The following is a 121896-nucleotide window of genomic DNA, read 5'->3' as shown; positions in this document are numbered from 1 at the left end:
TCTTGCTAGAAAAGCTAATTATGCAGAAAAATGAAAAGTTATTAGATCACACATGATCTGCAGTCATGCAGGATGTATGTAAGAAATAAAGAAATTAGCCCAGATGTCCTAAATTCCAATCAATATGTTAATCAAAAAGCATCTTTCCTCTGTTGATTCCCTCGCTCAGCCTTCCTTATCTCAGGTACATGCTTTATGGTGATAGTCCCAATAGCAATGCACAACATAAAGAAAATATATGGAATATCTGGTGGGGAAAAGTAAACTCTTGGGGTTTTTTCTGCCAGCAGTCTGTATTGTGGCAGAGAGGGCAGAAGCTGCTGGGTGCTCTGGCTCAGGGATGCAGCTGAGTGGATCTACTGGCCCACCTTTGAGAAAAGGGGCCCATCCCCCCCTTTCTCTGCTGCTAGCTCTGGTGGGTATAGGACAGTGTGCTACACTTATTCAGTTTACTGGTGTGGCAGAAGATGGGTCCTGGGTAGTTTTTGTTGGGTTACTGAACCAAACTGTTATGGTAAGGGGGTCTACAAGTGCCAAGACCATTTCAAGAAAAGTCTAGGGCATTTCCCTTTATGCGAACCTTTCCACTTTTCTGATTCACTACCTAAATTTGTCTCTGGAAACAACTAGGAACTCTTTGAGACAGATTATTCCATGGTGATAAATGTGGCACGACTGTTCTGTGATTTTGCTTTTATTCACTAGATACAGATCAGTGTTTTTCTTTTCTCCTAAATTCCCCTTTATGTTGTGGGATTGTCTAATGACAAGCTCTTCAAAAGAGAGAAACAATATTCTTACGCACATGGAAGCCTTCCATTGTTTCCCCTGCTGCTCCTTTGGCTTGATGTTGTATTCAAGGAGTAATTGTGGGAAGTCAGTGCTCCTCTTCCTAAACATAAACTAGGTTGAACTGCACTCTTCCTGTCTGCTATTGTTAGCAAGAGCATTAGAAAATTGCTGTGTACCAAGTCAGTCATGGAGAAGAAAAAGCAGGACAATTAGCATTTTATCACAGCTGAATGCAATGCCTACCTTTTCACCTGCTGTACATAGGATCGTTTGCACTAGGAACTATGTCAAATAATCTTAATGAGAGGGATGATTTCATTCCCTTTAATGAAATTATATGGGGAAATAAAGCAAACAGCTTTAGATTCTGTTTTTTTCTCAGCAGTGACATTCTCTTTCAGACCAGTGTTAGCTCATGAAAGGAGCAGTTCTATGTTTGTTCAGCAAGCACGGTAAAAAAATTTTCAAACTTTTATAGTCTCTTTAGCTAAGATCATTATTAAATAATTTGTCCTTAACCTTCTCCATGTTGTCACAAGAGAATTCAGTGAAATACAGTCAAACTTAGAACCAGATAAGTAACTACAGTTTCTATATGCCTTAGCATCTTCTTACTTCAGATCAAGATTGTTAGGTGAACATCAGAGCAAAAGGAAAAAAAAAACCCAACCCCCAAACTTAGTATTTCTGGATATATTTATTTGCAGCAAAGAATTAGTATAAAATATGTGTCAGAGAAATGCATTACACAGTTGTGTACTATTAAGGAGGATCTTTATAAATTTGTTCTTTTCAAGCATGGATAGTTGGAATGAAAATCTTCCTGCTGCTAAAATTTTTTCCATTGATATGTCCTGGGGATTTTATTATTCACAATCTTCTTTCCAATGCAAGGAATTTCATTGAGGTCAGAAAAAGTGTTGTGTTAGGGCAAGTGTGAAATATCATATGGAAATTCCTACTATGGAGGAAAGAATTTAATTCTGTGTTTGGAATTAGGTTCAAGCTTTTGTTTCTTTTGTTTAAAAGATACTTCAAGAGCAATACTGATTCTCTGAGCAACACATCTAGTTGCCAGCAGCTTTGAAGGCTGCCAACTTTTAAAACATTTATCTTGTGACATAATCGTATATTTCCAAGTCTCAGATACCGCTGATTTGGGCCCCAGAGATTAGTCAACTTAATGTAATTTTACATTTTTATTCCTTTTGTTCCAGCTTTTTATAAGGAAGGAGATTTATGAGGTACCCTTATAAGGTGGAGGCGTGTATCATTTAATAACATGATTCAGAGAAGCACTTCGTCCCTTTGATTAGGATAAGAAAATTTTCTTTTTTTTTTAAATCACAAAGACAGTGAATGATGATAAGCATGCTGGAAGGATTTTTAGATTAATGAGGCATGAATAAGTGTAAGCTTTCCATGAAGAGATGAATAAAGTGATTGTATTTACTGTGGCTGAGCAATGTATTTAAGAATATCTAGTACTGCTATTTAAAAAATACCCTTTTAATAACCTTTTTGTGCAGGTAACCGTAGGCCCATGTGAATGTCACAGTCAAAAGTAAGGAGTCCTTTTCTGAGTAGAAGTGCCCACTTTTAGACCTGAGTTTGCAACTGCAAGTCTTCTGCAAAAGAAATGGAAAAGCAAGGGTTCATTTGGCAGAAAGAGTGAAAAATTGTAGGTTTTGAAATGTGAAATGAGAGCTAGCAGCTTGTGCTACAACAAACTTTGCTGACCTGCATGGTCAGTTGAAAAGACTAGATGGTTTGGGGATAGATGCCCATCTTAGAAATGTATCTTTTCATGTCCTTGTGTTCCAGAAAAGTTATTATTCTGAGCTGAAAAATCGTTTAAAAAGTTGAAACCTGTTATAATTTTCTGTCAAAGCAAAGAGTTGACAGGTTTCAGTCTAGAGAAATCAAGGCCTCATTCAAACTAGAAGCATTTAAATTCAGTAAAAGTTGTTGGAGCAGAGTCTATCTAAAATACTCTGGCCATCGCGTCTGAGGTCAGCAATGTGGTATAATTGTGCTTGAGAGTCTGGTTTTAAAGGAATGATTTGAAGTATTCTCATAGCAAACCAGTACTATCTTCCTTCTTGCTTGTGCTCTGGGGTGCCATTTGGTCTTTGTGTCTGAGGGCCTAAAATGAATATTCAGCAGTTCTGTAGGGATAAGGAGTAAAACCCTGGCCCAGCTGAAGTCAGCTGTTTCATGTTGATCTCATATGTACAGTCTGGAGTATTTTTTTTTTTTTTTTTTTGGTGTCACAAAGACTTGTTACAGTCCTTCCCAGGTGTTTAAACTGTGTGTACTCTGAGCTGAAAGAGCATTTCTTGGCATAGGATGAATCGTTCCAAAGACGTTTGTCCCATCTAAACTTCCTGGCCAAACTGTAAGAAAGTGGAAGGACAGCGAGAGGGTTGAAGCATGTCACGATAAGCTGTTCGAGGCAAATGCTGTGCTTCCTGTGGTGCTAAAGTAACACCAGTTTTACAGCTATGGGACACATGGGATTGCTTGTGAAATCTTCCTGACATTGGAAGATTTCAACACTATGTAGGTCAGATTTACATGAGAGCACGGTTTATGTATAGGGCCTGTTGTTTTAAAGTGGGGGTGTAATGACTTACTCATTGCCCGGCTGAGGGCTCTTTTTTAATGTTAAACACCCATGGAACTAGGTGGAAGCAGCCTCAGTTGGCCACATTTCAGAGAAAAGAGCATCACAATAGCACATTAGTCATCCTTGCTTGATAAAAACAAGAAGGATGAATGAAAAAGCGTAGCACAATGTAGAGCTCTCAAGAGCAGCTTATATTGAAAGAGCTGCTTTTTTTTTTTTTTTTAAAGTGTGTCTGTGTGAAGACACTGCTGCTACTTGAAAGCCTCTCAGTTTTAGTTTTGAAAAATTACAGACTCCTTGAGATTGCAGGACCTGTAGCAACGGTTGATTCGGCCCTTTTACCCTTTGGAAGAAGAGAAACAAAATTCTGGCTTCTGCCGTGGCATGAAGCCATCTGACGTACCCTTGCAAACAACAAAGTAGAAATGGTTGGTCTGCTCTGTGTAGGCATTCAAGAGCACATAGCGTTTTCTGGGTGAGCTGGGTTTTTGTCCTGAGTCACTAAATTCTTCTTTCTCCACAACTGTGCAGTTAGCTGCTGCCTTCCAGCCTGTTACACAGTGCAGTTGCATTGCATGTGAACAGTGTTTGGAGCACATGAAAGACTCTTTAAATAAGCAATAGTGACCAATTGCACTATATCAAATAAACGCTGTTAGTCTTTCTCTATTTCAGTGTGCAATAAAGGGCAGTTTTCCAGGATTGATTAAATGGTGCAGTGCCAGATGTTAGGATCCGTTGGGCTGCACGCAGATCTCAGGGGAGAAAAGCAGATTTGATGACTTATGGGCAGACTTCTGCTTATAAAAGAAAAACATTGAGATGGTTTTGTAGTCTCTTAGTCGTTGGCAGAAAAAACAGAAGGAACTGTAGATGCAAAAGAATGATTTGAGCACTGGGTATGTTAGCTGGGGATAGGGATGAAAATGATTTCTGTTTCTCCTTGTAAAATAATGTATTGGTCAGATGTTAGCCAGCATTGCAGGCAAGTGGCAAAAATACAGCAGTAAAGAGACCCCAATGTACATACCAGGTGATGATCATAATGCTGAAGGCACCCAACTCAAACCTGTAAGTTCAAAGACTTAACACTTGGTCCTTCATTGCCACATTTGTTCATCCAGCCTCTGGTTCTGCGGGCAAAATTTCGTGGTGGGAGTCACTTAAAACTGGCTCATGAATTCACTGGGATATGAGGATTTCTTTAAGAATATGAAGCATTTTTACATGTAATATGATTTATAAGTTTGCTTTTTTCTGTATGACTAAGTGCATTACAATTTCAAGCTGTGATATTACACAATAGAGAGAATCACCCTCTGCTGTTATAGTCCCTTTTATTCTCTGCCTCTTATTTGGTTTGCCATTGAAACTTTGGGACAAATGCCTCAAGAAATGGTGCAACAGTCTCTCCAAGGCTTTGGAGGCCTGGACAAAGCAATGGAGAGAACATGCAACGTGCAACTTATGCGCTAGGGAATCATGAAGACATTCAGTCATTGTTTTTTGTTTTCCTAGTAAAATTACAGCTGTAATTAAATTAAAATGCAGAACTCAGGCTTATGAGGTGTTCAGTGCCCTCTGCTCCTTCTGACAACAGTAGCTCTGAAGAGTGACAGTTCAGATTTTTATTTTTTTCTCCTCCCATGGCTGTATACCACGGTGACGTTTGTTCCAATCCTGAGATGGCATTTAGGTTAAACATTTGGAATCTAAGTCTCTAACTCTGCTTAAAAGACTAACTCCAAGGCAGATAACAAGGCTATGAGGATAAGCTGCTGCTTCAGATGAGTGGAAATACTGTTTTAAAGACCTATGTGTGTGTCATAGGAATTCAGTACTAGATTTGTGGCTTTTTTTAACTTCCTTTTAATAATGCCGGGTTATTATTTGGTGTGGTCTGTGTTTGTGTAACACTAAAATATAATTGACTATAAATGAATCTTGACATATTGTGCTTTTTAGGAGGTCACTACTCTTTAAAGAAAACCTTTATTCAATAAGTTACAAGTGATGTGTCCTAAAATACAAATTTCCAAATATGGATTAGACCTTGTAATATAAAAAAATTGGTTTATGCCCAAGGAAATAAGCTCATTTGTCTGATATTAGGTATTAAAGTAGGATTAACTAAAGGTGTCTTAAAAAAAAGAAAGAAAGGAGGACTCCTTGAATATAAATTCAGAAGGGCAAGGTTTTCTACTTTGTGTATGCTCCCTATACATTTGACTTAGGATGGAATGACAGTGCAAGAGTGGATTTGGAGAATGTCAAAATTCCATTCACTTAATTCTGAGAAGATATGAGTCTTAGCTGCATGTGTTCAGTATGTCAAAGTTAAAGGCAGTTGCCTCTGGAATGAAGTTGACAACAAAGTGATTAAGCAGTATGAGTGACCAACTATTTATGCATCTCACCTTAAAAGTCCACAAGGACCAATACAGCCCCACCAAGAGTCTGGGCTGAGGCACCCAGAAGAAATGCCATGGATGCAATTTCTGTTTCAGAGGAATCAAAGGCGATACTAAGCCTGCTGGTAACTGAAGAGGTTCCGTAGGTGTGTATATCATGCATTGCCTCCAGTGTCACTAGACAAATCTTATTGCTGCTTTTTATGGCTCTGTGAATGAAAGTGAAAAAGAAGAAAGTGGTGGGGAAAAAAAAAAGGTTTGTCTTCACTGCTTTCACTGCTCTTTGTGTGTTCTTACCTTTCAGTTCTGTTGCTCAGGGAGCTGCAGAATGATACTTTGCTCAAAACTGGTTTTATTCTTGGATTCTTCCCTTACTTAGAAACAGCTTTTCAATGAAGGAGAACACAACTATTTCTTCCACTAACAATTAGCAGGCTGGAGTTAATTGAGGATGCAGGCAAAACTACAGAAACCTACTTAATGGAATGCATCTGAGTTTCCATGTCCTGTGCAGAAATGAGAAACCAAGAAAAAAATGTAGGTGCCAAGCTATAGTGATCTGAATGTGGGAGGTTCATTTCAGAAAATAACTGGCATTTTTGGGGAGGGAAGTTGTTGGGGTTTTTTTTGTTTTGTTTTGTTTTTTAATCTGAATTAAAATATGAGTGCACTTGCAAAGTGAGCTTAAATCTAATGAAACAAAATGTGGGACTAAAATCTGGTAGTCAGCAATGAAAATAAAAATAATTTGTGACACAAACACTTTCCATTAAAAAACCTCAGCATGGTAGATTAGATGGATCTTGTCCTGTTTGAAAATATAAGGTCTTGTATTTCTCTGCAAAATGCACAAAAATGGGCTTCTAGAATTTCAGTACTTTGACAAAGCCTTAAAAAGAGCTGAAAATGAGGGAGTCCTTGCTCTAAACGTCAGCGACTTGGCAAGGCTTTGCACAGTTGGCATTAACATCAATGCTAGTATTCAGCTGACATCCTTGTTCAATGTATCTTTCTTACTGCAACTGGCAAGGGACAAGAGCTATTGTGACTGCAACTTTGAAAGCAATATTTAATTAAGTAAATTGATGTGCTTATTGTGAAACTGCAAATAATTTTTATGTGGCCTTTTTTCCCCCTTGTTAAAGGCTCTTGAAGGGATGCTCTTTGCATTCAACAAAGTTATATGTTTACAATAAGTGCTTAGTGGTTTGCATGCTTCAGCTCTCTGCTCGGTAGGCATCAGGGGTGGAGTTTTTCCTTTAAATCTATGCATTCTCCACCTACACCTTCAGGAAAAAATACAACATTAGACAGTGTTTGACTTGTGCTGAAGGTACAAATCATCCTTTTTATTAAAGTGTGAAAAGTTGTTCAGTTCTGCTTAAGGACCTGAATAAGGAAAAAAAAACCCCATTTCAGTCAGTTGCTTTCCTCCCACTTCCAAAAATGTTTTTACATATACAGTGCTCATGGAAGGGAAAAGGAGAAAAATGCTAACGTTTTGGAGGGGAAAGCAATTAGCAGCATGTGCAGGGAGATGTAATCATTATCCTCTGCTTGGGCCTCCTGAAGAAGAGGGAAAACCCAAAACGTGACCACTAAAGGGTTAACCACAGCATTGAGAGCAATTTGTCTATTGTTTCTCTATTAATATCATTCACCAACTTACCACTCATCACCTTTTCCAAGTAATGTCCCTATAGCAACAAATGGCGCCATAGGCAAACCAGATGCAATCTCGTCTCTGTTTTCTTTTCATAAGCATTTGCAAATTTGTTCGAAAGAAAAGTAAGGAAAAGTGGGAGAAAAATGTTTATTTTGTAGAAGCTACACCAAGGAACGTTGAGAACAGGGGACTCTATTTTTGCTGTAACCCCCTCTGCTATCTGATGGGCCTCCACATTTCCGTGGTATGATCTGATTTCCTTAAGGGAATCATTCTGTGTCATTGAAATGAACCTAGATTTTCTTCACAGCGATCTTGATGATCTTGTGCTAGTATTCTGAATATTTAAAGCATGCTGTCAGAGCCCTAGGTCCAAAATTGGACTCTCTTCCTCCCCACCTTTAGTTTGCAGCTAACTTTCATCTCTCTGTTTAATTCCATAACACAGTATTAGTTTTCCTCAGTGACATATCTGCACATAATTGCTACATGCATGTTTTTCTGTCTGCAGCATGGTAGCATGAATGCATGGACTGGTGTTTTTTTTTCCAGAAATGTTGCTCAAAGTTCTTACATTTAAGTCTTTCCTTTACTAGGTATATCCATTATTTTTCCTTAAAAAGAAATCTATTGCTTTTCTCCTTTTTTTTGTCTCTAAGTTCCTTTCAGTTGTAGCTGACTTTAAAAGATGGAAAGCCTTTCTCTTTACATGGAGAACAACCATATGCTTTATTTGAATGTATGTTATTTCAGTTTCAAAAAAAACCCAAACAAAAACCCCATCCCCAACCCCAAACTCCTGAAAACAAAGTCTCTGCAAGAGTAGATAATTTGTATCTCTTTTCTTGCAGTTGAATCAGAGATGAACATAAAATGCCAACTGTCCTCATTATAATAGCAGATTTCTGGGTTTTTACAAGCATAAACAATTGTTACATTTATAAGAGTTACTTATTTTCCTTTGATGCATCTTTTTTATAACTTATGAAATTTTCAACATGCTGCACAGACTAGGCTCTCATATTGTGGGTGAGTGCTCGTCAGCAGTCCAGGTAGAACTTCTGGAGACTGGTCACATGAAGAAGTCATCCTCCTCCATTCAACCACCAAATTGCAGCAAAGGCTAGTCAAAATGGATTTAAAACAGTTGTTCTTCTGCAGCAGCAATTACTGTAGTTGTTACAAGGAAGTTAGATGTTCATAAATGGGAGGGAGATCAGTTCAGCTACTGTGAATCCTTGCTGCCCCTCATTTCTCAGCATGGAGCCTTGAATGAATGCAATTAACTTGTATCTCTTTAGAAAATACAACTGAGGCAATATTTTACATTTGCCGCCAAGATGCAGGAAAAGCTCATTAGTAAAAAGAAAAACTTTAGTTCCTTCCTATTGCAAACAATTAGATTCAAGCTTTTCCCATTTCATTTGATGATTTGCATATATGTATGTGCATATAGGCTGGTTGGCCTATTTAAATAGTAACGGCAAGACCTGAAAAGTTTATTGCCTTATATGTAAGATTTTTTTGAGAGCTTTTGTCACCTCCTTGACCGATGGGCAGCTTTGCCATATGATGTTAGTGGACCAAGACTTTGCCCAGCGTCGCTAGCCCCTAACACTGGAAATCTGCTGAAAAGCGCCTGATTTCCTGGCTAAAGTTGTGTTTGAGGTATCTGTGGGCTCTTGATGTTGAACAGGAGAAAAAAACTTACGCTCTGATAGATTTTCATGACTTTTGGAGAGTGCCTTGTCTCCTTATCTATTGCAGACTGTACTGTAAACGCTTCTTTAACTACTTCCAGAGCTCGTTTCCAGAGGCACAACATTTGGCTGTGCCATCTGATTACCACCAAAACAGAGGAAAGCAGTCTGACACGGTCACTTTGCTGCCTGTGTTATACTCTATTATTGTCCAGCCGGTGTTTGCAAGGATGCCACAGTTAACGTTGCCCAGATGCTCTATCTGTGGGAAACCTAGAAACCAGGCAGCACGAGCCACCAGTGTTTTCCAAATTCAACCATCTTATCCGAGGTGTAGCCTGTTTGTGCAAGCCAGGGACACCCCACAGCCTGGGTGTGCTGTCAGTTAGCCCTGACAAGAGATAGCACTGCTGGAGATGTTGAAGTTCATGTTGTTTAGGCCGCTTATGGCTTTTCAGCAAATATTTTATAACGAAGTGATGTGGTTTCTCTGGCAGCTGGTGGACCTAAGAACATTTTTTAACATAAGAGTACAGTAGGAATACTGCATCTTCTCTAACTACAGGAACATTTTATGCAGTTGCTAGCAAAATGCATGGATATTGCGAGAGTTGTGTGATTTCCAGAAGCTAGACTATAAATGGTATTTAGCCTGTATTTTGCTTTGGTCATCACTTTTTGTGTTTGGGTGTACATTTTTTCCATTTTACTATTTCCCACATGTGCTGATGATTACTAAAGTCAGTCATATCAGCTTTTTGAAAATCAGCTTTCTTAGGCTAGCTTGCTCTTAATGGAGCACACAAAATAAAGGTTTTTTGTGGCAGATTTTAGAGTGTGTATATCACACTCGTTCACCAACTAATCCTAAGAATTGAAGAAGTATAGCTATTTTCAGCCATGCTGAGGGGATATTTGAAGTAAAATACACCATCAAACTGTGTAGCATCATTATAAATTCATGCCAACGATATTTTACTGAAAAGAGTTAATATTTTTTCATAAAATAAACACTTCAAAAATGGTTGCATTCCACCAGGCACATACCTGGAATGTAAAAAAAAATCAGCAAAAATCAGTAATTTGTAGCCACTCTATTCGTTTCCTACAAACTGTGTAAAAGGCACAGAAATTTCTGGCCTACGTAACTTTTTAAAATTATTGATCTGTTTTTATGTGTTTAAAAAAAAGATTTAAATTTCATCATCCCTTTTTTGAAACTTTTTGTTTTAAACCGGGTTCTTTGGTGTTGTGTGTTTCTACTTAAGAAAGGTTTGTTTTGTTTTGTTTTGTTTCCTGAGGTATTAATATTTTTTTCTGTATATTTTTACCTTCTTTTACAAGAAACACTTGTGTACAACGCACAAACAACCCTGTTACCTGAAGTTCTACTATGCTTTTAAGCGTGTGAATAGAGGTTTCTTCCTTTAAGGGCTGAAGGTAGGCTTCTTTTAACTGCTTCATATCCACATTCCAAGACCTATTTAAAAACCTGAGTCTGAAGTCCAGCTGACAATGAACTCTATTTTCAGCTAAAACTCCCTCCTCCCCCGCTTCGCCACACACTGTTTCTGCTGCTGGTCCACTTGTGATAAAGACCAAAACTGTTGTTTGGCTGACATGCAGAAGGAGTTGTTTATCAAAAGGAGGCTATTCTAGGAGGATATGCTCTTTAAACAGAACAATGGGGATTTTGAAGATAACCAAATCAGTACTACATAGGTGTTAGATCTGTTTTAAATTGTTTCTGTGTTGGAAAGTAGGAGGGGGCCCGGGTATTTGGCTTTGAATCCCTCGCTTGCAAGTGTGAAATGGCTAAATCCAAATTAGCTGCCAGCTGTGCTTTGTACTGCAGCTCATGCTTATCTATAGGGCATGAGCACAGCACCTGGGGAGCACAGCGCTGGGGGTGCCGGGAAAGGGGCCTCAGAAAATCCAATTTCATTTTGTGATCCAGCTGTACCTTGCACTTCACCCAGGGTTTTTTGATCCATCCTTGGCACTGCCTGGTTCAAATGGCAGCTTCTAAAAGCAATCTACAGGCAGAGTCATCTTTTAATAGTTAGATCAGGTTATAGACTTGTACCCATTCCACTGATATAAATTAACTGGTTTCTGGACACGCGGGAAAGTATCAATAGCTGATAATTGGGAGGAAAAACTAAGGAACCTCACGAGAAACTTAATTCTGTACAGAAGATCAGCAGGTATACGTGATGTCTTTTTCTTTGCTCAACCCTTCTACAGAGGGACAATCTCACCAAGAATAAAGGTGACCTTCAAAGGCAAGGGAGACGAACATTACATTTTCTGTCAAGCTCTTAGATGACTGTTTCTCTTCTTTCTGAGCTATGACAGTCCTTGATTTTCTCTAATGAAAGTTTTTATTAATATATTTTCTCAGATACTTGTGTTATGTTGGAATAATACCCTAATACCTGTCAACAGGTCCAACTGAAAATTTCCCTTTCTCACTTACTTGCAGTTGTCTTTTGTAGTACAGTGATCTCATTTCAAAATCTCCAAAACTAAGTGAAGATTCTCTATAAATAAAGAAGTATCAACTTTTTTCTTCTTTTTTTAAAATTTTTTTTATGGCTAACAGCCAATATTTCTGCCTGTTTTCATATAATGCGTCTATACATGAAAAGAAAAGGAGCAGAAAACTTTCTTTTTCTCTAGCGCTGATCATATGCAAGTGATTTATTTAAGGCCACACAGTGAATTGCTTGCAAAAGCGGGATAATTCTCTCTGCTGGCCATCTGATTAAAGCTCAGCCTAAATATGCTTGGATATTTGCAGGTGGTTCAGGAGAACATCTGGAGGTTCCCACTTCCCTGAAATGTCTGGTTTGATTGATTATAAAAGGGGAGAGGTCTTTTGTATCCACCTGGTAGACATCTCCTGGCCCCAAAATGCAGGAATAATATCTATTTTCAGCTGTAAGTTTCCTACCTTCTTCCCCCTCCAATACAAATGCAAGCTTACATTCTTTTATGTGGAAAGGGCACTTCACTGATCCCTGCCTAACATCACTGACACAGTTTGGCATCCTCACCTGAAGCCTGGATTTATTTTCTTGAAGATTCCCACTAGGTAAACCCCATGGAAAAACTAACCTTTGACAGCTCTTGCTGTTTTGACCATCACCTTTTACAGCCAGGTGTGATGATGTGGAGACTAGGAGGAGCATTCCTTTTGTTTATACTAGAGCCAGTGTTGCTGTTTGCTTTTTATTCTGTCCTGAAGTGGTGCATTTTCAGAAGGTGTATCACGCAACCAGCAAGAAAAAGTGACTCCATGGTTATGAAGACAGACATAGAGACACACTTCATGTAGCAAGGTAAGCGGTGGAGGCTGGTTATTGCAATAAGTATTGCCAGAGGCAGCACTGGGAAGAGTGGCAAATAATGAACCCTTTTCCATGCTTGCTCGGAGTAATTGCATCACAAGGGGACACAAGGATATCTCGGCCAACAGTGACAGCTCTGTAGTTTCCTGTGGTGGGGAGTCCTGGTAGAACTATGTGCTGTGCTCTGCTGTTAAAAGTTTGTAGATTGCTTCATAGGTGTCTTGCCTGGGGTTTAACCAAAATAGAGCTCATTAAACCAAAATGTTCCTATTTAACTGAAATTGATTCCTGAAGAAGGATGGGGCTTTAATAAGTGTGTCCCAGTACAGATTTAGGGGCCTATTGTTTGCCTTTATGTTTAAAAATGCTGCCTTTGACTTTTTTTTATCTTATCTAAGTCAAGAAGCCATACTTCCATTTGGCTGTGTGGTTTTTGGCTTTGTTCTAATAACGCTTGACCTACCCATGTAGATTTAACTGACTGGGAATAAGGGTTGTGCCTACTTATCGCTTTTGCTCATATACATTGACAGAGGTGATGGAAATCAGTTTTTATGACAATGTAAAGGGTAGAAACCCTACTTATGAGGAAATACATTCCCATACTTCAAATACCAAACAATTTAGTGGAGGAAGCAATTACAACTTGCAGTGCTGCTGGTGTCCAGTGAGCACTTCTGTGTTTTGCAGGTACCCACACCAAAGTTTGCCAGCATATGAGCTCAGCACATTGATTGCTGCTGCTTGAACTCTGGACTTGCTTTGCTGATTGGTTGTTTGCTCTAACCACGGCGCTGGATGGAGCCTTTGGAGACTATCACAAAGTAAATAAATATATGTGCGTTTGTTTCTAGCCTGTTAAAAAAAAAAAAAAAAAAAAAGTGTATGTGTCAAAGAAGGGGGAAAAGCTGTTAAGGATTCATTTGCATGCCTTTGAGATGCAGGAGGTACAGGAAGCAATGGGTTTAGCTAGCAAAATCATTCCATAGGAGTATAACAATAGAGAAACACAGAGAGTGGTAAGATGCTATTAGATTAGATTAGTGCAGATTTATTTGGCAAGTGGTGTTTATTTTGCTATTAATCATATAGAGGTACATAAAGCTTGAAGAAAAAGTCTTATTCCACGAAACAGCATGAAGAACGGTTAGTTTAGCGGGTTGTTTGGTTTTTTTGTGTGGTTTTTTTGTTTTTTTTTTTAATCATCCATAGGAAAACACTACAATTTTTTTAAATCTTTTTTTGAGGGTAAGAAGGCTGGACTAAAACTAGAAAATGCAAGATGGCAGTGAAGTAGTTCAGGTATACTAAATTGCTCTGCTGCCATGGTTGTCTCTAAGCTGGATCTTTGTTCATCTTTTGCATTAGTGATATTTTTCTTTGTGGCTTTGCCCTTGTTGTGATAATTTTAAATGTGGTGAAATATGCTGACTCGTACCAAATTTTATGGTTCAGCAAAGGAGAGACTGCAACTAGAAAGAACAAATGAATTCACAGTTGGCTCAAGCTAATTTTGTGTAGTTACTAGATTATATCATGGATTTCTCTGCCAGTTAGCTGTTTGAAAGTAAAATAGGAGGTGTGGCATGGCCTGAAACTGAGGGAAAGGTTGGAGTTTCAGAGGGACAGCCTCTTCACACCATTGCCAAATCACCTCTCATTTACTTTGCATTTGTAGGCATAAAATAGGGCACAAGTCTGATGGCTGCAAACAATCCTCCTGATTACTTGCGGTTTCCTTTCAAAGGTTTTCAATGCTGTAAATGTTTTCTCCTTGAAATCTGCTGTGAGGGAGAAAGGTGGCATAAGACATGGCGATGGAGAGTCCCAGAGTCTGACAAAACGGCCTGTGATGAGGCCTCCCCACCTCTCTAGTGCACCTACTGCTTCTCACAGTGCTCCCCAGAAGAGCCTGGCTCAAAACAGCCACCCTGCAAGTTGGTGGTGATGCTTGTAGCCAGTGGGAACCTATCCCAGTGGTATGTTCCTGGACTAGGCAACCCCTGCTCCACACCCTTGACCTTCTTCCCCTACTCCCTTCTCGTCCCGCTCTCTTATTCTTCTTTCCTCCTGGTTTAGCTACTTTCTCCTCTCTGAGGAATATGCAAATGCACAGTTCCATCTTGTTTACAATCTCTCTCAATCCATCTGTGAGGGAGGCCTTCTTCCATTGCGTTGCTCCCTTGTAATGCAACTAAAGCCACCATCAGCCTCATCTAAAGGATGGAGATGGTCTGTCATTGGAGCTTCTCCTGATCTCCAGCGCCCTCCTGCCCTTACTCTCTGTCAGGTACCTCTCTTTAACTTGCACCTTTAGTGGATAAACAGTTAATGGGTTCCTGCATTTCTCAAAATGGGCAGAAAGGGACTTGCATGATCTTTGGCAAATACATGTGTTTGCCACTCTGTTATTTTATTAGCATAGCCTTTTCCTGAGTCCCAAATGCTGACCTATTTGTCCGTATTGGGTGGCTGTTCTGCTTTCTCTCTATTGATTTCTAAACCAAATTTGAGCTATCTATTAAGTGCTACAAGAACTGTGTGTAGACTAGTACTTTCTGGCTTAAGTTAAACTGTAGGATGGATTTGTATTTTTCAGCTTTTCCTTTGAACCACTTTGCTGAATTAGTTTCCAGTTTCCCTGAAAAAGAAAGTCTTGTCTCCATTCTGGTTTTGCTATTTCCTTTAGTTGGCTGAAATATTTAATAAAAAAGTTACAGCAAGCAAACACTATGGACAAAAGTGTAAGTGGAGGAAACTTCATTGGCTGAACAATACAGAAGGTCAGATTTGGTGACCTTCATTTTAAAATGTATTTTCAGATCTTCCTTGATTGCTAACTGAATAGAATTGTCAAGATTTTTTTTTTTTCTTTGCTTGATTGAACTACTTACATCAGGCAAACTGAAGATAAATCCTTTTCATGTTAATTTTCTACTTTCTTGATGTTTGTGACGATGTCGTCGTATTTGCTGTTCGGTCATCCACAAAGTGTTCCATAGTAAAAGCATTGCCTGGTGATAAACCAATGAACTCCCTCTCCCTGTATTGATTTTTTTGAGAGCAGAAATGGCATCTTTCACATCTTCTTTGTGCACTCTAAGTTATTTTAAAGAAGGAAGAAAGGAAAATGAGATGAACACTCTCCCTGCCCCTTCGTAGTCATGTCTTAAACATGTGGTACCACGTTGGAAACACTGAGTAATCCTTACCTTTGCAGCTCTGCCAGCCTGAGCGTTTCAGTTGAGAAATGTTTTGCTGACACAGGGCCCTGCTTACTCCATTGGGTTTCTTTTTGTACCTTTTGAGATGCCAGAAAATCTGGTGCATAGGTCATGCAAAGGGAAATTAATTCGGTGCCATCTTGTTCCAGTTCCTGCTTATCCTTATCATGTGCCTGTGCCCTCCTCCGTAGGCTGGCAGAGGCTCTGTGGAGTGGCTCGTGACTGGAATAGCAAGGAGAGCTGCTTCGGGCACAAGTGGGGCTGTCTCCCCTGCCTTTAGAGAGCTGGCTGGCTCCCTGCCTGCCCTTGCCACGTGTGCCTCAAGTCAGCATTGTCACACTGCCTCTTTGCTCATACTCGCAGGGTTTCTGGATCATTTAAATAAGAGAGTCCTGAAAATGTAGCATGGCAGTTTTAGAGGCTGACTTGGCCAGGTTTTACATGTTAGACACCAGATACTGCTTGTCTCTGCACAGATATACCTGCTCAGAATTTTCCTTAGCTGCAGGGAAGTGTTCAGAGTTACAAACATGACCAAGAGAAAAAGGGCTTGCCCGTGTTGTTTGGAAGGGCGACATGACAGGGGCACACAAGATGGTTGTGTCGGGGTTTGATGTCTTGGGGCTAGCTGGAGCTCTATCAGTGCAAACTGTACATAGGAGGCTAGGACAAGTGTGGTGAAAGCCACAACAGAAGATCCTCTCATCTCAGCGCAATGCACCTATACCAGGACTTTGTGGTATTGGAGCTACGTAAGCATGGTTCAAGCACTGTAAAACAAAACCCTTCCAGATATCACAAATCATTCTCCTTTTGAAAGTTTTTCATTGTTTCAGTCTTTACCCACATCCCAGCCTCAAACTCCTTAGCATCATACTCTAGACTAAGCATAATAAATCTTGCCCTCATTGTTTATGGAGATTATGGAGACCATGGCACTCCTTTTGTATTATTTTCCTACTTCCAAGGTATACCTACTGTTCAACACTCTCCTAATTCACACCATTACTCAAAACTGACATTTTTCTCTGTTTAGTGTGAATTTGACAGTGTGAAATGTGTACACCAGAAACTTAACCACCTGCTGTTTTCTCTATAGTTACCAGTAAGCAAATCCACTGTAAGTATTTGTATCTGCACTTTGGCATCCAAAGAGACCTTGATAGCTTTTGAGCCAATCATCTGTTGGTCTGACATGAAAAATAACCTCCCTGCAGTAGGAACCTTGTCCTTCTCTCTCGTCTTTCCACTTTTTGAGAATTCATATTGTAGCTATGATAGTTTGGATATTACAACATTGTCAGAGCCATATGGAGATGCTCAAATTTGTCCTAGTCCTAGGTTTGGAAGTAGCTTAATTTCATAGCGTTAGTAGCTATAGCTATTTTTGAAAATGTTTAAAGTCTACACATACCTGGATAAACTTTAGAGGACCTTTCTTAGCTCTTATTTTAGCAGTGTGTTTCAATGGTTATGCTAGTGACCGTTTTCATTACAAGAATTCATGTTAATTCATGGCAAGCCAGAACATTATTATAAACCTCTTGACTGTTCCGTTTTTTAGGGCTTTGAAATGTAATCAAAGGTGGATTTATCCAATACTAAGAGATGAAACAGTTACCAGCCTTAGGTTTCCTCCCTCTTATTTTTCTAGGAGGCTACTGCCAGAGTAAACTGAAATTGGAGGTGGTTTATATTAATGCTGCAGCCTGTAGACTGCACTTGCTCAGGAGTTTATCCAGGAGGATCAGCTGATCCCGCTGCAGGATGGTGACCTCTGGCAGAGACACAGGACAGAGACAGCTGCTTCAGCTCTCCCAGCTAAACCTGCTTAAGGCGGTGAGTGGGAGTTGTTAATGCCATTATTTGTTTAATTGTAGGGCAAATAGATTTTTGTGTGTGTGTGTGCACGCTTTATTACAATAGAATACATGAAATAAGATCAGAGGGGAAATTGAGTGTGCTCCTTGGGAGCTGGTTCCCAATTATTATTCCTTTTTATTAACAAGAGCCTAAAATGAAAAGTAACCAGAAGGATACTCGGCTTTAAACTTTCCAGTTGTATAAAAAGGCAGCCCACCCTGAAATGTCTGGTGCCATGGGGGTGTACAGTGCTTTTAGGAATACAGGGCAAGGGTGAATTTTTAATTAGCTTAGTCTTCTTATTTTCCTCCAAATATAGATAGGCACTTCTTAGCTTTCTCAACTTTAGTGCTTGAGAATAGGCAGCCAAATGTGCTCTGGGAACTATTTGCTATGGAAGTCTGTTAGAAAAATGGGAATCCAAAAGTTATTTCTATTTTAATAAAGAGAAGGTAAAGTTTTTAATGATGATACCTTTCTGGAAGTGCAACCCTTCCCCAATACTCTTTATAAACAAAACAGAGATAAACCAAATACTTGCTTCACAAGCCACTGCAGGGATCACATTAGCATTTTGTGCTGGCTTGTGAAGTGCTGTGTCCTTGTTTCAATATGCCCAAGCTCTGAAACTCCTAGAGAAAGACACGTGTGCTGTGGGAGCTACCTCCTATGTTCAGGCCCACTGTGAATCTGAAAGTAATGGTCCTCAGGAAAGAAGCTGAGGGCACTTGGCAGTGGAAAGTATCTTGCCCATACTGGAGATGGTGACAGAATTGGCAATGAGGAGGTGACTAGTCATTCTGCAAGGCCTGGTCTGGGGCCAGTTTTCATTTTCATCTTGTTCTCTTTCTGTTTTTCTTTCTCTCTTGCTTTTGTTATTTATACCAATGAGCAAATGCTGTTTATTTTTAGCAGCCTTTCCATTTTGCTCAGTTGCTGATCCTAAGTAATGGAATGCCTGCGGCCCTCTCTAGGGTACTATCCCGCCTATGGTAAGAACAGACAAATGCAAGCTTTGGGGTAGGGAGTTATTGATTTGCTTCCAGGCAAGTAGGTGTGTGCGATATATGTAAAAGGTGCCCATGTATACCATATATTAGCACTCCAGCATCTGAGCAAATGACCTTTCGTGATCTGCCTTGGGTGAGAAATTTATGTTGTATATCTCCATAAAGCAAGCAGCCTTGCAACTTGCTTATTTTAGAGCATATAAAACCAACACTAAAAAACCAAACACACCCAAATATACACACCTATTTCTACAAACAGAGGAAAAACAAAGTCCTCCCTCAAGGGCTGACAGTTTTAGTTCTGGGAGGAGCAAAGCAGATGGATCAATTGATAGAAGAAGATGTAAGAGTTACATGGGGGTACGTGATATAAGCCCCATTTTTTTCCTTTTCTCTTTCAGATCTTGTGTCACTGGGTTATTGCAGAGATGCTAATACAAGGGACAATAGAGTCCTGAGGGAAGCAGTTACGGGAGGGCTTCCACAGAGGTGTGGATGTCCAGGGAGCCCCTGCCTCCAGATTAATGCGAGGCCAGCAGCATCTTCCACTGAGTGTCCTAGCAGCTTTACATCTACTTTCCTACTTTAGGAGACAAATGTATGACTTTGGACACTGCCCCTCTTCTAAACACCTTTATGCTGGAAAAAAAGGAAAGGGAGAGTGTATCCAACCTGAGGCAACAAAGTTTATCCTTTCCTATCCTTACTCAAAGTTTATCCGAAAGAACTTCAGAACCAAGAAGGAGTAGCTACATACTTCAGCTGCAAGGAATGAGATGCAGAGTTTTAGGTCTTGCCCATCCTGCATCCCCCTGAGGTACAAGGGATTTTGTGGCAGATCAAGTGCCCTTGGTCACTGCTGCCTACTTTGCATCAACAGAGCTTCACTCCTAGACACATTTGTATTGCTGTTGGTGAGGTGCTTTCTGGCTCATGCCTATTTCAGTTTCGGCTGGAAGGAAAGCAGGTGAGGAGGTTGTCCCACACTCTCAGTGTCAGTGGGATCCCACCCAGCCTGAAGGTATAGCTGCATAACTGCTTTGTTCTCTCAGTAGGGTCTGGCTTAGTTTAATCATTTTCTATAGGTTTTTGTCTTCCCCATTTTCAGGCCTGACTCATTTTGATAGGGATAGGAACCTACTACATGCATACTTATGCTGGCAGAGGAAACTAATTTTCAGCTAATGGAAAAAGATGAGAGGCTAGTGGGACATTACTCATGTGCAGCCAGAGAAGCTGATGGCCCTGTACTTAGTTTGCTAATGCCGTGTCTACGCAAGTGTTCTCACTTTTGCCACTGCTAGGAAATTACCATTGATTGCAGTTGAAACATTGGAGATGGGGAGGAGAAGACACCTTGTGTAGGAAACAAAGTTATGCTGCCTTTGAGAGGGACCCAAATACCTTTTCTACCATAGATCTTAAATCCTTCCACCTTTTCCCCTGCTCTAGTTGCTGCTGGTTTTATCCTTACTGTGGTGGTTCTCTGTGATGAAGCAAGTCATCTCTGTGCCAAGACCCTGCTTTGTTACTATCATTAAAGATCCACCTCTTATTAACTATCCTGAACCCGGTGGAAGGGGGAAGGTATCTATTCTGAAGCTACTCTTTAAAATTCAGCTGTATTTATATACTGTGATCTGCATGCCTCTCTGCCCCCAAATTACTAAAATTGCAGCACAGCTGTCCAAGACTTATTTTTTTAGTAAATGACTCTTATAACTGGCATTCAGATTAACTACCATCTTAGTGTGAAATGCAGCGACATTTAACGTGTGGGATATGATAACCACCTCAAATAAATACAACAGCGCGTCAGTAGATGTTTTCATATTTTCAGGTAAGCAGGCTGGTGTTGGGGAAAAAGATTAGTGTATTAACACCTCTCCTCAAAGCAAGCCAACTTCCTTTCTACATGGAATAATTATTTTTTCACATAAGCCCTGTAGTGCTTCTGCTATGTTTGCACTTTTAAGTCTCAAACATTGCAGTACAGATCGCCCTTTATGAGTGGAAACTGAGGTCATGTGTCTGCATTTAAAATTCACTGTGCATGAGCTATCATACACTGGCTTGTGAATTCTGTAGGTGTAGGGGTTATAGGCCCGTATTTCAGGTGTGAAGAAGGCAGGACCTTTTTTAGCACTTAAAACACACGTGTGCAACTCACAGCTATGAGTAACTTTGGCAGAGCTTTATAAACTCTCTTGATTCATAGCTGGCATCTCACCATCTGTATGGGGAGGATTACATATAAATATGTATGTCCTGTACATAACAGGACCATTTAGAGCATCCCTACAGCATAAAGGTGAAGTGAACTTGGGCACAAAAGTCATTATACCTCTGTGAAAGACTTGCTGGGGAGAATACTGAAAAGCCTTTTGTCTGCCATAGTCTAGGGCTCACAAGTGATTTTAGGTGGCTGGCGATCCATGCTTCTGTTTATACAGTTCCAGCAAGGATTTAGGGTCTTTAACCAAAGACGGTTCAGAAATAGGTGATGGTGGGAGAAGTGACTGTAACCAGCATGCCAACGAAATACCAGAGAGAGGAAGGCTTCTCTCCTGGATCATGAATCCTGGGGCTTTCATGGATAAAAAGTTGCAGCTGGAGTTTGAGGGTGTAATGACACATAAATCTTTGGTTTAATCATCTTCTAAAGTCATGCCCAGGGTTGGCTTACAGAAAATGAAAAAAGCTAATGAACCCTGAGGATGACTGATCTGCAGCTGTCCTCAATAGCTTTCTTGAAGGAGGTCTTTTTTCACTGCATATATAACTGCTGCATGTTGCTGTTTTGAGCAGCTGTGTCTTGGCTACTCCAATATGCTCATTGCTGGAACTATCTCTTAAAACTCTGGCCAGCACCTGAAAAAATATTATTATTTAAGATGGCATTAACATCTAGGTTCCAGCCACAGTTTTGTGCTGGGCATACTACAGTTGAAATACGAGAGTCTGTCCATGCCCTAGAAAGCCTATTTTCTATCTGCAGATGCTTAATTTTGAAAGAGGAAATGGGTAAACGTGATCTAGCCTTTTTCATCCAATATGAGCTGGCTAGACAGTCAGTGAGATTCTTAACAGGCGTGAGATTGCAGTAAGATTGGAGCAATCTGGCAGAACTTCAGAACATCTGATTAAAAAAAAAATAAAAATTGTGTCAATTCACACTTAGTAGCAGGGCTAGGAGAAGGACCTCAGGAATGAAGGGTAAGAATGAATTTCAGCTTCTCTTACTATCTTTGCCACAAATTCTTGTGTAGTTACACTCACTATATACCTGTATTTCACTGCTGTGCTAGATCCAGAATTTACATGTTGTACTGCTGTATGTCAGAAACTGTTAATCTTGCACCAATAGCAAAATTTACAAGGGACGTGCCCAAGTGATCTAGAGTGACTGTAAATATGTTGGTGCAAGAAGTCCCCATATAAGGTGAATTCTTAGTCATGCAGAGTATGAATCCGTAGAAGCAGATTGGCCTGGCAGCCTGAAGGGGAAAAAAGAACAAAGGAGAATATGCTGATGCAATCTATCCAGTGGTACTGTGCTGCAAATAGTGACGTGACCTCCTAACTTCTGAAATGTAAAAAAAGAAGTCTGAAAGTTGTCTGTCTTTCTCAGTGGATTTATTTTTTTCTTTTCTTTTTTTTTTCTCCCAGCATATTTCCAGCTTTTTAAAATCAGAAGTGTTTACTGGGGAAAACTATTAATGAAGCCCAGCAGAATGTGACAGGAGGGGTAAATGCATATAAATTCAGAAATTGAAAGGGCAGGGCACGTTCACAAGGAAAAAAAGGTGCATTACCAACATTTGTTAACTAAAATACGACAGCTAGCTGGAGGTAAGAGTTTAAGGTTGTCCTCTGTGCTAACAGGCCCATGTAGGGAAACTGGCAGAGCCCTGGGGTGAAAACTGCAAGCTGTCTGAGTGCAACATTCAATACTATGGCTATGTTTTTAAATTACTGCAAGTAAGGTGCCTTTTTGTCCTAGCAAGGATGAAGCATTAAATGAGATGTTTTGCAAATGTTTAAATATATGCTTTTGTTAATATATTATTGGCTAGTTAATACTTTTAATAAAATTAATCATTGTGAAAGCTTTAAAAATTAACTCTGCAACTGATCATTTAATCATAATTAAAGGCAGTGAAGGAAACCTGAAACCTTTGGTAGTTTCAGCAGTAAAACTGAGGAGGGTATCTTCTGAAATTCTCTAATATTTCTGATGCAAGAACAGAGGCAGGGAATTTACTTTAAGGAATTGCTTTTCGAAAAATATCTCTGCTAGTAATTTCTTTTTAATGCATTAAATACTTAAAAGAGGGGGAAACTCCAGGAAGAAAAAAAAAACCAACGGCATTGCAACTCACTGCTACAGGCGTTAATACGATGCTAATGAACCATAGCCTTTCCAACACATAGCTGGCAACTTTACCACCCATCTGTGCTGAGTGGGATGTGCAAGCAGAAGTCGGGGCTGAAAACCCTCCACCTGTTTTCAGAAAGTGAGTGCGCACACACTGAAGTTACTCAGCGTATTCGCTCCGTCTTCGGCAGTCCGGGTGATGTTGTTACTACTACTTTTCTGCTGTCTCATATCTCCCACCGCCATGTGCCAGCTGATAGGGGAGCTGTGACATACCACACCCCCGCGGCCGGGAAGGGGGTCACATGGACTGGTCTCATCCAGAGCACTTTAAAGAAACTGATAGAGCTTATCTCGTTTAACTTGGCCTTTGGAAGACGCTTGTGGAAATTTCTGCAAAGGAGGTGACATCAGTTGTTGTCACAGCTGCTGTGTAAGTCTGCGTCTGTTCAGTATCTGGCCAGGGTGTGTATGTGTGCGCAAGTAGATATCGTTAATAGATTGCATTTAAATCAAAAACAGTTCATATGAAGTTGGCGAGGAGGTTCGATCACTCAGAATAGGTGCATTATCATCAAGACTTGAGGCAATGATGGAGTACATAAACTTAATAAAGCAGAAGGATGACCAGCTTTGGAGGGCCGATGTTACATTTAAAACAAACCTTCTCCCTGGGGAATTCCAAGTGTTAGCATGTGGGACATACTCCAGCTGCTAGCTGCTCAGACTTAAAATAAACCAGGCAAAATCCTATACGCAGGCTCTACCAACTGAGGCAAGCTGCTATTGCAAAACTTTCATCTCCCTTTTTCTTCCAGTTGGGTCAGAATGACAGCAAATATTTTTGAAAGAGCATTTAAACCTCAGTATTTCACACAGCTTTCCTTGTGCTTCTCTGAAGTGATCTCAGCACAGTTATAAATTCAGCAAAGAATCTGGTTTGTACAGGTTGGAACATTGTCCTAGGAAGGCTGGAATTAAAAACGAGTTAGAAGGAATATTTCTACCTTGTATGACAATGACATTGCGACCAATACTACTGCTTTCCTAATCTAGGTACTTTTGAAATCGCAGCATGACTACATTAACAGAGGACTATTCTTCTTATCAAGTTGAACCTGGGAGATCCTTTTTCTTAAAGTGAAACACATGTGACTTTAGGGTGGTTTGCATTTTGATTTTTTTTCTTAGCATATTGAAGAGGAAATAATTTAATGTGTCTATGGAAGACACCATAGCAGAATTTCATGTAAAAAGGTGTCTGGGACTGCATGGTTGTTTGACAACTAGAATATAAATAACTTTGTGGAGGTCTGAAAATAGACTACAGTACTGTTTGCTTGTCTTGTGGTTTGAGATTGACTTCAGGTTTTTTTTTTTAATTTTATTTTAATAACCCTCTGACTATAATTTATTTCTAAGGTACTGAGATGCTTGGGAGGGGTGGGAAACAAGCAACTTAATGTAATCTATGCAAATAATGTCTAAATTTTTTTTTAACATTATCCTGCATGAAACTTCATTTGTCAAGACTACTCAGTTTTTCTGTGATAAAACCTGTTGAGCAACGTAGTACAAAACATTTAGGAATTTAATACTCTTATTACTGTCAAAGCACAGATATCAAGCCATACCAGTCAGCTTGAAAAGTGTACAAGTGGCTGACACAAACTACCTTCCTGCTTCTTCTCTTCTTCCTTTAGACACAGTCACGCAAATTCTTGTTCAAACCAACGAGCTTATCCAGAGTATAGTTATAACGGTGAACTCTGCCAAGCTATGGTTAATCACACAGTGCTAGGGATATCTTCTGAAGGTATCCTGAACACTGTGGCAGAAGTATTTGTCACTCAAACTATTTATAATTCTAGGAGTTTGGAGGCCAGACAGATGTTTATTTTTTTTTAATATGAAATGGCAGCTCTTCCTTTATACAAAAGAAATTGGCTATGTCTGTATGCATACATCAGGCAGATCTGGAGCATGCTGTTTTCAGGAAATGCCATTTATGCACCCCGGACACACTGCTGCTCACTCGATTAGCCTTTCTGTCTCACCGATGACTTTGTAGCTCCATGGCAGTCAGCCTGTTGTCTGCTGGACCTCTCGTTTCTGTGGATGGTTGGGAGAGGTCAGTGCAGGGTAACTCAAGAAATGTGAAGCTGTAGTCCACGTAGCACCTCCATTAGAAAGTTTTAAGGGCTTCCAAACTGAATAAAGCTGTGAGCTCTAGTGTTAACCACAATTTTATATATTTTTTTTTTCTGGATGGTGTGCAAAACTATACTAATGCCAGTAAGCCTTTGAGAAATAAGACTGATAAGCATCATGGTTTTTTTTCTTATTTTCCTAACCACCTCAAGTAATTAGTTTTGAGGACTTTTTGACAAAGTTTACATGCAGGTCACCCTTCCCTCCTGTTCCTTGTTACATATCTTGAATTATTCTTAACTCTGTGTTTCTGGAAATCAGGGGCAATGTATAGACAAAACGCCTTCAGCAGGCACGCAAGGAATGTTATGAGGGTAGCAAGCTTCCCATTTCCCTGGTCACTCAGAAGATTTATGTGCCAGTATAATGAGAATGAACGATGAGCTGTTGTTCATTGACAGAGGCCTTATGGGTCTGCCTATGCACAAGAGGTTTTGGAAGTTGATAACCTTTGTGCTTCAGGTTTTGTTTTGAATAGATAGAAGAGGAGGAAATAGTTATTGGTAGATGTAAAACTGGACAGACAAACTGAAAGGTATTAGCCAAGTTCTGGCAGTGAAGCTAAAAATCTGAGCTATTTATACAGTTGGAAACAGAGTTGGGGTATTTTCATTATTTTGGCACACAGTATTGACTTTTATAGAGTCAGGAGATGCTCCTGCCTAGAATTTCACTCTCTTCTATTTTTTAGGTCTCTCTGAGTCAATGTGACATATTGCAGCTTTGGTCTGAGCACTGGCCAAGTATAAATGGAGGGGTGGATTTCAAACTCTGAAACTGAGAAGTCTCTAAGTCACTCTAAACTTGCCTAGAGACAAGGCGTGTTAAAGTATTTTTTTGCCGTTCAAGAGCAAGATAAAATGTCCATAGACAGAACCACTATTACTACTATATAAGTTATTCACTTCAACACCTTTCTCGTATCATATCAAGTTAATGACCATTTTGTGCATCTGGTATACATCCAGAACCCCTGTTGTAAAGTCAAGGTTGTGTGAGATATCCCAGTTTGCACACCATGTTATTTTGACAAGTATCATAAAGCTACATAAACGGAAACCATACTTTTAGGATTTTTTTTTTTCCTAAAGGATACGAAGTAAAGATTAAATACTGAACTTTGATTTTCAGATATATTACACACACACACACACACACACACACATCCCCTGCCCCAACCTCCATATACTAAATAGTAAATTCTTGGGAACATAAAAGCCTGAAAATTTTTGCTTTTCTAAACCTAAAATGTAGCCATCTTTAGCAGAAGCCTAAGTATTATGTCTCCTGGAATCACATAAATTCCAGAAGAAACCTCTGTCTTCTCTGGTATTTATCATTTCATAATATCCACCTTCTCAAAAATTTTGGTTGTCTCAAATGTTCCAGCAGCTCCATGTAATAAGCTCTTGAGACTGATTTAAAGTTTCACCATGCATTTTTGCAGAGTGGTAGAGAACTCAAGCCAGGACTTGAGGGTTTAGCTTCTATTCAGAAGTTACCCATGTGCAAAAATATTTTTCTGAAACATTTGGGAAAGAGCTGGGTTCTCCTACACACATGCCTGGAAGATAATTGGAAATCACTGTGCTCCATTTTTAAAAAATAAGAACCATGAAACTCCCCTCCTGGAACAACACAAAGCACACACATTTTCTCTTTGAAAGGCATTAACTTAGTGTTTTTATGCATACCTATGATATGGTGGTTGGAATGGCATTTGGAATTGCTCCTTAGCAATAGTCTCATCGCCATCCTCATATCTGTGCTGGCTGTAGTGGAGACAGACTGTTATCTACCCCTGTGTCGTTGTGTAGCAACCCATGGAAGTTAGAGGCATAACTGCGTACGTATGTTGCTTAGTGTTGGCAGCCAGGCCAGAGAGCAGCAGTGGTAGGGAGAGTCTGATGTAGACTGTGCAAAGCTATGAACAAGGATGCTTGGGGAGCCAGGAGTCTGATGGAGGGAGGAGGGAGAAGGACCAGCCAGAACAGCCCCGTTCTCCTGTGTGGTGCAACCAGGGGAGAAGGAAGGGGACAAAATTGCTCTCTTGCGAGCTCCATCTTTCCTAGGTATGGGCCTGTGCCTAAATGATTTCATTCAGCCCTAAACTTGTAATGGAAAATCTTGCATGATTACAACTTAATATACCATAGTCTGTATTTATGGCTGAGTTGGCTTGAGTTAACAGTACCTTTAGAGATACGCTGCTTGCAAAACATGCACCACTAGCCAAAGCATGCCTTTTATCAAGATGGGTTAGGAATATCCAGTGCTTCCCTACAGGCATGTTGCTACCTGTAACTGAATTTAATAATACTATATTATTGTAGTGTGGTTTATACTGGCTTTTTTCTTCATTCTTTTGAATCTATTTATTTACTTAATTTTCCTACCATCAAGAAAACCCCCAAATCTATGAACACTTGCAAAAGCAGGGTCAGATGGTGAGACTGGATTGAAAGAAGATATTTAGGTTCTTAGGATGACACTCAAAAGAGCCTGTGGGCTCAGCTATGCTACACAGCCAAGTACACTATAGAGATCCCTGAGCTAATGCCCGTGATCGGAAGCTCAGTTAGTGTTGTTGTGTTCTCCCTGGGCTAATTAACAGGGGTGCCTCTCAGCATACCTAATTAGCTCCATTCCTGCAGCATCCTCAGGGGCTGGGCTAATTAGCGTGGGTGCTTTGCTATACAGACACAGCTATATTGCCTCTGGGATCTAAGCTAGTATCCGTGCATGGCATTGCATTGTACCATGTAGACAAGCCAGTTCCCTCAAAGCTACCTCAGGATCTCTAACAGCCTTTTGCTGTGTAAACTTGCCCGGTGCATTAATGAGACCCCAAAAGCTTATGCAGGGAGAAGGATAGTAACTCAGGATGTGGGCCAGAGGGTAACATTTTGGGAGACAGATGTTTTAGGGCGAGTCCCATGTTCATTTGCGTTTGCTTTACCTCTATGTCTGCTTGTTACCTTTGGATTAAAGACAGTATTAAAAGTAAGCACCAGCTATGGTGAGGCAAAAAAATAGTCTTACATTGAGGTGTACAAAGTCTGAACCTGCTACCTTGCAGCTTGCTGGTTTTTGCTTTTAGGTTCTCAGCTAAACTTATAGCTACTAAAAGATAGTTATGAACTAATGAACTGAAGCATTTTTAAAGCATATTTCCCCATTGCTGTGGTCAAATAATAATGGTAATGAAGTATCCTTTATGGTTTTACAGACCCTGCTTTCTCTGATCTTGAAGTGCTTTGCAAGCATGAGTAAGCACAGCTTCACATAAGCCCTGTAATGAGGCAATACAATGATTCCCATAGTAGGAGTAGTAAATCTGAGATGCAAAGACCAGCCAAAAGTAACTTGCATTTATTAGAAAGAACACGTCCTCTCTGATTTAACTTATTCTTGCACTGTGCTCCTCAGAATTTTCTCGTACAGACATTTTTCTTATCAGCACTATTTTAACTCACTGATACCAGGTGATTGCAGATTCAGTTTAGCTGAACTGACCTAAAAATGTTGTATTGCACTAGACAAGAGCTGCAGAAAGGTGGCTTATTATTCACAAAGGGGCTGTACACTGCAGAGGGGTGATAAACAAAGATCCACTGTCTCTGTCTTCTGCTTGTAGTATCAGTAGCAACCGGCTGCACTGATACCTTCCTGATAGCTCAGCCTTGCACAGAAAAACAGTGTCATTTGTGGCTGCAAATTCCAGCCTCTGCAAGGAGTCCTCAGGGGCTCAGCACCTTCCAGGAGCTCAGTGGGAAACTCTTCCTGACAAGTGGAAAAGATCTGTCAGAGACAGCCTAATATGCCTCTTAATCTTGCTTCACTTTATTCTCATCATTCTAAGAACCCCAAAGTTACACAACATACAGCTATCCAACTTTCTCTCCTTCCCACAAGCAAAGCCTGTGGCTACACCTGCATCATATCTGAACTGATCTTGGGAGTGGTCTGAAGCCTGCAGTGCTCATTGTGTCTTTGCTGCGCAGAGTTCAGGTTGCCTATGAGTTCTACCTCCTCTGGCAAATGATGGTGATGCCCATTTGTGAAAGACCCTTTCTTTACTGGGAGGACAGACTGGATACATGGAGGTGACCTCATTAGGCAAGGGGAGGTGGCTGCTGGAGTCCCTCTACAGCCATGTATGCCCTTCAGTGCCTTGACATGCACGGATCAGCCCAGAATGCATATCAGCAGGTAAAAAAAAATCTTAGACAATCCCTAACTATTTCCTTAAGTTCAGCCTCAAGGATGAACACTGCCTGAAAGAGAGAGCCTCTGCTTCTTTCACTTCCAACAGGGAGGAGTACTGTGAGCGATGCTGAGCCTTTGCAGCATTTCTCCAGCGATGCAGGCAGGAGAGGGGTCTCTTGCAGCTAAGTCACGCTGTGGCTGGTTCCACACTCACCTGCCAAAAGCAGCAGTCTGTCCAAACCTGCTGTGGTGCAAAAGGGGCCCATCTTCCCAACCTTACTGCTTTTGTCTGCTGTAGTCAGGCACAGCAGGTGAGCTTTCAAACAAAAAGTGAGCAAGGCCTTCTAGTTTGAACTCTTTATGTTATCCTCTTCGTAGGAAAGAATTCTGTTTTTAACAGATGATCATGTGCGGTCAGAAAACAACATTGTTTACATGTATGGATCCTCCTTCATTGAAATCCCAGAAACATTGCTGCTTGAGCTATGTGCAGAAGAAATCTGGGATTTAAAAAAGGCCTCATGAGCAAAGAGGAACAAGAGACAATGAGATGTGTGTCTCAGCAAGACTTCCACAGAGAAGCCTCAACATGTGTGCAAGGTGAAAAAGAATAACAGAATGACTTCAGCGTTGGCTTGCGATGGGCAAGGGAGGGCCCTTTTCATCACAGTCTGGCAGAGAAATGTATAGCTTCAGAAGAGGGAGGAAGTACAGATCCTTACTTCAGAAATATAAATCCCTTTTTAATAAGTGACTGAAACTGCAGGAGTTCCTAAGGAAAGTCAGCTTTCCTGTTCTTCATAGCTTTAACTCTTTCCCTGCCTGATGGAATGCTGCTATTGCCTTCACTTTCCTGCTTTACTCCATTTCCTGGGCGTTTTGGGGAGAGTGAGCAAGCTGTGTTACCTTATAGAAAGAGGTCTCCAAAAGGTCAAAAATCAACACCAAGATCTGCACCAGAAAGCTGGAAGCCAGGGCAGTTGCAGAGTTCCCAGTGGCTGCATGATCCCCTGGGGATCCACAGCATAGGTCTACTGCTTTTAAAGGAAAAAGCACCCACCTTCGTACTGAATGTGATTTTCCCCCCCCTCCCCCCCCGAGGCTTAAGTTCCAGTAACAGATTCATCTTGCCTATCTTGAGCAATGCATCTAGTCGCCTAAGCCCTGTTTATAGTCAATGAGGCTAAATAAGCATGTCCAGAGGACAATTCATGCCATGCATGTTAATTTGGGGAGGTGGGGGTGGTGATGGTGGAAATAAGAGCCCCTGGGAAGGGCCTGCCTACTCCAGCTGACCATACAGGGAGGCCAGGCAACTTTCTGGGGCTGGTTTTTGTCCATGGCAGAAGTTTGAGTAATGCAGTGCTGCCTATGTTTTTGATTTGGCTGAAGCAAGGAAGTACTGGAAAACACGTGAAAGAAGTTGTTACCTTGCTGTTCTCAGGCTGAAGCCCTGAACATTAATCATGCATCGCAAAAGTGTAAGTAAGGGTCCACACCTCTGAATAAAGGATGCAGATAAGAAAAAACATTTGTAATTTAAATATGCTTGTACTTGAACAATTGCTAGCAGGATCTGAACACAAGACATGAAGTCAGTATTTGCATGCTGGTTTTGGTCTGTTTCTGTTGAAGTTGTGATCAGGTTTAGAAGCTATCATAATTTTCCTCTCCCCTCCTTATGTTCTATTCTGATATCTGCAATCCACCAGTTTAAACAAAACAAATGGGGTTTGATTTACTTCGTGGAACAAAAGTCAAACCTAATTTTCATAGAAATATTTAATTTTAATATTGAGATAAGAGTGACCAACCCAGGTTCTGACAGACAATTTTATCAGTCTAACGTATAACTCTTGTTATACGCCCTGAATAAAAAGCAGGTATGTTAGCAGAGACAAGAGATTTCCCAGCCTAATGGATCCCAGATGATTCCAGTCTGGGCATATTGCATATCTGTGCAATCTGAGTGAGGCTGGCAACTGCATCTTGCTCTCTGTTGCTGGGTCTCTGCTGCTTTTGTTGGAGCCAGTGGCCAGAAAAGGTGCTCAGCACCCAGCAAGGGTGAGTCCGCTGGGCTCCTGGATGATGCAGAATTCTACTGAGAAGAAAAAGACTCAGGAGAACAACTAGATTTTGAACTTCTCCATCAATGGATTGCTCTGCTGATTTTAGCAAAACTTGTCTTTAGCATGTGTGTGTGAGAGGGTAGACAGTTCCTCTTCAAATGACCTTTGTGTAAAGTCAAATCCAAAGCAGTGATTTCCCTCTCCTTTGCCTCTTTTCAAATTTCTGGAGCCTCACCGAGGAAAAAATAAATACTTAAAGAAATCTGGGGTTTATATGAAGGAGCAAATTTAAATAGGAAGCAAGTTAGCAGAAAGTTTCTTGCTGAATCTGGAAACTATACTGAAACATTAGGTCTAATGTCCCAGAGCTGTTTTCCTGCTGTTCTCTTCATGACCTAATTTATGAATTTACATGTGCCTAATAGGTATAACTCTGGTTTGGGACATATATTTTGGTTCAGGCTGCAAATCCTTCCTGTGCCCTTTCCCTGCTTCTCCTGTTCCACAAGGCAGCAGAAAAATTAGGACGTGTTTGTAAAGGTGCTGTTTGCTTCCTTGGCCCATTGTGCTGGCTGAATGACTCATAAACCAAACATTGATAATATCAGCTGGCAGTTATTTAAACCTGAGGTTTCAGGTTAAGACGTAACAATGAATGCAAATCTAGCTGGTGAGACTGTTTGTAATGCATGCGCATCTATTAGATCTTGAAAATTTTTAAGGATTGTTACCACAAAGGCCTATGACACAAAATTATAAGATGCTATACAGGGAGTCCATTCTAAGGTGTCTGTTTTGATGATGTGGAGGTCTCTCAGGTACCCTCCAAAAAACAGCAACTTGTCCCTGGGCTTATCGTTTTCCTTGCAAATACCACTTGTTAGTAACAGAGGATTGCTGGTCACTGGTGACAGCCTCGTGAAAGCCAAAGGTGTTGTGTGGTAGTTTAAAGAGACATTAGTGTTGTGTAAGTACCAGTAATTAGTTAAGCTGTGCCTGGGAACGTTCCCATGAAGGGCACGCTCATCTCTGCCCGTGACCCATTAGAGTGTTCCCTGGAGACAGGGCATCTCAGAGACCATCCCAACAGGCAGGCTGCGCACAGTCACCCACTTCCACAGGCTGAGAGAGGTTGCTAATGTAGGCATGGGCCATTTGCAGGACAGTTCTTAGAAACGGCCACGAGTGGGTTTCATGGTCTCATTCCTTCAACGCAGCAATATCAACTATAGTGCTGTCAGAAATGTTGCAACTTAGAAAATGTCCTGCTTATTCTGTTAGGGGAAAAAAATGCCCACTTGCCCCTCACACAGCTTTTCTTGCTGCGGATGGGCAGGTGGCTTGAGATTTTTTGGCACCTCATTCTATTCCACAGCTTCTCTCCTGTACTGCTGAAAAAGCTGCCTTGCTGCTGCTGATTTACCCCTTTGTGGTCTTACTGCTAATAACTGATACAGATGCCTGGGTGAGAAAGCTCTCGCTGAGCCCTAAACTGAAGCAGTGAAACACCAGTGAATACACGAAGCCAGCCAGCAGCAGACAGGAACCATCTCAATTCTTGTCCTTTCCGATAGTGATGACAGGAAATAGAAGAACCTCTGGGATACATTCTCACTCTTCCTCTTCTTACCTTTAGGTCAAAGTCTGTGTTTCTTTTCCAACAGTTGTCCACCCCCCACCCCTTCCTTGCCCCCAGGAGTTTAAATATGCATATTTTTCCTAGGGAAACCTGAGAGATTATAGCTTAGATTTTATTAATATAGGTAGCAAGACTGCTTAGTTTAAATTTTGAAATACTTTTCTTTGACATTTACTTTCTGGTGTGTGGTTTTTTCCCGCTAGAAAAATCAATCCATAAAACTTATGTTAATAATGCTACTCTGGACAAGAAAAAAGGAGAGACTGCGTACAAAGTGAGATTCTGATTAGGCAGTCTGGTAGGTGCGTTAACGCTGAATGGGTGACTGCATTCATGTCATCCTCTTATAATGATTTTTGACTAATTTTTGTTTTGTTTTGGGCAAAAGGAGGATTGGGGATTTTTTTTTTTTTAGTTTTGGAAATTCTAGTCAGATGTGTGGGATGACATTGAGAGGAACAGCTGGGTCTTCTACCTGTAGGCCTTCTCCTGGGTTTGTGATTTGTTGGCCTATATCACTTGACAGAACTTATTTTGTTGTGTTAGTTATGTTGCATTGAGTTGTATATTCATTCAGGAAGAGACTTTGATCACATCAACGTGTATTACCTTTAGGCTTAGTCTTTACTGGTGATATTAAATTAAACTACTTAAAATCCTGGAAACATTCATGAACAAGGCTTATAAACACATTAAAACATCCTAGAACAATTTACAAATAGTTTAATTAGTGTTTAGAGTAGCTTACCTTTAGCACATTTAATAGCCAATTCAGTGTTTGAAACGAAGCTAATTAAGTGCCAAACCGGACACAGGAATTAATTTCAATCACCTAATCTCCCATTATGTGCTCACAGTTCATCAGAGGGCTCATGAAAGATTCATAATTCCCAGGAGTAGGAAATTCTTAGAAAAAGCTGCAGATGAATATTGGAAATCGTAAGACAAAATTTAAAACTTCAGCAGGTCTTCTTTATACAAGCCCAGTTCAGCTGATTCAATTACAAACCATTTGTTCCTGTTGTGTAAGCGTGACCCAACTGAGATATGAAAGTGGAGTTATTTTTCTGAAACCCCATCTCACTGTATTTCACAGATGTGTCTTTTTATTTTCCAGTGTGGTTTTGGACAACCATAAATAGACACCATACAGACCTCCATCTCTGGTGCTAGTTGTAACCTAGCAAAGTCTGTAAAGTTGTGCAGAATTCTGTGTGCAGCTGAATCTCCTGAGTTCTTCCATGTTACCTACTTTATATTATGTATTCACAGTATTTTCAGGTGTGTTTTCAGAAACTGATCCTGCTAGTGTTACCTTGCAGAAAAAAAAAAGCCACAACACTTGAAAGCAGATAAAGTCTCTCATCAAAGTTCACTGCACCTTCTTTGAAAATAAAATACTTTGGCTGTTTTTAAAACCTGTGAGGAAAACCCCTTCCCATGGACTTCATAAAACTTTGCAGTCCTCAGTCTGCATAATGATAGACAGAAGGGGGAAACATGTTAATGACCCAGAGGTCATCAAAATTACTTATCCAAATAAAGATCAGTTGGCTGAGGTCTGTTATATGGAATCAGTGATAAGAATAAGGTGTTTAACCCAGCAGCTTTGAACAAGTTAAGTTATGCCTTCTCCCCCCTGCAGCATCAAATAGTTATGCTGTAACCGTCACTTCCTCTTCCAAAGTGTTTTGTTCTGGTTTTGTGCAGTGTGCAATTCATAGGGCATTCTGTCTCAGTAGTGGGAAGGAATTTTTTGTGTAACCCATTTTTACTTCACAGGAGTTAAGGTTATGTACAGAGTTAGTTTCAGTCTGCTCTGTGAGACAGTGGCAGCAGCATAAAGTGTAAGTAGTGTATTCATACTGGATTTTAGAGATGCTGTGTAAATGTGTCCAGATAAGAAAAGGATTTCTCCAAACTGGGAGACACTTTTTCCCAAGATTTGTAAAAACGTAGTAATAGTTTTCTATCCATGTACAGCCTAGCATTCAAATACAGGAAAAGAGGAGGAGGAGTCAAGGTGCCCTGAAAGAGTTTGGTGGTTATGTCTGTCTTGACAAATACTACGTGTTCTTGTAAGCCCAATTTCTAAACCAGAGGAAACTGCAGACATCTGGATAAACAACTGATGATATCTAAAGTTTCATTAATCTTGTTCATTAATCTCTGTTTCTGTGCCTCTGTTGCAACTACTTTTGCATGCTTTTCTAAACCATGTCTGTCTCCTTTTCAAGGGCTCATTCTAACAGAAATGCCCTTAAGAAGTGAGTCAGTAAAATATTTACCAAAACACCCCTAAATATCCACCATCTCGTGGTGTGTAAATACTGTTGCTCAACGTACATGCAACGTTACTGATGATGACTTGCTTCATTTCATTATTTCAAACCTTTTTCTTGGCTTTTTATTGCAATTCTTTGGGAATCAGATTATAATATCCTCCTAGCAAGCTCGTCATATGAGTTTCCTGTGCAATTGGTAGTTAATGGTGATGATGTCTGAAGCAAAACTCAAATTTGTAGTGTTTTCTAATCATATTCAGTATGAAATTTTTCAGTTGGTTTTCCCTGCAAGTAAGACACTGTCATTTCTTGCATTTATTACTACACGTCAGGAGTCACACAGAGCTTGTATCCATTCACTAGCAAATAATATTGCCGCAAGGTCTGTTCTTTTTCGTTATTCCAGTTTTTGGACGGGAAGAGTCTTTCTGTGTGGCTTTGAGTCTCTTAAGTCAGTTCTGTTTTCTTCATTGAAGGCCACTCCTGGAAAGTTTTCTGTTTGTTCTCCTGCACTGGCTAGCAGGGATGCTAAAACAGGGGTGCACCTGTTCATATGTTTAAATGGGCAAAAAAAGTTTCATTTTGAATAAAGCTAAATCCCCTGAAAGATTGCTACTTTTCTGCTGAGCCAATGTGTTATGTGAACAGAAGACTTTCCGCAGAAATGGTTAGGACTTCAAAGTTAATGGTAGGGCTACTGTGGTAGTGTGGGACCAGATTTGTTAGCAGCCCCTGGGCAGGCTCTAGCTGTCCCCGGTGGGACCAGCTCCTTTTTCTGCTTGGGGGTGGCTGTGAGGAGGGGAAGAAAAGGACACGGGACCAAGGAGAAAACAGGAGGAGTCGAGCAGCACGCGACAGAACTGAACTTGGCCCAGTAACAGAAATGTGAACCAGAAGACTCTCCTAAACACTCTGCCAATGTTGTTTACACAGGTGGGAGCTCAGGTGCAGGCACAGTTGCAATGTTCATTCTCTACAAGGGGCTAGCATACATTTGCCCATGATAATTAAAATAGAAAGGGAAGTGTAGCTTGCCCAAATAAGTGCTAAAAGAACCCTGCAAGTGAGGATTCAGGTGGGCAAGGATGACCTGGATGAAAAATGGGCTGTTTATTGTGTGGGACATATATTTTGGGACACCAGGGAAGCAGAATGTTACAAAGTGAATGCTACCAAAAACACAAGAAAGAGTGCCATTTTAGTAACAATACAGCTGCATTATGTTTAGCAGATGTCGGCTAGAGTATTTATCCTATCACCTGCAAGATTTGCCACCAACATAAAATCTGAGAAGAGATGAAAGGATGGTGCCAGTAAGTGCTCTTTTTAGGAAAGTAAGACTAATACTGATTTATTTATCTCTATTTAATGTAGTGTATGAAATGTATTGGGTGTCTTGCAAGAAGACCTGAGACAAAAGAATAAATCCAGCCTTTGAGCTTGAGAAATTAAAATCCTGTTGCTTCTGACCTTTTCTCACTCCTCAGTGTGCATTTTACACCACTGAACACTAGGTTTTGACCAAATCCTACTCAAGTCAGTGGGATGATTCCTGTTGCCTTGAGTAAGGTTTCTATAGCAATGTACCTTGTCATATTCTTTCATTACACTTATTGTTAGCTTTTAAGGTCAGCTTCAGTAGCATTGCTTGACAAATGACAGGAATCAAGGCCTTATCCACCAATTTTTAAATATTCAGATATCAACACTGAATTTTGACCCTTGTTTCTACCCTCTCGTATCACCTACAGTAATGCCAGGTGACTACTGTATACCCTGTCTGCAAGTGCTGTAGTTTGCTCCTAATGGTTCTTCTAGACTGTGAAATGATTTATTAAGACATGATCTATATCAGAGAGATTAAGGATCAGAAGTAGTCTGATTGAAACCTTTGGCAGGCCATGTTTGCTTGAAGATATGCTAAGGGAGTTAAAGAATGATCTAGACAAAAAAGAAGTTACTGTAATGAGTAACATATTTTTCTTCTTAAGTGTTTCTAAGAACTTTTTCTTATCCATTTCACCTCTTCAAAGATTTAAGGAATTACATAAACTCCTGGATATTTTCCCTTACAGCAAAATCTACAGTACTGCCAAATGAATTCCAAACAAATCCTTCCTGTTTTTCTATATCTCATTGTGTATCAAGGTGATAGCTAGCATGCTATGATCCAGATCATTGTTTCAACCAGATAGTTTGCTCTCTGGCTAGCTTACCTCTAAGAAAAGTGCTGATAAGAAATTAAAACTGTAGCAAAAACTTATAACCTAGATGCAAAATATTGGTCTTTGAAAAATTGTTGACGTTGCTAATACCTTAGTCTGTATCGTTTTTCAGGTCTCATAAACCCACCTAAATTTAGGTGCTATGAAGGCCACCTAAATTTATAAAGGGCTCTGAGTTATCTCAAGGTATTTACACAAGTGCAGCTAAACTTGTGTTACCTGGATTCAATGCAACAAACTTTGGAGCATGAGGTCACAATTTAAAAGACGTCTGCCATTCATCAAGAAGCCAAGGCTTCTTGGCCAAGCCATGTGTCCTCAGGTGACTGATTAGGTAATGTTTGTACACCTCTACAGAAGAATAACAGGTTTGTATACAGAAGTATGTAAATATTAGGTATTATGGTTATTAATTATGTTTTCCTGACTGATGTAATCTGTTAAATTGTTAAATTCACTGTTGAACGTGTTTAGCAGGCATTTCTGATCTATACTTGTGGGATCCCCTCTTTCACAGCGTCTGAGGACTTCACATTTCTTTAAAAGATCCTGTGAAGCAGGAACACGGGACTGTCGTCATTTAATGGGAAGGACTGAGACTCCACGCGGTGCTGAGACTTAACTTTTCACCCCCCACGAGCGAGCGTGCGTGCTGATCCTGGTGCGGCACCATGCTGCGCTGGCTGTAGGGTGCTGCGCTGCGCTATGGGCTGCAGGATGGGTGCTTCGAGCTGTCCTGGGGTCCCCGCGCTGTGCCCCTCCATGTAGCATGGCTGGGTGGTAGACAGACTGCCCATGGTTGCATGGGAGGCACTGGGTTTTCTAATGCTTGTGGGGAAGCTTTGGCCCATCTGTCTTCTCTCCTAAGGCACTGCGTGGAGTGAACCCAGAATTAATCTGGGCATCCACCACACCTGGGGGAGAGTCTGCCACGTCATGCAGGGCTTACAATATTAGGTTTCATTTGGGCTTGCAGCAAGGTTGGGACAGCGCAGGGCTTTGCGGGCTGCCTGCCCCCATGGGCTGAGAGAGGCAGGGGTGTCTGCTGGCCAGCATGCCTCCTCCCCAGCTGCTGGGGGCTTTCCAGGGAGTGACACTCCTGCCAGTGCCAGTCTGGTGCCCTCACCTTGCCCTGGGCTGGCTTCCTTGGGAAGGCAGCACCGGGCTGTCCGCAGCCATTGCGCCTGCCACCTGAAACGAGGCATTTCTCCTCCATCGCAACAGACCTTGGTTTAATCTGGGTGGCAAGTGTTTACAGATTATACCCTCTACTTAATAATGCTTCTGTGACAGCTGTTTTGTCCAGCTGTCATCACGATGTAAATGTTTTCACCCAAAGATCCTTGGATACTTACGAATATGGTACACTTTCTCATGTGTTTGCTAATTTGCTATTATTTGCCCGAGAAACATGCTGAATTCATAATGTATATTTTTTTTCCACTCTACTTCTGTTTCAGGGTAATGTTCAGTCCACCACTTGAAACAGCTTTTTCATTCTCTTCACTATAATAAATTACTAAACTGAAAGGAATGAAACTAAGCTCCTTCAGCTTAAATTTGCCGAGCTTTTGTTTTGAGGCTGAACAGTGAATCTTAGAAAGCTTGTTTTTCATTTGTCCTGTAAGCTTCCCCCTCCTGCCTCCCCCTTTCCGTGCCAATAAAAGGTAACCAGAGACAGCTGGGGGCTCTCTTTCGACCTCCCTTGAATGGGAGCGTCTTCTGAATGCCTCTTTCATTTACCTGCAAAGACCCTGCTCTGCTAGCTGCTATGGCCGAGGTTCTCAAAGGTTGAATAGGTTTTCATTGCCTGCATTTCTGGTCTGAAGCAGACTGAGAGAAATGAGTGTTAAGTAAACGCGGTGGCAGCCTTGCCAGCGTCAGCATTCCAGCCCTCAGCGTCGCTCCGGACCAGGACACTGCCGGCACAGGCTTCTGCACATCCAGCTGTCAGGGGGTTGTTTTACTTGTTAGCAGTTGAAAAGAAGAGGGATGCGAGGCAAAATAAAAAGTGGCGAGTCTAGTTTTTACGAGGCTGTTTATTCTTTCTATAACAAGTGTGTGGTGCCTTATTGATGTTGAATGGGAATTTAATACAGTGATAAAGTGAAACTGTAAATTACCAACTCTGTTTTCAGCTGCCTTTGTTCTGTACCTCTAAGCATCTGCAGAAAACATGTTCAACAGGACTCAGACACTTCTGTGAACTTATATGTGATCTTATTCAGCACCTTCTGCAGAGAACTGATCACCTTGCTGCAGCTGATTGAAGTCAGTAGAAAAGGAAGGTGTCTGTCTGTCTTTCCATACCAGGCCTTTTGCATGTGAAGTCAGTGCTTTTCAGTGAAAACAGAGATTTATTTCCAGTTTTCTATCATGAGCATTTTACAAATCTTCTGTTGTGGTCTAAAGATCAGGATTTAGGAAACAATTATATTTGATAATAGAGGGGTTTGGATCTGGTGGTTTTATTGGTCAGAGTAAACTCCGAACGCCCTAATGCCAAGCTTACAGTGGAAATTACACATGGAAAGATTGTGCATTCATAACGTGCTAATAACAATGTCAGAGTATTGTCTGTTGCAGCAGGCGAAAGAACCTGAACTGCATGAATTAGGGCTTTGTTTCCACAAACACCTAGGCATTGTGTAGACAGGAAAGTTTCCTCCTTCTACCAAAATAGCCCTATTCCTTACCACACGTAGGCAGTCTTATACCAGTTCAAGACCTTCCCAAGTAAAGACAGTTTTATTCAGGAATGAGAATCTCGAGGAATTACCTTGTAGTAAATGTAGTGTGGGTTATGCAGATCCTTTCACCTTGCTTTCTTCCAGTTGTCGCGTGTGAGCTAGAGAGGTTACTCCTGTCCCAGGTGCTTGTTCAAGATCTTTTGCTGGGTGATGACATTCCCTTAGCTCTGCCATGTAGCTGACTTAGATGATACTCCCCTTCCTGTTTCACACTGAGTGAGCTGGTGGCTGTAGCTGCATTGAGGGCATCTTGAGACATGTCAGCATTATCTAGTTAAGGTACCTAACATGGATGTACTAATGATGACCAGAGTAGTGCAGTGGTGATGTTAGTGTTGACTTCTCAGCCTGACATGCATGACGTTTGGAAGAAACTGGCAACTAAAAAGGCTCGTGGCTGGAACATCAGTGCAGATGTAACCGTAGAAGTGGGAGCTGGGAATAATTACTGATACAGTGCATGCATTGCTCTGCAGCAGTCCTGCACCACCCATGACCTGTGGCAGATGTGATGGCAGACACTGCAGAAAGGTTCTGTAGTGGAGATGGGTGGGAGGGCTGGCTGAGCAGAGCCAGCAGGTGGATGTGCTGCACACAGCCTCACCAAACCGGGCCAGGCATCTCCACTGTGCTCTGCAGCGCCACAGCTTCTGGGACCCAGAGTCCCGCTTCATACCGGTGGGCTTCTGGATGCTCAGAGACATAAGCTAGAGCAGCTTGCCCTAATAGTTTTCAGCATGACTTCCCATGGCATCTGAAGTCATGTTTACGAAGATGTGTGCGTAGAGCTGCTAGTCCTCAACTGTTGGTGCCAGAGGAAAATTCACGTGCTGACTTCAGAGCGACTACTGATGAAGAACGCATCAACTTCATGGAAATGGGATGTAAAACATCTTTAGAAGGGCAACTTCTCTGTATGCTCAGAACCAGGCCCAATGCACCTTAGGTTTAAGGTAACGGCAGTCCTAAGTTCTTGAAAATGAAGACCCTTTTCCCCTCTCTTTCCCCTTTTTATTGTTGCACGTATGTGTTGCCATGTTGTTAGGATTTCTTTTTTTACTCCTAATTGATGGTGCTGTATTATTTGAATAGTAATTATTTTCAGTTTTATATATAGCTGTTTGTCAGTTTATTGAAACAAACTGCCATCCCAGCACCCCTTCAAAGCAAAAAGCATGAAGTCCCACGTGTTGCACTTTGAGAGCGTCAACAATGAAGCTAACCTTTCACCCTTGACTTTCTTTTAACCCTAATTTTGAAAGACAGTAGCAAACAATTCAGCTAACTTCTTAAGTGAGAGAATATTCAAACTAGCTCGATTGTAATGCAGTGTCCTTTTCAAGTGAATGGAAGATCTCAGAGTAATGCATACAAATACAGAGGCTGGGTAAGTTCATTACTTTGGAGATTCTGGCGTGGCAATAGCAATGAAATGGTTAAAAGGTTGGCTTTAAAGTGGTCACAATTAGGCTTCAAAGTTAACACCCCACCCCACTGAGATGAATGGGAGCAGTTGACATTTCTTAGTGCTATTGTTTCAGTCTGGCTTGCTATAGCTTCTAAAATAAGACAACAGTACATCTGTTTACATTCTGCTTCCGCAAACCCAGATGGGCTAGACACTTCATTGTTTTTAAGTGGAAGCTTAGATTCTGGAGAATACAGCAATATCCATGGGGTATCTGTAGGAAGAAGAGCTGAAAGTCGCCTTAATCACAGACGTCTCCCCCTTCCCTGTAAAATTCTATTGTCCCAGAACAAATCTGTAAACCACTGGGGGGAAAAATAAAGTAATGTGTATTTATTTGAAGTACTTTTTTACTTACTACATGACATGCACACAATAACTTCTCAGCAAGTCCCTAGCGTGCAAAATTTCATAAATGGATGTGGGGTTTTGAACTTTTTCTCTTTTAGTAAGTAGCGTGTGCTATAAAAAAAAGGTAAAGATCCCGCTTGTACTGAATATGGTAGCTTCTCTTAACGTCTCCTAACAGAAAAACCTGCTGCCTTTAGAGAAGCCAGAGTTTCACCCAGGAGCATTTGAGACCAGGTTTCACTTTCTGTGTTCACATGAGTAGAATCCTTTAATTTACCTCTGAGAGTGATATATGAAGAAATAAGATTCTTGAGAGATGTGTCTTGCATTTTTCTGATACTTTAATAGGGCAGCTACCTTAACTGCAGTAAGATCTTAGGAGCTGGAGTGGATTAATAAAGGTGCAAGTAGGGCCAGAATTTGTAGCAGATGGTCTCTATTACCCCATGCCTCAGTTTGCGTAGGCAGTACACAGTGTCCTCTCTGACTTTTGTTGAGGGTCTGCACAGTGGCAAACTGCCCTCAGTAGCAGCCAGAACCCTATGAGAGCTTCTCTGATAAAGGCGGCCTATTAGATATGCTTAGGCTGTAGATTGAAACCAGCTGTGAATCTGTCGGAAAGATTTTCCTCATTGTGCTTTCATCAGGGTGGAAAGTTTGTGGCTCTTTCTGCATATATATGTATTTTGGGCTTCATTGCTCTGACTTTCCAAGTCCTAGAGTCTGCCAGTGATAAGAGCTCTCATGCATACAGGCTCCTTTTGTACGCTGGCACCCAGAAACCCTGCCTGCCTTTTGCCCGTAGACAACACAGCTTGTGCTTCGGAAGTGACATTGTGGGCTCTCCCAAATGGTGTCTCCCAGATTTCAACCCCTGGTGAATTGTATGGTGAAGGCAAGCGTGCCATCTGTGGTTTGGGCTCGTGAAGCTCGTTTCCTGCCCAGCTTCAAGCAGCATTTTCATCTGAGTATAAAATAAGGTGGCCCTGAGCCTAGACAGGCCTCCAGGTCGTCTGAGACAACTGTGGGCACTTCAAGAGTGTAAGCTGTCTCCTCTTGTCCTTCTCTTGAGTTCCTGTGTTAAGTGGGAGAGTGCAGCAATCTGGTCTATATGAAGAAAATACCTGAGAAAACCCAAAAGAAATATTTATTTTGAAAGCTTCTCTCATGAGTTTGTTTTATCTTTCTATTTTAAAAAAATTGCTTTAAAAATAAAATAATGTTAAATCATGCTGGAGAAAAGCAATTCCAATGTGATAGAGCTCCTACAGTGTGCAGCAAGAACCACTCAATACAGCTACAGGAGGAAGGGCATGTTATTTAATCAGAGGGTTAGAGAACAACATCAAATATGCATTTGTTATATTTGCTTCCACTTTCCATTTCCCTAGTCCATTTCTGACTGTGAATTTCTGTAGTATTACATAGACATGAGTTATGTCTTGTGCATCTTGTGGAAGAAAATAGCTATCCTATTAGACTTTTCAAATATAGTCAAAATGACTTCTGCAAGGCTACAGTAGGTCAGTGGCAGAGGTTGGAAAAGAAGTTAGGAGACGTGTTGGCCAGTTCTGTATATTTTAACTAGCAAACTGACCTGCTTCCCTGTATTAGAATAGTGTTGTGATACCTACATGTTCAGAGGCCTAAGCTTTGTATGCTCCCCTAACACGGAGAATTTCCTGAAGAGACCTGAAGAAAATATTACTGTAGCTTCTCTACCACTTGTGCCCTAACCTGCTTTTTGCCTCATATTCAGAAGTGATTTTGAGAACAGATTTATCTTTTAGGGATTATGAAATATCAGGGATTCAAAGGGACAGATCCAGACAGGGCAGGAATCTGCCATCATGACGACATTATAATGCAACTTCTGAAAAATTAATGTTATGAGAAAAAAACCCCCACCTTCTAATTTTTTAACATTGTGTTGTTTTATTTTTCTTTCAGAAAAGAAAATGGAGCCTTCCATTTTAAGGCTATTTAGTTTTGAGTGAATTCTGCATTTCCTTTTTGTGGTGTATTTCTTTAGTCAATTTATAGTTTATGTGCCTACTGCTCCCAGCCTCTTTGCTGGTCTGAGCTTGCTTGCCAACTGGTATTTACCACTAAGCAGCAGAATCCTGGTTCTCTTTGAGCAGCTTGGTACATTATGGCAGTCATTTTCCCGTAGAAGAGGATGAGGGGTGCAGACGGTCACTCCTGTAGCTCTCATGAGAAATGCCATAGGAAAAGAACTGAGCAAATTAAAACAAGATTTTCCAATTCATGAATACTCAAAATTGGAACGTCTTCCAAAAAATAACACCAAAGTTTTATTTCTTATTGAAAATTCTTTTTTTTAAAAAAATTGAAAAACAAGTGATGTTTACTTATTCATCCCAGGTTAGGAAAAAAATGTTGAATACCAACATATTTTATAGGATTAAATTGTCATCTTTTTTTTCAGCTCTAATTATGATAATGATGTACAAGGATTTTTTTTTTTTCTTTCTTTCTCTCCTTCCTTTTTCCACCCTAGACAATGAAAATAATTTAATCTAACAGCTTTTACATTGTGGTCTCTGGACCAGAGCTGACTTGTAAAACTTTTTCTTTCAGTTGTTTTATTGTTCAATAACTGATGCTTCCTGTTACTTCTGGCCATGGGTTTTGATTTTGTGAATGAGTATGTTTAGACAAAAGAAGAGTACTAACCTAGTATGTACCTTTTGTACAGCTTTACATTCTCATTAAATCAAAAATGATACCAGAACTGCAGAAGTAACAACTCCTCTGAAAGATGGAGTCAACTGGAAAAAAGCAGAAATGGCAGCAGTCAATAAGAGAAATCTGGGTCTTCTTCACTTCAGGCATTCAGTAAGGAAGAGAAGACAGCACAGGTAAAACATAGCACAGAGTATTGCTCTGATTGCACATATTTTAAACTTGATGGCATAAGAACTGTGTTTTGGGTTGCTTTTCAAGGAACAGAAAATCAATGGGGTTCTGGTTCATGACAGGACTAACAAACTGAGTAGTGATCAATTAAGATTTAAATAGATAAGGGAGAGCTATATGATCTCAGCTGCTGCATCATGCTGAGTTTTTGTTTCCATATTGCCTGTTGTGGTTTTATTGTTCTAATGCTTAATTTTTGTGTAGTTGAAGGTTGTTGTGTATACGTGACTAGATTCACTCCCCACTGGGATATAGGCCAAGATTTTCAAAGTGGTTGTTTATTTTGAGTGCCTCCATTTTTAAGGGTCCAAACCTGAGAAATTTGAGAGTAGGGTGCCTTGAAAGGAATGCAGAGCATGCATCTTCTAAAACTCAGTTGTCTGTCTGGTGTGTCAATATCACACAGAAAAAATGAAAGAAGAAAAAAAGAATGCAATAAAAATCCTTGTTTGCTCTTCATCATTTCAGTGTCTGATCTTTGGTTTGCTGAATTGAAGTGAGCAGATTTGGGTACTGCTGTGCTGGAACCCGGAACACGTTACCCTGCTGTGGTCCAGGCTAAAGGAAGCAAAGCTGAGCAGCGTGACAGCACTCTGACTCTGCACTTCTTTTCTGTAACCTCCTAATTACTCTAGGGCTTTATCTAAGATTTAGATGTGGTCTTCTGCTAAGATGGTGGTGAGATCAGTGCTGACTGTACCATATGTGGAATAGCTACAGAATATATATTATAATGTATCTCTAACCTTTGTCTGCCATCTTTCTGTCCATTGTGTGGGTGCATCTAGCCGATGCAGGGGTAGCAGGAGGACAGGTTTTTTAAAAGGTCAGCATGAGCATGGGTGCTGTCAGGATAGTTGGCTTAGAGTTAACTTTTCCCTCAAATGCTTTCTTTCTAATACAGAGCAGTACTGTTTGGGTTGCAGAAGAAACTTCATTTAAAAGAAATACTGGCGTTGGAAAAAAAGCAAAAACAAACAAGTCCTGGAAGCATTTCTATAGGTTTTAGCTTTTTGAATGCCTATTTTTAGGACTAGATGTCAGCTGACATAGCTCCTTTAAAAATGCACTTTGGATTCAAGGAAAGAAAATAATGAAGTGTAAGCTGTGAAGTCTTAATTGTTAGAAGTGCAACAATAGCTTAAAAACAGGCTGCAAAGCCTGCTCTCACAGCTGGAGGAAGGGACACTTTATTAATAGTTGCAAGGAACGGGTGGATAGGGCCTGAAAGAGGCAGCGGGGGGATATAAAAAGAAGCCGTGTAACATGAAACCATTGCCAAAACCCCTTACTGAACAATTTATGAAAGAGCCTGCATCACATAAGCATCAAGATAATACATGATGAACACGAAGTAACAGCCTCTGACTGATATGCCTCACTGAAAGTTAAGGTGCATCAGTGCTGCACTCCAGTTCTTGCTGTGGTAGTTTGGCTGGCTGGAGATGAGCACATGTGGCTTGCTAGTCAACAGCCTCTGTTTTCATGACTCCAAGTTTCTGGCTGGTAAACCACAGATGTTGGTTGTGGTGACTGGAGAGGGCACTTGCTGAATAATCATCACACTTCAGTATTTTATAATCTGGTAAGTCCCCCATACCTCCTTGCAACTGATAGCCAAACTGCTCTGCTAGTTTGACCTGGGACAAATAACTCTAACCACTCATTTCCTGGGGGAGGTGGCAGGGAATATCGCTCTCTACAGAGATTTCATGTAACTGCAATCCCCCCAAATTAAATCCCCAATTTAAGCACAACTGCATATTTTCTGTGGCCAGGAGCTGACTGCATAGGAGATAAGGGCACTGCAAAATCCCCCTCGTCACTCCAACCCCAGCTGCAGGGCCTCTGTGCTCCCAGACCACCTGGGTGCCCAGCAATGCAGTGTCCCATGTTACACTGTGACTGGTTGTTTATGACAGATCCAGACTACTGCGATTATCCAGTTATTCATTAAAATAAGTCCTTACATAACTGCCAATAACCCCCAGAGGTTGGGAAAGCCTTGGGAGCAGAAGGGCTGCAGTGCTAGGGAAGTTTTGATTTCATTTGAAAGCGTATATCCATAAAATCGTTTCAGTGCAGACTCCCCGTCTCATGCTGTGCTGACTCTGTGTGAGATCTAACATTGTTCTCCACTCTTTAATCACGAGCACTCTGGAGGGGGGAGGGAGAGGAAATATAAGCAAAAATCTGAGCCTCATTTTTACCATCGTACAGATTTAATCCAAGTTGCCTGTGCCAATCATAATCCCTCCTTTCAGGTTTGTCCTTTCCATGTGGGTCAATGGCAACTCAATGTCTGATGCATCAAATCCAGAAACTTGCTGAGACTGTCAGTATCCCTGGCAGCATCACACGATGCAGATGACACTTATTTTGACTGTGGTACGTGGCAAATGTATTCTCAGGGCCAGTCTTTGCTGTGGGCATGATACCAGTGTGGCTTCCCTTCTTCTCTACTGCTCCCCTGTGTTGTAGGTGTGTTGCACTGATAGGAAGCGTTATTTGTGTTCACCTTAGTTTTAACCATGTTATTGGGTTGGTTGGTTTGTTGTTTTGCTTTTCCTAAAAGGATGTTTTCCTTTTTCACCAGTGATCTTCGCCAGCTTCACTGCAGTTAATGGGATTCTCTGCTCCTGCTACTCTGCAGCAATGTCCTTTCTGAAATACTTTGTTTTCTTTCTGTGCGCTGTACAAAGCAGGTATACCCTTTAACAACTACTGTTTGTTTGCAAGGGGAATTCACAAGGTAGGTATTTCCTTGTGGCTTTTCCTGCACAACATTTTTTCTCCATCCTTATTGCCTTCTCTGGGTAGCACCAGTAACAGGAGCAGCAGAGCTGCCAGACGAGCTGTCATGTTGTTCAGGTTTGCTTTGGGTGGCATAAGCAATTGCCTAGTTAGAAGACCAGCCCTGTGTCCATGTTGGTATTTCTGTGGCTATAAGTGAAGTAAAAATGTGAAGGTAACTGTTGCTTGTGGCACTGCTGAGAACTGGTGTTGCTAACATGGGAGAGGAATTGCATTTCCGTGAGATGTTTGGGATTCTTTACTTTTCCTATACTGTGCAAGAGAAATGTTTAAGGGGCTACCCTTCTATATACTGTGTAGGAACTTGTCCAGCCTAATCATAAAAAGAGGGTGATTGCAACTACATTCATTAATAACTTCCAGGCTGAGAATCCATTATGGTAGACTTTGTAGAACATGATCAGAAGGAAAGACAGAGACTAATGCTCTTTGTTGCAACCACTGATAAGTTGTATACCCACGGTTTTCTTATCAAAGCCATGCTGGTGTGTGACAGAAGGAGGAAGAACACTCCTCATGCTGTCCAAAGGGGGTTTATATTTATTATTTCTATTGGCACAGCCTGAACTCTGGTCAGATTGGCTCCCTCTGCTCAGGTATGCTTTTGGTGAGAAGGGGCTCCCTTTATTTCATACATTCTACCCATGAATGCTAAATCATGGTTTAAGTCCATGTTTCAGCTGTTCCATACTGAAATATGTCCACCAGAATTTCCAGTTTTGTCCCAGGGACTTCTTCCTTACAGTTTTCTAAATGATGAAAAGTTGATATTAGAAATGCTGCTAGCCGTGCATCCGATCCATAGAAAATATCACTTACATTAAAGGAAATAATTCAACCTTCTTTGTTTGTTTTTTGGTTTTTTTTTTTTTTTTTTTGCTTGGTTTGGGTTTAAAGTGTGTTGAGCATCCTAGCTATACCAGAACATGTTAATTGCTGCTGTACTGTTATATTCCAGGAGAAACACATTCTTTCAGGACTTACTCCTTATTTATTAGACTAGGGAAAAAAAAAAAAAGATATCGCATGAGGCTGAAATTGTAGCCCATCTGTTGGGAGACTTCTTGCTGCTATAGGAGAGGCATGGTGATGTCATGCTTCTTAAAACAGCAGGACTACTGCTTCCAGTGATTGAGGCACATTCCCAGTGTGCCCTGGGTTTTTGGAGGTAGGGAACTCTGAAAGTAAGGTTATGTCCCTGCCTTTCCCTTACTAGTCTTTTTACTACTTTTAGGCATCAGTTGCCTTCATGGGTCTTTTTTATGGTTATAGGTACTAAAAAATGCAACTGGTTTGGGTTCCTCACCTAAATAGCTTGACTGAGAACCTATGTTATTTGCCATTCTCCCCCTTCAAAGCGAGACTACAGATAATGAAAACTTGCAAGCTATTTGTTTAATACACTATTTTTTTGAGATTTTTTTCTCCCTCTCAACATTGCAACCTGTGCAGATTCCTTGTACTTTATTTCTTTAAGCATTATTCAGAGTAAAAAATAATTTTGCTCCTTACTTGGACTTTGAACCCTTTGAAGTGAAATCAAGTGAGTTTGCCTGTACTCAGCTAGTTAGGATGTTAAGAGCTTCTACTGTTTTTCTGTGTAGGAAGTGCCATAGCTGGTTAAAATAGATTTCATCTTTTGACTAATCCTCTAGATCAGCAGGTTAATTTGTGATTTTTGATCTACAGCAGTATCACAAAGTTGTAAGGTATCACTGTGTCGTGGTTTAACCCCAGCCAGCAACTAAGCACCACGCAGCCGCTCACTCACTCCCCCCCACCCAGTGGGACAGGGGAGAAAATTGGGAAAAGAAGTAAAACTCGTGGGTTGAGATAAGAACAGTTTAATAGAACAGAAAGGAAGAAACTAATAATGATAATGATAACACTAATAAAATGACAACAGTAGTAATAAAAGGATTGGAATGTACAAATGATGCGCAGGGCAATTGCTCACCACCCGCCAACCAACACCCAGCCAGTCCCCGAGCGGCAATTCCCCACCCCCACTTCCCAGTTCCTAAACTAGATGTGACGTCCCATGGTATGGAATACACCGTTGGCCAGTTTGGGTCAGCTGCCCTGGCTCTGTCCTGTGCCAACTTTTTGTGCCCCTCCAGCTTTCTCGCTGGCTGGGCTTGAGAAGCTGAAAAATCCTTGACTTCAGTCTAAACACTACTTAGCAACAACTGAAAACATCAGTGTTATCAACATTCTTCACCTACTGAACTCAAAACATAGCACTGTACCAGCTACTAGGAAGACAGTTTACTCTATCCCAGCTTAAACCAGGACACACTGCAGTCTGACACTTGCATAGGAAAAAATGTAAGTACACTGGGTTTAGACAGGGTTTGTAAATCATAGGGATTGATATAAAATATATCTGAAGTTAGAGTCTATGAGTGCAGCTGGACTATTAACTCTCCTTCATTCTCAGAAACCAAGAAGATAGAAAAACACAAAGTACCAATGATTCCATCACTAAGTCCAAAACTAGGACTAAACATGATGGCATAAACCCAAATATATATATATATATATGTGACTATATACACATACATCTAAAAATATATATGTATATATGCAATTCTGTACAAGTTCTCCATCAGCTCTGGCCTCAATTCATTAATTTATTAATATGCATGCCTTTTACTACATATCTTTACATGTGGTAAACATATGATAAAAATTAGACACAGGCAAAAATGCCTTGCAGAATTTGTGGTCCCAATGACAAGATTTATCCCATATGAATGCCTACAGTGTGGTAATTTAAGTTCATTCCTCTGCTGTCCTAGTAAGTGGTAGCTGCTCCAGGAAGCCCTCTAAGCTTTCCATAATCAGATGTGCCACTAGTAATCTTTCCAAAATGTGATGTCAATGGAGCTGCAGCTGGTTAAAGGGCTATGCAGGGCAAAAAGTGGTATTAGTGGCTAATAAAGTCTAATTCTTTTGCAAGCTAAATTAGCTCGCTTCACTAGCTTGTTATGACTTGAAGTGTCTGGCCATTGAACTATGCATCTGGCTCATTTGTTGCTCTCAAAGAGATCCCACCCTGACTGACAGCTGTACTGGACTGGAAAAAAGTAGCCCAAATGAGTGAGAACAAGAGGACTTCAGTTTGTGCGACTTTAGGACAGTAGCAATCCATGCAAACAGCCTTAATAAGCAAAAGAGATGAACCCTACAAAGAACGTGTGTGATATAGGTCCTGGCTTAGGGCACTAATTTTCCTTAAATAACTGGTTCCTAATGCAGAACTTTGTTGCCCACAGATGCTGCTTCCCAAGCACGTTATACACGACTACCTAAAAGACACAAATGTCCAGTAACTGGTTGCAGCAACCCTAAATAATCACTAGAAGCCTAATTTCCAGCATGTCCCAGATCTTGTGGTGCATTAAAGTCATTTAAGATGCACCAGAATAGCCTAAGCTCTGTGCATGTGTATTTATTTTTACTCACTGATGTTTTGGGGTAAATGCCACGTCAGAGTGTTTTTATTACCAAGTTCCTGTTCCTGCACAATGCAGCTGTACCTATTCTAAACTCCTTCATCAAAGGGGACCATTTCCTTTTTTTCTTAATCTCAGATCAGTTTACCAAGAGCAGTTGTCCCTGACTTCCTTAAGCTTGCCCTGCATAAAAGCTTTTTTAAAGTCTTCCCTGCATCCTTTCTTTCCTTAGCACATACTTAGAAATGTGTGTGTATACATATAAACGCGTGCACACACACGTGCCCATGCATATTTTAATCAGTTTCTGCTTCAGTCCTGCAGCCTTGTGCATGGTCAAACTGGCAAAGGACTCATGGAAGAGGTTACTGCCAGACAGCAGCAAAGCACATGCTTCCTCGTGTACTTTGGGGGCTTCCAAATGGTTTTAATGCTCTCTTTTTTTGTGAGATGATTCCAATTTCTGAACTCTGTGATAATACCACACAGACAAATGTGCACGAAGGTCAAGACTGATTACTTTTTCACTGTGGTATTATTGTGTTTGCAGGTTATTTGAGGCTCCATGTTAATCCAGGTCATCAAGAGTGAGAGGTTGGTGATGTTGCCTTTTGTGCAATTAAACCCTTGAATGTTGTTCCTGGATTGAGAGTTTATAGAAACTGTATAAGTAAATTCTGGGTCCTAAACTTTTTTTCATTATAAAACAGTATTTGAGTTAATAGGAGACCTTGGACTAATGAATGAGTTTGGTGTCTGTAGCATGCTTGTGACATTGCTTTCTTTGCATCAAGAGACCCCTGTGAAGTGCCACCACCAGCATTTTTGTAGAGGGTGGAACAGGAAAGGGAAATCTCCCAAGAGAAGGCCCATAAGTCCAACTCATCACCCCTACAATGACAAAGGAGAGAACTACTAACTTACATAGAAATATAATGCTTGAAATTGGGCTTTTGAATCTGTATTATTTTGTTCCTTGTGAAATTTTTTCAGATAAGCCATGGTTGGGTACAGCGTGGATGTCCAGCCCTGTGAGAGGCTGAGAGATGGTGAGAGACAGTAGCATAAATGTTCTTTGCTTACTGAGGATCTCAGGAAATCATGCAAGATGAAACTCCCAGTATATTTCTTTTCACACCAAAAGGGATTTTTCTCACACAGAAAAAAAAGTAAAGGCTCTTTGATCCAGTGGTAGATGTAAAGACATACTTAAGGATTGTGTGGAGGAGAGTCTAATTTATGGTGTTTAGTAAATGATAACTTTGCACATTGAAAAGATAGTGAAAAATTACAGAAGGAAGTTCTTGTAACAACCAGGATGGTAAAGAGGAGAATTGGAGCTAACACTGGGCCCAGAACAAAACTAGCCAACCAGGAAAGCATTTGCAGAGATAAGTTGCTTGCCAGTGTACACAAGAGATTGGTGCTGAAGAGCCCCCCCTCTGTTTAGCTTCCGCCATAGTTAGAATGGCAGAAACATGTCAACGTTGCTGACCATGCTCAGGCTGTGGGTGACAGCCACTTCTCTGAATCTCAAGTATAGAAGTATTAGTACCATGTATTACCAGCAAAGACTGGTAGAAAACTTCGAAAGATATCCTGACCTGACTGAAAAGTCAGAATAGTCTGTTTCTTGCTGGATCAGACAGTTTCTCTCTAAGGAAGCAAAGAAGTACTGAAATAACGTAAGATGTGACATCTCCCTGCTCCCATTAGCTTTAACATTGTCCTTCCTCTTAATTTGTGTCCCCTAGTAGAATAAATCTCAATTTTGAGTCCAATACAGGGAGTGGTAGGCTGGGATCCTTTTCATCTTTTTCTTGTTATGGGCTACAACGTGGCCACTGTTGTTACCTTTCCCTCTCCTTTGCCTGCTAAAGAAATTCAGCTCCGTATGAATATTCTTGATTGTGTTCTGCTGTTATCACTGTACCTCCATGGTTTCAGTTCTTCCTGGTACCCTCTTATCAAAGGCAAAAGTTCTGCCTGAACCTTTATTTGCTTCTACAATATCCCTGGTTTCTCCTGCTGTAACACTACATCTGAAGTTTTTTTTCCCTGCTTTTCTGTCTTTAGTCTGTGAAGCTGGTTTTATGCAAAACAAAACACCATGCTACAGCAACAGCCAGCAGTGGTGCCGTTGCCTCAGTGCTTAGCTGATAATGCAGACAGTGCTGAAGCATTTCTACTTTTGTGCTTTGAACTCATTCTCAGAGTCGGTTTCCTGATTTGTCTCATTAGCACTGATTTGCTTTGTACTCTGAGTGCAGTTGCTTTCTTGGTAAGAGTTACAGCAACCAGATCTCCATTTTTCCCTAGCACAGGCAAAGCAGCAGTGACAACCATCTCTCCCTGGTTTTTCCTTGGCAAACTTCCCAGATAGATGTGTACTTAATTGTAATTTGCTCTCTGTGGTCAGCAGCAATATCTCAGCTTTTAGTATCTCAACAGCGTCTCTGCATTTAACTCTGTATGTCTCTAAGGCCTCACCTGCTCTCATACAGAGTAATTCTGTATTACAATCAAGTTGAATATATGAAGCAGAAATTATTGTGTTTATTGTATATACAGTTAATTCCTCTTCCATTTGCTGCTTCATCTGCTTGTTGTGACTTCAGAACAAAAGAAACAAACACCCCCCGCACACTTTCTTTTGGAAAAATAATATCACTTTCTAGGGAAGGCTTCCTCTGCACATCTAGTATATCATACTAAAGCTGTTATTGAGTTTCAGGCAGAGAAGCAATTGTCTGTCAAAATACTTCAAAAGAAACCATGAAATGAGCAGGCCATAAATCCAGGAGCAGCACAAGAGTGGGAATATGACACCTGCAATATGTAATATGAGTCTTTTAGTTTAACCTCCCCTATTTCCACCCTGGTGCTAAATATACTGCTGACGTCCTTGCAAGAAAACAAATGCGCTGAGCTTGGACATCAGTGTTTCTGAAGGGCAATGGGCATTGTTAGTTTAGGGTTAGTTTCATTTCTGTAAATTTCCTAGATGATACATGAAAAAGAGAGGCCAAATTCTTGTAATTGTATTTGTGACTGTGGTGGTGAAGTTTGGCAAATATCAGATCATCTTAATCAAATATTTAATTTTAAATCTAGCATTTCAATTTTAAAATATATTTTTGATATAAATAAAACTGACAACTTTCAATCCAGGTACATATCATGCTCTCTGGGAACTCCTATTTTGGATTAAGAAAAGTAAAATTTGCATTTGAAGTGTATTAATAACTGTTGTAAAGTAAGAAGGTTATTTCAAAATGTTTAACTTGCCTGCAGCATTTGCATCAGATAAGTCAGCAGTACTTTGCAAGCCACTGTTATATTTTATGGAGGATACGGGTAACCATCCCTGTGTGTCCTGGAACGAGCCTTTCCCTACTGTTGGTCAGGTGGTGGTTTGTTTTTTCTTACCTCTAACCTCAGAGAATGTAAGGAAAAATGATATTGTTGAAAAACCCCAAACAAACAGATTCTGATTAACTTGAAATTAAATTAAGAACTCAACTCTAATATTTTTTTTTGTGGGTGTGTAAAAATAGTATGTCGATTTTGAAACATCATTATCCAGCTTTTCCAGATTTTATGTCTTTCACCCATCACCATCCTTCCTGTCCAGTTTTATAATTATGCTTGGTCATCCCCAAACTGAATTTTTTGGTAATATGTGATTTGCCACTTTGTACTCTTAGCAATGTTGATGGAGAACAAAAAGCCCATCCAGTGTTGTAAACGGCACCTCTTCAGGATTTTGCAGCTTCTTCTGAAATAATGCATTAATGACAGGAACTCCTTTTTTTAATTTTTATATGCACCTCTGCTTTGTTTTATAATAGATGACTAGAAATGGTTTCTCTTAAAAATGTTGATATAGCTTTGCAGCAAGCTTTTGAAGATCTCTTTCAGAATCTCTTTCTGTCACCATTCAATGAATAGTTCAAATCTCTTTTAGAGCTTTATGTCAGAATTTTCTAGTTGCTCCATTGTTAAATGAAGTGTTTAATGGGTTTTAAAATATTAAATATCGGATACAAATTGCTTATGAAATCAGGTAGGTTTTGTTAATGTGATTTATTTCAATGTGTTTTGCATAAACCGTAAGTTTCACTAAGTAAAGATGAGTGTCTCACAGATAAGTAATACTTTTTATAGTTTATTTTATAAGACTTAACATGCTGCCCCAATGCATGTGGATTCCTAACATCTGAGTCTGATGCTAATCACAGGCGTAAGGACTGGCATGTGCCACATGTCAGATGTGGTGGGTCATGGCTTGTGTGCAGGAGCACCCACAACAGGTTGTGCCTCGCTGTGCCCCTTTCTCTCCAGGGGCAGAGTCTCGAGAGGCAGAGGAAGGACCATGGTGTCAGCTTTTCAGTGGAGCATCACTCTCCCTGGCCTCTGTGGGGGACAGTCACCCCTGTTCAGGGATCCCCCTCAGAGGCGGTCCCCTCTAAGGGGATTACAGAGCTGTGTACTAGCTGTGTCTGGTGGGTTGGGATCTCAACTTCAGAGCGAGGGAGTAATGCTGCCCTGGAGATACATGAGAGCAGCATTGCTGTGGTGCAGATTAGGGGGAGGCAATTAGAAGTTGTAGTCTTTTGTGTGTGAGACCAGATATGCTCTAAAAAGTTTGTGAAGTGCTACTTTTTGCTCATTTTTCCATCCTAGGCCCTACAGCGACCTTAATCCTGGCTGACTCCAGAGAGTCACCTCGTGATTCTTAGTTGGAGTTTCTCCATCTACAAAATCAGGAGTAAGGATCAAAGTATCTTGAGATAGTGGAATGAAAAGAACTGTGGTTATTATGATTATACTGCTTGCTGTTAATGTCAGAAAGGGAGATACTGTGTTCTTACATTTGGAAAGAATCAAATGCTGTGAAACTAGTGGAATTGTAACAATAGCATGAGGAATGCTGGTTAAAATACCAGCATGACATGGCTTGAGTTAGAAATATTATATTTTTTGCCACATGTTAGGAACCACTAACCCTGTTGGCTACTGTAACTGATTAAGAATTGTATGGGAATCTGTTTTCAATATCTGTGATTTAAAAATATCTTGGAATGTAACACTGGAAAAGAAAATATATCTCCTGAAATCTGCCACAATGCCGTTTTGTCACTGTCTAATTTCTGCTTTTCTTCTGTTTGTTTGTGTTTTTTTTTTTAAATTATTATTTTATACACCATTTCTTCATTTTCCCAAAGAACTGACATTTATTAGAGGTCACATGCTGAAATTTTTTTTTCAGAGAGAAAGTTAAGCATTTCAGGGAGAAGAATCTATTTGTCTTCCTGATTCCTGTAATATAAAATAGGAAGGAAACTTGAAATGTTTTCCGTATGCTTCTGTCATATCTATTGATTTTTTTTCTTTTCCTTAAATATTTGACCATTACAGCTGAAAGGATCTGATGAAACACATTAGGTTTTTTACAGTTCCTATGGTCTCTACTTAAAGTGCATTAAGCACTTAAACTCACCCTGACTAAGCTGGAATGGATGCTTTAAAATAAGAATTATCTCCATTTTGTAATAATGAAATGAAAACTGTAGAGCTACAAGCATCATCATGGCCACTTTTCTTCATAAACAACTCAAACAGCTTGAACTCACTGATAGTATCATTTCTGCCCTGTGGACTTGAAAGCTCAGTGAGAAGACTTTCCCGTGCCACAGAGAAGAACAGGATATCAACACTTCTGAGTCCAATTTCTGGCTCTGACACAGATTTCTTCTGCGGCTTAGAACAAATTATTTCTTCCTCATATGTTTTAGCTTACTCACCAGCTATATAAAACCTCTGAGGTGTATGTGCTTGCAAAACGCTTTAAAGCAGTGAGGTGAAAGTTTAGAAGATCTTTAAAAAAAAGTTTCCATGAGGCCTCAGCCTGCTTCTGCAGTTGTCAGTGGAAGTTTTACCATAGACTTAAATGGTCAGATTTAGGTTTAGACTAAGTTCTGTTAGAATCCCAGCTATAATGAGCTTTGTAAACTTGAAATATTGTTGTCAACAATTGCTTTCATTTAAATTAGTGACTTTATGTAGGTATTCATATTAACAAGGTTTCTAGTCTCCGGGACACTTCATTCAGATTAGGACTTGATTATCCTGAGCTGTACTAGGACGTATTCAGGCAATTAATTTAGTTGACCTGATTCTTCTTTCATCCACCTAAAATCATACCTTCTGTCACCCTCAAAACCATATAAAAATGCAGCTCATGCCTGAAATGTCGCCATATTTAACTGGTTTGGTCTGGAGATGGCAAGGTCCAGTGTCCCTGAACATCAAAAAGCATGACAGTATTCCCCTTTTTTAATAAGGGATTCTGGCTTTTAAATCCTCACTGCCCTTAAATGTGTATGGAAGTAGGAGCAAGTGCTGTTCAGATACCAGCCCATAGGCTTTTAGTGAATCAGCAGCGCCAGCGCATTGGCCCTCCCAGCTCAAGAGCACTGTAAGCCTCACAGCAAGTTGTTCTGGTCAGTAAGCAAGGAAGAGCATGGTGTACTAGCACCCATGTCTGCTGCTGAAATTGGTACTGCCAGGTTTTCCCAGGACCTGACAGGTTCAGCATCTACGTTTCTGTCTATGGACGAGTAGTGAGATGATTATCTCCTCCTGCTAATTGATCCTGGATCTCCCATATATCTGTTGGCTTCCTAAGATGTGTAGTAGGTACCTTGTTGCTTTGGAAGGCTCAGGTGGGTAGCTCGTATGGCCAGAGGGCTGGCCACAGCTATGCAGATAGTCCCCAGTTGCTTCCTCAAGGTTACTGTGCTTTTTGTTTTCATCGAACTCCAGTGAACTTGCTCTGGTCTGTGTTTCAGCGTTCTGGTACTGGCTGAAGCGTATAGGACCTGAATGATAACAGGCATCAGCAGCAGCCCAAGAGCATGAGGTGTCCTGCTGCCTTGCTAGGTGTCCTAATGGCCATGCAAACATTTTATGCAGGAATGATTTCAAAGTGGCATTCCTCTAGACTGCACGCCAATGGGAATGGTTCCACCAGAGAGCAGGCTTGTCTGTCTACTTCAATCAAAGACTGCAGTTGCAGGCTCCAGGTAACCAACCAGGTATGTGGCATCCTACAGCAAGCCAGTGGAAGATGTAAATCTAAATGCAAAAATAGGTATTCCAGCAAGGCAGAACTTTTCTCAATGTCAGGTTGAATCTAGTGGCTCTTCAATCTGGAAGCAATGCTGCCAAATGGTTTGTATACAGTAGTAATGCTTAGCAGCAAATTATTGAGCAGACAGATGTAGGCACAACAAATTCTTGTATTCTTAAGAAAACTTTCAAGTGCAGTATTCTGATTTGGGGAATTTTGTCCTCAGTGTCAGGAAAACAATTCACCTAGATGCACTTTGTTGCTTAAAAGCTCTGTGATTTGATAAAGTTATTTTGGACATCAGAACTTCAAAAGCTGAAATGATGTAAGGTGTTAGAATAAATGTGCATGCAGAGTTCGGTCTTCGTGGCTTTACAGAATTACTCAGACTCCCTTTATTTAAGAAAGGAACCACATTTCCCATGTCCTAAAAGTGCCAGTCCTCCAGTGAGAAGAAGAACTTGGTAATCCTCAGCTTGATGATAGAGGACAGTGAGATGCAGAAATAAGTGTTCCTTGAACACACTGATATAGATGCACATGCAGGGGTTAAAAGGTTCACAGCTCAGAGGAAATCGTAGTGTGGCTAAAAGCTACCTGGCAAACAAGGTCAGCTCTGAGGCTATTGTAAGTTTTCCTACTCAGTGGCCATAACACTCCTACTCTAAAGCAAGTTATTTAATTGTCACTGCAAGCAATGAATGCCCAGAAGAAGCAGTTCTTTTATAATTGGAATGGACTGAGTTACTTTTCATGGTTGGAACTGAACTAGACAAATGGTCAAAAATATTTGAATGGTCTTGGCAACGTTTGGTACTGTGTAACTACTGACAAAATGTAATGATTACATGGTAACTAGAAAGATGCATGCCAGGTTAGTAGTGTGAGAATGCCTTGGCAAATTACATTAATGAGTGCACGGGACACACTCTGGTACAGCTTCCATTAGTCATATGAGCATGTTTGATGAGAATGAGATGTGTCCGGAAGCTTGAGCAAACACAGTCTGAACCAAGTGCTCATCCTGTTAATAGGAAGGACTCCCAGAGTCATACTATTGTGATCCATCTTTCTGTGTGTGTTCACACATCCTGTTGTCTGATCCATGAAGCTGCAATGACCCATCAAGGCACTTGCAGTCAGTTGTTCAAAGACACTTAGGGCAAATACGCATTTAGTAGAATTGCCAGAAGCTATCAGATACTTACTACTTTTGATTTAATGGTGACTTTTGTGAAAATCCAACTGAGTCCTATGTCCACTAAAGAACTTCTGTGTTAGAATGCACCTAATGGAATTTATGCAGTAAAGGTGTACTATACTGCGCTGAGGACCATGCCTGGGCACCTTGGGAGGGAATGTACAAAACTCTGCACATACCAAGGAAGAAACTGTTAGCAGGTAGGAATTGTTTAGAAGAAGATAGGACTTAGCTTACTTCACCTTTCTCTGCATTCAGATGCAGTTCAGCCTCCTTCCTCCCAGGATCCTCAGCCGTGAACTGTTGTTGAGTGACGCAGCTTGGCGCTGCATGGCTAATGTAATCTTCTGTAGTTTCCCAATGTACAAACAGCTCCCCAAAACTCTTCAGCCACTTACAGGCCCTTCTTCAGCTCCTAAGGTGTCTCCTTTTCAGCAGCTTTTCAAAGTGCTAATTTGCAGCCCACTGCTCCTTTTCTCACATTGTTTTTACTCCCTCTAAAATAAATCTCTCCTTCTCTGACCCTACTTAACTGTCTTGTAGTGGTTACAGAGACACCAGCCTCCCAATTCAGTAGGATTAACACTGATATTGATCTACAGTTTCATTTCTTTGCTGATCAGAATTAGTCTCTCCAACTGTTGTCTCAACAATCAGTGTCATTCTTTTTGCAGCATTGATATTTTTCAGCTCTACAAACTCTTACATTTTCTAGCCTGATGAAAGGTCCACAGAGTCAACTAGTGTAACCATTTATACAACATAATCCATGGAAATATACATAATGAGAAGAGAAAACTTTAGTCTTGTTTATGGTCATTTATGGTCACGTGCTGAAGTACTTTAACTGATTTTAGATATTTTGTTTAAAAGAAGTTGGCTAAATCTTGAGCTATGTAAGAAAAGTGATGGTAGGCTTGCAAAATAAGACCCATGGTATGATGTTGAGGAAGTTTAAAGTGACCTCTTATTGTCCACAATAGAAATAAACTGATAAAGAGATGATATTTGATTATTCTCATTAGTTAATAATAAAGAAAGAAAGAAAAAAAAAAGTGGCCCTAAGCATTATGAGGAGAAAATTAGAATTATATATCAGGGAAAAGTTTATAAACATAAGGACTAATAGCCAAGGAAACCAGCTGCCAAATGAAGGTTTGGAATCAGCACCACTGAAGATATTCAGGGCTTGGCTAGACATCTATCTATCAAAAAAGGATAAAGAAACCAGTCCAGCCGCAATGTAGGGATAATCCAACAGAGTTCCCTGCCAAATTTCTACCCTGAATAGTGTATGATTTAGTTGAAATGGAAAAGGAAAGCACTTTGGCTTGCTAGATCTTTCACTGATATAATCTTAAAAGCACAAATTCTTCTGTCTTTTAAAAAAATTATTGCTAGTAACTTTTTAAAAAAATTTTATTTATTGTAACTGGAGTGTGTAGGCTTTGCTGTAGTTTGAGACACACTGATCCTAGCTTAGAATGCTGTTACATTTTCTTGAAATTTAAAAAAAATCTCTTTAGAATAAAAAAATAGTTCTTAGAATGAAAAATTATTTCTCTTAGAATGAAAAATTGTTTCACATCTTTTCACAGCAGTTTTCTGGACTTTGTCAAATCACTCATACCAAGCCTGAGGAAAGACTGTCAGGAAGATATTTATTTTTTGCATGCTTAATTAGAGGTATGAAGTGTGGTAAGACTGAGGCTTAGGATAGTTATAATGGTACGGTTAGCCTTTTACCTCTATTTGCTTCCAGTACGGGCCAAGAGGGATATTTCTTATTCATTACTTCTGAGTTACTGTTCAGATGGGTGGTAATGGCGTAGTTCTAGTGGGTAGGTAGGTAACGCTCATACAGTACAGTGCTCAAGACTGAATTGAGCTCGCAGGCTAAGACTACTGGTCATCAAGAACTGGGGTTCGGATTTTTAAGAGTATGCAGGCCTTTAACATTCAAGTAGCTGCCTATTGCAATTTTGAAGAGTTTGAAAGCACTCACCTTGAGCTGAAGTAAGTGGAGTTAAGGTACCTAGAATATTGAACACCTTTAAAATTACGGCCTAGCACCCTCAACAAATTTTCAATGAAACTCTGATTCACCACTTTTCAATGCAGCCTCGATAAGCCCCTGATTTCCCCATTGTTTATACAAGCACATACTGTAAGACAGAAGATGGATGACAGTTCGTTAGCTTTCAACTACACTGCTGCAAGCATAGTCTCCTTTCACGGCAATGTCTTCCAAAGCATCAGTCATATCAGAGATGGCAGGCTAGCATAGAGATGAAGTAGATAATACAGTTTTAAAGTGGCTGTTTCAGAAATAGAATTAGCCTTAAATAACAAATGATTCTTCAGGCTAATTGAGTGAGTACTGATTTTCTGCAGAAATGTAACACATTGAATTTAATATTTGCAAGCACAGTACTGTCTATACCTTGCATTCCCTAATTTATACTGTAAAAATTAGTGCTAGTTTCTATGAAATGCTGTAGAGTAGATCAAGGCTAATTCTTTGTGAAAATAAGTCTGCCACGTTGTCACTCTGCGTTATGAAAATGTGTCACATGATAGAAGCGAAGTATGATATCTGCTATCTGATGTATACAATAGAAAAGGGAAAACACAGAGTGAAATCATCAAGCCACATTAGCCAAAGTGAACAGATAAGAAAGGGTATAACACTGGAATTGTAAACAATCAAGCAGAGATTACACCTCTATGTAGAACTGTACATCCTTTTTAGATGTGAAAACTAAAATGTACATAGTAGAAAATAAAAAAACCTAACACTGTTTTTCACAGAAAATGTTCAAAATGCTGTATGAGTGGGGCAATAATCATTATGTGTATAAAAAAATGCTATTTTATGTGTCACTTGAAACTGGTCTGCAAACGACACAATTTACAATCAAGGAAATTAGCTACCTCTGGACTCTGATTGGGCTCATGTATGTATGTATGTGCATCCTGTGCCCTCACACCCAGCTTCTTGCCAGAACTCTGATGGTGTCACTGACTGTGTGCCACAGCTCTCACTGCTGCCCCACCAGCCTGGCCTGGCATCCAGCACACCCTTCTCAACCACCACAGGAAACAGGTCATGTATGTGCTGCTCATCGCCTCTATCTTCTGTTCTGAACATTTCTGTGAAACCACATGTGCTCAAGTTTGTAAATATGGACATCAGATAAAATGCAAGGAAACCTCACCATCCGAAGATCTTGCCTTTGAATGTGGCAAAGTGTCCATTTACCTTTTTCCTTCCCCCTCCACCATCAAGAGAGAAACCACAATGACAGGAAGAGCACACCATTTCCTCTCAAAGAGACTCATTACTGCTGTCAGTAGCTCACATTTACCTAGATTTTGCTCTTTCAGTGTTCATGCACTTTCAGCTGCACAAAATATGAGACTTACCTGTACATTTTAAGTCACTTAAATAGGACATTTTGGTAGAAGAAACAGTCAAATCATGTTACCACATAACAGGAGCTTTTATCCTTGACCATTCCAGCAGTGCTGCTGACTGCTGAGCTAGGTCTTAGTAAGAATGTGCAAGTTGTGCTATTTTTACTTGCTACTGTTGTAGCACTGGATTTGTTTGGAATAATTAAGTTATTCTTGCATATACAGGTATATATCTGGCAACAAGAATTTAGAGGAATTTTCTGAAGCTAAGAGAATTCTCACAAGACTTCCATTGAGGAGGGAGAGAAAAAAACCTTGCTGAAAGGAGCTTTGAATGAACTTTGACATTCCCCTAAAAATACTCACATTTTTGCTTGTGGCAAGCACACTTCATTACCCTTGTCGTGCCACTTCATAACTTCTTAACTTTTTATATTTTACTCACTTGTCTAGTTCAGTGGGTTTTATTCCCTGGTTTTCAGCCACTACCCTTTCCCAGTTTTCACTCTTTCTGTCTTGCACACAGACACCATCTGGCTTTACCCCCAGGGTTTCCTAGACAAGGGCAATCTAGTTAGCCTTGTGAAATCCAAACCCCAGGCAAAACAAAAACTGTACAAAACCTCCACAAGACAGGCTTTCTCACTTTTGTGTCAGGGGCATCTACATTACCCATAGCAACTGTCAGAAAAGAAATCACACCTTGAACAGTAAGTTATCTTCTCAACCAACCTACTCTTTTCCCCAAACTTTTACTTTCAATTTACTGGAGTTACTACAAGTCTGTACTGGTCAAGAGAAAGTTTGACCCATGTGTGTGTGTAATTACAGAGCTTCAGAGTAGAACATGTAAGAAACTGTCTATAAAAATGCTTGGAATAAAGTAGATTGAGAACAGATTTACTAAAGAAATTAGGAAGACATGCCAGTGTTCATTTCTGTTCTAAATAACATAGTGCAAATGAATCTCTGAGGCAAGATTCTGGACAAAGACATTCCTTTGAAAAAAGACCACAAGATTCCTGGTCTTCTTAATGGAGAAAACAGAAAGAATTGGTCTCGGTCTGGGACTCTCAAAATGCGGATCCTTTTGAACAATGTGGACAAGTACAGATTATTGTCCAATGTATTCATCCTTGAGCAGAAATAAACCAAGTTTCTGTGTGCTCTGACTGTTTCATAGGAGCTGACCCCCCCCCCCCCCAAAAAAAAAGAACCCCTCCCTTTCTTTTTTTATGTGTGCTAGTTTCCAAAGTTTCTGAAGGAATTTATTTGGGCAAGGCTTTTCAAGTTGTATATCTGATTTTCTCTGAGAAATTATCATCTAGTTGCACAGCTCAGTGGTTTGGAGCCAGATATTCTTTTATTTCAGGCTTTGGGAATCTAAGGTCAGCAGGGAACTGCATACCTACATAGGTGCAATTCCCTGGTGCTGGCCACAGAGCGAGGACTGAGGTGACTTCTCCACAACAATACAGCCATCCCAACTTTTAAAGACTTGATTTTTATTTTTCATTGTTTTTTGTATTTTGTTGTCCCCTCTGACTTAACAGTTACTCCTGTGTGTCTTCACAAGAGGAGTGTGTATCACAGTCCTGCTCTGACAGCATAGGCTCAGTGAAATGAAGAAGACAAGGAAGTTTTCTACTGTTGTACACCATAGAAAGGTAAAAATACAACCAGCCACTTTCTCTGCTTGGCAGTCACAGGATTGGAAAGGAGGGTGTATGTAATGATAGTTGGGGACCAGTGATATAGATAATAACTTTCAACCTTGTTAAATGCCCTGTGAAAAGCAGTATATATTGCTGTCTGCTCTCAGTATGGTTGAGGTTGTATGACATTTAGATGATAAAAGACGGTCATGTAAGAAACAGGTGATATATCAGATGTGCTATCTTTGCCTTACAGTGTTCCCCAGTGAAAACCACAATTTCACTTTGGTTTAATGAGCGTGCCCTGATGACATTGGTATGTTTATATTTTGACATGATCAGAAGAGAAGTAGACTCACTAATGTTAGCAGGGAACAGTGTCTGATATTAATTAGATGATAGTTTTATAGTTAGAATTTTGCAGTCTAGAACTGGGGGTTTGCTGCTCTGAGCTTTCTTCTAAATGTTTTTTTCAGTCAACACTGTACAGAGAAAAGCCTTGCTAGTGGAAATTCTTGTGTCAGTTAATAAACTCAGTTATTTATCAACAATCTTAGAAGGGTGACTTTTAAAGGATGTGAGATGAAAATCAGCAATCTCTGTTTTTAATCACAGTGGATGCACAGGTTCCTTTTGAGTCCTGATGAAGAAGTTTGGAGCTGGAGACCACAACATGTCTGAATTAATTTTGATGTTCATTTTGCACATTTCCAAGGTATCTAAGATGTGGCTAATAATAATAGCAGGTGTTGTCTATTTGTCTTAGCATGTGGCATGAAAGTAGTGTGGTCACACATCTATGCGTTATTTAGGTGGTGTCAACATGTCAGCAAGTGGGATGGCAGAAAGCCAGATTAAATCACTTCTGATTTTAAATACAGGACACTGAATAATAATGCTGTGTCACACTTGAGGACACTGGAATCTGGCAAATCAGCAGTAGCTCAATGTGTCAGGCTCATTTGAATGGTTCCTCCCCCCCCCCCCCCCCCCCGAATGATGAAGGAATCAAAATCAAGAGTCAAGGAAACTGTATAAAGTTGGCTTCTCCCCATGCCAAAGCAGAAGATTGTATCCAGTAAAGAGACCTTCTTTGATTGTTTAATATAGAGATGCATGGGGCTCTGCCCTCATGCAGGATTGTCTGTTCCTGAGAATAGGTAACTACCCTATAGTGCATCTGTTTGCCATTTATCTTTGTTGTTTCTGGAAGTGGTAAATCTGTTTGGTACCATTACTTTCTTTCATTAGTTTTTTGTAGAAGCTAGCGCAACAGGTCTACAATCTCAAAGAGTAAGTGTATTTGTAAGAGGCAATCACGTGATTTAGAATGGGTGCTTTAAGGGTTTGAAGTCTCCCAAGAAAAACTATGAGTGCTGTTTTCAGCCATTGCTGCTTCTGCACTAGCTCTGATTTCTTGTATCAGCCCTAGAGTTGGTTCACCTTGCCAGCTGGTAGAAAACTAACTCGGCAAAATAAAAACATGAATAGTTTTCTGTTGGTTTAGTAATCCAATTGGGTTCACTGAGGAGCCACATGAAAATCAGAGAAAGTGGAAGGGAAGGAATGGACCTGCATTCCAGGGAAGGAAGGATGCAGGGGGGAGTGGAGGGAGCAGGACTGTTAGATTAATTTAGTCATACTCTGAAACCTCACCCTAGAATGGTTAATACACAGGGAGGGAGCTGTAAGAAGGTTAAAAGAAGCATCCAAAACCCTGGGATTCATTTTACCTTGTCACCATAATACCCTTTTTATGAAACTAGAGCTATGTATGCTCATAAAAACCCTTTGCTTTTTTTATTTTAAAGGATAATGCAAGCATTGGAGTCTGTGCACAGTTCTTTCAAGTTAAATGCTTAGTTCAACATTCCATTTCCTGGTAGAAAATGTTTTATATGAAAGCAACTTTAACCTTTCAGAAGGGTTCATTTACTGTTACGTTTGGTATCAGCTTTCCAAAAAATGCAGTCTGCATTTGGTGTATTATAGGTTCTGGTTTTAATATTGGTTTAGAAAAAAAAAAGTCATATGCCATAAGTCAGAAATAAAATATTGCGCCAGAATTCTCTCTATACACGAATTCACCCCCTTGAGCGAGTGGTTTAACGTAAGTTTGATCACTTAAAGCCAAGACCTGGGCTCAATCTATCCATGAACCAGCTGGTAACAAATAACACATTCAACTCTCGGTCACAGGAAACCGTTAGGTTGCCTTTTTATAGACAATTACAGCCCTACAGCTCCTGATGCACAGGGGAATATCGTACGGATTTGGAAAGTGTTGAACACCTACCATATGCACATAAAGAAGGGTAATAAAGATGAAAGGCCTGAACCGAGCTTTAATTCCTATTTTTCTGCTTTTGATTTATCAGCTGCTTCTGCATTGCTGCAATTTTCTTTGGCCTAAAATTAGGTTGAGGATCCTTGAATTTCTTAGTTTGATCAAATCAGTCAAACTTAGGCTTCCCTCTCTGTCAGTGTAACAGATGAAAAACTTTGAAGTACTTTCTTGCTTTCTTTTCAGAATTATTGTGTGTTCATTTCTGAAGTGCTGACTGCTCTAACAATCCACTGCAGCGGGCAGTTCCTGGCCATGTGTCACTGTTATGGAGGTGCTGCAGTCATAGTGAGATGGGCACTGAACTGGTAGAGCTGTATTAAGGTGACTCTGAACTAGAGCTAGGGCTGGCTTGGTTGGGTTCAGGGCCATTAAAACATGGCTGAGCCGCTATAGGGACCTTAACAGCTTCTCTGCATAATGCTGCAGTGTGCTGTGGGACTATCTCAGCCATCAGGTTTGCTCAGGAGTCTCTGCACAGTCATCCATTGCCATGTATGGATCCTCCACAGGACTTCTGCCATTGATAAGCACCTCTTGACAGAAAAAAGGGCTTTCAGACAGGCCTGGCCATGAGTGAGACAATAAAGGCTAACCCTCTGCGCTGCTGAGCCTCAGCTTCTAATAAAGGACTCAGAATTCGTAAGGGTAAAGCTTCAAAGTAAGTACAGATTTACAGAGGGAGAGCAGATAAGGGGTTGTAGCCCACCCATTAAGACCACCTGGTCTTAATATATGGTAGCAGTCAGCCTTTGTGCGACACACTCTTTCCATATCTTAACCCTGTTACAGGGAGTGAGATTTCCAAGAATTCTGCTGGCGATGTACTTGTCAAAGTTGGGTGCATTACAGAGGCTAAGTCTGTCAGTCATACATAATAGTTTTATCACCCCTTGAACTGCAGCAGCTAAATCTGACAGTGATGGTGAAGCAGAACCTTAGTAAAATAATGTTTGTGATGTTTAATATCACTAATCTTTTCTGTTGATGGATGCATGTCCAATTCTTTGAAGATGGAAAGGTCTGAAAAATGCAAACTATTAGTTTATCTGGAAATGTGTTTTGTGGCATCCCAAAGAGCATTCACATTTCTTATTCCTTTTTTGTGCATGTGCAGGAGTTCTCATGAATTTTCAGCAATGAGTCCGTATGGGAATAATTTCATTGTAAGAAGGCGACTTCCATTCTATCATGAAAAAAGGCTGCATGGAAATCACAGAAAGCTACAGAAGAAACTATCAGTCATTGTTTGAAAGCATTGTGGCCTATGGAGATGGAAACCAGAACGTGGATTTGCCTTCAAATTTTATAAGCTTCTAGAAACCCAAATGATGAGAAACAAATGCGAAAAGTTCACAAAAGCAGTGGTTGCTTAAAAAAAAATAATTCTTAAAGCCCTGTTGCTTTTATGATGAACAGACTTAGTGAGAAGGATATTAATTATCTTGAATACCATTGTTTAAGCAGGTAGAGCTATTCCCAGTATTTTTTGGTTGCCACCTAGATTGGTATTATACTCCTCAGTTGCTAACAATGAAATTATCAGCCACTGGAACAAATTATTAAGAGGAACAGTGAGCTTACCATTTCTTGAAGTCTGCAAACTGAGAGTGGATGGTATGCTTTAGCAAACAATGGAGACACAGCTGGGTGAAATTATATGGTTGTACTAAAGAGAAGGGAACATGAGATATTCTATGTGGTCCTTTCTAGCCTTAAGAGCTATAGGTCTATAATTTCACAAATATTGTTACAAAGAACTCCTCAGAAGTAGTGATGACCATGGCACCAGTCTGAATCCATCTCCTGATTTGGGGTAGATTATTCCAAAGTATTTTAAAACATTACAGACTGTAGTACTGTTTCTACATGTTTCTGTCATCTCAAGTCATACTACTAGCATAATTTTAAAATATTGGAAATCCCTTTTTGAGGACTAGAGAGATCCTTCCTCTCCCCTAAAGAGCTCAATGTACTTCAGTGCATGAAAGAGTCTATAAAATAAGCGTGCATGCTGTTGCTTTCCTACCTGATGCATTTCAGTCATTGAAATCTGAAATAAATAAGCTAGATTCATTCAGTGAAATAAAAGACAATCCATGAAGGAAATTCTAAGATACTTCTCATTATTGTAGACCATTTCTAAGCTAAACTTTGGTATTCCTCTCCTTGTAGGGTGATCTGGCACACTGCTTAAAAGATTATTTTTCTTTTTTTTTCCTATAGCAGTCCTCCAGCTGAGAACAGCTAAACCTTTTTTTTTTTCCTCAATTTCCAGTGTTTTGGAGCACTGGGCACTGCAGAAACTTAAATCTAGTGGGACAGTTGGAAGTTTGGGGAAGATGTACCTGACTGAACAGCTGGACATGAAAGGAAATAGCTCTTCAATGTTGAGATGTATTTTTCTTGCTATAAAGAAAGAAGGAATTAAGTGACTACATGTTTGGCAGAAAGGCCTTACCATTTCATGGTGGCTCTCAAACATCATCTTTATAACTCCATTGAACTGTTTCTCTAATAAAAAAACCTGTAGCCTACACTACAAAGGGCTTTGAGTATGTGTATAGCATATACTGTTATCAGCAATCACCACCATGGTCACAAAAGGTATTCCCTCAGTATGATTGAACCGTCTCATTAATCATAAGACAAAATTACTCCAGTGCCAGTATATTTTCCATCCACAGAGGTGGGTTTGGCAGCATAGCTAGGACAGCATAGTTGATGTCCTAACTAACACTAGAAGATCTGAAAAAACATCATAGTATAGCTTTTCAACTATTTCAGGGAAAACTGATGATTTTGTGTCCAGAATGGATATGCATAATACCAGAGGCAGATTTTTAGTTTTTAGATTGTACTCAATGGCCAGTTACCCTTGTTTCTGTGAGTGTCTAAAACTCTCTTTGTGGCTCACTTATATATATGTACATTGTGCCTAAATAAATATCTCAACTGCCCCTCAGTTGGAGGGCTCTTTGCAAGACATGCTTTAGCCAAACACAATGTGTCACTCAGATATAATGAAGGGAGCACAATACAAGAGAGCCCAGATTGCTTTATCAAGCAGTCTCTTCTGGTCTTAAGTTTCATAAATTTATAACTTGTGCTGATTCAAATATGTTCAACTTTCTCTTGCTACCATGTTTTGTGCTCTTGAGAAAAGATGACTGGAAAACCTGGATGCTGAAAAAGAGGAGTGACCTTTGACTGCTCTTAAGCTTTTCAAATATATTATCCTTTAAAAAAAACCACCAACCCAGTTTGTCATAACAGTTTCAGCATCAACAGTGACTAATCTGTTTGCCATGCAAAGTCCATAGTGAAATATAAGTGTTTATGTTTAATCTTCTGATTTCATGAATCTACAAGAACAATTTTGGATTGATTTGGTTGAAGGAACTGCTCAGATTTAGTCCCCTAAAGACTATCTGTGTAGCTCTCTTCTAAAAAGTATAATAATAAAAAAAAAGGGGGGGGAATAAGAAGTCACTAAACATTTGAAAGACATTGGAGGTCTAGACTATGTTTCCATTCATCAAGGTTGTTCTCAAAAGTAATTTTTAGCAGCACTGCAAGGAAACTGGGAAGAGCTTAAACTGCTAATGTTCCCTTTGCTGTGTGGATATACAGAAAATAGTTTTCTTGTCCCACAAGAATTCTGTTGATTTTGAAATTTTAGGCCTGGCATGAGGCTCAGTGAATGTATGAGTGACTTAAGAAACGAATAAAAATGTTTCATTTTAATACTGACCTTTTTTTTTTTCTTCAACAGGAGAAGATGCTTTTAACTGCAAAACCAAGACTTTTTGTTTTAAAAATGTTGAAATGGTACATTACTAGAATTTCAAAACCTGTTTTTCCAATTTTTTTGAGGACAGGAAGCTCTTCTGGGAATAATTTCAGTTTGGATGAATTGTCAGTTGTGACCTTCTCTCTTCTTCGCTATGAAAGCCCTGTTTTCACTCCCAACTCTAAACCCAGGCTTCCAATACTTTCCAGAAGTCTAATGTGTGATTGCCTTAGTTACCCTACTGATGCATTAGAGTGAGACATAGATTTTGGGCAACTATCCATTGGTGGAATAAGACAACAGCGAGAGTGTTGTGATGTCTTAACTGGGATTCTTCTTCCTCTACAAGTATTTGAGATTGTAATAGTTCTGTTTTGTGTTTCTATGTTTCACATACATACCGTTTCATGTCAATTATTGGTTTGCAATTTGTAAACAAGTAGATGAGAGTTACATGTATGCTAGAAATTAATTTCATTAACACAGTGCTTTTTTCCATTACATCTGTCAAGAAGGATTATTTTCTTATAACTAATGACCATGGTGGTGTTGATGGGACAAAATCTGATGCCTTTGGTGAAGGATTATTAATGAACCCTGCTTTATGAAGTCTGGATGGCTCTTATACCTGGAAATGAACAATGGATTTTTTTTTCATTTTTGATGGCAATATTTGTATATATTTGCATTACCCTAGAAATAAATTCCTTTCATGATTTGACTGAATGGACCATCTATTCTGCTAGGAAGAAACTAAGGTACCAATTGCCCTACAGCCAGAGGAGCTGCTCTGCAGGCTGGAGATGGAGGAGGCCCTAGTGGTGGAACAGAAGCACCAAGGGCTCAGTAAGGTCTGCACAAATACTGCCAAATTATTCCAGCAAAAGTCCTTAAGTTTCTTTCCTGTGTGAGAAGAGAAAGCCAAGTTGAGGTGTTCAGAGCTCTGAAAAGAGGGGATGGTTCATAGGTATTGAATAAGGAAGTTATCAAGTAAGTAAGAAGGGGTTTCTTCCTGGCTGAAACCAAAAAGGCCTTGCACTCAGCAGGCTCTTCCCTTCCGTCCTCCAACCGAGCACTACTGTAAAATGTCTACCAGTTAGTAAATGTATGTTACTTTATACTGGAACAAAGTACTGACGTTTTTAACAGTTTTAATAGCTCGTAATCCTGCTGTTTGGTAATATTTTAAATGTGTTTTATTCATAAAATTGCATAATTTACTCTGCTATACTTCCATAGGCATCATTAACGTGCACAGCTTTAGAGTGTCAGGGCCCAGGGGGCACCAACAGGCCTCAGTGTCCCTGCCTGGGTCCTGGGGCTCCCCCACCCTGCCTGCAGCCCAGGATCCCACGTCAGCCCCCCAGGGCGGTCAGCCTCTGCCCCAGCAATGCTGCAGCAGGGCTGGGCTCCAGCCTTGCCCACAGCCTGGCCTGGCCTTGGCCTGTACAGGTCTGCAGGGAGGTGCCCAATGCCTGGGGCTGGGGCTGCCTCAGTGTCCCCAGCTGCTCACTCCTGGCTGCAGTGGTGGGACAGGCCCTGGCTGGTGAGGCCCTGCCCTGCCGGACCTGTGGAGTGGAGAGCTCTCTGCTGGTACCAGTGCCCCGGCTCCAGGGAGCCGCTGTCCCTCATAGCACCCTGGCATAGAGTTTGTGGTGAGTCCTTGCTACCCACAGTGAGTAGAGATACAGCTGTTATGTCCAGATACAGCAGACGCAGCCTTTTCTAACAATATATTCTTGTGAGGCAGTGTTGGCCTCCAGAAGGAAAGGACTCCTCATGGTAGCGGTGCTGTCCTTCATTCTCAGGAATGAACCATGCTTCTGATGAAAACAGGTATTGGAAACTGCCTTTTATCTTACCCTTGTAGTGTATTCCCTTGAAGTACGCGATGCTTGCGTGCTGTATAGCTGGATCAAAAGTGAAATTTTCAGTTGTCAGCTTTCTGAAATTAAGTGCACATTTACAGCTTTTCAGAATTGAAAATAGCTCTACTCTTTTGTTTCAGCCTTAGCTGAGAAAGAGCTGAGATTTTGTAATGCAGATATTATCTTTACATAATAGCTTATATCAAAAGTTTTCCATCAGAAATAGTGAAGGCCTTATGTGGGGATGGCTGGCTTCAGTGGGGGTTCCAGTGTGTTATTCAGTCACAGTAAGTTCCAGCACAACACATTCTGAAGCTCAGATGGTATTAAGATACACTTTAAGATATATTTGTATTCTTAGGTCTCTCTTTATCTTTTTTTTTTTTTTAAAGCAAAGTTTTGAAATTGTAACAAATAGTCTGAGGTCCATCTGGAGACTGATTAGCACTGTCTCTGGGATCAAGATGTCTTCATTTGCTAGACGGCTGAAGGGAAATACATTTTCTCCATTGCAGCGTGTCTGTATATCCTGAATATTACCAGGAGCACTCTTCTGAGCTGGAGGAATTAGCAGTGGCCTCTGCAAAGCATCAACACTTCTCTGTAGTCCCAGAGAGGGATGATGCTTCATGATGCATCTTTTTCCAAGTAATAGTTTTGAAAGATGCATCCCATTATCCTTCCACCCTAGGAAACCAGAGGTCTTTTCTGTTTTCTGTGCCAAGACCTCCTTGCACCCATACTGCAAACTGGCAACGCACGAAGAGCAGCCAGTGGAACATCCCACTAGCCAAATGTATTACCAAAATTAAATGCTCTTCTTGTGTACTAGCCTTCATGTAACAGAGCACTCGGTTTCATCCCTTGCTGTCTGTGCTAATCAATAGCACTCTTTTGCTATCCAGTTCATTTTGTATTGTTTCAAATCCTAAATTTGAAGCATAACACCAGTGTTATTTTTGGACTGACAGAGCACCAGTGCATTGTAGAAGATCAAAGGAGAGATCTTGGCAGTGGAATAGGGAGCAACAGGGGCTTGTGGTGCTGCCCTTTGCACTTGGACTTGAGGCAGGAATCGAGGCTTGTGACGGAGGGCAGGACTGTGCTCTGCTTTCTGTTGGGCACAAGCAGTTTGCAGTTGAAGGCAGAGGAGATTTGGTTTTCGTGCACCTCTTGAGCACCGTGAAAGTGACTAACTGCTATTTCATTTTGAAACTGAAAAGGAAGCACATCAGCTTGTGGTTCTGCTGCTAAAATAATTTGTTTCAATGGCACTTCTTGTTTCTGAATCCTGATGATCATTTGACTTTGCTGATTGTGAGTTTGGAGCATCTGCAGACTCAGGAAAATTTCAGCAGCTTCTATCTGACATCACTTTTAATATCTTTCTTCATGACTATGGGATAAGTACTTCTCTATAAAAAGAATAATGCTTCTTGTGTACAGTTATATAACAATTAAAAAAGGGCAATTATTTGGAGGTTAATGATAATGGTATTTAACTGCATTATCTACTTGGCCTGCTTACAGCTGACTCGTGGCAGTGTCCTGAACCTACAACTGCACAAAATGAGTGACAGGCATCATAGTACATAGAAACCTTGTTGAAAATAACATTGCCTCTGAAAATAATGTCTCAGGAGCCTAGTCTTAGTACTAAATTTTTACTCTGATCATATATATGTCTTGAATTGTCACTGTCTGTTGGTTCAGAAGTAAGTTTGGTTGTTGCAACCTCATCCTGTCATTGCACTACTTAAAAAGTATATTAAATATTGTATAAATACTTATGCATGGATGTTGTCAATAGATAATATGCATCCTCAAAATTGAGAATATGGTTAAATGTCTTTATAAATGAGAAAGGCATATAACATTTTGTAATGTTGATTTAAGTACCAGTCAGAAGAAGGAGCAGTACTGATAAATAGTGTGAATAGTTAGGTTTAATTCTTTGTTAGGATAAAACAGAAGCACTGGATTTTAAATAACTTTATATTGGCTGCATTCACTAAGTAATGATGCTCCTGACTATTTCAGGCATTTGAGCAAGCTTATATATGTACTACAACCTGAATAGAAGCCCGTTCTGTTGTTATGTAAGCATACACTTAATACTTTAAGAAAGACCCAGTTTTTATGTTGGGACATTTTTTTCTTTCCCACCTTTAGCAGCACATCTTCTATACTTCCACACTCAGCTCGGAATAATATTTGCAACTGTTGTTATCCGTAGATTGGTCCTAACCTGACTTCATCATACCTCAGCTCCTGCCTTCAGCTTGAATTCTTGCAGGGGCAGCTTCGGTGTTTGACTGAAGGAACTTGTTGTTTGTAATACAGCTATGAAGGGCAGCATTTCATACTGACTCACAAGAAGGGAAGATTTATTCTGGACTTAGGAGAAGTTACTTTTATGCATATTTTGGAAAATTGAAGGGAAATAAGCAGCCTTCTACCCCTTTTCCCCTGAAGCAAAGAAATTTGACAGCTGCAAATGGAACAGGCTGAAGCCATTTTGGAGATGGATGTTTAAGTTGTACAGCATGGATGGGATTGTTTAATAAGTATTCTCTCTTTTTGTTTCATTACATGAGGTTTTGCTTTTCTTGGATCACACAGATTCTTGTAAAAATGTAACAAGCTACTATTCTGAATATGCCAAATAAGAAACAGATGGATCTCTTTAGAGAATAGTCTATCAGTAATATTAATGGGATCTCATGTTTAGGGACCAGGCACCTCCCTTTCCTCATGCCAGCCTTCTTGGCCTGAACAAAGAGGCTCTTCTAGCAATGATTTGCACATGGCAAAGGAGAAAAAGGAGGTTTTGGTAGCTACAAAATAAAGCATGGCATTTTTTTCTCTTTTCACAATGTATTTTGAATGTGCTATACCCTCGGCTATTATGCACAAGGTTTTCTGTAGTGGACTGATTTAAAGACAAGACTTGACCCTGTTGTCAATGTCTCTTTCACACCACAATTGAACTGGTGTAACTCCATTGCCTCAGCGGAGTTCCTCTGACTTCAGTGTGATCCTCCCCGATTAATACCACGTGGAGCTATATTCATGTGACTAAGCAAGAACCTTCTGAATGAAGAAAATTCCAGTTGGTGTAGTGTTCAATAGGATGTACGTAATACTCCTTAGACAACAACTTCTGCATTTTAGATTAGAGCTTTACTTCAGGTTTTGCCTTATCTTTTTCTTTAAGCTGAAGTGGCCCTGTAGTCTCCTGTTTTCTTGCCTCGTGACACCTTTCTCAATAAAGAAAGCTTAGTGGTATGAATGACTGAGTACCTCTACTTCATGAACAACACCTTCATATAACACATAACATATATATTTCTGCGCTATATACTATCAAAACCTGACTTACTTGCTGTGCTGAAAGTAAGCAAGAATAGCAGCTTCAGAAATGGCTGAAGTATGCCCTTTTGAGCTCATTAGATCTTCATAAGTATACTTGGTGTGTCAAGCCTTGGGTCACCTGTGAGACAGCCAAATGGGTGAAGGCAAGCATGAGATGGATTTTGTGATTCTTGTAGCCACCCTGACTGCTCCCAAGGGTGTTATGGGCAAAGCATGTGAGTTGCACAAAAGATGCACTTCAGAAAAATCAAATAATAAAACTGAGATCTTCCTTTACTGCTATTATTTTCTTTTACTTGGGATATTTCCAAAGTTGGGCGGATGGGATGCACAGTACTTGTTTGTTGATGAAATAATAACTTAACCTAGATAAAGCACATACATACTGTTATTTTAATAAATGAAACAAGGCTCATGTTTAAAAGGGAAGTGTAATACAGTAAACATCCTTTTTTTACTGGCCTAGTTATTTTTCTAAACTTGTGCCAGGCTGAGGTATTTGCCTTCCACATTAGAATTTTTGCAAGAGTCTGCAAGTTCTGTAATACCTTTTCCAGTGTCTGTTGAGTGAGCCAAAGGTCTGTGGTCAAGTGGGCATCTCAGTTACAACTCTTTATTGAGCATCTAATACAGTAGCCTTTAAGTCCCACAGACCTTTCTCTTCCTGAGCAAAGCTGTTGAGCATTTAATTTTCAACTTCATCCTAGTTCCAAGGAAAACACCAGAAAATGAATCCAGTCTTCAACTGGTGATGTCCACATGTCTTGGTTGTCCATGATGTTTTGGATTAAACTATTCAAAGTGATCAGGAAGATAATTTTTTTTAAAAAAGTTTGATTTTAAAACAACCTGAAAACACAGGGAAAAAACTTATGTTTTCAAATTTTAACCCTATTTCCCTTAGAGCACTGTTTTTTTTCAGTAGTTATTGAAGTCTTGTTACGATGTCCTATTCAGATTTTCTCACTTTTTGTGCATCTCACCTTCAATGCATTTTAGAACAATGTTAAAGTAAATATTTGATAGGTCCCGTCTTGTTCTGTAGATGTTATTGCCAATCTTCTCAAACTGTAGTAAGATTACTTGTTGTAAACAAGGTAGAGATAAGAATGGAAGTAGATGGGAGTGCCGCTACCCACAATACTGAGGGTAATTATGCCAAGTTACTGGCCTGCGATGCTCTCCCACTCAGTGATAGCTCTCATCAGTGCATCTGGTTTATTGGAGAATTTCAATGTTAAAATGAATATGTTCCCTTGCTACCTTGTGACTGTCAGAGAACTCCAGATGGAAACACCCTTCTTAGAGAGAAGAAATTAGACTACGAGTGAGAACTGGTGTGAAAATAAGTCATATTTCCTTCATAAAGAAGTCTGTGTTAGGATCAGTCCAACGTGAGGCTACAGGAACCTGGTGCCACCATCTGTGCTTAGACCTGCTACAATAGCAACCATTACAACATACTCCAGGCCTTCTGCACTTCTGTCTCCAGCACCCCTGGGATCCTCCCAGGTGGCTTAGAGGGTGTTCGTTAGGGACATCAAGATGGGCTCACCATAGGAGAAATAATGTTTATACCTGGAGCAAATAAAGGAAGCCCAGCAACTGCTTCAATGCTCAGCTATGATAATGGTGGGCTAAATATGCCCCAGAATGAAGGTATGGTGTCAGTATGGTGGAGAAAGTAGAAGTATTATTTGCCATATCTTGAAGGGAAGAAAAGGGTGCACATGGAAAATTGCCTGAGTGATTTGTATTTGGTATTCTCTTTCCATAACACCAAGCGTTCTGGTAGCACAAACTAAATTGTGTTTAGAAATGTTCCTAGAAACAATCGAAATAGTCTGTCTTTACAGTAGATGAAGATTGCTTTAAAAACTGAGCTCCTGCTTGGTGGGATGTTTGAAGTTTCAGAATCTATGTATTTATTTCTGTCTTGAATTAGAACAGAGAGTCAAAAGTGTTTGTAGAAAAAAAATCTGAAATGTTTCTCTTTGATACTATCAGGTCAACTATAAGAAAATAAAAATCCTCTCCTTTCAGAAAAGAAATGCTGGATATTTGATGATGACAATATTAATGACCTTTGAAAATGCATTATAAATCCAGGGCAATGTCAACATTGGTATTAGTGGTGGATAAGTTTGTTTAAATAGCATTTAAAGTAGCTTATTCATGAAACACAATCTTTTGGATGTTTAGAAATGTCTTATTATATTATTATGCTTAGAGCTTATAGTTATTATACTTAGAGCTGACCTGTTGCTGATTTAGCTGAAACTGAAAAGTTGTTCTTGCAGTCTATCATATTTGCTTGAAAGGAAAAAAGGCTGGCAAAAAGCAATATTGCTGATGAGAACTTTGTTTCATGTGAGGAGGCACCAATAATCTTCAGGTAAACATCCAAAGCATTAGGCCTTCTTCATCAGAATGGCGTTATGTACCAACATGTTCCACTTGCAACTGTAGCCAGAAGAATCCTAGTTTAGTGTCTCTGAACAATGCTGGTACATTTTTTTGCAAAGAACAATGCTGGCCATGCTTATGCATGGGATAGTCATTAGTAGTTTGATTAGCATTGTTCTGAAATACAGTTTTCCAGCCAAAACCTAACAACCTTGCCCTCAATCCCCTCTGTGAAAACTATGCTAAAACTCTGTGAGGAACAATGAAGTTTTACAATCATTTAGTGAGCACACTTTTGTTCTTTAGTTGTGTCTGTACAATAAGGGGAAATCTGCAAAGAAGTGGTGAGCATTCTCATCCCCCACTAAGTTCAAGAAGAAGAACCAGAGTTTAACTAGTCTTTAGTATCTCTTTCTAAGAACTTTCAATCAGGAATTATCAAGATGACCTTACCAAAATGCTCTCTTTCAGCAATAAGGGAGTGTGTATATTTAAAAAAAAAAAGACACTATGCTATATTGATTTGCAAAAGCCCAGGTGATTTCATGGCTCTGAGAAATCTGCTGTGTGTAAGGACTTACATACAGTTTGATGGGCATTTTTGGTATTAAAAGCAAGACATAGGTCCAGCTCCCAAACTGAAGAGGCTTGGTACTGCAGCAAGAGCTTACTGAGACATGTCTGAATCTAAGCTTCAGTAGTGCCTGGTGGAAGAAGTGTTCATTTGCTTTATGAGTTTGGGGTTCATTAGTATGAGTGAGTGCCTCTGCAGCTCAATTTTCTGTTTCCGAGGTCAGCACAAGAGGAAAACCAGGAAGGGACAAGACTAGTGCCTTCTGCAGATTATGCAATATATTAGGATTGAGGCTTCCCTGCTTTCTGTCTGTGTTACAGAGGTACTAACCATCATCAACAGTAGACCTGAGAATTATAGAATACTTCTCTACCATTTCTGTAACACTTATGTGTCTCTCCAGGTCTGCAGAAAATGAAGCTTTCTGCCAATGGTAGATAAAAACATAGGTATGGATCTATTATATGCTGAGTTTTTAATTATGTCAGGTGAAGATGAATGGGGTAGATATACAGAAAATTTAGCTAGTAAAGTTTGCTTCTGTGTTTCAAGGCTGTAATAATTACTGAGAACACTGAAAGATGTGCATGGCAGCCTACTCTATCTTCTATGGTGGTAAGCACTGTGCTCATGGCATTGGCCTTGCAGTTGCCACTCAGCAACAGAAGCTAGCAATTCCTGACTTCTAACTGTTTATGGGCAAGACTTGATATCATGACGTGAAGAGTTGGAGCCTGTTTGGAAGTATGGAAAGCTGTAAAAGATAGTTGCCTAAGCTATCTGCAAAACAGTGATGTGTGAAGGCCAGGGGTGGCCTATCTGGCTTACCCCATCTGTTCCATGGGGAACTGAAACTATGCATGTCTCCACTCTCTCTACTGTAGACCTGGTTTTCTATTAACAGGACAGTTTTTCTCCATCAATCTGTGAGCCATCACAAAACAGTTCTGCTATTTCTGTATCCTTCAGTTGTGGCAGGTAGGATAGGATGCATGCTGTATGTGCTTCATGAGCTTCAGTGACTTGTTTGTAGCTATGGAAACTTGCATAGAGGAGACATCCCTTCTAGCTGGTCTTGTAAAGATCACAGAAATGAGTGGACTAACGTCTTTCTCCTTGATGACCTTGCCTGCTCTTTTTCTCTATATCCCTGGTGCAGCTACAACCTGTAGTATGGTGGAGTGTGCATTTTGCTGGAAAAAATCAAGATGTGAAGTGATAATTGTGGCAATTGCTACAGCACTGTATTTTTTCCCCAGTATTTTTGTCCTGTGTTGCCACTAACCTGGTACTGGCTGAAGACTGAGAATGGTAGACACCAAAGATCACCGCTGTGATCTCACAAAGCTGCCATTTCTGTGTTCTCTGACACAGCCTTGGGACACCTCCTGCCAGCATCCCTGGCATCACTTACTGCCTTTAAACCTGTAGTCTGGCTAAAGGCTGTGCCATAGTCGATGCCGTAGATTGACATGTTTCAGCAGGAGAGGAATACAGGTGTCCTAGTATAGCTCAGAGATTTAAATCCTGATCCTTTTCTGACATGCAGTCATCACAAGTATTTTTAAGGCTTGGGAAGATCTACAGGTAAGAAAAATACTTTTTTCTCTTAATTTGGAAAGCTTCAGCATAAGGATCAGGACTTGGACTGTTATCCTGGACTCACAGCAATGCCACACATCTGAGACTGAGGGCTGGAAGGAAATGCTAGGATTTTGGTGTAGGCCAAATGTTGGTGTTGGACATGACCCTCTTAGAAACAGTTTCAAAGGTAACAAAGAGGGAGCAGAAAGTGTAGCTATGATCAGCTAAAGTTGTCACTGACTAGAGGATGGCACATGGGGAAGTGAGAGGCAGTGGGCACTTACCTCTACGTTTTTCAATTATATTCAGGCAGCACTGCTATAACGATATACATGACATCTTGTGTAAGGCTGAAAAGCTCTCTCTTCTTTATGAAGTTAAAGAAGCTTGTTTCTGCTGAAATATTGCAGAGACAGAAAATGATGGCTGCCTTCCCTGCTGCTGAGAAAAGCTTGCAAATCCTGATAACTGATCTTGCAGTACTCACTTCAGTGCCAGTGTCTTACTCACGTGTCCTGTGTTGGCAGTCATAGACAATTATTACAGCTGGAAAGCTAGGGCAGCACGGATGAGGTGTCTGTTTTTGTGGTTAGAACCTGGGTTTGGCTTGTTGCAATGTTAAATTATGAGTATTAATAATCTTTTGAATCTGCTAAACTGAGAACTTAACCAGCTAAGATCTGGGAGTGAAAAACCATGCACCATTGAGGTTTCACTGTGGTGCTGCATGGAGCAGGCAAAACAGGGAGTTGGCGAGGTGTTGTTAGACTGGCTGCAGGGTGAGGGGGAAGTCACAACTATTTATGGAGCACCACTGGGCTTGAGTAGCTTCCATGACTAAAAAACAACATTAGAGTGATATACACACTCAGAACCCTGTAAATATGTCCCTTTTCCTGTTCTGCCTGCAGAGATTGCTCTAACTCATCTAGATTGTGATGAATGCTCTTGTCTGCCTTTGTATCTGAGTTGCACTTGATGTCTTTAGAAATACATAGGTCCTAGATATCAGGACCTGTAGCCTTCCATGTCCTGGGCATCTATCCTATTCCTGTCTGAAGACTGTATCTGTCCCTGGATATCTGCCATGCGAGCCTGCTTCCTGCAGGTGCCCATAAATTGAGAGATTTATATGACCATGTTCCTGGATTACACATGACCAAGCTCCAAATCCTTTAAGGCATGGCATTGTTTTGGCTTGCTATCTTGCATGTAATCTTCAGTGCCTGTGGTTTGGTCTGATAGTGGCCTGGGATCCTGATGGTTCACATGGCACATACTGCATGTAAATGGCCCATATAGCCACGCTGCTCTCATTGAAACCCTTGATCCAAAGGAAAAGGAGGTTCCCCTGGGACCACTCTCACAGTAAGACAGATCAAACTTTGTATGCTACAGCTATGACGTTATGGTGGTCACAAAAATGAATCCATAAATGTGGCCAAAAATAAGTTAAGGACTAGAAGAGTACTGTAGAAGTTGTTGTTGTCTGTTTTGCAGGAGAGTTGCACTCTGTAGGTAGTTGAAGGTGGTAGCAGCAGTATCCAGAGAAAATCGGTATTTCTTTGTCTGTACGGAAGAGTAGGAAAGGGGCCTTGAATTTACTTACAAAGGAGGTGGGACTTCCAGAAACATCATTTCCAAATCTTTCATGACTGGAAAAGGGGAAGGAAGGCCTCCAGCTGGGTGCAAAGGCAATTCAGGGCACAGTGAGGTACACAGATAATCACAAGTTTTTCCAGAAGAAATGAGTGTTCTGACTTCATCTAAGATATAGACTGTTAAGTCTGAGCTGCCAGAGCCAATCTTTGGTCTGCGTTATGGATCAACAACACTTTTAGGTGATTTTACTCAGGTTTCTATCATTTTATTTATCAGACAGTATGATGTTATCTATGTATGAACATTTCCCTCGCACAAATCTTTTCAGCAGCCCATGAGTTTGTCAATCTGGACAGAGGAAACTGTTGTGATGTCAAAGAGGCACAACTTTATTAGGTTGTCTTAAAATGGGAAGAGATTTTTTTTTCAGCCAATTAGTTCTGAAGAAAAAAAGCAAAAACTGTGTCTTCCTCAAACACAGCACACCATGTACTTCTTATTAAGGACAATGTGTGTGCTGAGTGTCACATTTCAAACTTCAGCTGTTTTTGCTGTTGCCCTATTCAAAAACAAGTATGGTTAGAAATTCATTACAATGGGAAAAGTGTGTGCATATATTTGTTTCCCACTGTTCCATAGCACAAAAGCTGTTGGGAATGTGCTCCCATTTTAGCAAGATGTACTGGTGTTTTGTTTTGTTTTTACCCTAAAGCATACCCCCCCCCCCCAGTTTCAAAAGTGGATGAACGTGTGAAACCAAGAGGCTAAGGAAGAAATTATTTTCCAACTTTAACTAGTATCAGTGCTATTACTGTGATAGTTGGCTGAATTCTTTGGCTAAGGATCTTAAAGTCCATAAAATTAAAGATATAATTAGTGTATGTATTTCTGAGGGTTCAACTGAGATCAGGCTGTTAACATGATGTTACTTCTGTAAGTAGCTTTGTGGCTTCTGTGTTTCACTGCAGGAATCTTTTTGTGGCTGGATACGATGCTTTTAGGGCTCCCTTACATTATTCCAACCACATTATGTAGGGTGAAAGGGTTAGTGTATATGTCTAATTTGACAAGATAGATGAAGTGAAGGAACCAGTCTTTATTGTTGAGATAAGGAAATGAGGTGACGGAGACATATGCCAAAGATCAGATAGATAAAGGCTAAAAACTGATGCCATGTCTTACAATTCCCTTAATGATAAGAGAAAGTATTTCTGTTTGGTTATGGCAAACTAACACAGGTAGTGTGCTGTACTGAAGTAATGTCTGTTAAGGTCTTTTGGAATTCCCCTCTCTGCTCCCCTGCCTATTCACAGCAAAATGTATTTTCACTAACAATGATTCTGCAGTGCTTTTGTACTATATGTACAGGATGCTGAATGAGTGTCTGGGGACCTTTTAACTGGATCTATAAAAAATCTGTGTCAATAAAATCCTGTCAGATCTATCCTTCAGTACTGTGATTACAGAAGAGGAAAAAGAAAGGCATTGCTGAATGTGACTGCAATATTCCAGCGCGTAATAATCTCCGATGTGGTCATGTTTCCTCAGATAAGAAAAATTGCTGCTCTGGTGTCAGTGGGGATGGGGTCACTGAATGGGAACAGGAGCGTTTTCATTTTTTTCACAATGGACAGTTGTTTTGTATGTTTTCCTGACTGGATAAACTATGTCCATGGTTACTGAGCAAAGTTTATTTCTGTAGGAAATAGGTAACCATGTTTGTGCAGTGGGGGTATCAGAACACAGAGGATTTGAAAGGAAGGGTGCAGAGGTCATCAGCAGAGGGGATATGATGAGGAAATGCAATGAGATATATCGTGTGGATTCTGGCATATACTTCATGGGATGCTTCCTTTCAAGCGCTGGTGAGCAAAAGAGGCGAATAGAAGCTCTTTGATAACACAGCAGCAGTATGAATTAATTTCAGGGCCAGCTCTTCACCTTGTATAAAACAGTGCAACTGATTTATGCCCACAGAGGATTTGGCCTGAAACTTTAATTGCTTTCTTGGCTAAGTTCTGTTTTCCTTATGTGTGCTCAGACTATCAAAATAGTGTTAAATGTTATGTTTCACCAAAACCTGTTGCTCCTGCCACCCTATTTGTTCATTATGTTCTCCTGAAGTATTGCTGCAGAGTAACTTTATTTCATAGCTCCAATAAAAAATGTGTCCAGAACTACAAATGGCTTTGTGCATGCCAACAGCATTCCTAAATTATCCTTTCTTGTTAAGCGACCAGTGGAATGCTGACAGCCTATAGATGTAGACTTAATATTACCAGATAATTTATGCCATTGCTACACTGTTTGTATCCTGTGTTTGCACATTCATCTTGAGGTTTCCACATTGCTTCAGGTATAACTTGTGCTATTACCTTCTGTAACATTATTGCCTAGAGCACCAATTAAACTGTGACTGCAGCTCATGTAGGTATGAACGTAAAGCTGAGTGCTGTGGAGAGTAAGAAGTGTGTCTCAGAGCAGACGTAAGACCCTGCCCAAAAACTGCGATGGAAACTCAGGCAATGGGTTTCTGCTGAGTGCTATGCAGTTTTCCTGCCTAAGTTTAGGATCTAAGGCCCTTCCAAATTAACATCTACTTGAACTGGATTTACTCTTGAATACTGTGTAGCTCTTACAAGGAGAAAGTGTTGGTACTTTCCCCGAAGGGTTGACAGTGTAAGAGAACAACAGCAAACAGATAGTGGACAGCAGAAGTGCTATTTTTAAATTGTTTTTGTGGGTAAGAATTGAATGTATGGAGAGACTGAATGACTCATGTAGGATCATGCTAAAGAATGTGAAATGTGGTGTTAAACTGAAATTTCAGGCCAGCACCTTAATGGCAGGATGTGAACTACTTTTGTTTCACTGTTGCTTTGTGCTTTGTATGTGCATAAGTGTATCCATATTTTGGCTATACTTGAATCATAATCCAATATTGATGGTAGAAAAAATGACTGTGGCAATTTCAGATGTGACTAAATTGCTGGCTGCTTGTTACCGTATTTCTGAACCAGGTGATGGAATGGGATGCAAGAACGTTCCTCATCTGCCTCAGCGCAGAAGCCATCTGTGTCTCGCTTAGCAGTGAGATGGTTATCCTGGCTGATGTCGTGGTGAAGCAAGTCAAAGAGCATTCACCAAGATCATTTCCATTTTAATATATACTAGGATCTTGCACAATGGGCTAGAAAAAAGTGTACTCATTAGAAAACTCATCATTACATTCCTCATATCCTGCAAAGGATCTCAAAGTTTTTAGATCTTTGAAGTCTCTCTTCAGAGAGGTGGGTAGAAGGTGTGAAATTGTGCATTAGACTACACTCATAATAGAAGATCACTTTTGTATGGGTAACATACCTGTCTGAACTGTAGCAGACTTTCCGTGTTACCTTTTCTCTCATCGGGTGCATTTTCTTGGTATTGGGAAGCTGTAATGCAAGCTGATACTCAACAGTTTGTGTTGTGCAATCAACTCGCTACTCTTATAGCCGTAATAATGTGTCATAGTTGCAGCATGTTTTTATACAGCACAAGAAAGTCATTGGTCCTCACAGCGTGCCTGAGGTGCTGCTGGAGTCTGCAATGAAACAAAGTGGAATCAGGAATTAGAGTAATTTTTTCATTCATGCAGTCCATCTGAAGGAAGACAGATTGGAGCTTCCATGCCAGTGGTCAGCCTTTTCTTTGATTGACGCTGTTAGGGCTTATGTCAGCTGAAGTTCTCTGTCGCCTGAATGCAGGAGGATTTATGATGATTTGTATTACAGATCATGGATTTGCTGCAAATAAATAATGGGTGTTCAGCCTGGCAGCCCCCCAGTGCCTGTAGGAAGGTTATCGAGAGGGTGGTGCCAGGCTATGCACAACAGTTCATCGTGCGAAGATGAGACCCAACAGACATTTATTGAAACAAGAGTGCAGCAGACTGTACACAGGGAGAAACCTTTTCTCCATGAGGACAGTCAGGCAGTGGAGCAAGTGCCCAGAGGGGCTGTGAGGTCTCTGTCCTTGGAGGTTTTCAAGACCCAGTTGATCACAGCCCTGAGTGTTCTGGTCTGACCTCACGGCTAAGCCTGCTTTGAGCAGGAGGTTGAACTAGAGATATCTTGAGATCCCTTCCAACCTAAAGTATCCTCTGATCTCATGACAACTTGCACCACAGAACTTTAGCATGTAATTTCTTGAGGAAGCCAATGCATTTTGTTTTAGTGGAATCATGAATTATTTCAGCTTTGATTAAAGAATTCTATCTTATAACTATTTTGTTAATTATGCTTGCAGTTTAAAAAATGGATGACAGCTTAGCTCAGAACTCTCTGTTCCAAATCTCATAGTGAAACTAAAAACCTCATATCCCTTCTCTGCTTTTCTTCTCTTCCTCTTTCCTCTCCAGAAGAAGTCCCCAAATAGAATTAAGAAACCCCTGATTGTTAAGTGAAATATCAATATAGAGAATAATATTTATTGGTCCAATCTTTGGTTCCATTTCAGTCTTTTTAGTTTGTGTCCTCAAATTAAGTGCAATGTCTCTTGTTCTTATTGAAAGAAGGTTTGCTAAGTCATTGGCGCACATCTTGTAGAATAAGGGTGAATTACGGGCCACATGGGGGACATTATTTTTCAGTCATACATTGGACTGGTAGCTGGAAGTTCCCATCATCTCATTTTAGGGGTTAATACTCAAGAATAACCAATTTTTTGTGTCTGCAAAAGTCAAAGAGGAAAATATTTTTATATTCTTAGAAATGCTATATTATATTACAGAAATGAAGTTGCAGAAACTATAAGAGGGGAATAAATAGCATGACATTGTTCCAAGATATTGATTAGGAATTCTCTGAGTTAAATCAATGCTAGAAATTCAAGCACGCTTTTTGTTTGGATCTTGAAATGATCTAATGCACATGGCTCAATTTTTATTCACCATGTACAAGACTGAGTATATATTCAAGTCATGAGTGAGAGGGTAAGATTTTGAAATCTTTGGCTTGTTTTTGGCATTTAACTGGAAGAACAACAACATGATAGGAGTCATGTTCACATGGAATTTGAAATAAGAATGGGGTTATATCATGCTGTCAACTCTGTCAGTTTTATTTACCCAACTCTTCACCTAATACTACTGATATCTCAATAGGGCTGTTCATTTGGTAAAGGAAGATTTAGGCAAGTAATGGTGGCAGAAGTAACTTAAATTTAACTTGTTTGTCTCTACACCAAGAAATAAATTCCTCCTTAATAAAGGCCCATCTTCTGCCTCTTTTTCTCATTCTCAATGGTATTATACTCCAACTGTAGTAAGGTACTTAGCAGTGAAACACAAACACCAGTAAGGAATTAATTAATCTCATATAGTTTAGCTGTCTAAAAGTTGAACCTATCTGAAGCAGTTGCTTTGGCTGCTTCTGAAATTGAGGCAAAGTAATAGGTGTCCTACGAAAGCTGTTCATCCCATTGTTTGGGAATTTCTAGTTGACTAACTTAAAGTTTGTTCACCTTTTAATTAGTTAAGGCTAAATGAGATGAACCCCATTATAAGCATGGTAAAATTTCATCTTCCGTTTCCAGAAGCGAACATATTTTCATATATTGACCTTTCTAGGTGGAGCTGAAGTAAATTAAGATGGTATTCTAGTATTCAAAAATAGCCTGTGAGCCATTACATTCTTAGAGCCATTCTAAGAAATCTTCATTCTCCCACTTATTAAAAATAAGACTTTTATTGTCTAAAGTAGCAATCATCTGTTGCAATTTATATATTATGTAGCAGATCATTCCTGCTCAACAGCTTTCTGAGCAGACATTTACTTTACTGTGCCACAAAGTGGGATGCAAGCCAGCAACATGAACAACATAAAATAATGATAGTGGGTACAAACCTATCACTAGCACACCTTCAGCTCAAATATTTACTGTATGTAATGCTTTTGGTCCTGCAGTGCACAAAGAACCCTTTGTTCAGATAGCCAATAGAAATCATGGAGAATCACTTTATATTTTCTGCAGAAGGCACTGAGATTAGCCAGAGCAGAAAAATACCAAACTGTCAGTCCTGATTATGCAAACATTAATTCAGAACAAAGATTTTGCTTTTATAGCTGTATTTTTTTTTTAATCAAGTATACTGTTTCTCAGAAATGAGAAGATCCCAAACCCAGTTACAGTCCTAAACACACTTCTGCACCTATTTCCCCAGTCTCATGGCCATATATTTAAGGTGAGCCTGTTAGCCAGGGATTACTGAGCCCAGGAAAGGCAAAGTGATGTTAAGGGTGGTAGAGCTATGCAGTCAGAACTGCAGCTGCAGAATTAATATACCTAATGTGTTCTCTGTTCTAAGAGCTGAAAGGGTTAGTTACAAAATGGGTTAGAAAGGGTTAGTTATAAAATCTTGCAGTGCTGACTATGATGAATATGCTGCTTCAGCAACATTAGCACTGAGGGAAGTATTTTTTTCACCAGATCTGGAAATATCTGGACCTTGCTAATGGTCAAGTGGAAAGAGACACAGGTAACTTGCCTTACATGAAGTAGACTAGTTTTATTGTTACTTCTTTTAACATCTCTCCAGCCAACTTTGTGCTTGAAACAAGACGAGGTCCCCTCTTCTATAAGCCCACCATCTCTGACAGATGAGGCAACCCCAGGGTTCCTTGGCACTGCTTTACTTGTGTTTGACTTATTTGCAGAACTTCAGTTCCCTCCTTTATATTGTCAGTAGGTCCAGCTTTCAGCAGACCATGCTGGCTCTTCAGATGTTTTAAATGGAACAATGCATTATTCATATGCCATAATATGAATTCATGTCCCTTCCGCAAAGGAAATTACTTCTACCTACTTCTAAGACTTCTCCCATTCAAGAAAATTAATCAAAGCACTCAGAGATGTTTTTAATTGCTTACAACTCAGTTGAGAAACTTTTAAGAATGAAGTTTCTTTTTGTAATGTAACTTGAGAGCTCATTCATTGAATGTAATTATGCTGTATGATGGATTGGGAAGTATAAGTGGAGAGCTAAATAAGATGGAGATGACAAAATAATGGTAATAAAAATAATAGTGCTTGGGTTATGTGATATTTCCTCACAGTGTACATCACCACACTGTCACTGTCTTTGAATACTAATGTAGCCGTGTGGCTTCTTCCTGTAGCATATATTTAGCAAGTGGCATGCATTGTCTCTCCTCTGGACTTTAGTATACAAATGGATTGGCTGCATGCTTTGGAGCTCCTTAGAGAGGTGGGAGTGAGATGGCATTTTGTCCTCTCTGTGGAGTGACTGCAGACCTGCATCCTTGGGTGCAATATACTACCCCTGTCATCTGTGAGACTGGGTGGTAATTTTCAGTTACGGACACTAGCCATGCCTCTGCTCTTTCACTGCCTGGGGGCTCAGCTGGAGTCTCATCTGAAGCCTCCAAAGAGCTGTAAAGGCTGCTGGGCACAGACCCATGTGTGTAACACCATAGTGACCCAGATAAGGCACTGAAGTTGTTTACCACTAAAGAAACCTCCATGACTTTTTCAATAGCAGTGTTAGAAAAGGCTTTCATAGATTCTTTAACACAAAGCAAACACACTTTATCAGTCACATGAATGAATGTGTTTGCCTGTCTAAATTGCTGTATGGTACCAGGGCTGTTCCTGTTAATCTGTAACTAGGAGGCTGGCTGGAGAAGAATCACTTTGCCACCTCAGTTAGGTGTTCGCTGGGGCCTACGGAGGGGGAGAATTGCCCACACATTCATAGAAAGTAACTAATGGCGGTGGCTGAGTTATAGCTTCAAAGAGAGAAACAGGAGCACTTCTGAACATGAGATACGTGGGGAGGAAGGGTTTATTGCTGAACATTTTCTTTTCTGAGTGCTAACTTTTGCTGTAAGTTAAGAAACCAGACATGTGCTTTCCAGACTCCCTGGTTTTGTCTAGCGAGATGAATCCAGCCTTTCCCACTCTTCTGTTTCTCTTTTCCCACCCTATTCCAGATGTGCAGGCCTGCATAAACCAGCAGGATTCCAATTATAATGATACTTTCCCATTCAGTATTCATCCAGTTTTTTCTTGATGTGAAAATGAGATGTGACCCAAAATAACCCAGCTGGGGGGGGGGGGGAGCAGAATGGGGCTCTATCATTACTTGCATGTGATTTATTTTTCCAGAGTGCTTTTTTTTTAATTTTATCTTCTTTTTTCAAGTACTAAAACAAAACAAAAACCCACAAACAGGAAGAACAAAAAATTGGATGTATGCAGGAGACGCCTATTCAAACCAATGGCATCTGAGGACAGGAATTATCTCCTAGATGGAACAAATGAGCAAGACCCTGATACATAATGATTACTAATTAATAAAAACAATATCGAGACCCATAGTGATGAGACTCAGAAAAATGACTTCTGCAAACAATACCAGCATTCTTGCTAGGAGGATATGGGTGAATAATAAGAAATATAAAAAGCAAAACCTCTGACACTAAGTCCTGGAGCAAAATTTTAATTTACTTCAATACCAGCTTTCCAGATTCATGGGAATATGGAATAGTATAGAATAACTGAAAACTAAATATTATAGTATATACCCCACTTTTAATACTGACTAGAGGGCTGTAATGCTGTTCTTTTTTTCCTTTCCAGGTAAGCTGTGAGAGCAAAAAGAATGCATTGCTTTTTGTTGTGCAGTTTGTACATCAGAATTGGGATGTGTGGTGTTTTACATGCCAAACAAACAATATCTGGAGGCAAGCTGAAGTATAAGTCAGGAGTATAAGTTTATTTCAGCTCCTGTGCACTTTCCACAAAAAAAGAGCAGTTTTTAAAAAGGCATGGTATTTTGAGTCTGGGAGGAGGCTGAATGAAGGTATGAGCACTTTGAAAGAAAGGCCAGAAAAGACCCAAGAGAAGAGTAAAGAGCCTGATATAGCCAGTGCTCATGTACCTCCAGAAAAATTGAATTGTTCATTTAACATCAATTTGAAGAAAGCATGGCTGGCTTTCTTTGGCTTTTATCTGAAAAGCTCTCAACAATGCTTTCCTACAACAGCCTTTTGGATTTTGCTGGAGACAAAATCTTTATAAAACTTGTTATAGAAGAGTCAATGAGGAAGTTGATTTGTTGCTAAACAATTCAAGGTTAGAGGAGTTTTGTTAACTGAGTTACTGCTCTGATAAACTCACCAGGATAAATAAGAATGTGCTGAACTATTCTGAAGAAACTTTTCAAAATCAGCTGTTTCCAACGACTTTGGCTCTCAGGTGTGGATAGCACCTGTCCTGTGCCAGAGCTAATTACTAGTCTTAAGATCAATACAAAGGTTTTAGAAGATCCAGAGAAAGTTGTGTCCTGATGTAAAGCCCACTGAATCCAACCAACCTCTCAAAACAAGGTGCTCCAGGCAAAGTTCTCAACCTGGTTACCCCATTTCTGCACCTCAGGAGGTCCTGGCCCTTAAACAAGATTAAATCTGTGTTCAACAAAACTGTCACATATCCATTAAGTTAAAAAGTTTGTTGACCTTAACCATTTTACACACTTTGGTCTCTTTCCTCTTTCCATCCCCATAAGCTGCTGAGGTTTTTAATGATTGCAGCTGGTGTCTCTAAGGGATATTTAGGACCTCTGAAAAATTGAGTCCTTAATCAGTGTATCCTTCCAGGAACATGCAGGGTGTAACTCTGCAACAGTGGTGGAAGGTGAGGATATTTTTTCCCCCTTTTTTTTCTCTTGACATTAACTTAGTCACATACTTATTACTTTCAAATCCTATTTCTCATGCATTTGGGATAAACGTCAGTATACTCTTACGATAGGGGAGAACCATATAGTTGGCTGCATATCTACAGACCTGTTCACAAGTTACCAAATTAAGTTTTAAAAGGAGTGCCATGCTTTGGAATAATTCTGAATACAGGATTGTAGGTTCAAAATAACTTCATCTTTCTGAAGCTTTATTGTTTAATTAACTTTTTTTCCTAGAATATTTTTTTTGTAAAACACTGGGGTATAGTTGGAAATATTTTTATACTCCTCTGCTTGGCTAGTATCATTATCTGAATTAATGATGATCTGTGCCTTTAGCAGTTTAAATGATGATATTTTTGCAGGACCCAATGCTCTGACCAGAGCAGAGACATACCCAATCATATACATTCTCATGGGCATGTGTATATAATTTTAATAGATTGGTTTAAAATCTAGTTATTTACCATTAATACAAAAACTGGACTCAGAAGGTGTTATTCATGTGAAAATTCTTGGTTACACCAAAGGAGATTTCCTAGCACAGTGCTAATTTATAAACCTAGAAATAACTGAGATTTGCCTTGCAGCACTTATTCAAGGAACTACATAGCCAAATATGCCTTCTGAATTCACAGCAGCCGGAATAGTTGCCTGTTGGCATTACTTCTCACTTCTCAATGGAACCTGATATTCTAATTTTTCTTATTTTTGTAGATTAGGAAATTATTATAAAGGTGGCATGGGTGAGAAAGTCACAAAGGAAGTCTATTGGATGTTTGTGGTTGCCACCTCCATCTCCTGATACATAGACTTTTCCTGTGCTGGCCAACAGTACCAGCCCAGGAGTTCCTCCTTTCGCAGCTGTGCTGAGCTACGTTGTAGAATGAAATTAATATATGTTGTCTCCTCTCTTTCATTCATCCCATTGAAAACTTTCTTCCAAAATTAAATGATGGAACTTCTTCCATGCTGGTTTCAAACTGGTGAAACTCTACTGAGTTCACTAGGTTTTGATGGCTGACAACTGGTGGGATAGGAGAAAAATCAGGCTCACAAATTCTGCTTTAGAAGCCTGGTTAAAAAAAAAAAAAAAGTCACATTTAAAAAGGCTGAGCACTTGCCTGTGCACTTGACAAGATTTTAAACAATTAGGCAACCAGCAATGGCTTCTGATTCCATGGAAACAGCTGTAGGAAAAAAAAAAGCCTTCCTCCATTGAAAAGTGATTAGTTTAAAGCATTCTGTGCCATTTTTGGCAGTTTGATGGCAGTTTCCATGGGGATGGGAGTACAGGATTGCTGAAGTGTTATCATAACTCCTGCAAATGACACAAATGGAGGTTAAAAGATGTAAATTATATTTCAACAGCACCTGTAAATGTATTCATTTTGGGAGAGGGAGAAGGGAAAGACAACAAAATGTTTTTCCTCTTTCTCCATCTGCAATACATCTCTGATGAATGATGCAACTAGTCAGAATAAAATACAATTATCTTTTTGGCCTCTCATTCATAGTTCTGCAATGAAGCAATATTTACATCTTTGAGAATGCGATGACCAGGCGTGTCAAATTTCTTTGAAAGTAGATATTGCTGTGCTCATTTTATAAATTGGACGGCTGAGTCAGAAAAAAGGTTAAGTGGCCAAAAGACCAGAGATCAGAGGTATTACTGGAAAAATACTGTCTGCTTGTTTCTAAAGCCCTGGCTAGGTAACTGTACAGTTCAAATAATGACATTTTTTTCAGGATTCCTATCTCAGGGCCGTGGGGGCATCAAGAGGCCCCAGTGTCCCATCTCAGCCTGGCCCCTGGGACTCTCCACATGCTGCCCAGAGCCCAGGACCCCATGTCAGCCCCTGCCCCAGCAATGCTGCAGCAGGGCTGGTCTCCTGCTCCCCATGGCCCTGCCCTTCCCGGCCATGGGTGCTGCCAAGCCAGGCGCACCCGTGGGCCTCTATCCTGGCCTGGCTTTGGCCTGTCCCCATCCCCAGGAAGCTGCCCAATGCCTGGGGCTGGGGCTGCTCAGGGCCCCCTGTCTGCTCACTCCTGTCTGGGGCCGTGGGACAGGCCCTGGCTGCCAGGCCTTGGCTGCCAGGCCCTGCCTGGGGGATCCTCCCAGGGAACTGCTGGTCCAGGCAGCACCCTGGCAGTGAAGCCAGGCAGGGGCTAATGGCCCTGGGCTGGGCTGAAGTGGAGTCTTGGGCCATGGGCAGTGTGGGGGAGGCCCCGGCGGAGCTGGGCAAGGGCAAGCAGGGCTGCGGGGGCCCTCAGGGCCTGGCCCTCCAGTGACAACCAGTGACAAGCGCAAGAGTTTTCTTGGGAGTTGATTTTTTCAAGCTTTTGAGCTCTGGCAGTCCCAAAATGGAAAGGCATATTTTGTAGCTTCTGAAAATGACCTCAGGTAGAGTGCTGTGTCATCGTGGCTTTCTAACATCTCGCCTGCCTGCAATGTGGGGAAATGATGGCACTCGAACCTGGTGCTCTTTCTGTTTCAGCTGACGGTTGGGCCTGAAACCTGAAGGGTTTGAATTACTCGTGCTTTGATCACTTTTGCACTCAGTCAAACAGATACCTAAAGGGATTTTTTTGAGAGGAGGAGGGGAGATTTGGGAGGGGAGGAAGAGAGTATATGATACTGACAGACCTAAGCTGAGAAAAGGTCTTCTTGTCACCCTTATTTTTATTTGTTTTCTAGTTGGTTACATTGAGGACATAGTTTGTGACTGTGAATTGTGAAGTATATGCATGGAGATTAAAATCTCTTCAATAGATTCATGACGTGAAAAAAAATTGCTATGCGGACTGCTCATGGAAAATCTAATTTTAAACAGTGTTGCTTAGCTGTGATTTTTTGGAGAGCTGCACAGCATCATTCCTCTGGTCTGATGTGTTGAACATTGAGGTGCTACTATGTATTCTGTACTAGCTGGTAATTTCCTATGAAGGACATAGGTTGTACTGAAGAATAGATATACTGGCCTTCGTTTAACGTTGTTTCAGTACTGCATTATGCAAATACAATGGTTTTTTTTGCCTGTGGGTATTTGTGACAAAAATACACAATTCAACTATTATTAGTTCCAGTTTCTTTTAAAAAAAAGTATTTGTCAATCTTAATACCTTTCAGTTAATCTTTACTCTTTTAAGTTGTGCTGTGGAATTCTTTAGAGTTACAGCTGAATTTCATTTTAATTTCAAGCTGACTCGTAACCTAATCGACATTCAGCGCATTTCTGTGGTCTGTCTAAATCTATTTAGATGAGGAAAATATTCTTTCCACTGTCCTATTTGGATAGGAAAAGATATCAATCATTTCACAAGTGGCAAGAAACTAAGAGAACAAAGGTTTAAAGGTGAACACTACATAATTACTTAGTGCATGACTCTTGACATGAGTGATTCGTGTCTATTCATTTTCAAACCTCCATCTGTAGTTTTATTACTTCATGAAGAGTCAGCTTTGTTAGAATTGCTGAATCAGACTGTGGAAGTGTCATTTGCTAAAGTTCAAATCTGAATTTTAAATTTTCTGATATGTTTTTTGGGTAAGTATTTAAATAATAGCAGATTTTTTTTGATCACATTATTTATGTAAATTGTTTAGCTTTGGTTGACAATTAATGGCACAAAAAATGACTAAAGAAATGCCTGATCTCACAAAGAAATCGAGGAATTTCAGAAAATCTGTGGAGAGGATAATCACAGGTTGAAGTGCAGGGACTGTATTAGGGGGAAAAAACATGGAGATCAGCTGTGTTTGGAAGATCTACAGAAAGGAAATAAAGCCATTGGTATTTCAATAGCTGAGAATGTCTAAAATAAAATCAAAAAAGGTGATCATCTATCTCTTCTTCAAGAATTAGCCTTCATTTCTTTAATTCTCTGTAAGTGTGAGGACAAGAAAACATCCAAGTTCAGACTGCATTATAAAAATCCTTTGCATGTTTTAAAAGCACTGAAACTCTCTCCATCATCTCCAGCTCCCTTCATGTAGAACTTAAAAACTGCAATTGTCTATCCTTTCTTTCTAATAGTCAGAAGCCATTTCTATGAGCTGGAAAATATTCTAATATTCTTTCAGTAACTGTGGGGATGTGCTTTAACAGTTCTACATGCTTAAGGTAAAATGTACATTATACTTGAATCAAAATTTTGATTAATTTTTTTTACACACTGTTCAGGGTTGAAGGATGACTTACTGATAATGCACCTTGGTGGCTACTTAACTGAAAGCAAATATTTATGCTCATTTTCAGTTAATTTGTAGGCAGAGTGGAATTGCTTATGGTAACACCACTACCTGCTACATTGTCAAAGTTGAAATAAGTGGAATTTTAGTTTATGCTATATTTTCAAATATTTTTAGTTACATTTACTGTTGACTGAAAAAGATCAAAATGAAAACTAATTACAAACCTTTCATATGAATATTAATAAAAAACTTTCAAAACTACACTGAGATTGTCATGACTGGACACCTCAGTCACAATAGAAAGTTAAGCTCTGTTACACTAGGTTTTTAGTTATATACACTGCTGAAGGAAGAGCTAATACAATGCTCAGAATAGTAAACTTTCTCCTAATAGGATATATAATTTCAAATATGATGAAGCTAGGAGAATTAAATTACTTAATTTACTGTTGCAATCAAGTGGTTTGTATGACTGATGTAAGGCTAAACTGTGGTACATTTTTATTGGTTTTGTAGCACTTAGCTTTCTTTCATATCATTTAACATTTTTGGAAAAAAAGAAGAAATTTTGTTCTTAGAGCCTATACTACTTTTTTTTAAAATTTGTTCTGATATTTGTATCTGAAAGTTCACTGATGTGAACAACTGAGAAACTTCTGCATAAACGGCAGCCTTGTGGCAAATATTTGTCTTTATTGAGCTATGTGAGATGATCTTCCAACTCACTTTGGAAAGAACAAGTTGTCTTTTTAGGATTGGATGTCAGTGGGATGTAATCATTAGAGTCACTAGCATGTCTATGATCTGTGAAAGGAATGCAATAAGCTAAAAATTCCCAGTTAGAGCCAACCTTTGGTCCTGATCCCTTTGCTCTGTATTTTCAGTGCGCTGGGCCAATAGACCCTAGACACTATGCAGAATCTTTCCCACAGAAAGTATGCAGGTTAAATCTTCGAATACTAAATGATTAAGCATACAGGAAAACCCTGGCTAAATTAATTTTAAGGCAGACTAGAGCTATTCTAGAAATTTATTTCACACTTTTCTTTGCATTTTAGTGGCATTTCTAAAATGAGTTCATGAAGTCATTTAGAATATTTGGATTTTAAGGTACTGCAAAAGTGTAAACTATTGTTTTGGAGAATAAGTACATTTGGATGAATTTCAGACAACAGTTCTTTGGAAGGGGGAGGAAATGAAACATTTCCAGAAGTTTTCTTTCTCCTTATATGCTCTTTTTGTACCTATATGTACGAAAATATAAGTCTGGGGTAACGTTAGGATTTAAAGAGTAAAATTTGAATGATGAAACTAGACAATTGGATTTTATGTCAGATGTGCAAGTTACTGTATCAATGCAGATAATTTATTTTAAATATTTTTTTATTTTTCTCTTGTTAGTTTTTGTTAGTATGTTCCTGCAGTGAAATTGTATATTGAAAATAAGGTTACTTAATGTCATATTTTGTTTTGATCTTTAAAGACAGAAAGACAAGAAATTAATAAAATAAGGGGTCATTCTTAAGGGATAGTGAGTCATTCTGTCTGATTTTGTTTCGGGCACTTTCTGACTTTTGAATACTCAGCTGACTTTATTTTCCCAGTGTAACTCTCTTTCTTGTCCACGGGTCTTCAGTCTATGATTATATTCTTTCCAACTGAAAAAGAAATTTTTCTGGTATTCTTAGACTTGCATGTAAGACAGACTCCATAGACAGGTCTCAGGAGTGGAAACTGCTTGCAGATCTCCTGAGTTATCTTTTGAATGTAAAGATTTCATTTGCAAACAGCAAGTTAGCCTTCAGTAACATTATAATTAAAATAAGCTCAAAGTTCCAATGTTTGGAAACATAGAAAGTAAATAATCTATGTATGCATATGTATGTATGCAGTCTGCATATGTATTAATTTCTTCTTCCTAAAATATCAGAAGGATCTTGGGTTCCTAGTCTTGCTTATTAAGGGCAATGAGAAGCACAATGAAAAACTTCGTCGTCAACTTTGTATGATGAATCCTAGCAGTTGGTACAACCTATCACTTCTGGAAACCATGTATGAATAGCTAAGTGTGACTCTCATTGCAGTAAACTGTGTGTACAGAGATTTCTAAATATAGATGTAGTAATTCAGAGTCAGTTACTGTCAGTCAAATCAATATAGATATTTAAAATGTCTGAATCTATTTTTGATGTTGAAAAATAAGAACAGTTACTGAGATTTTAGCGACTACGTGATGTGCTTTTAAGAAACTGTGTGACTGTTTATTCATGCCTTAGTAGTTTGATAGAAATTGATGTGACTGTCCTGACATCTGCATCTCTATAGCTAATATGTATACCCATACACACAACACATTTTTCTGGTCTAAAAAAGAAAGGGCTGTAGTGGAAAGTGCTATCTATTGCCATGTCCAAAGCTGGCAGTGCATTTTGAGCAGCTGACATTTGCCTTCACATGTAGGAAATTCCTTCTTCACTATACAAAGCAATAAAGAGACCTCATGTGCATTAACATATAGCAGTCTGAGTTGGACCTGTGACTGCATTTTATGAACACCGTGGTCTTTTTTTGGCTGAAAATTGATGAATTTTAATCATAATATAACCCTGATCTTCTCATAAAAACTCTACAGACATTTTGTGTTAAGAGGATAACGGGGCAGACAGACAGAAGGCAGAGCAATGTATAACTGCTTTTCACTCGTGATGATTTTCTCCTTGCGTCTTAAACATTGTGTGCTATGTACTTTTCTGTCAGATCAGACTGACATATGGGATGGGGTAAAAGTCAGGAGAAAGGTTATTCTACAAGCTGTGAAAGAGTTCTGCTGTTGCTGGGAAAAGGGAAAAAAAAAAGTGTTAGCATATTTAGAGGAATCTTTCATCCTAGGGAAACACCCCAGTGTGATTTTGGTGCAGTATAGATTAATTTCCCTTACATCTGTTTCAGTATTTTCTGTGACGTGTCTATTAATTACAAAATATATTTGTTGCACTAGCAGTTTTCAACCTTTAATGTCCACCATAGCGCATCTGCTCTGCCTACAAAACCAGAATCCAGAATAGTGAATTGACTGTGTCACAGTTGCTTCCCCAGCAGCCAGATGTCATCTGAAATCAAAATGTTTGGCTGTGGGTGGTGGTCTTAACCAGAGAGCCTACAGTCCTTCAGAGAGTGGAACTGCCTGGTCTCCCCATGGAGAAGATATAGCTGCTGACTTCAGACTGGAAGCATTCATTGGGTTAAACCACTGTAGTTGAGAGAAACAAATCACTGGAATCACATTTAAAAAAAAACCACAAAACTAACCCAAACAAACAAGAAAAGGGTTTTAAGTGGGACCAAACCCAAGCAGTTTACCATGAACAATTTGTTCCATTCTGGGCCTCATATTAACAGGAGATGTAGTCAACCTCGAGGGAAGCCTTACAGGAATAACACAGGTATTGTAAGTATCACGATGGGGTAAAAGAGAAAGACCAGCTGAGACACGATGTAACAGCTCAAAAAATATTTTTAAAGGCTAAAAATTCCTAGCAGAAAGAAATGTTACTCTGTGTAGCAAACAAAAGGTGTAGGGGAGTATGGAATTTTCTGTCCCTTTCTCAGCTATGCAATTTTTCAGCATAATCTGTTATTCTGTGATTCTTTGGATTTTTTTCTTACTAGGCTTGGTATTATCAATTATTATGTGACCCTTTCTCCAGCAGGGCAGGTCAAGCTTCTAAAATCAAGTATGTTCAGCTCCATCAGAATGGAAATAAGAAAGTCTCATGTAAGCGTAGGAGTAAAAAGTAGAGGAGCTCTGTTTACAGAGCGGTGAGAATGTGTGCACAACACAGCAGAAAAACGCACTGAAAGGAGCCAAGCTTTAAGGCAGAGAAGGAGGTAGAGTAGATGGTTTTAAGAGGCCATTTCAACTCTAGCTTGTCACGTAATGTCTAAAATTACACCTGTGTTCATATAATACTTTTTATCTGTGATGTCGAAGTGCTTTTACAAAGTCAGGTAGTACTGTCTACATTTAAAGACAGCAAAGTCATGCCAAGATGCATGACAAGCAAGGAGTCTAAAATGGGCATGTATTTCCTCACCAAAAAATAAAAGCTAAAAAGCTGTCTAACAAAATTTTGTAACAAAAAATTGCACTGTAAGATCCCATCAGAACAAGACTGAAGGCTTGCAGTCATAGGGAGCATTTCCATGTGGTGTGGCCCCAAGTTCAAATTTCAGTTTTCATTCCACTGCCATGTCATGAGGAATAAAAGCTGTCTCTTGCTAAGACAGCTCTAGAGGACAAATACTTGCTCTTTCTAGAGCTTTAGGACTGCTGCTGTTGCCCTGCCTGGATTCCCCATGAAGAACTTGCCTTTCTCTCTTCCCCACTGTGTCTGCAAGCAATTCAGTCAAAAATTCATGACATATATTCCTCTTTTCTAGTGACTGTATACTGAGTACAGTATAATTACAAGAAGCCACTGATTGGTTATAGTATTGTTTTATATTCACCTCTGTGTAACGTATTTGGAGAATGTGATCCAGTCTTTTTATTTCCTCTTGCCTTCTTCCTGCTCTTGATAGCAGCTACCTTCAGTTGGAAAAGCTATGGAATTTGAGTGTGGGGTATAGAATATATAATGTGGTGGGTTAAGAGGTTTCCTGGCAAGTGAGAGTTTTGTTTTGTTTTTCAGGAGGGAAAGTGCAAATTTACTTGAACTGCCCTGTCTCCAGGATGGAAATTACTCATAGTTCTGTTGAGGAGGTACCTTTATGAGTAGCAAGCAGGAATGATTTCTAGTAGAAAACAGAGGCACAAGGAAAAGTTTTTTTAGTAAATAGAAAGTCCAAAGAAATACTATCACACAATAGGGATTAATTTCTTAAAATGTATCCATGCTCATGCTGCAGGCACTCATCTCTTGACGTTTCTTCATTTCACATATAGGGGTGTAAATGTGTGCATTTGAAGTGGCTTTTGTACAATTAATCATAAAAGAGAGGCTCAGTTAATTTGTGTCACAAGTATATTTTTTTCTGCAAGGGCTCATCAGACCTTCATAGCAATAGCATTAATTTTAATTCTCAGTGTGTAAAAAAGAAAATGTGGATTTATCTGTGTACTTAGCATATTCTCCAAATAGTGACTATTGTGAATTAAAAAGTTTAAGATCTAAAAGGTGTTTGGCAACTTGGGGTATATCTGAACCCTCACTTCCCCCTCCTCAACAGTGGTTCTCATAGTGTGTTTGTTTTGTACCTCTATGGTCTTGAAAGAGAGGGGGAAATACAACTGTGTAGGAGATGATGTCAGCCTCTCTGTTATCAAAAGATACAGTGAGTATATGTGTGTGTGTTTGGAAAAAGGGAAAAGATACTGGCTTTGAACCCAAGTAAGACAGCTGTGTCTGCCATGCCATTACTGTTGCTGGATCAGTACTGAGAGAGGGGAAAAAAATAATCCTTTGGAGCCTCTGCTTCTGCAGCTGTTGGACAAAGGTCTGAGCTTCCTGCAAACACTGTGAAGACATAGTCTCTCAAAGGGTCTAGGGAAGCTTATAAAAGCAGAGAGGTGGAGGGGAAACCTCTCCCTCTCCCTTTCTCCCTCCCATCTACAGGGCACTCGTCCACTGGTGTGCCAGAAATGAAGTGATTTTCTGTCTGCTCTGCCTATACAGCCTCATTTCCTGTGCATGCTCAGGCCCAAATCCTCAGCTAGTTTGGCACAGCTCTTCCCAAATCAATGGAGCTGCCCCACTCAGGACCTAGCAGCTGTGGATACAGCCTTCAGTGTTATTCTTAGGCTCTCTGGCATGCTGAATGCAGAGAGGAGCATCGTGCTGGTGTATGCACCCTGTGACTAGGTGAGCTGATCTTACAGCTATGAAGCTGAGTAAGTGAGTTTTGGAGAGGGATTGCACTGTTTTCTGGGAACCGAGTCCTAGCTGTTGTTCTGTGTTTACTTCAAGGGTGGAAATCTAGACTGTTACGTCAGAGTTAAATCCTTTGGGAAAGTGCAGTTTTCATGAGCTTGATAACCTGAATTTATGCACTCTGATATTTTTTAACCATTTCTTTTCTCTCCTGAGAGAAACTAATCCCAAATCTGGATTTTTGTTTTCGTTTTTACATTTTGTGCCTGAATTTCTGTCAGATCACACCCAGGGGAGTCTTGAGCCTTTAGCCACAAAACGGGTGAGTGAGCTTAAGAAAGTAGAAGTTTTATGCACCTTAATAATTCTAAGGACCACAAAAATACATCAAATGCATTTGTAAACCAGTCACATGGGAAGGAAGGCCCGGAAGTATTGAGCAAACTGAAATCACTTGCTGAGTGTTTTGAGAAATTCTTCCATTTTTTAGGTGGAATGTGGCAACTGTTAAACAGTACTTGGCAACCACAGAGACAGTCTGGGGCAGGATGGGAGACAGGAATACAATATTTTTGTGGGAACTGTGGGGGGAATAGTGAGAGACAGACTGCTGTGCAACAAACTCCAGGATCTGTTTGTGCAGAGGAATGCACGACTGGAGGAGTGGGGAGTGGAAGGAAATAGAGGAATAGGAAAAATAGACTTCCCCACGGTGAAATGGATATTATTTAAAACAATAGCTGAGAAATTCTCAAATTACCAAAAAATATGATGCTGAGGAATACAAAGACAAATACACAACTGAAGAGGGGGAAAGAGAGAGCAAGAGAAATCTCAAAATCAGCTCTATAGTGCTAGTAGTTTCAAGACTACAGTAGGAATACTTGTTCTAATCTGTGAGCCTTCTTGATACTAATTAAAAAGTACATGGAAGAGAATGTTACCAAAATTGTTATCATGCAACATAAAACCATGGGGATTTCCAAGTGGGAACTTCCTAAGCTGAACTTTAAATAGGACCTTTTTTTTTTTTTTTCTCTTTTGCTTTGTACTTGCAGTTATTTTCAAGGGAAATTGCTAATTCTGAGCCTATTACCACATAACTAAAAGGCAGGTTTGAAAAGAATTTTGCTCCCACTTGTACCATAGGATATGTGACAAACTCAAAATCTTTTAGTGTACCTTTTGCAAAAGACAGAGCCCTAAGTGTCTGGCTGTAAACTTTTGGTTACTGAATGCTTCCAAAAATCTGAGCCTTCTTTAGTTGCCTAATTAGGCACCATTTGTGAGTGGTGGAGCATGTGAAAAATTGCTCTTTGCCCCAAATGTCAAAAAAGATGCTACTCAACCTCTTTTGCATTCTCTAGGTTCCGCTTTGTCTGAGACTGTACATCACAGATGCGGTTCATTGCTGCTTAATCTTCAGGTTTGCTATGTTCCCAAGGGCTTGACCTGTGAGTTTCTGAGTACTGCTGCTGAAATCCTTTTAGTTTAGCTGGAGGGTACTCCACAACTCACCAGCCCAAGTCTAATGGTGTTACGCTGTCATATGCTTGTCCTTCTTCTGGAAGAGCCGGAGTATTTTTTTTTCTTTTTTTCCCAGGATTGAATTTAATATGTGGTTTGACTCAAGATTTTTGCAACTGATGCTGTTACTGATGCTCAAAAGTGAAGTATGTAGCATAAGTAAGCCTGCTATGTTTGAAGAATCTTGATCTGTATGGCTGAACTTCTGAGCCTCTGTCAACTTCAGTGGGCACAGAGGTCTGCTTGTACAGCCCAGGCCCTAATTTCGCAACCAGGATTCTGTTTCGTTTTTCTATAATACAGCATGTCAGCAGAAACATGAAGGGTTTGAAACAACCTGGCTCCCAGGCTCCTATGCTTTCTCTGGACAATAGTTTTCCCTTAGAAACCAATAAGTTATGGAGTAAGGACTGCTCCATTTAAAACTATCTTGGGCTTATGGCTAAAAGGATTTAACAAAATAAAAGTGATGACTAAAGTATGTTACTGCTGAGGGGGGTGAGGATAGTTAAAACTTATGAAAAGGCTTTGCTTGCAGCAGAAAAGCACAGTAACCACTTAAAAATATCTTTGCTAATGTTTTTATTTTAAAAATGGAAAAAGTGAGTCAGCACTGAAAGCTCTCTATTCACTGCTATGTCCAAACTCAGCTACTCTGGAGAGTCTTCCCATTCCCTTCCCCCATCTATGCTGCTGGCAGAAGTGAATACAGCTACTCCTAATTTAGCTGCAGGCAGTTGCTACCTTTGCATGGACTCTAACAATGATCCTGAGAGGTTTTCTACTGGAGGAATTTCTTTCCAAAGCTGTAACCAATGATGGCCTCTGTAAAAAAAAATACAAGGAAAATAACATGCAGGAATCGTTTTCAGGTGACAAGTGTGTCCTGTCTCCAGGCTGCTGGAAGAAGAAAATGATGCTGGTGGAGCATAGCTCGGTAGCAAGAAACCAAATGGATTTTCATATACACTTATCCTTATTTATACTTGGTCTAGAGGCTATTTTACTGTGGCAATAGCTCTGGGCATACCTATAGATATAAATCTTTCCAAATTCTATTGTAACCGTGCTCTGGGATTGATCAGCTCTGATTTTATACTGTATTTTGCATTGTGATAAAAGGCAGAATAGTTGTATTAGAGGGTCTCTAGCAGTTATCAGGTCCATAGGAAATAAATAAGGGTGGACTGTTTTCTCTTATAAGAAGTAGATACTTTGGTGGTGTTGCAGAGGTGTGTATGAAAATGTGGAATGCACCATCTTTAGTCTCCTCATGCAGAAAGTCTTCCTGCCTGGCATGCAGCTTTTTTTCCTAAGGAAAAGCTATATTCCATATTTTTTTGCTTTAATATCTCCTGTAAGTCCCAGTCTGACAGAGTTTTCAATGCACACTGCAAGCCTAAGCGAAATACACACCGCACTGTGAAAGAGATATGTTACATAAGAGGTCTCTGAGGCTTACACAGTGCTGGACTGCAGTATAAACTGTCTCCGGGATGGATAAAAACCATCTCACAACCTAGGATTAACACTGATTCTTGTCAGGGGTTCTTCATTTGAGAGAAGAGAAGGAAATTTGTGTGTGCTGTTTTAGTGAGTTTTAGCAGCTATATAAACCACAGTTTGAAAGTCTGATGTGTATCTAACCATCAGCATGCCTGAACTGTGTTTGATAAAAGGGGCAATGAGCTCCAGTTATGCAGCTCTTACTCCTGTTGCTTCTCCTCTGCAATCAGAGAAAAACCAGGGCTATTTGCACATAAATCCTGAGCATTTGGCAACTTTTGCTGCAGCATGAAAGAAAGCGAAAGAAATGCATATTCTCCGTAAGTTAGTTTGTGTTTCAGCCACACTAAAGAAGGTTTAGCTTATCTACTGCTTGGCAAGCCATCCCAGCAAGGCAGCTGGGGGTCTGTCTGCCTGTCTGCAGCTTCTCTACAATGGCCAGAGCCCAGTATCTGGAAGATTGAAGTTCTGGGGTGACAATGGCAGTTGCAGTTCGACCCCTTAGATAGTGCGAGTTTCACTTTGTAGAGGGTGAGACGGAGCTTTCCTGGAGGTCGCTTCGAATCTCCTGACCAGACATCCACAGGGCCTGCTTGCTGTGACAGAGCTCACTTACTTCCAGTCTCAGTGGAAGACAGGCTGCTTCCGCACTGACTTCTCGAATAGCCCAACAAGCTGCCTTCTAGCAACACGTGCAGGCTGGGAGATATCCTCCCAGACCTCCAGGCAGGGCATTCTAACACATGCAACTTTTTACTTCAGGGGAGAGAACAAAAGTTATATGTTACTCAAATTTCCTAGTGAACTACTGGCAGGCATTCAGATTGCATGGCAGAAGACAAATACCTGTGTTAAAAAAGATCAAAAAAGTAGCTATATACCAGAAACAAATCCCTGTAGTTAGTGACCCATTACCCTAAATATGCATCTGCATGGGAGACAAGGGGGAGAATTCGGATCATGATAATTACTGAACACCTCAAGTCATGCCCACCACAATGCCAAACATTTCACTAGAGATATTCAGCACCTTACAGAGTTATATGAATGCTACAAGGTCAGTTTTCAAAGCATGAAGGTGAATTAAGGAATGGATTTACAAGGAGCATGGTATAATATCAAAATATTAAACTTATAATATTGAACTTATGATATTAGTCCTGCATGCCATCACCATACCATATTTTTTCTTCAAATTTCTTACCACAGAGCTGCAGACAGCTGTTATATGAAGGCTGTTAGGTGAAGCTGTTAGATACGGACAGATAAATGTATCCTCCTGATACACTGTGCTTTCAGAAAGCCTAGAAGCAAACTATAAAGTGCTGCAAGGTGTTGCCTACTGCAGATCACAGATCAAATCTATTGGATACTTCTAGACTGCTGGTTTTTATACATACTTATGTCTTGGGTAAAAAGATTTTTTAAATTGCTTCTGCCTTTTTTTCCTCATTTATCAATGGCAATTCTTGGTATCTTCCAAAGGACTTCCACCTTGCTGTTCTGTAAGTTTAGGAAACAGTGGTTTGCTTAGAGTTGCAGATAAAATTGCCAAACTTTTATCAGCCAAACCATCTTCAAAATATGTTTTCTTTCCAGGAGAAAGGCCTTCACACAAGCCTTTTATGGCATTGTGTATTTATAGCTTTAGTCTGTACTGTGAATGAATAGATCACTCCAAAAAACATATGCAAAGGCATTTGATGAGCAAGTTCAGCAGTATGTGAGGCCAATGGGTGGGGAGGCAAAGGTGCAAGGGATCTGCTTCATTTTCCATTCTTGCACAAAGGAAAGAAGGGGAAGGCTTATCTGAGTTGGGGAATGATTGTGTGTGTCACTGCAGGGCTGGCTTTCTCCGAACTGTTAAGGAGCCAAAGCTCTGCGCCCCACCCCTGAGTTTGCACAGCTCTCTGCAGAGAAGTGGAGGACAATGGCAGGACAAAGGCTGAGCTATGGCTGTGGCAGCTGCTTAAAGCTTTCCAGAAGGTGGTGGGGCCTATGATCTGCTGGTGCTCTGAGGCAAACCATGCACAAGCCTCACTGGTGCTCCACCGACCAGCAAGCTCACTTTCTCCAATTCCCACTAGTATTGGAAATAGCTTACAATTCAGAATGGTTTGGGTGTCAGTGCATATATCCTGTTTCTCTTATCCAGTGATGTAATAACATATTTTACACCTTTGAATGCCTATCCTGCACAGTGCTCACAACGGGGGCTCTTTCTAACATTGCAAACTTAGTATGGCCTTGGTCAGCAGCCATTTTTTTCTGAATCCATCTGCTTTATTGAATTCCAGTGCCAGGAGGAACATCTGGACCAGTAGTAGAAATAAGGCTGTTATCTTACAAATCTGAAGGGTTAGGAAAGATAGCATATTTTACCAGTGAAAAGGGAGATTGAAGTAATTGTTAATGGGAACTGTGACACAAAATATTTCAGTAAATCAAGCATACTCAAAATACTGTTCTAGATGTAAAGCTGGTATAAGAGAAATTTTTAAGGTTTTGAAACATATTATATTGCTTTCAATTTGAAATACAGTTTGTCTGTAGTTGAATCTATGATAGTAATTGGTTCTGTACCACTTCGATATTTTATTTTTTAGAACACAAAATATTTCTAACACTGCACGATCCTTATTCATTTGATGTGTGTGCATAGTACATGGAAAGATGCTGTACAAAAGCTGGTTAGCAACTGAATGACATGCCTGAGCTATTTGGAACAAACTTATTCAGCTCAGATCTCTTCCCTACCATCAGGTATCTGCCTTGGTCTCCCATGAAAGTGTGGGCATAAAGAAGACTTTACGAGTGCATTTTAGATAATTGGCTCCCATTATTATAGGCAGATTTTCAAACAGTGTGGATCTCAGTAGTTCTGATCATAAATGTAAAATTTTCAGTTCTAGCTTCCCATGGAACTCTGAAAATCTGGTGTGTAGAGACAATATCAGCATATAGCTCCAATTCTCAGAAGCATCCTCCCCAGTGAATACTATGTAAAAGTGACCCTGAAACTATTTTTGGAGGTGATTTCTGCATGCTGCCTCTGCCACTTTATTCATCTGGCAACTTCCTCTCAATATTGTGTAACAGTAGGGAGAAGCAAGATCTAGGTCCCAGTCTCTGCCATAGTGAACAAAAATCCTATCAACGTAGAAACTAGAGCACAGGTTCCCTCTCTAGCAGGTGAGTGTTGCAGGTGTCAAGTTATGGAGGACTTACCTAATTTATGTTGTTTCTATAAAGCCAGGCTTTATAAATTACACTTAAAATTTGTCCCAGAAGAGACAGATTCCAGCTCCTCTCAGGTGGAGGAAAGTTTTGAACTGGCGTCTCTTGGGAATGCAAATGAGAGCAAAAAGGCAAAACCTTTGGAAGAAAATGTGCAGAAGAACTGGTGCAATGTAGGGCCTAAAGATGTCTAGACTTAGAATGAAATTACAGATTTATGTTTTATTTTTCCAGTATTTTAGCAAATATGGCTAAAACAAACTGTGCGAGTTATCTCAGCCCATTAAACTGCCATCTACACTGAAGATAACGCTATCCTACTGTTGCCAGTTCTTTTAGCGATAAGATTTTTTTAAAAGCAGGATTTTATGAACAAAGTGTCTCTCAAAAGAATATTATCATCGTTGTGAAATCAAGCACCATTTTTAAGAAAAGATGCCAGAATAAAGATTTTCTTAAAAGAGCCACAAGAAAGCAGGCACTTCTAGATAAGGCAGTTTGGTTACTTTGCAAATGCAGGCAGATTTGCAGGCTCTTGTTGTTAGAGGGCATAAATGACGCAAACTGCAAGTCATAAAAGTCTGTTGCTGTGAAAGAGTGGGTGCAGTTTTGGGTAAGCTGCGGTGTGATATTTCCATCTGATACCTAGTCAGCCAATAGCAGCAGGTGATGAGAGGCTGAACAGCACAACATGTTCCAGTAGCACCTGAGGTTTGATCTCTGTGGCACACTTGCTGCACGCTGCACAGTGAACCTCCGTCATTGCTTCATTGCTGCCTCTGAATTTGGTGAATACAAACCAAAAGTACATTTATTTTGTTTAGATCTTCAATAAGTAGTGAGCATTTCCTTAGAGGTATGATCCACTGAACCAAGAAATAATTCTCAGACATCCTGGTGCAGGCACTGATGATTCTCTAGCAGATATGTATTTACTTTTCTTTCTGGTTTGCATTCAGGAGTTGTGCCTTTTGCAGGATTTCACTCCCTACTGTCTGTCGTAATTACAAATGATAGGGGTTTAAATACTTTGCCAAGCTATGGTTTTTCTCTGCACAATTTAGAAAATCACAACCTCCATGATCAGACAATAGGTAATATGTCTTGTACTATTCCCTTTGTAGAAAAAGAGAAGGTGTGAGCAGTGTTATCTCAGGGACTGTTGATGTGCCTACCCATGCTATTTTACTAGTTATAGCAAGATGTTCTCTGGAGTGAATGCATCACCCTGGGAATGTGTTTTTGTTTAGGAATGGGACTCAGCTGCCACAAATGAAAGGACTGGACCTAAAGGTCCAGTTTTGCTTTTGGTTCCTCATCTGTGAAATGTAAATCTTTGACTAATTGGAATGAATGGTTTTAACAAAGATGATGTTATAGTTTGGCCTTAGGGTACATGGGACTGTGGTGTAGTTCTCACTTCACAGGGTCCCCAAAGGCAGAAGATCACAGAGCTCATTTCGTACATGTAGATGTAAATCTAGGGGGAACCTTTTCTGACAGCTTTCTGTAGACAGAACAGTGGAAGAGGGTCACCTGCCACTGAATCCAAGCAGCAGTAGTTTAGGGTGTTTAGGTGGTGAAAACTGCAGTTAAGAGTTTTGATCAGAGTTCGCCTGCTTACCTACTCCTGCACTTCCTGGGTTTTGCACATTTTGGGGGAATACAAGTACATGGGTAGTTTTTGTCTCTCTTCTTGGCTGGTTTGCTTTTTTTTTTCTCTTCCTCTCAAAAAATGCAATTGTGCTTTCATGCTCTCAAGAAATCTGAGAGCCTGTAAGTGAGAAGAACCACAAAAAGTGGCCTACAGGGTTATATCTCAATTTTGCAGAACCAAAAAGTGGAGTAAGAGTCTGCTTGGGATCTGCACTTTCATTTATTTCAGGATGGTACCCAGGACTTGTTACTGCCATATGGTTATTGTTGCCCACTGAACCTGCTGATGAACTGTGCAGTCAGAAGACATCCTCAGCTGCATGAGGTTGTATTCGTCTAGGCAGTAGGCACTCATAAGTTGCACAGAGGGGGACCTGTTTCTTCAGTACTTTCTTCTGATGTCTTTAATGCTGGCTGTAACATCCTCTGGATGTTGTGGGTTTCAATCTCCTTTCAGTTTTGGTGGTTACGTTGATTTGCTACAGAGCTCTTTTCCTAGCGAGGCTGAAGTAATTTGCAAACCCTAAGTGATAGGAGAATCTAATATCTGTGTTTAACTTGTACTCCCTAATTCTCTGTGGCCACGTGTGCCTTTTAAATCTCAAATGTATAATAGAACAATTGAGTGAAAAAACGTAACTGCAACTTTCCGATCTTCTGACACATTGGAAAAATGGTTTTGTCTGACACAAAAGGAATTTAGCCACGTTTCTGCAGAATCCCCAGTTTTGGACTCCAAGTTACATCCAATTTATATCCCAAATACCCAGATGTAGGTGTTACTATAATTAAGATATCTTTTCATAGAATCATAGAATGGTTTGGGTTGGAAAGGACCTTAAAGATCACCTCGTTCCAACCCCCCTGCCATGGGCAGGGACACCTCCCACTAGACCAGGTTGCTCAAAGCCCCATCCGACCTGGCCTTGAACACTTCCAGGGAAGGGGCATCCACAACCTCTCTGGGCAACCTGTTCCAGTGACCCACCACCCTCACAGTAAAGAATTTCTTCCTTACATCTAATCTAAATCTACCCTCTTTCAGTTTAAAACCATTACCCCTTGTCCTATCACTACACTCCCTGTTACAGAGTCCCTCCCCATCTTTCCTGTAGGCCCCCTTTAAGTACTGGAAGGCTGCTACAAGGTCTCCCTGGAGCCTCCTCTTCTCCAGGCTGAACAACCCCAACTCTCTCAGCCTGTCTTCATAGGAGAGGTTCTCCAGCCGTCTGATCATCTTCACAGCCCTCCTGTGGACTCACTCCAACAGGTCCATGTCCTTCTTATGTTGGGGGCCCCAGAGCTGAACGCAGTACTCCAGGGGGGGCCCTCACCAGAGCAGAGTAGAGGGACAGAATCACCTCCCTCGAGCCTGCTGGTCATGCTTCTTTTGATGCAGCCCAGGATACAGTTGGCTTTCTGGGCTGCAAGTGCACATTACTGGGTCATGTTGAGATTCTCGTCAACCAAATTTGAGAATTTGTCTTTTCAGTGAAAGTTCTTTGTTTTCCTTTGCATTTCATTAGGTAATAGCAGAATGTAAATCTACACATTGTTTGCACAATGCAAAAAAATGACAAATAATTAAAGACAATCTTTTAAAATTAATATAGAGAAGCAAGGTATATATAAGTAGATTTTTAAAGTGTTTTCTCCAGATGGAATTTTGTGACTGTAAAAGAGAAAATGAGAATTGATTAGAGGTGAAAAAGTAATTTGATATACTTCTAATGTATGAAATCCTGCAGCTTGTGCGAGGAGAAGGGAGTGTAACTGGGTTATAGTTAGCGCGAAGGTGCAAAGCTGACGTAAGATTTATGTCTTACACATACTTCTATGCCATTGTCAGTTGTTTTCCCTACCACATTTGTCTCTTCTGTTTTTTTGGCATATTAGTCCATTCTGTACAGAGAACCCTAACGAAAGAAAACATGTAAGATTTTAAATCAGGCTGAGGCTAGACTGCCTGATTAAGGACAGAATGGAATTATGGTTTGTGGTTGCTATATCCCTTTCTTGAAATGCTCTATGTTTATTGAAGAGCTGCATATACACGACATCTTTTCCATAGGGTGTCCAAACTGCTCTGTGAGATGGTGCCAATGCCTGCACACCCTTTGGGAGAAGATCTATTCCTTCAGGCGCAGGAGGAGAAAGGCCCTGTGTCTGTACATAAGAGGCACTGGGCAGTAGGAAGCTCTGTAATTCCTGCTAATCTGGTAATGCTGTAAAACCTCATAAAGGCCAGTCATTGCCTTGTCCTGGACTGCTGCTGTAGCAGTGTGTTATGACTAGCTGTAGAGAGGATCAGCTTACACCAAACTCCTATGTCATGAGGCATCGAACTTTCACATTGCTCTAAGAACCAACCTTCTCACCTTAACCCTTAGCACAGAGGTAGATGTGAAAGCATGTTTGCTTAGGAATTTAAGACCAGAGAAGCACCTTGCCAAAGGCAGTTTTCTGCTGTCCTACAGTACCTATAGTTTGTGTTTATGATAATGCTTCAGGAGTAACTTGATTATGCGTTATATGTCTTCACAGGTCATATCATCATTGGTTGCAGAAAAGCCTTTTATTCTGATTCCTTCTTCTGGTGGAATTCTGGCAGAAGTTAGAGTTGTGTCATATAGATAGCACTTGGCTTACCTGGACAACACTACTCTTAAATAATCTTGTTCAGATACTACTTTGTGAGTTCATTATGATTGTGAACTAAAGATGTTAAGCACTCTGGTTTTCAGGAATTTTGTGTTGTGATTGACTGTACAGCAGAGATCTTCTCCTCAACCTCCTATGTAGTAGTGGAGCCATGCTAACAGACCTCTGCTAAACATGGAGGTAACGGACCTAGCTGCTGGCATCTTGATTATGTCTAAGGCAAAATTGCCGCAACTGCCAAAAAAACCCTATTGCCTCCTGAGTTACAGCTTTTCATATTGCTTTGTAAATTATTCTACTGACTGGCCTAGATGAAATTACCTCCTATAGCAATATAATACAGTGTATTTAAGTGAGTATACATATCCTTCATTTCCTACAAGATGCTGAGAACATTACACAATAGTTTCAGTGGAAATTCAGGGCCCTTGCCACCTTGCAACACTATGTCAATAAATTAAGAGCTTTTGGGGCTACTCTGCTTTATAGTTTTTGAAGTGCCTTACACATTAATAGCACTGTGTAAATAATAATTCGTAGTCTAGCAATATTACTTTGTAATAAAAATAAATATATAATGGAAAACCAACCTCAATAGAGAGAAACATCTTTAAAAGAGTTTTTCCACACTATTGGGAAGACCCAAGTTCATTCTCAATCAAAAGAGAGAGACTGCCTGTGAACTTTTAAGTAGTTTCCTCAAGTTTAGTTTTAATTTAATTAAAGTTTGTAATCACTTTTTGGGCTAACAGAATATTTCTGTAGTTAAAATAGAAAGCCCTACATTAATAATTGTAGTAAATGCAGATGACATTATCCAGCCATGTCAAAACCCAGTGCTGTACTCAATGTCCCAGCATTAAAACTGTGGCAGTGAAAGGGGCAGTAGTGAAGCACACTAGCTGCAGCTCAGCTGGTCCCAGTTCCGTGTGTCCAGTCCAGGGCCTGTTTGACAACAGCATGGCTCTCACCATACACCTCTTTTCTGAGGACAGCCAGGTCAGAGCATATGATGGGTGAGGAAAGCGGTGCTCAGGTTGGTCCTACCTGAGGATGCAGTCAGGATGTGGTGAAAGGGCATGCCCTCCACTGGGAACTGCGGTGCCCTGCTGCGTCCTACTGTCTAGCTACAGCTTTTGAATTTCTTTTTCTGAAGACTGAGGAATATGAACTCTAAAGGACTGGAATAGCAGAAGGCAACTACATTTTAAATAATTTTTGTTTAGTTTCTGTCAAAAGCAAAAGAAAGTGTGCATTTACAATGCACAACATATTTATTAGTGCCTTAGGAACTGGGGTGATAAATTCTTCTCCCTTTGAGAGATAATACAGTATATATCTTACTTTTGAAGTCCTTTGAGTGAATGGTTCACTATGTGGCTTTACTTCTATATGGTGGAGTATATCACAGAGCAGATATATTAGCTCAAGTCCCTGAAAGAGAACCATGATTTAGTGTGGTTCTGCAGCAGAAGTACAAAACTGAGCTTTGGCAAAATTCACTGTGGGTATTTAGGAAGCTATAACATAGTGACCCCAAACTTTGCACTGAAACCGCAATGCATATTCCTGTCTGGCAATAATTTTATATTGGAGTGGTAACACTGGTGCTGAGGAGAGCTGGCTGACTTTGCTGCGGAACTGCATCTTGCAGGTACTGCATCTTGTCCCTCTGCTATTGTTTGGAGCCAAAAGGAGTATGTCCCAGGCATACGGGACCTCATAGCATGGTGGTCATACACAAGCTTTGTGCCTCATAGTCACAACTAGTCATTCCATGAGGTGGAAGGTTTTTGTCCCCTTTCACCACTAGCTGGTTGAGGCTCCAAGTAAATCACACAGCTTGCTGCAAAGTTTGTGACTGAACCTGGAATTGAACCGGCACCTTTGTGTCCCAACCTCTTGTCCTAGTCGCCCTCTGTTCTTCAGGGCCTGACTCAGCTCTCCTCAAACATCCCAATTTCCATTTTTCCATTTTTTTCTGATTTTGTGTTCTTCCTGCCCCCAGAAAACTTCTGCCTCCACTTCTGTTTTCCCTTATTGCCGCTCTTCATTATTCAATCTTTAAGTATTCAGAAAACTCAATAAATGGCAATATAAGATTGTGGAAAAAACTACTACGCTTTGATGATGCTACATAATCTCATTGCTTATTGTGTTAGAGACGATTTATTCCGTTTTATCAGTTTGTGAATAGGTTACCCTTTTCTAAATACTAGGATGTCTTTTTTTTAGCTCATGATTGATCCTGTAAGTTCAATACTATTTATTTTCATTTTTTAAAATTAGCAGGGGGAAAGAAGAGGATACTGAGTTCTCTCTGGGTAAATTTATAGATTTTGCCAGTGTGCAGACTCTCTAAGTTTGGACTGGAAAAAATGTGGAAATGATAAAATGTCATCCAAGATAGAAAAGAAATTGAAGGATTCCTTTTAAGCATGGTCATAAGAAACAAAAATAATCTTAAAGATGTTCTACCCCCTACATTTTTGTGGGAGGTCATTATAACCAAAGCCAGTAAACTCCAGTTGTAAACTATTGATGAGACCAATGTTGAAAGGAAAGAGTTTGTTCTGGAGGATGATTTCAGGCTCAAAGGCATTACTCTCAAAGCACACACTGTTACTAGTAAGAGGAAATACTACACCTCATTTGACATCATTGCATTGTTTCATGAACTGTGCTTTTGTTTTATCTCCATGCTGATCTGGGAACATCTCTTCTTTGCAGGTTAAAATTATGACATGCTGGCATTTCGCTGGCATCCTTTTGTTTTCTTTTTTAAAAAACATGGTCAGAGCAACTTGCTTTGGACGAATAGTTTCATTTAATGATAACTGGCACTAATATTCTACATAAATGTATTAGGAACTTCTATGCTGTGTAGGTACATTTCAGTTTGGTGAGAATTGGCCCAGCTCATTTTTCCATTCTATCCCATTCAAATGTCCCTACAGAGTCATATATAGTGCTGTGCATACATTATGGATGGGAGAGAGAAGGATAGTCTTAACCTCTGCTTTCTGTAGTCTGGTTTATGGACATCATACTGGGTTTATTACAGTGATATCCGTATTCTATTTTTTCCATTTCTCTCCCCCCCCCCCCCTTTTTCTCTTCATGCAAGTTGGATGTAGGAAACAGACTTTTTTGTTTGTAATTTTTCTAGTAATTTTTCCTGTCTATCTTTGAAGGGAAGTTGCAATGTTATTGCTTGCCAGCAATAGTAAAACCTTAATGAGGTATTTGAGAAGTCCCAATGGAGAACCTGCCCATGTAAAGAAAATACAGAATAAATGCAGGAAATGTGCAGGCCAAAGCTTTGCTTTATGGATTGTCCTGTCACACATACCACAGAACTGTTCATTTAGTCATTTGTATGACTGTTCTTGACAAATGTTTTTCATATAATTATACCTTTCCTAGCAATTCCTCACAGGAAACTAGGTAGCTCATTTCATCTAGGCACTTGATCAGAGCAGCCCTGCGTTCTGAGAAAATTCAGGTCCATTTTGGAGATTCGCACCCACTTCTAACCTTAACTGATCATGGATTAACTTTTGTTTCGACAGTTTTGCAGAAACCTTTTCTTTCTAAAGACTCCACTTTTGGAGTCTGTTGCTGAAGCTGAGGGCAGTGAAGGATCAGAAGCTGAAGCTCCCCTCTCTCCATCTTTTTGTAAAGGCGCTTTTCCTACTGCTAATTCCTGGAATTTGACAGTGACTGAGCTTTCAGCAAATCAGTGCATGTTAGCACCCTCAAAACAAGAAAACCAAAGCTCACTTATGCAGCTGTAGTGCTTTAGACAGTCTGAAGAGTGACTTACTTTCTATATCAGGATTATGCTCACACTGCTGTCTGGCAAACTGTAAAGGTAAACGCCCAAAGAGGGGAAGGCAGTGGCCGTGGGTGAGCTGTAAATACAGCAGTCTGTGAATCAAACCACTCTCTCTCTCCCACCCTTTCTAGAAATCTATCAAGCTGGCAGGCAGCCCTGCTTGAAATAAATGTGGAAAATATTATGTAACTTTGCCCTGTATGCTGCACTGACAGTGTAGGCACTAGGCAGGTTTTAGTTACACTATCTGCTGTGGCTATTTTTGGTGACCAAAGGCTTCTCTCTTTAAATTTATGTCTCTATTTCCTCCCCCCCCCCCTTTTTTTTTTCCACTGGCAACAGAATGCAACTCAACATCTGCAAACAGGAAAACAACATCAACAAAGCTGTTTGAGGGCAGGCTATTCCCTTTTTTAAAAAAAAAACAAAACCAAAAACAAACAACAAAAAACTGCCAGAGGAGAGATATATATTGCCTCTAACTGTAGCCTGGCTCTGAAACAGTCAGTCTCAGATCTCCTCCCCTGGAGTTATATGCTGTGTCAATACCTCCCTCTGCTGAAAGCTCTACATTCTTCCTCTCTTGCTTGACTGTTCTTTTTCTTGTGACAGGACTTGCATAGATCAGAAGCAATCTGTGAAATATAATAGAGCAGCCTGCTTACTGCAATGCAGCTGCCCTACCAAGATTATACACTCTGGTGAGTGCATAAACTTAAACTATTCATATTTCCCCAGTGTGACTGTTCGCAGGCTAGAATCTGAGATTAGGAAAAGATAATAATTCAGAGTCAAATGACTTTTAAAAATACTCTTTAAGGAACCCCTGTGCTGGAATTCATCCATTGCTGAGGGACGTTCTGTTTAAAGACAATTCTTACATGCATGTGCCTTACAACTTCAAAGTATTTCCTTTAGTTTTAGTCACTTAATGAGTTTTTGTTCTAGAAATATTAAAATTACAGCATGGTTTGCGATCCATTGTGCTGCATGAACTACCATGTAAGACTTTAAGTGTTGTGTTACTCAAACAGATTGAATTATCTTAATGGTTGGAAAATCTATGAATCATCTCAACTACAGCTGGTGTGGTTATTAGGCAGCTCAAAGTCAAGACCTCAGTTTTTCAGAGGCTGCAGGATTAGGGACCCAAGCTGGTTATTTTTCATCTCAGGTCATTATCGGATAAAGATTTTAAAGTGACCAGCAGATTTTATTTTTATCTGTTTCAGGTACCCCAAACTGACACACCAAAAAGGGTAGTGATTTTGTTAGAGGTGAATGATTGAACTTAGTGGAGAATTGGGCAACTTCAAGATGTCTTGAGTTAAGCCACTAATTTTAGTAGAGGACTAGAAGCAAAAGGCCCTAGTTCATAAACAGTATTTTCCTTTATGTCTGCCCACCCCTTCAGAAATTCTGAAATTTCTGCCTTTGTTGCAGGAAAGGCTTATGCACTGCAAAGCAATAGCTAAGCTGAACATTTCAGAGCTTTTTAAAATTAATAATCCTTAGTATTTTCTCATTATTTTCAACTGCTTCAGAGGCAGCTCGGAGTTTTCTCTCTATTTGATGGCAGATGGCAACATCCACTTTACAGCAATCTTGTTTTGAAAGAAGTACAAATCAGGTCATTCCTATTAACTTTTTCAACAGCACTTTTTAATGTCTTTAAGGACTTTGGTAATGTTAGAGGTGAGAAGAGGAATAAGTCACACAAGCAAATAAATATCTGAGGAAAAAGAATAAATTCTGTGTACAGGTAAATTGTCCTGACTGGGTGGGGGTTAAAAAACCATACTCAAGGCAGGGAAAGGGTAGAAGGCAGACAATAGGATGCAGGAAGGAGCACAGCTGTAGGGAATAAAAACACTCAAGGGAAGGTCATATAAGGAGGAGAAGGAATCATCATCACATGGGTGAAGTTTTCAGGAAGGTGCTATTGTATGGACACTTGTGAGGAGACCTGACCTTATAAAGGAAGACATAAAGGACTGCTTACCACAAAAATGATGGTAGGAATTAGGCTTTGAAGGACAGGATGGGAGTTTGACTAGAAGCGTGCTGTGAGGTTGAGGTTTTATGGCTCTCTGGAAGATGGCTTCTCCTAGCAGGAGAAGGCTTGGCCAAGGAAGCATGGCTTGAGGAATGGCACTCTGTAGAGAAAAAGAGGTGTCAAAAATACCTGTGTGATTCATTAAACATCAGGTTTTGTATGGAGGTTTGCTCGTTCTTAATTACTGTGCAGAATATTGTGTCTTTTTTGCCTCATATCTTGGATATTTATAACTGGTAGAAAAATACTAGCAAAATTACTGGGTATATGGAAGGAAAAATCCTGACATATGTTTGTACTTGACATTTCTCCACAGTGATATGATATAATGTTTAGAGCTTATTTGGATATTAAGTCCCTTATACATAGGTTCTGTAAGATATGGGATGTGGATGTGACCTGCTGAGCTGAAGCTGAGAAGAGGTGCAAAATTACTTAAATGGATAGGGAAAAAGGGATCCTTACTGATTTTTCTGACTTCAACAGTTTTTGGATATGCCAAGGTTTCTAGCAATGCATATTTTTGCCTCTGATTTTTTTTTTTTTCCCCAGACTGTGGTGCACAAGGGTGATTTAGAGAGACACATGTAGCTTTGACTGAACTGTTCAGTAATTAATGTATAAGCATTGCTGAATTTGTGTTAGCTTGTGCTCTGTGAGAGTTTTAGACGGATGCGGTTAAGAGACAAGGTCCCATTCTGTGCTTTGGAGTTTACTTAGATACTGTAAGTGCTCAGCTGAATGTCTCCTCTAAACAGAGGTAGATTTAGATGGGGGGAGGCAGGCTACAAAATGTGCTTCCTATCTGTAATAGGACAGTCAGAAATGCATCCGTAATGTTGTGGGCATGTAGTTGTTTGCGGTCAGCTGAGTGACAAAGTCTAAAGCAATGACTCAATGGGAATCTGCTGCTGGCTTTGGGTGTCCAGAGCTAGGTTCAATTCTGTGAACTCTGGAAAGTTTCCCCACACTCTGCAAGACTCTTCAGGGATGAAAGTCCTTTATGGAAGACAGATGAAATGAGGATGTGAAAGGCTCTGCACTCATAGCATAACTGCACTTAATTAATTTTTAACACTGTTTCAGACAACAAGGTATGTATTTCTGTAGGCTTTTTTGCTCAACATAGTGGCCATATTCTAAGATGCCTCTTAATGAAGCTTTATTTTAAGTATAAAAAATGTCTGAACTAGCTGGGCTTACAATGCGTGAAACACATGAACATGTAAGATAGCTAGAGCAACTTGCTAGGTGCACACTTCTCTTGCAAAAACAGTGTCACATGTTTATGTTGACCAGCCATTAGAAAGTAAACTAAAATGGCACAATGGGGAAATGGAACATATATCAGAAGGGATCATTATCAATTATGCTAAATGCTCAGTGAAATGTGACACTTGGAAAATCTCAGCTGGTTTTCAAGTTTTCTTACAGTCAAAACTTAGATCAGGTTCCTCAAGTGCTCAAGAATTTCTGAGCAAACCTAGACCTGCTGAACGCTTAGAACTTGAATAGCACCTTTAAACACATGTTCAAAGCACTTGCTATAAACATTAATAAATTCCCACAGCAGCCATGTGATTTAGAGAAGTTTGATTAGCCTGCTTTTACAATTCAGCCCATAGGCAAACAAAGAAGCAGATTAGTTAAAGGTTTTAGTATGTAATTATGCAGTTGAATATCTCATTGGGTGACTAATCTCCATACGTAGGCCCTCTAGGTTCCTATCTGTTTTTTTAAGGACTTGGAAACCTTTAAAAGTATTGTACTGAACAGGTCATCTTGGTGAAGTCTGGTTGTGATGAGAGCTAGATGAGCAATAAATGTTTTGTGACAACAATATAGGTCTTATTTTTCATTTGTAAATTGATTTTTATTTTAGTATACCTGACCATTATGTAGACCGTTAGTGAGCTACTAAATGGAGCGTTTGTGGATGGATTTGTTCTGTAAATACTATGATTTGAATCCTGATGCTATTCTCACTATCTCTCAATCCAATGGCTGCAAAGCCCTGTGATATGTGAACATTTGGGTGAACACATACTAATGACTATCTTTTGCCAATTGTTCATTTTTGGCAGGGGTCCTATAGAAAAATTATCTGCATTATCACATAGAGTAGTTTATTTGGATGCTTATGGGTGTGTGTATGCAAGAACATATGCAAGAACTCTCCCCTTGGTCCCCAAAGGAATTATACAATGTACATGTGCAAAAGAGACAGGATGGCCTCTTCATTAAGTCACTGAACAGGAAACCAGGAGAGTTAACTCCTGTTCCTGACTCTGGGAAACTGCTGCCTGCAAATTTGGGAAATCCACTTAGGAAAACTAAGGCACATGAACTCTATCGGTAAAACAGGAGACTGGAGTAATTTCACTGTTGTATCTGAATACTTTGAACTGTCATGGAAAAAAACATGAAAGTGTCTTAAAAATGCTATTAAAACTGACTTTGAAGCCTTGAAACACGTGTGCCCAAGCACAGAAAATACTTTAAAGATATACTTTAGGTTTATAGATAGATATTGGCCCCCCAAAATGTTGCTTTGACTGCTTTTCAATAACAAAAGCAGATTTGGCAATATCAAAAGACAGATCTGTATTTATTCTGTTAATTACTCTTTAAATGTTTGTAGAACTGTCAATGAAAACTTAACATTTTTGCTTGAAATGTGCCTTTTTGATGTGGGGGAAATGAAAAATGTTGCTTGTATCCTAGCTTTTTTAATGATGTCTCAATTTGTGTACAGTCTTAGCATTCTGCCAATACAAAGTAAGTCTGCCTTTCCAAAACCACCAGAGAACTGAAACTCCTCTTATCCTTTGTTCTGATTAGTTATGTGGACATGCTTTTACCACCTGTAAATGCTTTAGATACTCTGTTTTGGTTTTAGTGTCAGTACTCTACCATGTCTCTGCTTGTTTCATTGAGGGGGATTATTTTCAAACGTGTAATCCTAGGAGTGCTAGGACTAGTGAAGCCTGATGCACTATGGTTTTGTCTTGTTAATATGGCTTGGTAAATTTTTGTGCACTGTGTGTTCATAAACTTTCTGTCTCATTTCTGTGCAGATTTCTGGGTGTATTATGATGTGTGAGCTCATTGTTACTTTTCCATTAAAATGTCTACCAGGAAATGTCCCTGTTTTCTTAGGGGAATGTCCCATGTATGTGAGAGAAAACTAGTGCTAAGTCACTTCTCCA

The 121896-nt window shown here is 40.1% G+C and overlaps 1 long non-coding RNA gene across 2 annotated transcripts; it reads left to right on the top strand.

Annotated features, from left to right (window-relative positions):
• Window positions 1-17492: 17492 nt before the first annotated feature.
• LOC142037965 (uncharacterized) lies at window positions 17493-72380 on the top strand. 2 transcript variants are annotated; one of them, XR_012652481.1, is made up of 5 exons: window positions 17493-17614; window positions 44953-45115; window positions 64752-64865; window positions 65469-65568; window positions 68315-72380. It is a non-coding gene; the product is annotated as an uncharacterized LOC142037965 (long non-coding RNA). The 2 variants fall into 2 exon arrangements; XR_012652482.1 differs by lacking the exon at window positions 17493-17614 and adding an exon at window positions 23235-23459.
• The last annotated feature ends 49516 nt before the right edge of the window (window positions 72381-121896 follow it).

This window comes from Buteo buteo, chromosome 12, assembly GCF_964188355.1.
Source record: "Buteo buteo chromosome 12, bButBut1.hap1.1, whole genome shotgun sequence".
Classification (NCBI taxonomy): domain Eukaryota; kingdom Metazoa; phylum Chordata; class Aves; order Accipitriformes; family Accipitridae; genus Buteo; species Buteo buteo.
Note: the sequence above shows the minus strand (reverse complement) of the source record. Positions and strands in the feature narration are given on the sequence as shown.